At 40.6% G+C, this 124335-nt stretch overlaps 7 protein-coding genes and 1 long non-coding RNA gene across 10 annotated transcripts; 2 read left to right on the top strand and 6 right to left on the bottom strand.

The window, feature by feature from the left end:
- Positions 1-7719: 7719 nt before the first annotated feature.
- On the bottom strand, positions 7720-9967 carry LOC113168406. Its single transcript, XR_003299405.2, has 2 exons — positions 9872-9967; positions 7720-8096 (listed from the first exon to the last, which is right to left on the bottom strand). It is a non-coding gene; the product is annotated as an uncharacterized LOC113168406 (long non-coding RNA).
- Positions 9968-23396: 13429 nt separating this feature from the next.
- Positions 23397-26883, top strand: LOC113155738. Its single transcript, XM_026350441.2, has 3 exons — positions 23397-23482; positions 24473-24820; positions 25320-26883. Exons 1-3 carry the CDS (start codon positions 23434-23436, stop codon positions 25574-25576), a joined length of 654 nt encoding a protein of 217 aa, XP_026206226.2. The 5' UTR covers positions 23397-23433; the 3' UTR covers positions 25577-26883.
- A 3902-nt stretch (positions 26884-30785) lies between these two features.
- LOC113168678 lies at positions 30786-33196 on the top strand. The gene is made up of 3 exons (XM_033326698.1): positions 30786-31197; positions 31933-32286; positions 32498-33196. The coding sequence occupies exons 1-3, from the start codon at positions 31044-31046 to the stop codon at positions 32602-32604; spliced, it is 615 nt and encodes a 204-aa protein (XP_033182589.1). The 5' UTR covers positions 30786-31043; the 3' UTR covers positions 32605-33196.
- A 966-nt stretch (positions 33197-34162) lies between these two features.
- LOC113168677 (Fc receptor-like protein 5) lies at positions 34163-35534 on the bottom strand. Its single transcript, XM_026369715.2, has 5 exons — positions 35474-35534; positions 35342-35377; positions 34918-35181; positions 34593-34838; positions 34163-34518 (listed from the first exon to the last, which is right to left on the bottom strand). The coding sequence occupies exons 1-5, from the start codon at positions 35502-35504 to the stop codon at positions 34271-34273; spliced, it is 825 nt and encodes a 274-aa protein (XP_026225500.1). The 5' UTR covers positions 35505-35534; the 3' UTR covers positions 34163-34270.
- Positions 35535-45500: 9966 nt separating this feature from the next.
- On the bottom strand, positions 45501-49339 carry LOC113168379 (butyrophilin-like protein 3). Of its 2 annotated transcripts, none has more exons than XM_033326702.1 (4): positions 49111-49339; positions 47033-47358; positions 46507-46713; positions 45501-45700 (listed from the first exon to the last, which is right to left on the bottom strand). In XM_033326702.1, exons 2-3 carry the CDS (start codon positions 47352-47354, stop codon positions 46511-46513), a joined length of 525 nt encoding a protein of 174 aa, XP_033182593.1. In that variant the 5' UTR covers positions 47355-47358; positions 49111-49339; the 3' UTR covers positions 45501-45700; positions 46507-46510. The 2 variants fall into 2 exon arrangements, with proteins under 2 accessions (XP_033182593.1, XP_026225198.1); XM_026369413.2 differs by having other exon boundaries at positions 45502-45700; positions 47033-47362; positions 49111-49333.
- Positions 49340-55544: 6205 nt separating this feature from the next.
- Positions 55545-66333, bottom strand: LOC117153053 (NLR family CARD domain-containing protein 3-like). Its single transcript, XM_033326645.1, has 7 exons — positions 66081-66333; positions 64135-64390; positions 60140-61937; positions 59692-59865; positions 59264-59437; positions 58591-58637; positions 55545-58431 (listed from the first exon to the last, which is right to left on the bottom strand). The coding sequence occupies exons 2-7, from the start codon at positions 64388-64390 to the stop codon at positions 57905-57907; spliced, it is 2976 nt and encodes a 991-aa protein (XP_033182536.1). The 5' UTR covers positions 66081-66333; the 3' UTR covers positions 55545-57904.
- A 6738-nt stretch (positions 66334-73071) lies between these two features.
- Positions 73072-83843, bottom strand: LOC113168366 (V-set domain-containing T-cell activation inhibitor 1-like). Of its 2 annotated transcripts, none has more exons than XM_033326684.1 (5): positions 83783-83843; positions 83455-83490; positions 82513-82848; positions 82025-82357; positions 73072-73291 (listed from the first exon to the last, which is right to left on the bottom strand). In XM_033326684.1, the coding sequence occupies exons 1-5, from the start codon at positions 83811-83813 to the stop codon at positions 73077-73079; spliced, it is 951 nt and encodes a 316-aa protein (XP_033182575.1). In that variant the 5' UTR covers positions 83814-83843; the 3' UTR covers positions 73072-73076. The 2 variants fall into 2 exon arrangements, with proteins under 2 accessions (XP_033182575.1, XP_026225168.1); XM_026369383.2 differs by lacking the exon at positions 73072-73291 and adding an exon at positions 81111-81785.
- Positions 83844-91826: 7983 nt separating this feature from the next.
- LOC113168676 (protein NLRC3-like) lies at positions 91827-105101 on the bottom strand (the record flags this gene model as incomplete). The annotated part of the gene is made up of 9 exons (XM_026369714.1): positions 91827-92341; positions 92502-92548; positions 93551-93724; positions 94286-94459; positions 94615-96415; positions 96586-96787; positions 99358-99441; positions 104812-104868; positions 105030-105101. Coding segments are annotated over 9 exons (3126 nt in total), but the record flags the coding sequence as incomplete, so codon positions are not given.
- Between the last annotated feature and the right edge of the window lie 19234 nt (positions 105102-124335).

The raw sequence follows: 124335 nt of genomic DNA, 5'->3' as shown, positions 1-124335 counted from the left end.
TCAGAGTTGAAGCTGCTTCCTGGTTGTTGATGTGAGAGTGAAACATCACAGATCAGATGTTGGTGTTGATGAGACTTTGTAGAAAACAGCTGGTATGAGTGATGGGATCAAAGTGCAGTAGATAATGTCTGACAGGAGTTTGAAGAGGAAATGGATTCTGTTGTGTTCTTCACTCATCACCTACCTGACACCTACTGACTCACTGCTGCTTCTCATCTACAGGAAACAACAAGGAGGATGGAGGAGACAAGGATGGAGGAAACAAGGATGGAGGAAACAAGGATGGAGGAGACAAGGATGGAGGAGAGAAGAATGAGCGTCTTGGACTGGTCGCTGTTCTGTCTGTCGTTTTCCTTTCTGGTTCTGTTGCTGCTGTTTTTTTAATCCATAGAAAATGCAAAAGACAGACAGAACATGTTTGATACCAACAACCTGCTGAAACAGCAGATGAACACAATAACTTAAAGACATTAACTGTTATATTGGACTGCTGCCTACACAGCATGTAATCACCCATATGAGGATGGGTTCCCTGTTGAGTCTGGTTCCTCTCAAGGTTTCTTCCTGTTGCCTTCTCAGGGAGTTTTTCTTGCCATCGTCGCCCTCGGCTTGCTCATCAGGGACAATCTGATTATCATGATTGTTCACAGCTGCTTTGTGACAATGTCAATTGTAAAAAGCTCTATACAAATAAAATTGAATTAAATTTAATTGAACAACTGCAGCTGTAGAAAGTCTCCAGTCTTCTGCCTCCTGACTCTGTGAGGGTCCTGCTGCTGTTCCTGGAAACAACCAGACTAGAACCAAAGATCCTCGATGGTACGGTTGTTTAAGGACAAACTGAAAACTACCTAACTAAGTATTTATGATGTATTTCACCTTGTAGTGTGGTGAGTTTAGAGAACAGAGAACATGTAGTAGTTATCATAGTTTTAATGTTTATTTACATTCATGTAAATGTTAAGTTTGACAGTATTCATAAAACAGAACAAAGCTACTGATGGTTTGTTGTTGTTGTTGTTGTTGTTGTTGTTGTTGTTGTTGTTGTTGTTGTTGTTGTTGTTGTTGTTGTTGTTGTTGTTGTTGTTGTTTTACTCAACATGTTTCCTGTTGATCAGGACCTGGACTCACAGCTGGTTTCTTTCTAGAAACTGTTGAATATATTGATCCAGGTCTTCTCTGAACTGAGCTTGAATCTAAACCAACAAACAGCATCTGAAGCATAATATATAAAAATAATAACAGTTCAATGAGGACGTGAAACTGAGGAATGAAGTGAAACAACAATAAGAAACAACACAAAGGTGAAGTTTTCATAACGTAGAGGTTCAAATTTTATTTGTTCTATAATGTTTCAAACTAAATGAGAATGTGTTTACAACAAAACAGATAAATGTCTGTCAAAACGAAAGGTCGAGGGCGGAGGAATAAAACCATCTGTAACTGTTCTGTGAACCATGACTCGTTGTTTAAATATGCAGTAAGATGATTGGTCGATAAACATTCCTCCACTCTGAACAACAGGAAGACACAACCAGAATCAACAGGGGAGAATTCAGCCAGTATGAGTCACAAGCACAGAGACAGTTCAGGAAGAAAGTTTTCCACTGTGCACTTCTCCTTTATACAGTGGCAAGAAAAACTTTGTGAACCTTTTCTGCATTAATTGGTCATAAAATGTGCTCTGATCTTCATCCAACTCACAACAACAGAAAAACACAGTCTGCTGAAAATAATAGTCCACAAACATTATATTTGTTTTCATGTTTTTTTGAACAGAACATGTAAACATTCACAGTGCAGGGTGGAAAAAGGAAAAAAAACCTTTTCCAACTTGATGCAGGTCAACAATTCTTGATTGTAGGTCTTCTGAGAGCTCTTTTGGTTTTGCATGGTTCACATCAGACAGTGCTTCTTGAAACCAGTAAACCCAGAACTGGTGTGTGATTTTAAAGGGCAGGACAAGGTTGGCTCACTCCTGGCTCCAATTATCTCTTGGAGAAGTCATTACGCTAGGGGTTTGCATACTTTTTCCACCCTGCACTGTGAATGTTTACATGTTATGTTCAATAAAAACATGAAAACATATAATGTTTGTGTAGTATTATTTTCAGCAGACAGTGTTTTTGTATTGTTGTGAGTTAGATGAAGATCAGAGCACAATTTATGATAAATTAATGGAGAAAATTCAAAAAGGTTCACAAAGTTTTTCTTGCTGCTCTATGTGGAGCTGTGATATGAAATAAAGTCAGAGAAAAGGAGCAGCTGTCTCCATGTGTTGGTTCAGAGTTCGATAAACGAGTTCCAGACGTGATCAAAGTAAAAGGAGCTGAGTCGACTTCTTCATGTCTCTGTGAGGACGTGCTGCAGCAGCATCAGACTCTGTGCACGTCTCAGTTATTTCACGACACAGTCTCGTGTTCTGTCTTTAAAACCACTTCTGAGTTCATCTCTACCTTCAATAGTCTGTGTCTGTGAGCAGCAGCATCAACTCTGCCTGCTCTCATTACAAACACATGTCAGCAGGCTTTTCTCTTTGTGCTTCACCATTTAGTTTCCACATTTCCTGAGTCGCGTTTGGAAGGGAGAAGACTTAGGAACTGAAGACAGACAGAAGACAGCATCTAAACTGACCTTTCAAATGAACTGTGTATTTTACAAACAGCAGCTAAACTCAAAGATCTAGTGAGAAACAAACTGACTGAGTAGCACACATCTGACCTGCAAACTGTTTATTTCCGTTCTTAGTCAGGAAATAGTAGAAAGTAAAGGAAGAGGTGGAGACACTCAGCAGACTCCGTTTGAGGTGGAGACACTCAGCAGACTCCGTTTGAGGTGGAGACACTCAGCAGACTCAGTTTGAGGTGGAGACACTCAGCAGACTCCGTTTGAGGTGGAGACACTCTGCAGACTCAGTTTGAGGTGGAGACACTCAGCAGACTCAGTTTGAGGTGGAGACACTCTGCAGACTCAGTTTGAGGTGGAGACACTCAGCAGGCTCAGTTTGAGGTGGAGACACTCAGCAGACTCGGTTTGAGGTGGAGACACTCTGCAGACTCCGTTTGAGGTGGAGACACTCAGCAGACTCAGTTTGAGGTGGAGACACTCAGCAGGCTCAGTTTGAGGTGGAGACACTCAGCAGACTCCGTTTGAGGTGGAGACACTCAGCAGGCTCAGTTTGAGGTGGAGACACTCTGCAGACTCAGTTTGAGGTGGAGACACTCAGCAGACTCAGTTTGAGGTGGAGACACTCAGCAGACTCAGTTTGAGGTGGAGACACTCAGCAGACTCCGTTTGAGGTGGAGACACTCTGCAGACTCAGTTTGAGGTGGAGACACTCAGCAGACTCAGTTTGAGGTGGAGACACTCTGCAGACTCAGTTTGAGGTGGAGACACTCAGCAGGCTCAGTTTGAGGTGGAGACACTCAGCAGACTCGGTTTGAGGTGGAGACACTGTGCAGACTCCGTTTGAGGTGGAGACACTCAGCAGACTCAGTTTGAGGTGGAGACACTCAGCAGGCTCAGTTTGAGGTGGAGACACTCAGCAGACTCCGTTTGAGGTGGAGACACTCAGCAGGCTCAGTTTGAGGTGGAGACACTCTGCAGACTCAGTTTGAGGTGGAGACACTCAGCAGACTCAGTTTGAGGTGGAGACACTCTGCAGACTCAGTTTGAGGTGGAGACACTCAGCAGACTCAGTTTGAGGTGGAGACACTCAGCAGGCTCAGTTTGGCCTCATCTTAAAAGGTCACTCCAGTTCAATCACATGTGGATTTCTGTAAACACACAAACTGTATTTGTGTGTTTTGGTGTTTGTCGAATTAAAGAACATCAACTTTAAACTGTAGTGAAAACTCTAATAAAAGTTTTTATTACATGTTCACAGAGATACAAGTGTCCAAGTAGAAAAGTACAGTGTGTGACATCACGGTCTCTAACACAACAAGTGTCAAACTGAGGGAAGTCGCTGATACATATCAGTGGTAGTGAGATGTGGGCTAAAACAAATAAATCATAGTACTGAGGATCTGGTGGCAGCGTGTTGCTGCACTAAAAACGTTAATAGTCATGAGTTGTTACTATAATTTGTTTCCCTTTCTCCTGACTTTATGCTGCTTCCTGTTTGAGTGCGATGGCGAGTTCAGGGGGTGTGTGAAAAAACAGCCACAAGAGCCACATTTCTTCCAGCAGCAGAGAAGGCACAGGCCGATGGCTCATTCAACATCTTTAGTGTTTGTGGCTTTCGTCTCATGTTTTTGGACGTTTGCAGTGTCATCAAAAGGTAAGATCAGTTTGTGTGTGTGTTACTTAAAGATTGACTCATGTTACTGCTTTGTACTCTTTAATGTGAGGCAGCAAACTTCATCTTTACAAACATACACTGTAACTTATCTTAACATATAGTAGAATCATCACTTTCACACAGTTTGAAATTAAATGAATTTAAAAGAGAAAGGAGAAGAAAAGAATTTATAACCTTTTGAAAGTACAGAGCTGCTGCATGTGACTGCATTAGACTGTGCAGATGTAGCTAATAAAGAGACCAGTGAGTGTTTGTGCACAGGTAACAACATTTAGTTAGTGTTAAGTTGGGTTAGAGTTCCTTCAAACCTCAGTTTAAACTAATGTTTTCACACAAACGTACAGATTAATCTAATCTAATCCTGTTCAATATAAGATCTAAAGTCTGATTCTGATATTCATCTCAATCTGACAGCTACAGTTTCTCTCTCTACGTCTGATTCTGTGAAGTAATGTTACTACATAACTTGAAGTGTTATGTAGTGTTAGCTAGTATTCTAGCATGACTTTGCCATTCACGACATCATGACCCAATAGTCCCACACTACTTCAGCCTCCATGTTCAGCTGCTGACTTGTTCTCACGAGTAACTCCTGTCAAGGGCAGAGCGCCTCCTGCTGTATGTGGCTGAAACTTGGCTCACAGCCCTAACTCGTGTCTAAAACCTGCCAACAAAAACCAAAACCTTCACCAAGAACCTGTACCTTATGATGTCAGGACAAAGATCCGTTAATTGGAACAAAAAAAATCTGAACTTTGACTAAAAAAACATCCAGAGAGGAGAAAAGGTGCTGCTGCTGTTTCCGAAGCTGAAAACAGAACTGATCCCTGCACTGCTTTTTATATCGCCCCTCACCCTCCCTCACAGGGTGAGTCGTGAGTAATTACAGCTCTTATTGAATCAGACATTCAGCTGTTGTCTGAGAGCAAAGTTTAACTGAAGAAACCAAAAAGCAGCAGAATCTGATATAAAGAAATAACAGAACAGGTTCGACTACTTTATCAACAAATAGTTATTGACTCTCCAGAAACAGTGTCGGCAGTCAAAGGGTTGACAGCAGAGGACCTGCAGTTACATCAGAGACAGGATGTTAGACTGGATTCTGAACATAACACTTCTCATTTTGTACTTATTTACTACAGAACGCTGATTTTTATAAAATTATGGAACTGAACAATTCCACAATAAATGCTGAGTTTGAATTTTCTTTTGTTTTTGTACAGATCCACAGGAAGTCATGGGAAAACCTGGAGATGTCATGTTTTGTTGTCAGTGGATCAGACCTGACCTGAAGTCGGAGGGTTTCATCTTCTTCTTCAGAGAGGACCGTGTCTATGTTGATGATCAGCATCAATCTAGTTTAACCTTTTCTAGTTTGTTTTGTTTGGCTTCTGTTGTTTTCTGGTGCTTTTTAAGAGCAAAGTGCTCCTTTATTCCTTGTTTTACTAGAACTGAACATGAGTCCTTCTTTCACATTATGTCTTTCGTAAACCTTGATCGTTTCTGATCTGAGCTTTAATCTAAATCACTGAACACTACCTCAAGTGAAGAATCAACAAAATGATGCAGTTTTTATAAAGTAGAGGTTGTTTGGCTTCACGTTCCATGTGGTCTGTGACATTTCATTTTAATGACCAAGAAACAAACTGTGGCTGTTTTTGCTCTGTGATGAATTTCTAGCGGGCAGAGCTTCAGTCTGAACTGGACCAACACTCACTGAATCAATTAAATACATGAATGTTTGTTTTTTCCAGCTGCACTCAAACGCCTCAGTAGCACCTCACTAAAGTTTAATTAAACTCAGTTCAATGTTATGAAGGAGAAGCAGAAGCTGAAACTGTTACATTACAAAAAGCTGCAGGTGGATGAGCTGTGAAATATTTCACTTGTTCAGCAGCTTCAGGCTTCATTTCATTTCTAGGTCACGTCATCATTTCATTTTTGTTGCTGTTGTTTTATTCTGAAGTCTTAACGTTGTTACCTGGTCCTGAGAAAACCAGAATCCAGATGGGGTTTGTTGTGACTCAGGACTTTAGTGTAACATAATTTATTATAATCAATATTAAAGTTAGACCAAAGTGAAGTAAAGTGAAGTGCAGTAAACCAAAGTGTTTTCAAAGTTACACTAAGCAGCTCAGTAAATAAATGATTCAGACTTTTCTTATTTTATTTTAATTTTCTGTTTAATTCCAGTTATTGTTCATGTTCTAACATTAAAGCGTGTGTGTCCTCTTTGTTTCAAATATGCAGCATAAATAAATCTTATGTACCTTTAACTACAGTCTGACTTTGATTATTTATTCTCTAACATGACTGAAATGTCCAATTTACTAATTATGTCAAAATAAAGTAACTGAGATAAGAGTACTGTGTTTAAAAGCAGTGTTCTGAATTTCTACTTCTCTACGTGATTAATTCCTGTGTGTCCAGTAATGTGTGAGGAGAGTTTAGGTCAGAGGGTCAGGAAGAGGTTTGTTTTACACATTTAACCACAGTCAGCATCTTTCCTGGAGTTGTGAATCAGTCAGTGGTGATGTGTAAGTAAAGATGTACAGTTTAGTGTTTGTTAGTTATTTCTTTACCCTCAGTCTCTTTCATGTAAATCACGTGATTTACAGGAACCAGGGGCTAACAGCTGAGTCCTGGTGTGCATGGGTGCCAGATGATGATGTCACTGTACTGAGTATTTAAAATATTTGAGCAGTTTGCTGCTGGATCATATCTCATGTTTATGATGTTACTGTTTTATGTGAATGTCACCTTGCTGTGTATTGTGTATTAACAGTGGCTGTACTGTAGTTTACACCGTCACTCAATCACTTGCTCCAACTGCATAAAGAAGGATATGTTGTGTCTTATTGTGTCTGTGGATACACTTTTGACACTAGTGTGGGTGTAAAGTTCTATTAACAGGGGGACATGTCCTTTAAATGAGCAGAACATCTCCACTAACAGCACAGAGAGCAAGGATCAATGGCTGCATTACCATCTCCGTCCTTTATGACTTTTTCCTTATGTTTATGGATCTTTATGGAGGCATCTAAAGGTAAGATTAATTTGTGTGTATCAAGATAAGACCAGTGATTACAGACTAGATCAAACCAGGTGATGTTAAAGCTTTTAAAATTGTTAATATAAACAAAAAACCTTCTCTCTCCTTAAAACTACAACTTCAAACAGGTTTTGTATTTAATCAGTGTTACAGATAAGAAAAGGTGTGTTCTGCATCTTAAAGAACTTTTTAAAATAAATAGGAAGTGTCTTTTTTATATCAAATGATTTAACTCTGCGTCTTTACTGAGCACTGAAGTCAGCCAGTAGGTGCATTAACAGATAACAGGACAGAGCACTGAGAGGCCTGGATGGTCTCTGCTGGATGTGGTCCACTCCAAAAACTGCTCACAAAGCACCAAACATCTGAGTTCAACACTCCTTTATTACACGTGCACAAGAATCTGTACAGAAACACAAACTTAAAGGCTTGAATGAGTCAACAAGTCGTTACAGATCAGACAGTATTTGATCCTTATGTGACCTCTACCTGCATATTGTCTCCTGAGGGGGGGTCACTGACACACAATCACACCCACATCAAGGTTTCTACTAGTAACTAGATGTTCAGTAAAGGTGCAATAAAACAGCAGCTAATGATCAGCTAAGGACTAATTAATGACTTATCATTATATTTCTACTGTACTGTTAATATTAATCAGCACAAAGTGAGAAGCAAACCACAGCTGAGGGTCGTGATGAGCAGAAAGGCTGAAGAGATGTGCTGGACCTCTGCTGAGACCTGGGAAATAAGAACAACAACATCAGACACTGTAGGAGCAGGAGGCATGAGTCAAGTCAACAGCAGCTCAAAGTCAAAGGTGGAGCCTGAATCAGAGGACTTTTACAAACTGCTTCACAGTGACACCACCTTTAACTGAGATAAGAAGAAGCTCCCAAACATTTAAACAGAATTAAAAGTAAGAAGCAGGTTCTTCAAGTCCTCAAGGGACAACTGGGATCAGCTCCAGCATCCTCCATCCTCAAACAGTTTCTGTAGGAAGACTTCCCAAGTTCTTTAGCTGAATTTCACAAAATTTCAGGATCAAGTAGGAATGAATGATATTAATGTACTGGGTAAAAAAGAAAGTGTAATAGAACTATACGAGAACTCCTTGAGAGGAGGTCTATCCCGGCAGATATCTTCCTAAACCTCTGTATTTTGTGTTAGATTCTTGTTTTGTGTTTAACGTTCAGCAGAACATTTTGAAATACTGCAAAAAAAAAAAAAGAAAAACACTCTATTGTAGCTGACTTGCCTATAAAACCTTACGCTGCTTCCTGTAATCCTACAAGAACCCAGATGAGGAGTGGTGAGACGATGGCGTCTTTTAAAGTTTCATCACTTTTGGCTTTTTCCTCATGTTTATTCATCTTTGTTGTGGGATCTGACGGTAAGACTGATTTGTGTGTGTGGAGATAATTGAGATCGTTTGTTGACAAAACACTCTCACTAATGTTGCTGGTTCGCAATCGTTAGCGTGACACAACAAACTTGATGCTTCTGCTCATACTATAATATCACTGACTAAATGAATCCATGGGCTTTAATCTCTTTAATCTAATGCACTTTACTGATTCGTTCAGTTTTAATATAAGGTTTTTGCTAAACTAGCAGCGTTGGGTTAAGTTGTGTCAGAGAACCTGGAACTTTAAGTTTTGTTCCCTTCAGTCAAACCTATTGTTGGTGTAAATGAACAGAGCGACACAGAAACAGTTTAAACTAATGGTTAAACTCTAGTTGTCATGTAGATAATGGTTTTCTAAAAGCTTCTACAGACAAACGTGGTTCAATCTCCACTCTTCTTTACTTTATGTCTGATGGACTACAGCCGTAGCCGTCGATTGTTCCGTCTCTTTTCCTAAAACATGTCTGATGGTTCCTCTAAGTAACCAGGTCAGTAATACTGGTGTTTGACTCCGTCGGCCAGTCTTCTACATTTAGTAGATGATTTTATCCAAAGCGACTTAGGATAAGTTGGCAGGGTGAGCGTACGGGGGTCATGTCTAACAACCCCACCTGGAGGTGGGTACTGCTCCAACATGGAAGGTGGAGATCTTACCACTACACTAATAAACTGTCATTGTGTAGAATCAGACTAATAAAATCAACCTCTACTGTTCAATAAAAGATATAAAGTCTGATTCTGATATTCACCTCTATCTGACAGCTACAGTATCTCAATATAGGTGTGATTCTGTTAAGTAATGTTACTACGTAACTTGAAGTGTTGGTAAACAAAACATTCATTTATGAAATCCTGACTAAATAGTCCTGCACAAACTCAGCCTCCATCTTCAGCTGAGAACAAGTCAGTTCTCGCGAGTTTACTGCTGTCGACGTCAGAGCGCCTGTTGGACAAGAAGGAACGCCTCCTGCTGTGTGGCTGTAACTTACATTCTGACTCACAACCCTGGCTCATGTCCAAAACCTACCAACAAAAGCCAAAACCTTCACCACCTAAAAGAAACACACACACACACACACACACACACACACACACACATAATTTGTACCTTACGATGTCAGGACAAAGATCAGTTGATGAACAAAAAAAAAATCAGATCTCTGACTTTAAAACATCCAGAGAGGAGAAAAACTGCTGCTGTTGTTTCCGGAGCTGAAAGCTGATCTGATCCCTGCACTGCTTTTTATATCCACCCTCCACAACAGGGTGGAGTCATATGAGTAATTACAGTTGTTGTTGCATCAAACATTCAACTGTTGTCTGAGAGCAAAGTTTAACAGAAGAAACCAAAAAGAAGCAGCAGCAGAATCTGATATAAAGGTCACAGGTCACAGGTCACGACAAGTGGCACAGAGGAGATTTTGGTAAAGTCCAGGTTGTAGAATGATTAAAATTCAAACCAAGTTTCTTTAGAGTCCCAGTTTCTGGATTCTGATCAGCAGCTTTTTCTATGTTGGGATCACTTGAAGCACTTTGTTTTTTTTTTACAGTACATCTGAGAATTACACACATTCACATGAATGTATTTATTTTATATAAACGTAACTTATAGGAATAATCTTTGCTGTTATATCAGGTCATGATGATCTCCAGTAAACTGAGTTTCATGTGTACAAACATTAAGTTTTAATATATTTCAGTGTTTAGTCTGTGGAGCTGTTTGAATATTAGATACTTAAAATATAAATGTCCTAAACATCATTATTGATGAGATATTGAGGTTCTCGCTTTTCTCCTCAGGTGTAAAAGAGATAAGAGCAAAACCTGGAAGTAATGTCGTCCTTCAGTGTCAGAGTCTCACAGTTGCTGATATCACAGTGTTGACGTGGAACAGAGAGGAGCTGAAGTCCGACAGCTTTGTCTTCTTCTTCAGAGGGAAACGGGTTTATGAAAACTACCAACATGAATCTTATCAAGGTCGAGTGGAGCTGAAAGATCCAGAGATGAAGGACGGAGACGTGTCTGTGATTCTGAAGAACGTCAACATGAATGATGCTGGAACATATGAGTGTTATGTTAAATACAGAACAGGCTCTGAGTTCAACAACACCATCAACCTGACAGTTGAACCAGGTGAGTGTGTTTCAGATGTTAAGATGTTTCAGTTTATCTAAACTGAAACATCTTAACTTGGCTGTGTCATCACCTACCTGACACCTGCTGACTCACTGCTGACTCTCATCTACAGGTACCAACAAGGAGGATGGAGGAGACGAGGATGGAGGAGACAAGGAAAAATACGGAGGAAACACCACAGTAATTAGTGTAGTGATACCTGTTGTACTTGTTTTGTTGCTTGTTGTTGGTATTGTTGGATTTTGGTTCTATAAAAAACAAAGAGGATCCACAGACCAGTCTTCATACCAACAACCTCCTGAACAAAGAACTGAACTTCAAACAGTCCAAACTGACTCTGCTGCTGAATCTTCTTCTCCTGATTGAAGAAAACAGCAATGTTGGTCTGTTACTTTTTGTTGTTATTGTTGTTGTTGGAGTGATCTATAGAAAATGTTGATCTGTTTAAAATTACTAACGACCTCCTGCAAACTGAACGTCACCAACTCTGAAGTGACTGAACTGCTAAAGAGGAAATGGATTCTGTTGTGTTCTTCACTCATCACCTACCTGACACCTGCTGATTCTCATCTGCAGGAAACAACAAGGGTGGAGGAGACAAGGATGGAGGAAAGAAGGCAGGAGGAGAGAAGAATGAGCGTCTTGGACTGGTCGCTGTTCTGTCTGTCGTTTTCTTTTCTGTTTTTTTTACTGCTGTTTTTTTAATCCATAGAAAACGTAAAAGACAGACAGAACACGTTTGATACCAACAACCTGCTAAAACGACCTAACTACATGTTTATGATGTATTTCACCTTGTAGTGTGGTGAGTTTAGAGAACAGAGAACATGTAGTAGTTATCATAGTTTTAATGATTATTCACATTCATGTAAATGTTAAGTTTGACAGTATTCATAAAATAGAACAAAGCTACTGATGGTTTGTTGTTGTTGTTGTTGTTGTTGTTGTTGTTGTTGTTGTTGTTGTTGTTGTTGTTGTTGTTGTTGTTGTACTCAACATGTTTCATGTTGAATCTAAACCAACAAACAGCATCTGAAGCATAATATATAAAAATAATAACAATTCAATGAGGACGTGAAACTGAGGAATGAAGTGAAACAACAATAAGAAACAACTCAAAGGTGAAGTTTTCATAACGTAGAGGTTCAAATTTGATTTGTTCCATAATGTTTCAAACTAAATGAGAATGTGTTTACAACAAAACAGCAAAAGGTCGAGGGTCGAGGAATAAAACCATCTGTAACTGTTCTGTGAACCATGACTCGTTGTTTAAATATGCAGTAAGATGATTGGTCGATTAACATTCCTCCGCTCTGAACAACAGGAAGACACAACCAGAATCAACAGGGGAATTCAACCAGTCCCAAACACAGAGACAGTTCAGGAGGAAAGTTTTCACCGTTGGTTAGTGATATGTGATTAATGCTGAACACAGAACAAAGTCTGTCCTCATTAAAAACTCTGAATAATGATTTCAGAGCTGATCAGCTGATAGACTTTCAGTGGTTGGAGTCTCTGTTACTCAACTCGACTTTGAACACGTGAAATATGATCCACATCTGCTTTTCACCCAGTCAGCGGTTCAATTCCTTTTTCCATCTGCGTTGTGACACTTTGGAAGAAGCTTTTATCTTCGTCTGTCTGCATCTTATTTTACATTAGTTGGATTTTCACATTCTATCTAATGAACTTCATTCTTGTTTTTATTTCCTGTTATTTGTAATATGTACTTTTTAAATACGTTTGAAATCACACTTGCCCTGCAGATTATTAAGATCAGAACAAACAGTGAGTCATGTAAACTGGGAACTGTGTACTTCTCCTTTATATGTGGAGCCATGATATGAAATAAAGTCAGAGAAAAGGAGCAGCTGTCTCCATGTGTTGGTTCAGAGTTCGATAAACGAGTTCCAGACGTGATCAAAGTAAAAGGAGCTGAGTCGACTTCTTCATGTCTCTGTGAGGACATGCTGCAGCAGCATCAGACTCTGTGCACGTCTCAGTTATTTCACGACACAGTCTCGTGTTCTGTCTTTAAAACCACTTCTGAGTTCATCTCTACCTTCAATAGTCTGTGTCTGTGAGCAGCAGCATCTTTCATTACAAACACATGTCAGCAGGCTTTTCTCTTTGTGCTTCACCATTTAGTTTCCACATTTCCTCAGTCGTGTTTAGAAGGGAGAAGACTTAGGAACTGAAGACAGACAGAAGACAGCATCTAAACTGTGTATTTTACAAACAGCAGCTAAACTCAAAGATCTAGAAAGTAAAGGAAGAGGTGGAGACACTCAGCAGACTCAGTTTGAGGTGGAGACACTCTGCAGACTCAGTTTGAGGTGGAGACACTCGGCAGACTCCGTTTGAGGTGGAGACACTCTGCAGACTCAGTTTGAGGTGGAGACACTCTGCAGACTCAGTTTGAGGTGGAGACACTCTGCAGACTCAGTTTGAGGTGGAGACATTCTGCAGACTCAGTTTGAGGTGGAGACACTCAGCAGGCTCGGTTTGAGGTGGAGACACTCTGCAGACTCAGTTTGAGGTGGAGACACTCAGCAGGCTCGGTTTGAAGTGGAGACACTCTGCAGACTCAGTTTGAGGTGGAGACACTCGGCAGACTCAGTTTGAGGTGGAGACACTCAGCAGACTCAGTTTGAGGTGGAGACACTCAGCAGACTCAGTTTGAGGTGGAGACACTGAACAGCAGCAGGTGGGAAACGTCTCTGATGTGTTTCCTAACATATCGTCTCAGGTCTGACTGTTCAGTCTGTCAATGGGGGCTCAAAGAAGACACAGTGTCCCTGTTCCTCTGAGTGGTTACAGCTCTGCTCTGTAGCCACTGGTTTGAGACTCTCTCTCTCTAAACCTTCAGCTTCACCTGTTTCAGAGACGGTGTATTTAAAAACTATGTTTGCAAAAAGCTCCTCTGAAATAATCCACTGACTCTGTGAGTTTACAAAGATGAGAAACCTTTATTGATATGATTCAAACATGCAGCTACTGTCACATTACAACAGCACGACCTCGTTTAGTTTCTATTCTTTATTTTACACTTGGAGTTTGAGTTGAGGTGGAAACTTCAGCTCCACCTTATCAAACTGTCCTGCTGCCACCTGCTGGTTGTTTCCTGTCTGTTCAGTCAGTTCCTGTCTGAAGCTGAAGGAAAAACATGTGGTGAAGGATCAGAGAAGGAGATTTAGAATATTTATGTTATCTATTGATTGTTTGTGAGGTCAGTGACTGATTCAGAGTGTTACCTGTGGGTCTGTGTCGATATAAAGACACCATGAGGAGAGTGGAGATGAAGTACGGACAGAACACCACCAGGTGGAGGACCAGTCTGAACACAAGCTGGAGGGAGGTGGAGTCAGGTGGCTGGGACGAAGACGTAGGAGTTGCTCGTTGTGTAGAGGTTGAGGCTGCAACGGTTGATGATGGTGTAGTTGTAGTTGTAGTTTTCCCTGTAGAGAGAATCCACCTGTTCAGGTGAATGTGTGGATGAAATAAATGTTGAACTCAGAGTTTTCCTCCTGACCTGTGACGGAGATCCAGCTGGGTGGAGACTCTCCATGACTGCTGATGTGACACTTGTAGAGGCCTTCATCAGACTTGGTAACAGGGTGGATGGTCATGTGACCTGTAGGCTCAGTCCTGATGAGGGAGCCATCTTTATAGAAATCAGCTGGGAGCTTGGAGGGAGGGCTCTTTGTTTGACAGTGCAGAGTGACATCATGTCCCTCCATCACAGGGAGGACAGGACTCTGCAGGATCACTGATTTGACTGAACACAAATAGAGAAATCCGACACTCATTAATATCCTAATATGTTTTTCCATTAACTAACTCTTGTTGTTTCAGACAGTCTGACCTCTGTAAACATAAGAAGCTGGAAGCTCAAGCTGATACAACTCACTAAAACAAGCAGCAAATCTCCAAATGTGTTGAATTACGGGAGGTTTCTATCATTGTGTGAAGGACAGTGGAGTTTAATCAATGAAGGATTTTAATGGTCATCAGTCCAACACTATGACGAGAACTTCGATGATCATGTCCAGAACCTGATACCGACTATTACGCTGTAAAGTAAAGGACTCCTGGGCAAAAGAAGACGTTTCTCTACAGGTTGTCTTCATGTTTGAATGTACAGACGTGATAAACAGACGTCTGCAGACAGTTCTCTCATCTTACCAGAGACAACAGTGATGTTGATGATGCTACTGGTTGATCCCTCTCTGGACTCACACCAGTAAACTCCACTGTCCCACGTCAGTGTCATACTGATGATACAGGAAGGAGCCTTTAGTCTTCCCCAGCCGGCTCCACACTGAGACACTCGTCCTTCAGTTGTGTTTCTCCACACCGTCCATCCAGCAGAGTTGTCGTCCTCAACACACGTCAGACTCACAAACTCTTCACTAAACAGCTGAGAGCTGCTGGGACTCACAGTCAGAGACGCTGGAAGGACAAAACAGCACATTAATGATTCTTTACTTTATCAACTCCACTAAAATGTCCCTGAAGTAGCAGCTCCTGACACTTACTGCTGTGCTCACAGTGTCTCTGTGTGAATGTATGTTATATGGTGGAGGTATGGGTGCATGTACCAGTCACGTCCACACACGTCCCCTTGAAGACATATAACCACTATAACACCATCCTCCACACTAACTCGTCTATCAGGGGGATCAGTGAGTTTCACACTTTGAGAAAAGTCGTTCACCAACCTGGGTTTTTCTTGGTTTGGTTTGTCTGACACCACAGCAGAGAAGTCAGATCTAAATAGAAATGGTCAGTTTGAGTTTGTGGTTCCCCAGGATGTCACAAAAATGAGATCGCGAACAGGAAACAGGAAGGTAGCTTCATAGAAAATGTCATCATTTTTCTTAAAGAAACTGACAATAGTGAGCTTATAAATGAAAACCAGTGCATCAAGAAGCATCTTTCAAAGCATCTTCACAACCTTTTATAGGAAGATTCTCTTAAACGTTCAGTACGTTATCGTCTTGGGACAATATCTGAACCAAACATTGTAGGATCTTCACAAAACCAAAGTATGGATTTTTAGTTTTTCAAGTCATTTTTCAACTGATTTCTGTAAATTAAAATAAAAAAAGACACAGATTCTACTCACAGATCAGCCGCAGTAGAGATGTTTCCTCCATGTTCACACTTGGTGATAATAAACCTATGGTTTACTCAAGACATGGTCACATCAGATCAAACCCTCCCCCTTCCTCTGTGACAGGGGCTGCAGTCCTGTGGTTTCCTCTGCAGAGACGATGATGAGAAATTATAGCACCTCTCATAATGTGACATTAAGAAGCAGGAAGTCAGGATGGACGCCTGATGTCTCATCATGTCTGTCCATCGCAGTTCTTACACACAGTGACGGCCTTTCAGGACTTTAACAAGTGGACGCTACAGATTCAGGATCTGTTTTTACAGCTGCTGGAGACAAAGTGTGTGATTTGATAACAAATAAAAGCTGAATCGAACTGTGCATCAGAGATCTTCTCTCCTCTGCTATAACCACCAATAAAACAGTAAGATGAAAGGTGGCTCTGTACGTCTGGACATGCGTTTTGTGTCACTGTGTTTTTGGTGCAGTTTAGACTTTTTTAGTCATTAATGTGACAGAATTGGCCACGGTGACTTGTTTATTGTACGTTTGTTTTTTCACCCATTTTCTTTCTATACTAGACAGAATATTTGTAGTATGATACAGGCCGTAGACCAAAAAGGAGTCTCTAGTTAAATAGAAACATTTCCTGTTGGTCACTTTGTCATCAACACTATTTGAACGATATCAAATACGACATCAATCTGTTTTTTCTTATATATATTTTTGGGTGAGGGTGACTGGTACCAAAGACAATCAGACCTGTGGCAGTGGTTTGTGATTTTAATGAGGACAGAGCAGAACACTCACAGGAAGAGTTCCTCTTTCAACAGACCTCACAACAACAACAACAACGAAACTACGAACAACGTTTAAGATTTATTTATTGTATTTCCTGGACATGACACGTTAATGTAGTGAACAGCAGACCAACCCTGAGGGAGAAACACTGTCAGTGTTGAACAGAGACATTAGAAGAAGCTGAAGAGCTGTGTTGTAGTCTCTTTGACTCTTTACAGCATTAAAACATTCACTGACCTTGGCTCCTTGTGCAGCCCAGCAGTGAAATAACAACTAAAGACAAATCAGAGTTGAAGGGATAGATTTCTTGTTTTATTTCATCATTAAGTTGTTACCATCGACATCTCTCTGGTTTTACACTTTTTAACAAAAGGTAAAACCCAAAGCTAAAACCAGGATTAGTCATGATAGTGACATACGCACGACTACTATGTAGGACGCTATCTACTAAAACATATTCAATTCAATTCATTTTTATTTGTATAAGGCCAATTCACAACAGAAGTTATCTCAATGCACTTTACAGTGTTTAAGGTTTAAGACCTTACAGAGAATAATTATACAAAAAATGATATAGAAAACCCAACAATCCCATTTGAGCAAGCTTTAGGCAACAGTGGAGAGGAAAAACTCCCTTTAGAGGAAGAAACCTCCAGCAGAACCAGGGTCATAGTGGGCGGCCATCTGCCTCGACCGGTTGGGGTGAGTGGAAAGAGGAGAGAGAAAAGAACAGCAGGCAATAAGACAACAACAAGCATCAAGAACATTGGGCAGATGAACTGGATTCTGGAGATGTACAGCTCCAGGCCGAGGATACCTGCAGAAAAGTACAGAGAGAGGGAGACAGAGAGGAGGAAACACAACTACAGGAGAGAGAAGACACAAAGTTAATGACATGAAATGGTAGAATCTGAATGGATACAGGAGAAAGGAGAGAGGAGAGGAGCTCAGTTTATCACTAGAGGTCCCCCAGCAGAATAACCTATATCAGCATAACTAAGAGATGGTTCAGAGTCACCTGATCCATCTCTAACTATAAGCTTTATAAAAAAGGAAAGTTTAAGTCTAGTCTTAAATGTAGAGAGGGTGTCTGCCTCCAGAACCTGAACTGGGAGCTGGTTCCACAGGAGAGGGGCTTGGTAGCTAAAGGCTCTGCCTCCCATTCTACATTTGGAAACTCTAGGAACCACAAGTAAAGTGGCATATATATATATATATATATATATATATATATATATATATATATATATATATATATATATACATATACACACATATATACATATATATATATATATATATATATATATATATATATGTATGTATGAGGCTGCAGGCAGAAATGCCAGAAATATATATATATATATATATATATATATATATATATATATATATATATATATATATATATATATATATATATATATATGCCGCTTGGTGGTCCATCGTACCACTTGGTGGTACGATATACATAATAATAATAATAATAATAATAATAATAATAACATAATAATAAATTAATATAATTAAATTATATTTATTATAATTAAATTAAATTATATATATATATAATAAATTAATGCTGAATATAAAATATAATTAACAGGATTATTCCAGTGATACACGTTGGACTTACAGAGCAGCAGATGAAGACATGTTCGGTCCATCGTACCACTTGGTGACACGTTCAAAGCAGTTTGACCCACTTCCTTCCTTCTTGAGTGGCAGCATGTTGGTTTGTTGTTTTCACCTGTAGATGGCAGGAAGGAGCTCACTGAGTACACAACATTAAACCATCTGTTAAATTATTTAATTCAGTCAATGATTAAATATGCAGCTTTTAAACAGGAAGACTCGTCTCATGTTCAAAGGAGAAGAAATTGGTCCCTCAGTTCAGTTTGAGCCGTCACAGACGAAACTATGAACAAACTGAATATGAAGTTAGTAGAATAATAATGGACTTGTATTTAAGTAATTATGTCCCTTCAAGTCAATGTGTAAGAATCATGATTAACAAAGCAGCAGGTCACACTGGCTTCACCTCCTCAGGTGAAGCCAGCGTCACACTAACATCTAGTGGTTTTACACAACAACAACAGCCTTCAGCAGAATTCATTAGAAACCTACAAGTCAGTAGTTAAACAGTGTCACAAGTTTTAATGCTCTTCGCTTCAGAACCAAGGTCGGAGCACATGAGTCCAGATTTAGTCTTAAAACAGAACATTTCCAAACAGGAAGACAGATTCTGATTTAAGCAGCACCTGTACTTATTTTTATCTGGTATAACTTAGAGAGGTTTGTTGATTTCTAGATTTGTGAATCTTTGCACTTGGACTGTCTCAGATGATTTTGGAATGGATTATGGACACATTTAGTTTAGTTTTTGTGATTTGGACTCGGACCTGAGTTTAACCAGCATTTATTCCAAAACAAAGAACGGGGCCCAGATGTTGCTTGTAGAAGGTTGTATTGTCTTAAATCATGTGAATATGTGGCACCATCCCTCAGTTTGGGTGTGGTAAAAACAGAAAAGGACAGAAAAACCAAGGAGGACGATGAATCGTTGCCTGTTCTGACTTGATGTTCTTCTTATTCTTCTTCTTCTTGTACAGGTTGTGCAGGTTCTTGCTATGAGCACCTTCAAGTCTCGACTTGTAAAATGTTTTCTAACATTTTCCAGCTCATACTCGTTTTTCTGTTCTCACTAAGAACAAAGTCCGATGGCACTTCCTTGTTTTTGTCAATGTGGCAGCGTAATAGCGCAGTATAGAGCTGAGTTAGTTACCTTCTCTAGAGGACCCAGTTTATTCCAACAACCACTTGTTAGGATAAAAAAAAGGATATGCACAGAGAATCGGCACACACAGACCGTGCTCAAAACCAGCTCTGTGTCCTTATGATACAAATAAAACCAATTAATGAAATAGTAGTGAGTTTTTCTATACTCATGGGTACAACAACAGTGTGTGTGTAATCAGTAAATAAATCAGTGGTTCCATATAGACCTTTACTGTAACACATCAGTAGCTGCAGCAGTAGTTTTACATTTAAGAAACAAATGCATCCATTCTGCCACATTTACAATAATTAAAACAAAAAACAAAACATAAACTGTGTTATTTTCTACTGAAATGTGATATTTTTATCACAGCAGTAAGAACACTTTAGTTTTCTGTCATAACTCTCTGTTGCACCAGATCCAACCTAAATATACAATTTATATGACTGAACAAACTGATTAGGAGGGCTGGCTCTGTTCTGGGGGTGGAGCTGGACCCTCTACATGTTGTGGCTGAAAGGAGGATGCTGTCCAAACTCCTCTCAATCCTGGACAATCCCTCCCACCCACTGCACAGTGTGTTGGCTGGACAGAGGAGCACGTTCAGCCAAAGACTCATTAACATTAAGTCCACAGAGAACCACAGGAGATCCTTTCTACCTGTGTCCATCAATCTGTACAGTCCCCCCCAAGGGGTGGGGGAAGTGATAGTTTGTGTCTTATAATTGCTGTCATTCCACCATGAACTATAAATATTGACCTATTTTCATTCATCTATTTTACATATTCTGTACATATACTGAGTTCTCTATTGATGTTATTGTGTATTTATGTTGGTGTTGGATCTTTCCTGGTTGTGGTTCCCTTTCTTCGTGTCTGTGTTTAAGTCGATTAAACTTGATTTGAGATTAGGTGTAAACTTCTGTGCTGAGTTGTTTCATTCTAACTTTAACATCAGAGAAAGACAATTAAAATGATAATAACCAAATGCAGGTTTGTCAGCTTTGATTTAAAAGAGTAACCAGCAGACATCTGTTTCAGAAGTGATGCTTTATTTTAAAACTACACCTCTGATGGTGTACAACTCTGTACTTTACTGAACCTTCAGCTTCACCTGTTTCTGAGTCTCTGTATTTTATCTTTGCTGGTTTTAAACCATGCAGCTACTGCTAGCTAAACCATGGCTAACAGGGTGTAGCCTGGTGTAACAGGTTTATAAGAAGTGTTGCACTCAAATCCATGTAGGATCACTGGAGGTGGCAGCAGAGCAGCATCAGTGATGACCTATGTAAATGATGATGGAAGACAGTAACAGTACCACAGGTAGAATGACCCCGTACAGGCCAGGAGCTTCATACAGAGTGTAAATAAAAGTACCATTTAATAGTTGGTCAGTTGGATTTTCCTCTTTCTACAGACAAACAAACCATAACAGCTCAAGCTGGAGATACAGCCACGCTGCCATGCCAGGCTTACAGCAGCGTCAACATCACCGTCGTAAAGTGGACAACACCTACACTTGAGGAATCCAGCAAAGAGGAATATGTCTGGCTTCTTAGAGATGGAGACATCCCTGCACAAAACCAGCACCCAGATTTTACTGATCGAGTGGAGGCGGCAGACATTCAGCTGAACAACGGCAACCTCTCAATATCTCTGAAGAATGTGACCATAAAGGACACCGGGACGTTTATATGTGAATATACAGACAGTGACGCAAAAAAAGGAAACTGCACTGTGCTCCTGAACGTTACAGAGTCAGGTGAGAACAGTTTGTCCAGCATCATCATATCATACCATATATTACTATCTTACAGTTAGGGATTATACACATGGCGATGCGAGGGCTGGATCACATTCATGTCAAATAAATCGACCTGGTTCCTTCTTAGGTCACATCACATCCCTCAATTAACTAATCTGAGCTTGAAAAATGTAAAGAAGGAGGGTGTGTTAGTGAGACAGAAAGAGTGAACCAGGGAGAATCTGTATAGTTACATACACACAGCTGGATTCAGCAACACATAAGGTTAAATGTCTGAAGGACAGGATGTGACATGTTCAGTGTCACATCCTGTCCTCCCATAGAGGAACCCATTTTAAACAAACAAAATGTTGGTGAAATCAGCTCCTGAGTTGTCAGCTGTGGGTCCTTCAGCTGTCACCTCTCTGACCTGTCTTCTCTCTGTCCCTCATAGGAGATGTGGAGCAGATTCTCCGTGGTGTTGCTGCTGATGGTGCCATCGGTGCTGTCGGTGTTGTCAGTGTTGTCGTTTGTTGTTTGTTGGTTGCTGTCTCCACGTTTCTTGTGGTCTGGCATTGCAGGAAACGAGGTACAAACTCAAGGCCACCACCAGGTCCTACTTATTGTTGTAGTCTCTGAGCCAGTGAATCAACATGCAGCTGTTTTCTGTCTGAAATATTTGTTTTCTGTTTCTCACAGTAAATTCTGTCCTGGAGAGAGTCAACGCATTGACGACAGCGATTGTAAAATGTGCAAAGCCCGAACCAAGCCCTGCTTCAACCAACTAATTTTATCGATCACAGTCAGATGTAGTTTTAAATGGTAAAGCTTGATTTAAAGCAAATATCAAATTCACTCATTTATTTACTTTATTATTTTCTTCTTCACTGGTTTAACCAGCAAAGATGAACAAAGCACTAAACACCTGCGTAACAAAGAGAGTTTTTAGCTTTTGTTTGTCTACAGCTGATTTCCTGCTACACTGACTTCTTAATGTATCTCGAGTCATTTTAGTTTTGTCTGTTACATACAATGTTTTCTGTATTACAGTGTCTTCTGAAGCGGACTCCTGAAGGATCCACACAGATCCTTTCACCACGAAACCCAACGTCTGCTCTGAAGTAGGGAGGACGTTCGATTCCTGTTCCTCTGTGTGAGCTGTTCATATCCTGCAGGAAAATGAGATTATTGCTTTGTGCAGCACTTATTGTTTGTGGGGCTGGTTTTACCTACTTTATGTACAGTTAATTAATACAGTCCAGTGCGTCCTAACCTAGGGATCAGGGTAGATCTCAAGAGTCATCACATGGGTTATGAGGGAGTTGACAAGAAAACTTTTAAATCTGTTGTAAAATACTATGTAATTTTTATCTTTTATAATATTTAAGATCATATTTTGAGCTGACCGATTGACTGATACATCTATAATCTGATTATTTATGTATCACACTTCACCATGTGAAACAATATTCATTTGTAACATTAAAGATTTTTAAAGAGACACCACCAAAAGGCATGCTCGGTATTTCTGTTGACCTGTCAGTAGGTTTATAAAGTGTAGGTACAAGTCTGTATAAGTACATAAATGAATGTGCAAGTAAAGTCCAGTTTAGACCTTCTTTATACTTGTCAGTACACTTAATGTACTTAAATCCAATGTTATTCAATAAATCTTTAAAGACATTAAAAAGTGAACTGAACGTACTTATTTTTCATTTCTAAGATATCAGGTTATTTTAAATCTGGATAATGAAAAGGAATAATGCTTTTAATGTAAATGTTTTTTTCCTTTAGGCCTACTACTGGCATTTTATCCAATTTCACCTGAATGCATCACGAACCCGACCACGTGATACCGGCAGAAAAATTAAATTAAATTAAATGAATAAACTGTAACTATGAAATAAAAGAATCCTGTTGATAATGGTTTTAGACTTAGAGATCATTTCAAGAGGAGGCAGCAGCTTTTTAACAGACTCCGCTCCAGCAGGTGGCGCCACCGCTTTTGTTCACAGACCCTTCACAGAATCACCTGACCAGGTAAAGAACACGGAAGACACCAAGTTCAAAGTGAATCCCGTCTCTGGCTGCAGGATGTGCGGGATCCTCTTGCTGCTCAACCTGGTGTCCATCTCCACCCACGGTGAGTCGTGTGCGAGGGGCCGCCGCTGTGCGGCAGGTGGTGGGCGCCACCTGGCTCCACCTGGCTCCGCTGCCCGGAGCGGACCACGGCTCGGATCGTCGAGCTGCTCCGTCGGTGTGAGAGGAGGGAGCGGGGCTGAGATTCAGCTGGATCCGTGTCCACAGATCAGTCGAGGGTGGATGTGGTTGATGTAGTAGGAGACGATCAGACATGCGTGTCACCCCAGGTAGTGGAAACCAGTGTCCCCTAGCTGTCAGGGGACATGGAGACCTTAAAGGCACAGGTGTGATGATGCCTTCTAGGTACCAGTGAGGAAAATCAGACATTTGTCATTTAGTGTGAGGAGAGTCTGCAGCTACTGGTGCCGTGAACAGCAGAACATCTGTTTGGTGGATGATTGTTTTTAATGTTTGCAAAGGAGCAAATGTAGTAAACATCTGTTGTTATGCACAAACATGTCAACTCTCAGACTGTGGCTGTGAGGGAGTAGATTTAGTTTTTACTACAATTCCCAATAATAAAACACTGATGAATGTCACAATCAGATCAATCAGATTTAAAAGTCTGGTTTCTATTAGGATTTGCACGGGTGGAGCAGGTGGAGCTGTCAATAACACATCCTGACAACAGAGGAGTAAACAGCTGTAGCTGCAGAGTTGGCAGCAAAGCACGTTGTAGTAATAATTCCTCTTTCCTGCCAGCAGAGGGAGATGCTGACACGTCTCAGTGTGAACCTGTGGGATCAGATCAGATCAGATCAGATACTGATGTCTGAGGAGGGTGCTGGTCTAGCAGAGGTGCTGCCTTCACTGTCAGCAGGAACTTTATATTTCACATATCTGTGATTTCAGGCAGCGTCCTGGACAGACTGGGTATAGTTCAATCCCTCTAATAACTAACTGTCCTGTTTGACTGCTGTGGAGGTCCTAAAGAGACTTCAGGGTGTTTTAATCATTTGAACTTTTCTACTTTCTTGTTTTCCCCTCTCAGGCCATCACCAGATCACAGCTCACATCATGGACAACGTCACCCTGTTGTTCCAGTCTTCAGGCGTCCCCGTGTACGGTGTGTTTCTGAAAATACTTGGCCACGATAAATACATCTACTCTTGCAGAGATGGGCGCCACGTTGATGCAAACCAGCAGGAGCCACGTCCCGGGGGGTGGGTGGTGCAAGAGGAGAAGTATATCTGTGGTAACAGGTCCATAGAAGAAGTGTCTGTAGGTCTGCCGAACGTGACTATATACGACACCAACACGTACGAGTGGTGGGTTCAAGAAGGGAAGGAAGAAGCCTTCAAGAAGTTCTTCACTGTGTCCATGATCATCAAAAGTAGAGGTGAGACAACGTGTGGTCTGACCCGTGTAAAGTAGATACTGTGTAACGTAGTCGTAGTAGTAGTAGTGGTAAAACTTGTTTAAAATCAGACTTAGCATGGAAACACAAACTCAAATCTTAGTTTCCCTTATTTTTTATTTTTTATTATGTGAGAAAGTTAGGAAGGAGGTGTTATTACTTTGATCTGTACTTTTTACTACCACAAGATGTTTAGAAAGCTCCTTGTATCTTTAAGCCACTCCGTCTGCGGGTTGATTAAATGTGAAACAGCCTGATGTTGAGACGTTGCTTATTGAATCGTGTTGCATGTGTATTAGCATTTTCTCCTCCCTGTGTTTTGCACAGTCTGTGACCTCAAAACACCGTAGATCAGCAGATGATGTGTTTGTGCAGATGTTAACAAGTCTTCACATTATATCAGGCCTTAAATGTTTCTCTAGTTCTTCTCCAGGATCTTCGTTCTTTCTGCTGCTCATTGATCTAACTTTCTGCTCTATAGACGTCACAACTATCCACCCCAGAGCTGGACTTTCCACAGCTGAACGTACCACTGCTGAAGAGACCACAGCTGAAAACGCCACAACAGGATACGCCACGGCTGAAAATGTCACGGCTGGAAACGCTACTAATGTGGTTTTGATCATGTTGGCTGTTGTCGTCGTCGTTGTTGTCATTTTGCTCAAACTCTGCGGCAAATTTAACCCCAAGTCTGATTTGTCTGTTACTTATACAGAATGTGTCCAAGAGCAGATCTGACGCGTCAGATCCTCTCTCGGACCGGGAACTATCACCACGGCTTTCATGACAAACGGGTCCCAGTGGATGAGCCACATGTAGGAGAGCTCATCGCACAATGAGATCAGTTTGTTTAAACACATCATCAGTTCCATAAATGAAGGGAAGACGACGAAGATGACGACGTGAAGAGTTTTATGAATTCATGCTGAATTCAAAATAGTTTTATTTCATATTTATTTATTTATTTTTTATGTAACATTAATGAAGAATTATTCCTAATGACACATTAATGTAAAGTAACTGAAGCTTGTGAGGGTGCTCGTGCCAAAACAGTCAATAAGCTGAAGTTTGTTCTGATCTGGTTCTGAGAAACCAGAAGCAGCAAAACTGTTAAATGAAGTATCTGCTGTTCATTATCATCTAACTGAAACTGTTCTGTCCACATCAGGATCCTGCGATGCCGCGGTTTTTTAAAGTGCTGTGGTCGGTCGGTGTTTGATCAGATTCTATGAATTTAAATCACTAATGTTTTACACATTTCCTACATGAAGACAAATGTTTTCTGTTTCTTGGCTACATGCAGACCCGTTGAGGCTGCGCTGTTATTGTTGCTGCTGATAAAATGGATCTGTAGAACAGGGTCAGACGTGAGTTCTCATTTCTAACTGATGTCAGAGGAATCGAGATACATGTGGACATAAAACCAAAGAGGCAGCGTAGATTGCACAGACAGAGCTCACCGCTAACGGTGGCTTTGCCAAGGAGACTGGCTATGCTGAGTAATGTGTGCATGCAGAACAGGACACGAGAGGCAACGGGCTGAAGTTTGGTTCTGGTTCCGGTTCTCTGCAGCACGTGGTGCCAGAAGCTGTCTGGATAAACCACTAATCTGGCCTCATGCTTCAGACGCACCTGTAGGTGTAGTTTCCCTCTTTCCCTCCTGCTAATGAGCTCTGTTTGTGGACTTTGTGTACAGTATCATGTATTGGAGACGTCCTCTGTGACTAACTCTCCTCGCTGAGCGAAGTCTTCTGCTTCTTTATCTTGGCGTCACTTTGTTTCGCACACGTGGCTTGTGTCAGTTCACAGCTCTGAGATCAGTGGTAGTAAAAATTAAACCGTCCAGTCTTTTAGTGGTGTTACCTGTCGTTACCTGGATGCACAGATATTTGTGTGTGTACTGATTATTGAATGTAAGCTGCGGTGTAACTCTAACCTCATCCAGCCACTGAGCCGCACGGCGTCACTCTCACTTTCTATTTGTTACTACAGCTGATGAACTGAACCTGTGTTAAAGAATAAATATGTTTGGATTTTAACTTACATCTGATGCTGTTTTGTCGTACTGTTTTTGTAGTTGACATTAATTTATAGTTTGTGTTTGTGTGAAGAAAACTTGAGCTACAATAAAGTTTCCAGCTTCACACATTCTGTAAAGTGGGTCTAGGATATTTGTTTGTGAGAACCTGTTTCTTCCTGGCCGATTCTACCATCTACACACTCTTCCAGTAGTGTCTCTGTGGTCTTTGGAAATTTAGGATAATAATTAATGTCCTCATTACACTGATTGAACTCTGGGTTTGCTCACTTCTGACCCCAGCGGACGTTTGGTGACATCAGAAGCCCTGTGTTTCATTTACTTTGTCACCATCAACTTGTACATTTAATCAGTTTAATTAGAAATATTTATTATTTATTAACATTTCCACATACAAACACATTGCAAATAGTAAACACATTTGTTTTTCTTGTCATTGCACCATCACTGAGTTAAAGTCAAAGAGAGGGAAAAATCTCCGTCTCTGGTTTTAAGGAACATGAATATTTTCTGTTATTGCAGAAAGACAAACATCTGCTGGATACAGAGCTCCCACTTGGCTCAATTTACACTGATGTTAGTTATAATCTATATAATTATAAAATATAGACCACTGAGCCGAACAAGAGTAGTGAAAGTATGTATTGGTTTAGTTAAATCCTGGTTCCTCATGTGAAGTAATGTGTAACGGTTTCTGGAAAAGACACCATCACAATCTCCAACTTACTTCCATCCAATAAAAACCAGCTTGGGAGTGTCTGCACGCATCAGTTTACCATCGGGTAGAACAGGAAGAGCTGCTCTGCTCTCATGGCTTCATCCACATCTGGGACCTTCATCTTTTCTGACATCTGAAGGTAAGAATTGTTGTTTTACAGAGATTAGTGACTTATAGTGGTTGGAATCTAATTGTATCTGTTCACAGTAGTAGAAACAATTACAGCTGAAATTATATAAATAAACTGAATATATTGAATTTTAATGTAAAAACAAATATTTTTTGACATTGGTTAGAAACACACATTTAACTCTAATGTTAATTTACTTGCAGTAAGGTTTGTAGGATGAGTCCAGCTGCAGTTATATTGGACAGTTTGAGCTTTTACACTCTCACTGGACTGAGGACCAGAGCTATTTCCCTTCATTATACACTCTACATTTAAGGTTCAACTTTTGCTGACATCATGAACATCGATCCACAGAAGAAACAGGAGTCTCTTTAATAATTTATCTGTAGTAATAGTAGTGTTTTAATCATTTCATCTTCATTTCTGAGAAACAATAAATCAGAACACCAGCATCAGACTCCTCCTCTGTCCAGTAGGAATGTCAAAGCTCTGAGCATCTCGTCTCCCTGCAGCCTGACTCAGCCCAACCAACGACGCTGGAGATTGATTCTGATGTCTCTGCTGCTGCCAGTAGATTAACACTGGAGTTAATGGGGCACTCATATCGATATCATCCGTCAGAGTGAATCAGGGTATGATGCCGGTCAGATGAGAGTGGGTCACTCTGCTTCAGTGCAGATAAACATCACAGCTGTAGAGCGGAAACGTGTCCGTCATCAATCACCCTGACAGAGGACGACTCAGTTAGTTAGATCATGACTGACAGAGGTTTAAGACTCATCACCTACCTGACACCTGCTGACTCACTGCTGCTCTACAGGAACCAACAAGGATGGAGGAAACAAGGATGGAGGAGACAAGGACAGAGACAACAGAGGACACATTGGCCTGGTTGTTGCTCTGTTGTGCTCTCGTGATGATTCATCTATTTTTACTTTCAAACAACTGAACTAACAGTTGTTGATCTTCCTCTGCTTGTTACTGGAGAATAAATGAAGGACGTCAACTTTGAAGGACAAACACACAGAAAACTGATCAGAACTGATGAAAACAATTACAATTACAAAAAAAAGCAGACAAATATCTACAGACACAAGAGACTCAAGGAGCACTGAAACAAAGAATCGTGTCTGTCGGCAATTCAAACGTCAGTGGTTTTATCTTGTGCAAGAAAACAACCAACACTATGTGTTTGAGGCTATTATCTGTTCTAGAGACAGTTTTTAAGTTATTTACTGCTTATGTGTATGTGTGATCTATCAGGCAGATTTAAGGTGTGGCCACAGTTTTTCATCTTTCTTCCTCCTCTTGAAGTTATTAAACACATTTTTCTCTTTATCAGAACTTTGTACTGCTCTTGAATGTTGTATTGTGCGTTCCTCTTGCAGCTTGTCATCGGTAATTAAACTAAATGTGTTTTTTACCTTGTTTAGCTTCTTTTTTTTCTTTCTCCTAATGTTCACATTAAAGTGCATTTCAAAAATCAAAGGTCTGAGCTTCTCTGAGTCAACACAGCTGGAGTTAATATAGAATGTGGAGGACATGAAGAGACTTCGGTTTTTCACCTCCAGCTATTGGCTGAAAGTACTTAAAATCTTGAACAGCTACTGCTTTGATAAAATACACATCTGGTATTGGTTTCTGGGATCAGTGTCAGGTCTAGGATTTATTTGGCACAACCTGAGTCTCTCTGTAAAAAGCAGAAACAACAGGGAGTTTGAGGGTTTAACAGTTGATTCAAATAAATGGCAGCACAAATGTGGCTCTTTAACGTCTACTATCACATTATGAACAGTTTCAGTTTCAGTACCCCCCCCCCCCCCCCCCCCCCCAACTTCAAGGAAAAAGGCTGATGTAAATATGACGCCACATAATGTTGCTTTAGAACATATAAAGGAACAGTGTAAAACTGAAATCTTTATTTTCTATAACTCAGGATTAGGTCATTTATTTATTTATTTTAAGGTGTGGCGAGTGGAAAGTGTTCAGGCAGCCACTTTAAGCCGCACTGGATTCATACAGAAAGCTCAACGCTGCATCGCTGGTCCGGTCCGGCTACTCTGCTCTAATGGCTCACTTACCAGTAGCCTTCTGGACTTTCATACCATTACTTTTGCTCACTGATGCTACTGAAGGTAAGATGTGTGTGTCCATTTGATTTTAATATGTCGTATGAGGATGATGGTTTCTGAGATCCAGTGTTTCAGTCATGGCGCAGTCTGTAGTCTATGGATGCAGGTTTTCCTTGGACATTATGGAGTCATTTCAGAAGGTGAACATCTTTGATCAGCAGCATTACTGTTCAATTGTTTGCTTTTTGATAACTATGGAAAATGCTTTAAGATGCAGTGGGAGCCACTCGTACGCTATGCATCATCCTGGTTGTTGTGTTATGCAAGTAGCCGCAGCCGATTCAGACATGTTATTTCTATGTGAAACAAGAGATTGTCCTCTTACATAATACAAATACATAGTTCATTTGTTACAACAGCAAAATAAAGATAAAGAGAAGATAAACAACGAGATTAAGGATACGACCAATATGTATATTTAACGATGTCTTAGAGACTGCAGCGACGTTAACCTTGACCGAGGATTTGGAGGACTTGCTAAACAGGCCGGAACCACACCCTAAACGTCAACTCGCTCAAGGCTCCTTTTTATCCATAAATCACAGTTAAAATAGATATTAGGGAAATTTAACGATGGACTCGAGCTGTACCAAAAGAAGATTTCCCAAATCTGATCAGGATCAGGGGAAAAACAACTTGGCTGAGGATGTTAAGAAAGATCAATAATGTTTAATGTTAATAGAGTAGAACAGAGGCATAATGCAGGTTATGTAGCTGTTGTTGGTTGTTAAACTGTGAATCAGTGCAGGTCCAAACAGTGACACTGGATCACAGATTAAAGAATTTACTCATCAGTGCAGGGACCACTCTGATCTTTGCCTCGTTTATACTGATTAATGTGTGTTAATTATGAATTATTTTAGTTTTATGATTGACAACCAGTTTTATTTATTCTTCAAGGATCAAGTATGAGTAATAAAACAGGAAGGAAGTTAAAAAATAATAATTTTTTGCTTTTACCTGGATTTTGTTGTGTTTGTTTAGATCCTCAGGAAGTCGAGGTGAGACCTGGAGACGACGTCACTCTGGAGTGTCAGGGTCCTACTCATGCTCCTATAGAAGCACTGAAGTGGACCAAACCCAACCTGAACTCACTATATTATGTTTTATTCTATCGAGATGACGAGTTTCACGAATCTTACCAACATGAATCCTACCATGACCGAGTAGAGCTGAGAGATCCGGACATGAAGGACGGAGACATTTCTCTGATTCTGAAGAACGTCAACACCAAAGATGCTGGAACGTATGAAGGTCATGCATCAGTGAAGAGCACGCCCCGCAGGAAAAGAGCTCAGTCTGAACTCAGATGCATCATCAACCTGAAGGTTGTAGACTTGGGTGAGTTTTAATGAAAGTATTAGGAGTCATTCGTCTGAACATCGATACAGATCCCAGACATGTGAACTGTTGTAAAGGTCTTACTGTGTGATCAGAAGGAGGAACCCCCACAGGGACTTCCCATAATCACACATATCAGTTTTATCACTTTACAGTATTTGTGTGTTTTAGTCTGGTAGTTCACCTGTATAGGAAGTATTTGCCCAGGGGAGTCTCTCCTAGTGCTCATGAGATTGTGGCTATTTGATGCAAATCAATGAGCAGCTGGAATGAAATTATCTCCTGTTTGAAATATTTCACATCACAGACATGATAAGTTCATTTACTGCTTCTTTTCTGGCTCATCCAACGGTCAGAGCATCACAACCTCATCCAAGCTTGTGAGGAGTCTCAGAGAGCCCCAGTGTTAATAAGCTTTGAGTCCATTATCGCCATCGACTCGTGTTACTGAGAATGTGAAGCTCAAATAAAAGGGGGTTTAAAGTAGTTAAAGTAGCCATTAGCAGCCACTTAAGCTGCCCTGAGGGAAATAAAACTCCCCTGGCATCTAAGTTCAGAAATACTTAAATATTTAACAGTTTTGTGCCTTATTTAATTTTTTTAATACTTTCACTCTTTTGATGTGTCCTGGTTTAAATAGAGTGCAAGGTGGGATCTTCCTACGAGTCCAGAAACTGTAAAGTGGCTAAAGTGACATTGGGAAGTGAAAAGTTGACTGTTTTTATTGTTCATCAGTTCCAGAAGAGATGACAGCACCTCCAGGAGTTGCTGTCACTCTACCATGTCGAGCCCCCAAACACATCATCCCAGCTGCCGTAGGGTGGAGGAGACGTGACCTTCAGAAATACATCTACTTTCAAAAAACTGAGCGCGCCATTGAGCCACGAGAGCAGGAACCAGCGTTTCTGAAGCGGGTGAAGCTGAAGGACACTGAGATGAAGGATGGTGACCTGTCTTTGATTCTGATGAACGTGAGCGTCAGCGACGCTGGAACATATGAATGTTACTGTAAGCACAGTGTAATGGCACAGGGGAAAAGGACTGCAATCAAGAACGAGCTCATCAGCATAATCAGCCTGAAGGTCAAAGGTGAGTGGGAAGTGAAGCTGCTTCCTGGTTGTTGATGTGAGAGTGAAACATCACAGATCAGATGTTGGTGTTGATGAGACTTTGTAGAAAACAGCTGGTATGAGTGATGGGATCAAAGTGCAGTAGATAATGTCTGACAGGAGTTTGAAGAGGAAATGGATTCTGTTGTGTTCTTCATGCTAACGCACATCTGCTCTTTGTTCCTCTACAGGTAACAACCAGAGATACCTGTATGTTGGAGTGACAGTTGCTGTGCTTGCTATTCTTGCTGGTATTGTGAGTTTTGTGAAATATATAAAATCTGTGTTGCTCAGGTAGATGCCTGAATTGAACCCACACTTTAAAACAAAAAATAAGCTACACGTACAAGAGGCAAGGGAACAACTAGAGAGAAAAGCGAGATGTATACACTCACTGGCCACTTTATTAGGTACACCTGTGCAATCTAACTCACTTCAGCAGCTCTGCCATCAATTCTACTTTTACAAAGTTATTAAGTTGATAATTCTACTATATGTTTCTTAGCGAGGTCACAGTGATGGATACGTTCTGCAGTGTGTGGTTCTAATGTTCTGGCTTGCTTATTAATGTAGGGGTGTATTTCTTAGGGGTCTCTTTTCTTTATTGATATGTGGTGTTTCAGAGAGGGTTGTAACAACTGAAACTCACAATTATTGCAATTACTGTAGGAGTCCTGCATGGTACCGACCCTGTTAGAGATCTACTGCAGGTCTCTAACGTTCTCTGATCAGGGTTTGTTCGTTGTTCCACTCACTGAAAAAGGAGCTCATAACCCTGGTTAAACCAGCCACTGAGTAGCATTTTAGTGCAATTTCTGTGTTGTCTGAATTTGTATTTGAAGTAATTTCTGTCATATAATCATCTATTCTCATTCATCTCACATATTCTGAATATATACTGAGTTCTCTGTATTAATGTTATTGTGTATTTATGTTGCTGTGGATCTTTCCTTGTTGTGGTTCCTTTTCTTTCTGTCTGTGTTGAGAACAACTGAAACGACACAAAACTATTTTCCTCTGTAGTTAATAAAGTTTTTTGAATCTTATTTCTCAGTGATTCTATATCAAGCAGTAAAATCACAACTTCATCACAAGTGTGGACAGTTTTATAAAAAGAAAATTCTCATTGACAGTTTGTTTTTTTTCTTTTTTCGTTCACAAATCTTTATTCAATTTTAAAACAGAAAGAGCACTGTCAGTGCAAAATGAACCACTTCTGTGAATGTCAAACAGTCAGAAAGACAAGTCCAATGTCCTCTATTGGGCCCTGGGCTCACTGTCCCAGCGCAAAAGGCATTTCCTACAGAAAACCAGAATTGTCAGGTGAGACCAGGTTCAACCCTGAGCAGATGTGAAAGAGTCTGGAGAAGCTGTGGGGGACGTTGTGCTGTTTGTAACATCGATCAGTATGATCAGTTTGGTGGTCGGTCAGTGATGGTGTGGGGAGGCATATCCATGGAGGACGCACAGACCTCCTCAGGCTAGACAGTGGTCCTGTGTTCCTCCTGGTGCCTCCTGTAGTGAGAACATGCATTCAGTTCCTGGAGGATGAACGACTTGATGCAATTGACCTCCGCCCACGCTCACCTGACCTAAATCCAACAGAACATTATGATTTGATCTATCCAGGAGCTCAGTGACGCTCTGGTCCAGATGTGAGAGAAGATACCCCAGGACACGATCTGTGGTCTTTATCAGGAGCACGTCCTGACATTGTTAGGTTGGTTTATACAGCCATGCACAGACCACATAAACTACCAAGTACCAGTTTGAGTTGCTGGAATGACATTTCAGTAAAATGGACTAAACTGCTGCATTATGTGACTTTCAGTCTGTGTAGGTTTTTCTTCAAGTGCTGTTACCCAGTCCATAACAAATCCATGTCATATTAAATATCCAGCATGTTCCACTCAGCATTCCTCTCAGTAAAGCTGGATGTGTCAACATCAGTGATTTCATTCTAGTCATTGTCCAGTCTTTGCTCTGTCAGGGTGGGCGAGGTCATGACTGTGGAGAGAGGCAGGTGATGTCAGAGTGTTACCTGTGGGTCTGTTTCGACACAAAGACACCATGAGAAGTGTGGAGGTGAAGAACGGACAAAACACCAGCAGGTAGTAGATCAGTCTGAACACAAGCTGGAGGGAGGTGGCGTCAGGAGGTGGTGCCGTAAAGTCAGTGGTGGGTGGATGTGTGGTTGTTGTTGTGGGCTTTTCTGTAAAGAGAATTCACATGTTCAGGTGAATGTGTGGATGAAATAAATGTTGAACTCAGAGTTTTCCTCCTGACCTGTGACGGAGATCCAGCTGGGTGGAGACTCTCCATGACTGCTGATGTGACACTTGTAGAGGCCTTCATCAGACTTGGTAACATGGTGGATGGTCATGTGACCTGTAGGCTCAGTCCTGATGAGGGAGCCATCTTTATAGAAATCAGCTGGGAGCTTGGAGGGAGGGCTCTTTGTTTGACAGTGCAGAGTGACATCATGTCCCTCCATCACAGGGAGGACAGGACTCTGCAGGATCACTGATCCACCTCAACACAGAGACAAACTACAGCATTTCATCCATTTCCACACAGACTCATCAACACTAACTCCACAGTCTGATCTTACCAGAGACAGTGATGTTGATGATGCTACTGGTTGATCCCTCTCTGGACTCACACCAGTAAACTCCACTGTCCAGTGGGAGGATGTATTTGATGTTACAGGAAGAACCAGCTGATTTTCCCCAACCGTCTCCACACTGAGTCCTGGTGTCTATCTTTGTGTTCCTCTTTACCGTCCATCCAGCAGAGCTGTCGTCCTCCTCACAGCTCAGAGACACAGACTCATCTTCAAACAGCTGAGAGCTGCTGGGACTCACTCTGAGATGAACTGTGGGATTTTATTGTAGAAAATAAACAACTAAATAAGCTGTTAATTGTCATGAATGAAAACTCCCTTTGACAGAGTCCACTTTCTAGCTCAGTCTGACTGTCTCAGTGCTTCTCAAGCCCAATCAGTGAGTTTCAGATTATGATAGAAGTTTACCCACCTTGGTTTGTTGTGCAGCTCAGCAGTGACGTAACAACTAAAGAGAAATGATAAGTTACAGTAAGATTTAATTACCAGTCTCTTATAGAAAGTAGCGTTCATGTATCCTCGTGCATACAGACGTTAAACTCACCCAGCAGCATCTGTACTGACGTTTCCTTCATTCTGCAGCGGGTGGGAGTCTTGCTGTCAAAACTTATTTGACAGCAAAAGCGTTCAATTTTCTGTTTGCAACACCTTAATGTGTGAAATGGCAGCAGTTCAGAGAAACACTGCAGGGAGGGACCCAGTGATAAAAGTACAGTTCACATATCGTCATACTTTAAAAATGAAAGGATCCTCTTCTTTTTATTTGATTGTGTCAGATCCTCCTAAAATAATCAGATATTTAAACAACTATTACTAATTTAATGATATTTTAACTGATATTTCATTAATTCCCCTCTTGTGATTCATAGATGACTTCACACCTCAAAGTAATTCAGTACTTCCTAACCACTTTGGTGACCCACAACCAAACCCCAAGTCAACTTAAATATTTATTACAGTAGTGTTGTTTTTAGTCATTGTATTACAGACGTAGTTGGCACAGTGGTGCAGGAAGGACCTGGATTTGATTCCATGGGTCTGTTGGGTGTGTGGAGTTGGGTTCTTGGGTTCTTTCCATGCACTCTGGCTTCCTCCCCTCATCCAAAGACATTTTAGCTTAATTGGTCACTAAAAGTTGCTCATAGGTGTGACTATGAATGGTTTTCTGTCTCTGTATGTTGGTCCTGTGATAGACTGTGCAGGGAGTACCCTTCTCGACCCAGTGACAGCTGGGAGAGGTTCCCACTGTCCTGCAGCCTTTAAGAGCACATGCAGTTGGTATGATGAATGACAGACATACACTAACCCATAGACTTATCAAAATATAAAACAAATAAATAATATAATTCTTAAAGTATAAAATTGAATGATTAGTTGCATCATTCAAGTCAAGACCGATTTATTTACAACACTTCTCAGACATCAGGGGCTTTAAATATGTCAGTAGAATTTTTTTTTTTTTTTTAATCAACCATTCTGGTGGGAACGATAAACAACTGCAGTGCATTTACTGAGCCAGAGGAACGGACGAGAATTTAAGGCAGGTTGACACATTTCAGCTCAAAGTGTGAAACATACAAACATTTTCACACATCAACACTAAATGCAGAACACGCCATCGTGAGAAACTGCATCGGCTACAGAAAGTTGTTTATGTGGTTTTATGGTAAGTGTTAGAATAATAAACTTTTCTTTTTACAGTCTGCAGACTAGAATCAAAATCAACACTTTGTATCTAACATGTGCTGTGTGTAAAAAAGCCTTATTCAAGTTTGGTATAATAAAATAAATATAGTATATATACAGTATATTTATGTGGTGTTAAGACAACACCCTGCTGTGTGTCCAGTATTGTTCACTTGTTGTTTCTTAATGTTGAATTAGTCTCTGAAGAAGCAGCAGCAGGACTCTCACTGATTCAGGAGGAAACATCTGAAACTTTTTACACCCCAGACATCTGTGTTTCACCTGTTTGTTCACCAGCAGGTGGGTTTGAATTCTGTTTTTTGACTTTAAATTTTCTATAGATCATAAATCCGCCAACAGCAACGAGATGCAGGACAACTAGCAGACCGACTATCAGTCCACCATGTCCATCCTTGTCTCCTCCTTCCTTGTCTCCTCCATCCTTGTCTCCTGCAGATGAGAAGCAGCAGTGAGTCAGCAGGTGTCAGGTAGGTGATGAGTGAAGAACACAACAGAATCCATTTCCTCTTCAAACTCCTGTCAGACATTATCTACTGCACTTTGATCCCATCACTCATACCAGCTGTTTTCTACAAAGTCTCATCAACACCAACATCTGATCTGTGATGTTTCACTCTCACATCAACAACCAGGAAGCAGCTTCAACTCTGATCCACACACACACACACACACACACACACACACACACACACACACACTAACTCACCTGGTTCAACTATCAGGTTGATGATGCTGATTAGCTGAACATCTTGTTCATATCCAACACGACACTCATATGTTCCAGTATCATTGATGGTGACGTTCTTCAGAATCACAGACACGTCTCCGTCCTTCATCTCTGGATCTTTCAGCTCCACTCGATCACGATAAGATTCAAGCTGGTATTGGATGCACATGCTGCCGTCTCTGAAGTAGTAAACGTACTTCTCTGACTTCAGGTCAGGTTTACTCCACCTTATAGTTTCAATGGAAACTTTTCTGGGATCCTGACACTGAAGAGTGACGTCTTCTCCAGATTTTACTTTAATCTCATATTGTTCTGAAGAAAAAAATGGAAAAACATCAGAAACAAAAGTCAGTGATAAAGTTCTTTATGAAATATTTTCATATTCATCTCTTCTCTAAACATTTCTACAGTCTAATCACTTCACTACTACAGTAGCTAAACACTGAATTCACCACAGAACAGGATCTGAAATAAAAGCAGAGATAATGTTTAAATGTGAATTTAATTAATGACATAAATCAATCTTTGAGGATTCTCATCATCCAGGTTGTGTTTGTCAAAGCTGCTGTTCAGTGGTAAGTGGACTTGATTGAAGTTCTTAAGACATATCACTTCTTCTGATGTTGTTAGAACTGCTTCTCATGAACTAGATCTGATATCACACACATTAAAGGGTGGGTCCTAGAACTGTGAAGAGTCTCTGTGACATCCAGCAGCACCACCACCATCTAGTGACCTGTTTTAGTATTACTCTGACAGAACTGATGAAGCCTTCATGGGACAACAATGACTGAGAATCTTCACAGACTTATATTAGACCAGATTTGTGAGACTTTGTGACTCTGACTTTGTGACTTCGCCTAAACTCAGTCTGACAATAGGTACGTCACATATTAGAGTAATATTTAGGCTGTGACATGTTTTCAACAGACTCAGTGGTGGTAAGAGACACAGCAATACATCAAAAATGTGATGACGCAACATAAACTCAGAGGCTATTGTCAATGACTACAAGGCTCTAAACATCACCACCCCTCCACCATGTCATGTGTTGATTCAAGAAGAGGTTGGGTATATTATAGAATGATACTATATGAAATAACAATATAGTTTGTATTGCTGGATCGTTTTATGCAAATTAGTTGGAATCAATTCAAATGGATTGAATTCACATTAAATGTGTCATGACTAAGATTGAAGGAAGCAGCGTCATGAATGAGAGTCATTCACGTTTAAATCTCTTTATGAAAGTGAAAACCTGCAGACTACTGATCATAGTGTGTCAGCATTTGAAGAAGTTTACTAACCTTGGGATGTGATGCAGCACATCAGTGAGACCACAACTACAAAGAAATGACACTGAGGTTAGCTTCAGCTGTAACAACAGGTCTGCTGTGGGAAGCAGCAGTGATCATCTCAGCATTCTCACATCAACACTCATCCAGCAGACTCAACTCACCCAGCAGCCTGTATACAGATGTTCTTTGCATGCTGCAGCTAGCTGAAATTAGAGCAGGTTGAAAACCAGTTAAAACCTCATCCTTCCTCTTCCTAAACCACTAGATGTCTGTGTGTCTGGGTGCATTTCTCTACAGCGTCCAGCACAGACAAGAGACGATGAACCCACAGACAGAAGAAATAAAGAAATTCAGTAGACGCTAACAAAACATTGACAGAACGTTATTGTAGAAAACACAAGTACATTTTCTGAGCATCTATATTTCAAATTTCCAGCCTCTATTGTGATTGTATCTGATCTTAACTGCAGAACATTTGCTAAACCTGCATCATTATAACACTGTACTCACAGATCAGCCACTGAACAGATGTGTGCCCCTTTGTGTGTCTTGGTCCTGTGAAACTGGCAAACTCAACCACCCCATAATATATGATGTGGTACAGCAGCTCTGTGATGTCACTTTCCTGCAGTTGACAAAGACACGTCACTTTTTTTTTTTTTCTCATTGTGAAAAAGAGGAGTGCTTCTAAAAATCACTGAATTGTGATAATTTAATGTATTTTTTGGGGAATAAAAAGATATTATCATATGTCAAAGTGAACACAGCTTCCTATAAGATGTAAAAATAATAATTATTTGTATAAATATTCACCCCCTTTATAATGACTTATGTGAATAATCAAAACAGACTAGTTCAGTTAGACATGGCTGTAGCATTACATCCTAAACTCCAGCTTCTCCATCAGTGGCTTTCAGACCTGAATATAAGAGACTGTGACTTTGACACTATGCGAGACAACATGGACATCAACCACCTTCCTGACCCCCAGCTTTTCCCATAACTGACTCACCTATGTGAATTAGAAAGAGTAGAAAGAGAGAAGTTTTGCTGGGATGACTCAACTTCTGCAGTAGAGGCAGATTAAAGGAACTGAGACAGGAAGTTTTTTAAGTGCATGACAAGTACATTCACATATATGATTCAGACCAGATAAAATACTTTGCACGCTATCGGCACGATAATGTCTGACAGCTGTCAGTGTTTTAACCGCTGAGATGAGGATGTGAAATACAGAGCATGATTCATACTGTGTATCTGACAACAGCTGCATGAGGCTAATTCACTCAATGGATGTCCCTCAAAGGGGGGTCTTATGTTACATGTCTACAGTACTTGAAGTACTGTGAAGCTGGGTGTCCAGGTTCCACATAGTCTGAGGCCTAAGCTTGAAGGTAAACGTGTGCTGCGTGCTGGCTGATAGTCAGACTCCCAGGGTTTAATAATAATAATAATAGCAATACATTTTATTGAAAGCGCCTTTCAAAACACTCAAGGACACTGAACAATCAATATCATAGGTAGAACGACTGAAAGCTCTGCTCCCCATGGTGCTAAGACGGTGGAGGTGGCAATGTGGAGGTGATTGGACAGATATGGGGGGATGAGGTTGTGAATAGCCTTGAAGGCATACAGAAGGATTTTAAAGTCAATTCTGTATTTGACTGGAAGCCAGTGAAGTTGTTGTAGAACAGGGGTGATGTATTCTGATGTGGAGGTTTTAGTGGTGAGTCGAGCAGCTGAGTTCTGGACCAGTTGGAGCTTATGAAGTGATTTTTTTTGGGAAGACCGAAGAGAAGAGAGTTGCAGTAGTCAATACGAGAGGTGACAAGGCTATGAACAAGGATGGAAGTCGTATGGGAGGTGAGGGAGGGACGGAGACGATTAATGTTCAGCAAAAGTAAGCAGACCTGGTGATGTTGTTGATTTGGGATTAGAATGATAATGAGCTATCGAGGATGACACCAAGACTCTTAACCTGGGGGGTGGGGGAAACAGGAAAACTGTCAATACACAGGGAAAAACTGTCAACTTTGGTAAGTGTGGATTTTGTGCCAACAAGGAGGAGGTCCGTTTTAGGTGAACTAGAGTTTAGTTTCAGCTAAGCTGTCGATAAAGAGGATGGGAGGGAGTGTTGAATTTGGTTTTCTGGAGAGGTAGAGTTGGGTTTCTTCAGCGTAGCAATGGAAGTGTATATTGCATTTGTGAAAGATGGTGGCTAGGGGGAGAAGGTGATGAAGAGCATAGACCCCAGGAAGGAGCCCTGGGGCCCACCGTTAGCAACAGGGGTTGGCTGGGAGGTAAAGGATTTAAGGTGACCAAACTGAGTGCGGCCTGAGGGATAAGAATGAAACCAGTCGAGGGGGGTGGAAGTGATGCCAGTGGAGGCTAATTGATTGAGGAGAATATTTTGGGAGATAGTGTTGAAGGCCACACTCAGATCAACAAGGATGAGGATTGAAAGTAGACCAGAGTCAGCTGCAATAAGTAGATCAATAGTGATTTTTATGAGTGTAGTTTCTTTACTGTGGCACGGAAGAAAAATGGACTGGATAGGGTCACGGGAGAAAAACTGGTTAGGTGAAACTGAAGTTGAAAAGCAACAATCCTTTCTAGAATTTTGGCAAGAAATGGTAAGTTAGAGATAGGGTGGAGGTTATTGTAGTTTTTGGGATCAAGGTCAGGTTTTTTCTATAGTGGTGTAACAGCCACAGAATGATACCAGTGGTGAGGGAGGAGTGTATGATAGCAGATATATGGGGAAGCAAAGAGTAGTGGCAGGATTTGACCAGAGTTGTGGGTAAGGGATCTAACTGACAAATACTGGGCTTGGATTTACAGATGAGGTCGGAGATTTCTGAAGCATCAGGGAGCCGGAAGCTTGAGAGTGGCTGGCAATGTGGAAAGAGATCAGATGAGGGGAGAGATGTAGCATTTGAAGATAAGTACTGGTGGATTTTGTTGATTTTGTCATTGAAAAACATCGTGCTGGTGTCAGTAGAATACAAATGAGAGGGTAGGGACTGGAGGCTGAAGACATTTGTTTAACAGGGAGAACAGTGTCTTTGGATTACCTTCATTGGAACAGAATATAGTGGAATAATAGTTAGTTTTGGTTTTGGCAATCAAGTCCTTGTAATGTAAAATATGGGTTTTGTACGTTTCTTTGTGAATGGTAAGACGAGATTTCTTATATAGTTGCTCGAGTTGTCGACCTTTGGCTTTCATTGACTGGAGTTCAGGGGTGAACCAGAGGGTGGAATGAGAAAAGGAAACAAACCATGTTTTCACTGGGGCAAAAGAGTGAAGGATGTCGTTCAGACAATTGTTGTACTGAGAAACCAGAAAATAAATCTGGAATAGGAATATTGTCAATGCAGGAACACAGAGTATTGACATTAATATCCTTGATATTGCGGAAGACCAGAACAGCAGATTAAGTCCAGGATGTGTCCTTTTGTGTGAGTGGAGAAGTCAATGTACTGCTGGAATCCAATTTAGTCTGGTCAATACTGTTAATTTGTGTGTTTTGTTTTTTCCTCAACATGCTGTACACCTTGATGTAAAGCGGTTATAAAGCACATTACTGACTTCCCATTTTGGGCTCTTACACCTACAGCGTCCCATCCCCATTAGCTGTGGTAGCTAACAAGAGAGGATTTTTTCAAGGCATATCAAGCCATGACTGGAGTGTCAGATATGTTTTTTTATTTTTTCAGCTGTGAAGGAAAATTTACTTTTCCCAAATATTAAGCTACTGAAACAGGAAAAGATACAATTACAGGCAGGAACCTGACCTTGGGCACTTCAGAAAACAATGGGGGCAGCTCCAGAGGAGTTGTTGCATGAGATAACATGTATTTGCATGTTTTTGAAATGAAAATTATATCAACTTGTTTCAGTGAAGCCCCAGAATAAAATATAAGCTCTAAATTAGGCCTATTTTGGCAAATATTCAAGATCAAATTAATAAACTCAGGTTGAAGACAACTTGGATGGGTAGTGATTCGTCCAGTTGCCATGACTTAACTTGTGTAGTTTACAATGTTTACAGTGATGGATGCGTCCGACAAGCTACTTGGAAGAGAAGTGAAACTAACCTACCTACTTCAGCAGCTTCCTGCGGTTCCAACCACTGAAATGTGATCAGCTCCTGTCTGTAGCGAATCCGTGACTGTTTTTTTGTTGTTGTTTATTTAATATGTACATTTTGAAATGAGATGTTAGAGATTGTCAGATCAGTCAGAGACTTTTCAGTAACGAGCCACAGTGTGACCAACAAAACCTGAGACACAGCAAACATTATACAAATACAGCATGGAAGACCATGCACACAGGAAAGAGGAACTGTTTGCACGAGACCCGTGTTGTGTTGTTTTGGATGCATATTGTGCAGAGTCTGAACATGTTGTAACATAATGAAGACCAGAATAACCGTGATGGTAATATGACAAAATTTGAATAGCATACACACAAAAAATCACAATGTATGAGAAGAAAAATCTAAGATACTAGAACACACAGTAAGCAACACAAAAAAACCAGTTCTGTTTGTTATTGTGTACCGTCCTCCTGTCCCTTACTCTGAGTATTTAACTGAATTCTCAGAGTTTCTATCTGATTTAGTTCTTAGTGCAGATAAAGTCATTATAGTGGGTGACTTTAATATCCATGTAGATGTTGATGATAACTGCCTCAACACTGCATTTAATTCACTATTAGACTCTAAATGTAAATAAATCCACTCACTGTTTTAACCACACCCTTGATCTTATTCTGAAATATATTGATCAGTTAATAGTTTTTCCCCAAAACCCTCTTTTATCTGACCATTTCTTAATTACATTTGAATTTACAGTACCAGACTTTACTAAACCTACAGATAAGATTCTCTACAGTAGATGTTTATGTGAAAATGCTGTTGACAAATTTAAGGAACTGATTCCATCTTTTATTTCAGAGCCATGTACCAACACAGAGGAGGAAATCATCAATTTCTTTATAAAGTCATAACTATTAGAAATCTAATTGATCAGATCCTCCCTGCATATAGCATGGATTGTACAACAACTCTAGATCCACGCTCGTACTTAGACTGCTTCCTCCCCGTAGATCATTCTGAATTCATTTCAGTAATTAATTCCTCTAAACCATCAACATGTCTCTTAGACCCCATCCCGACTAGACTCCTCAAGGATGTCTTACCTTTGATCAGCACGTCCATATTAGATCAGATCAATCTATCTTTACAAATAGGCTACGTACCACAGGCTTTTAAGGTTGCTGTAGTCAAGCCCCTACTCAAAAAGCCTACTCTGGACTCAGGGGTCTTAGTGAATTATAGACCAATATCCAATCTGCCCTTTATGTGAGGTGAATAAAAGTGTCTGTTGTTTCTGCATTGTTCTTGACCAAACCTACACGTGAAGCATATCTTGATCATTTCATTTTAAGGTTTTTGTGCTGTAACACAGATCTGTATGTTTTTCTGTGTGTATGTGTGCAGACCTGATAACTGTATGTTCCTCTTCTTGCTATAGAACCCTGTTCTAGTGTTGGTGACCTTACCCACTACATTTTCCATCCGCTGTATATAAACTGATATCAGTTCTGTTAGTACTGAAGTGTATGATAATGCAAGTATTATTCCAATAATGTTTAGATGCATACCCCCCATATTATAGATTTTCTTACACACACTTAAAATAGATAATATGATCTGTCTGTTCACAAAACATGTTGAAATAGACATGAAGAGAACATCTTTATTTAGAATTGTTGTGGTAACACATCTGGAACAACTGTTCTTATTAGCATGATAAGGTCATGGTGTAGAAAGCATCGTATAAACACCATCTATAGAGAGAGACGTCCAGCAGGAGGCAGCAGATATTAAAACACACTCAGTGATTCAAAAAGAGCCCAGAGGAGTGAAAACTAATGTATATTTAAAAAAAAACATTTAAAAAATGCTGAACATGCACAGAAAAATACATCTGCAACATAAACACAATCGCATTAATTAATAAGCTTTTTTTTAAGACATTCAATTTAATGTTTATTAAAACAGCACCAACTTATAACATAAACATCTCAAGGCACTTCAGAACATTGACTGTATAAACTCAGAGAGAACCCAATAACCCTCCATCAATCCCCATCTCCTCCATCCTCCTTTTGACTCAGACCACCAGTCCAACATGTCAACCCGTGTTTCCTGTATCCTTCTTATCACCTACAGATCAGAACCAGGTGTGAGTTACCAAGTTTCAGGTAGGTTTGTTATTTCCAAAATCAGAAAGCAACAACAACGACAACAACAGCTGACAGTTCTCAACATGTCCAATCCGTTCTCATCCATCCTTGACGTTTTTTCCAGTCATGTTTATGATTTCCAGCAGCTGTAAATGATACAGTTAAACAATTGTTATGTATTCACTTGTCAGTAAATGAGCTGGTGAAAAGCAGCAATTTAGAAATGTTCGTTTATTTAATAATTTTTTTTCTTTACTGTTTAACAGAAGTAAATTAAAAAAGGTTCAGGATTGTAATGTTTAAATTTCAATTCAATTCAGTTTTATTTGTAGAGTTCTTTTTACAATTGACATTGTCACAAAGCAGCTTTACACAAACAAAGAACAGTACATGAACAGTGAATGTGTATGAATCATAATAATCAGATTGTCCCTGATGAGCAAGCCGAGGGCGACGGTGGCAAGAAAAACTCCCTGAGAAGGCAACAGGAAGAAACCTTGAGAGGAACCAGACTCAACAGGGAACCCATCCTGATATGGGTGATTACATGCTGTGTAGGCAGCAGTCCAGTATAACAGTTAATGTCTTTAAGTTAATGTGGAGTCCAGTTAGTTAATTGCAGGCAGAATTGTTCCATTCCTGGACTATCGAGCGTTGAGTCAAGACCTCCAAGAAACAGCTGCTGACGTCCACCAAGGCCAAGATCGACTTCATAGTAGTTTGTGACAAACTCCAGTCTCCAAACGCATCCCAAAGGGCAAACGGTGGATCCAGATGACGAGATCTCCAGCCAGAAGTTGGGCATCAGGACGAGTCAGACAGGTCCAGAGGGCAAAGGGTGGAATGACGTGTAATTCGACAGAGAGACAGGAAGATAGAGAGGTAGAGAAAGAGAGAGAAGAGGAGAGATGGCAGTTAGTTGTATTCACAGTCGGATAAAGTTTGAGGTGAATGTATATTTAGTGTAGTGCAGCAGGGACTCCGGCAGGACTAATTATGACAGCCTAACTAAAAGGGTGGGCCAGAAGGAAACACAGACATGAGGGCTCACTGGGATGTAGAGCAACCAAACACTTCACCATCAACAAACCTGAGTGATCAGTGAGAGTTGGGAAGACAGCATCTAAACATACCAGTTCACCATAATGCTCTACGTCCATGAGTCCTTCCCTAAGGTAAATCCAGGTGATGAGTGAAGAACACAACAGAACAGAATCTGCACTTCACTTATAAAAATATTTTCTATAAGAATTTTTGATTGAATGTGATGCTTTATACCAACAGGAAGTCAAAGTGTTTAACTAAAGCTGGTGTTTATTTGAGTCAATGCAGCCTCCATTTTGTGAATGTGTCTCCATTTTCTTTTCTCTTTTGACAGAAACACATCCGACAGATTTTATTTTCATTGACATCATAATAAAAATTAAAGGTCAATGACCAGGTTTTCTGTAATGTTATATTTACACCATGTGTAGAAGAAGACAGTGAAAACCAAATCCAGCAGTCAACAGCTGTATGACTGTTGTTTACTGTCTGGTTATTTCTACATGTTGAAAAGATCTTTAAAGAAAAAAGATGCAGGACACTCACTGATTCAGGAGCCATCAGATGAATCAGCAGGAGCTGGGTTTGGACTCTGTCGTGTTCTCTTCAGTTTTATAAAGAACATAAAACCAAGAACAAGAACAAGAACAGTAACTGAGAGACCGACAGCCAGTCCAATGTGTCCTCTGCTGTTTCTGTCCTTGTGTCCTCCACTCTTTCCTCCATTCTTGTCTCCTCCATCCTTGTTGGTACCTGCAGATGAGAGTCAGCAGTGAGTCAGCAGGTGTCAGGTAGGTGATGAGTGAAGAACACAACAGAATCCATTTCCTCTTCAAACTCCTGTCAGACATTATCTACTGCACTTTGATCCCATCACTCATACCAGCTGTTTTCTACAAAGTCTCATCAACACCAACATCTGATCTGTGATGTTTCACTCTCACATCAACAACCAGGAAGCAGCTTCAACTCTGATCCACACACACACACACACACACACACACACACACACACACACACACACACACACACACACACACACACACACACACACACACACACACTAACTCACCTGGTTCAACTGTCAGGTTGATGGTGTTGTTGAACTCAGAGCCTGTTCTGTATCCAACATAACACTCATAAGTTCCAGTATCATTGACGGTGACGTTCTTCAGAATCACAGAAACGTCTCCGTCCTTCATCTCTGGATCTTTCAGCTCCACTCGACCTCGATAAGATGGATGTTGGTAGTTTTCATAAACACGGTTCTCTCTGAAGAAGAAGATATAACCCTCTGAATTCAGGTCCATTCTGATCCACTTTAACACTGTGAAGGCAGAAACTCTGAGGCTGCGACACTGAAGGACGACGTCATCTCCAGGTTTTGCTTTCATCTCTCTATCTAGAGAAAAAATGAAAAGGCAAAAGTCAATAATATGACCTTTTTCTGACAAACGTTGTGTCCCAAACATGAACAAGTGACTGACTGGAACATATCAGACATTTAAGATCATTTGGTCAAAGTTCACACTGAGCTGCTGTAAAAGTCTCTGATTTAAAACTGCAGTGACACATAAAGCCTGACACAGCAAAACCATTTCACTGATTCATTTATCTTTATTATTTAGCACATTATTAAATCTCCCATGCATACATCACATTCTGGAGAACACATACTGCCTCAGTACATAAGCTTAATATAGGATCAACCTGCAGAGGCCAGAGGTCATGACCCTCAACATCCCAAATCCATCACCAGAGCAGGTGAATGGAGAAAATCTTCCAATGACCAAGCAGTTCACATTTAGGCAGTAATGTCAGTGTGAGTGATCAGTGATATAAAGAGTCGTCTTTACAAGAACATGAATGTATTCAGAATGTTGAATAGTGTTTGGAGGTCCCAGCAGAACATCACAAAGACCACTGGGTTATTATTAATGGAGGTAACTGACTGTGGTCCACACTCTGACAGTACTGCAGCTTAACTCTGAACATTAGAGTTCAGGGAACAACTGAACATCTACTAACAGTTCTGATCTCCCTCTTCAACATATACTTTATACTTTATACTGTAAAAATGTGTTTTATTTGTATTTTAACATCAACTGTAGTAATGAGGAAGTTAAGCTGCAGCGAACAGAGACAGGGTGTGGTCAGTTCAGTTATTGAGCAGGTTTGTTGGATACAGTTAGTTTTCATCACAGTGTCGTCACACCCACATCTTATTGAATCCATAAATTGAAACCTGTGGTTTCTGTTTGTTTACCTCAGCTTTTATTGAACCTTAAACCCGACTTCCTCTCACACAACCTACCTTCAGCAGCAGCGTGGTGAAGCAAACATGTGATCAGAAAAAAGAATAAAATCCACTGTGAAGACGTCATCTTTACCTTTTCTGATACTGTTACTGTTAATTTTACTGATATTATTTTGAATAAATTTCTTGCCTCATATAAATCTAAAAGTTTTCCTGCTTAAGATTCTTCTTCCGTGTTAAACGTCTCCACATGTGCACTAGTATTTCTGCGCACTAGTATTTCTGCGCACTAGTATTTCTGCGCACTAGTGTTTCTGCACAGGTCCTCGTTTACTCACTCTTCTTGCTCCATAAACTACGATGATACAAATATAAATGTTTGTTGTATCCTTATTAACAGATATTTAAGTATTTATTTCGTCCGTTTTTTTGTGGTGTATTTCAATCTTTTTTTCTTTTTTGTTGTATTTGAAGAAAGATCAGCTGTAATAAGTCGGCCTGTTGGGCTTAAAAGGTCTGTGTGGATATGAAATTTTAAAAACTATCTTGGAGCACACAGGTGATTTAACTATCAAGCTCCTCTCCTGTGAACCAGCTCCCAGTTCAGGTTCTGGAGGCAGACACCCTCTCTACATTTAAGACTAGACTTTAAACTTTCCTTTTTTATAAATCTTATAGTTAGAGATGGATCAGTGACTCCAGACAGGTCTGCTTCAGGCCTGGCTGGAACTTTTCCACCACCTTCACCATTAAAGTGAATTAACTTTGATGTGGAAATTGGAAACACTGTTTTAACTTCACCTACAAACTCTTAAACTCTCTACTAACAGAAACATACAGCTCCCACTTTAATGGAACATCTAAAGAGCATCAGTAAGAACATTAATTCTTACCTTAGACTTCATGATGAGGAGGATGGTTCCTTTAGCAAAGGAAAAAACAAAAGACTCATAATCTCCATGTTTCTAATGTAGGATATACAGACAGAAGAACATCTGTCACTGCTGCTGAAACATTTAACAGTGTCAGTAACAAGGAAGAACATGCAGAACCACATTCAGATTTCATGAGAAACAGGAAACATCATGACCACAGAGCTCTTCATGCTTCACTGGTGTTCACCACAGAACAAAACAGTCCACATAACACGACACTTCATGTTCAAGATGTCTCAAGGTCTGTCTCACAGTCTGAATCCATCAACATGTAACATCAGAATGTATGAAATGTGAATTTTAATGCAGTTCAGTGTAAAATCACAGGATAACATTTGTACTTCACAGTAAACAGCATCAAATCTTCATCTTTGCTGTTAAACAACAACTTTTCTAATCCTCATTATTATTATCCATCACTTCTGTAATGTCCTTATCTACAAAGATGTTCTCTCTTCTCAGTTTGAGGATCTTAAATCTAAAGACTGTGAATTACCAAAGTGACTTCAAAGAACTAGAGACGAATGAGAAACTGCTGAATCACCTCAGTCTGAACAGAAACAAGGAAATAACTGTCTTTACCAGCAGGTGGCAGCAGTTTGTGTTCATCAGCTAAAAGAAAGAGCAGATAACAGATCACAGAGATTAAATAATTTATTCAATCAATTCCAGACTGAGCCTCAGAGCTCCCTGCAGTTCACTACCAACTACAACCACATTCAATCTCAGCCTGCACCTGGAGAGAGTTCCTCTTGGATGGAAAAAGTCGTGCCTGGTTCCTGTGAATAAGACGCCACGTCCCAGAGTCCTCAAAGACTTCAGACCAGTGGCTCTGACATCACACATCCTGAAGGCTTTGGAGAGACTGATCCTGGAGTCCCTCCGACCTCTGGTCAATCCCTCACTTGACCCCCTCCAGTTTTCCTCTCAACCCCAACTTAGAGTTAGAGAACTGCTGTTCTTTTCTCTCTCCTCTTTCCACTCACCCCAACCGGTCGAGGCAGATGGCCGCCCACTATGAGTCTGGTTCTGCTGGAGGTTTCTTCCTCTAAAGGGAGTTTTTCCTCTCCACTGTTGCCTAAAGCTTGCTCAAATAGGATTGTTGGGTTTTCTTTATCATTTTTTTGTATAATTATTCTCTGTAAGGTCTTAAACCTTGAACACTGTAAAGTGCCTTGAGATAACTTCTGTTGTAAATTGACGCTATACAAATAAAACTGAAATAAATTGAAAAACTGAATGCATTGTGTTTGCAGAGGGGTTGGGGGTTCATTTATGGGAGTCCTGAAAAGAAACACACATGGAAATATCATTTGGGAAACCACAACAGCAACAGTTCCAGCGCAGCAGCACAAATTATTTTCCTTGTGCAAACCTGGAACTCAGGCCCTTAGTTCAGAAACAACACGAAATCCTTCATTCAAGTTACCACATGTGTGAAACGCAGCATGACGACATTCAGTCTCCACAACTTACCATCAACACAGCATATAGCACAAAGAAGTAAAAGTACTTCACAGATCCGAGTGATTTTAATGTGTATTGCTGTGTAAACATCACTAATGTTGCAGCAGATAAAGGTGAAGTTCACTTCATGTACTGACAGGTGGTGAATTTTTACTAATACATCACAGATCAACTGATCAGAGTTTCTATTAACAATCTGCGAAATTGTGAAATAAATGGAGTCAATTAAATAGGACAATATTTCTAATGTGAACAGCATCAGAAAGAGGAAAACACAGACTAATGTTCATTAAAGATGTTTGAAATGGCCAAATTCTACTGCTTCACAACAACAACAGAAGGCATTATTTCAATGAACGGAACCAAAGAGAAAGAATCAAACAAAGCAAACTTACAGGAGATTCAGACAAAGTGGAGAAGAAGACGACTCTCCGAGAAAAGACTCTGACACAGGTGAGCTGTTACCTGGAATGAGTCTGGACATGTAGGAAGGAGGAAACAGGAGAAGATTTTTACAAGACAGGCTGCTGGAGCAGGATGTAAATTGTTAAAGCAGTAAGGTTTTCACTACTCATTCAAGTAGCTTGTTCAAACTGAAGATACTAGTTTGATGAGTCATCACAGAAAGTCTCAGTCTCACCTCAACTAAAAGCAGCGTTTAGTTATTTTTCAGGTTTTGTGAATGAAGTCTGGTCTTTTTCCAGCTGGTCAGAAAACCTCATGTGTCTTTCTTTTTTATTTCCAGTTCAAAACTCCATTTAAGAAAATCTTAAAATTAGAAGAGCATGTTTACAGCAGAACATTTTCCTCTTCCCTGACTTTAAACTCTTCATTTCAAAGAGACTCTGAACCACCACAGAAAGGCATCTGAAGGCTGGTTTTGGTGTCACATTCTTAGTTTTGCTCTTGTTCAGTGATGTTTTCCTACGGCCAATCTCTTGATTTATAGATTTGAGTGTTTGGGCTCCTGTTTATATCCTTTAACATGCTGAGGTGAACATAGCATCAGATGAAAACTGAAATTGTTTATCTCATATCCATCATTTAATGTCAAACCCAAATGGCTTCACTGTGCAGAAAAAAGTAACCTAATAAATTGCAACTCTACATTGCTAAATAATTTAATAATAGAATTAGTGTAAAACTAGTTTGATCTTTAAATATCATTATCAGATCATTTTCACAAAATGTAAGTTAAATTACAAACATTAGATCTCAAAAAAGTTAAACAATCTTTAAAGTAATTAGCTGGAACTTTTATGTAAATGTCTATGAGTATCTAAAACTGGTCTGCTGTGTTGTTGTGCATGTTTATTGTTTGTATTGATTTGAATTGTTGTCTTTCCTGTTTACATCATGAGCACAATAAGTCTTCAGAGGGAATAAATAAATTGGACCTTATTAGGATGAACAATCAATATTTCATTCATGAATTCATCACTGTGGTGCCTCCCTGCTTTATCCAGTATCTGACCTGAAGGATGTGAAGTATCAGACTCAGAGTAGAAGTACTGTATTGAAGTGTAATCAGGAACATGGAGCTACTAATCAAAGTAAAAGTACACAATGGATTTAAATGGGACTAGAGGAACAGCTCAACTGTCCATTTGCAGCTCATGTTGTAGTCAGAGAGGGTTTGACATCAGTCGATATAAGAAGCAGAACAACCAATGAATGAGAAACGTTTTTTTTTTTATTTCTTTCTCCAGATTCAGATGATCCACAGTGATTAGATGAACTTACTAAACTGTCGGCTCATCAATCATCATCGTTTGACATATTCTTTAGTCTGTGAAGAAAATGCACATTTGTAATATTTCAACACCAAGAAATATTTGTATCAACAATAACAAGGATCAACTGGAAAGATTTGCAGCAGATTGTTCAATTCAATGAGTTGATTTATCATGAAAGCTCTTTACTCTACTGTGATTTACTCTGGACTGTGAAAGGCGTGCAGCATCTTGGTGCACAGTTGGTTATTAAATGTTCCTAAACCTGACATCTCATGTGGATTCTGTAGTGTTTGTCACATTAAATGTAATAGGAAAACAGGTCAGAGTAATTGTCCACAAACCACAGTGTCTCTGTCAAACTTAAAGACCTGCATTAATGTCTTTTCTGATCACCTGTCCATTTTATTTGATGCTGACTTTTCCTGTGCAGCAGTTAAATCGCCTGCTCCTACACGCCTGTGCCGGATTTTTAATTCTTCTACTGCTGGTCAGTTCTCTGCTGCCTTTAACCAGCTATGTCCTCCCTCCCTTACAACAGAGGAACTCAGCTCCTGGTTTCACTCCTCCTGTTGTGCCCTACTGGACACTGTGGCCCCACTAAAAACTGTGTTGCCTAAATATAAATCTGAGCCTTGGCTCAGCAGCAGGACTCGTGAGGCTCGGCAAAAGTGTCGACAAGCTGAGCGCAGGTGGAAGAAGGATGGTCTGCAGGTCTCTTTTCAAATTCTAAAGGGTTGTTGGCGTCAGTATCAAAATACTGTTAAAGATGCTAAAAAAGAATACCTTTCAAACATTATTGCATCAAATAGCCAAAATCCACGTGTGTTATTTAAAACAATTGACTTTGTCTTAAACCCGACAACAACAGTGTGCTGTCTGGAATCCTCTGCTGAAATGTGCAATAATTTCCTGCACTTTTTCACTGAGAAGGTTGTGGCCACAGGGGCCTCCATTTCAGCTCCTGCTGTTGATCCATCTGATTGTGCTCCTTGTTTGGCTGTGTTCGATACGCTTGAGCCGGTAACACTCTCGCTTTTGGAGGAAGTGATGAGCCACATCAAACCATCGGGCTCCCCTCGAGATGCTCTTCCTCCTCATTTTCTTAAAGAAGTTTTCCCCAGTATAGGGCAGTTGGTTTTGTCCATTATAAATGGCAGCCTGATTTCAGGTGTTGTCCCGGCAAATTTCAAACATGCAGTGATACAACCCCTGCTTAAGAAACCAGGTCTGGACCACACTGAGTTGGCAAATTTTAGGCCCGTCTCCAAGCTGCCTTTTATCTCTAAAATCCTAGAGAAAATTGTTTTAGTTGAAATCTTTTTTACTTGAGCAAAATCTTTTGGAGGTTTTTCAATCTGGTTTTAAAACCTTGCATAGCACAGAGTCAGCATTGCTAAGGGTTTTTAATGACATTCTCCTGGCAACTGATGCTGGTGATTTTGTGATCCTTGTTTTGCTGGATCTCACTGCTGCTCTTGATACTGTGGACCATAACATTTTATTATCTCGGCTGCAGCATCTGGTGGGCATTCATGGTACCGCTTTAGAATGGTTTAGGTCCTATTTGGCAGACAGAACCATAAGTGTGAACCTTGCTGGTTCTGAATCATCTTCAGCTCCCCTGTTATATGGAGTTCCTCAAGGGTCAATTTTAGGGCCTCTCCTTTTTTCCCTTTACCTACTTCCTCTGGGTTCCATCCTAAGGAAGCATGGTATTTCTTTTCATTGTTATGCTGATGACAGTCAAATCTACATGCACCTGAAGAAAAGTGATGACTTCTGCATAAAATCACTTCTGTCTTGCATTGATGACATTAAGGAGTGGATGGCCCTAAGTTTTTTAAAGTTCAACAATACAAAAACTGAGGTGATGTTGATCGGTCCAAATGGCCTCGGTAAACCCTCCTTGGTTGACCTTGGCCCTTTGGCACAGTTTGAGACGCAGACTGTGTCAAACTTAGGTTTTAAGATGGACTGTGATTTTACATTGGATCGTCAAATTAGTGCAGTCATAAGGTCTGGTATTTTCCACCTTGGAAGCAGCAGGAAGGCAGCTGGCTAATGTAAAGCCTTTCGTAACACGGCAGCACTTTGAAACAGTAATCCATGCCTTTATTACATCTCGGCTGGATTACTGTAATGCACTGTATTTTGGTGTAAATAAATCCTCCACTGCACGTCTCCAACTGGTCCAAAATGCAGCTGCTCGTCTCATGGTTGGGGCACGAAAAAGGGAGCACATAACTCCCATCCTGGCATCTCTCCACTGGTTGCCTGTGTATTTTAGAGTTCATTTTAAAATGCTTTTATTTGTTTTTAAATCTTTACACGGTTTCGCCCCCACTTATCTAGCTGAGCTACTTATCCCCTATGCTCCTTCCCGGTCTCTCAGGTCAGCTGACCAGCTCCTCCTGACAGTACCGAAGTCAAGGCGGAAGCCTAGAGGGGACAGAGCCTTTGCCGTTGCAGCAATCCCAAATTATGGAATGACCTACCTCTTCACATTACTCAGCCACCTTCATTGTCCATTTTTAAAACTTACTTGAAGACTTATTTTTACTCTCTGGCTTTTAATTCAGCATGAAGACTGTGTTTGTTCCTTTGTTTTATTCTTTTGTTTTTATTGTCATCTTATTTATTATTCATTGTTTCTATTTAATTATTTAATTGTCTTAATTGCTTGTTTTTCTTTTGACTAACTGTGTACAGCACTTTGGTCAGCCAAAGCTGTTTTTAAAGGGCTTTATAAATAAAGTTGAGTTGAGGAGTTTGACTCTTAGCTCCTCCTACATGTCCCACAAGTGTCATTGGGTGAGACACTGAAGCCCAAGTGGCCCTTGATATGTACATGTAAGTGGCTTTGGATAAAAGCATCTGACAAATGATTAAATGTGAATGTCTCATATAGCAGAGAAGGAATAACGTTGTACATGAGGAGAACGGGAGCAATAGTAAGTCTGCTGTTCTGTAAGATACAAAACAATTGTGAGTTGTTCCATAATAAGAAGAAGAAGTTTGAAGTTCAATACACTTTATGGAATCCTTTAAAGACAACTAACACCTCAGTTTTTATGATCTACTATAATGAAATAACTTGTGTTTATAACTGTGTTTTGGTCCCAGAAAAACCAAATCTCCTGAGAACAATGAAGGAGCTGCAGGACAGTAAAAAACAAGACAGTCAAAAGGTGAGATAAGATAAGACGACACTTTATTGATGTACCAAAGGTCACAGAGTCAAACTGACATCAACAGTGAACAACAACAGAACTGATCTAGAATCAAATCTAGTTCAAACAACAACAACATCCAGGGAGGGAGGTGAGGTCATGTTTGATTTGGGGAATAGTAGATTGAACTCAATCATTTTCTCTGAGTAACTTATGATATATCTGAACTGATTGTAGTTTTGATGACAAATCTCTTCCATCATCATCCTCACCAGTTGCTGCTTTTAGCACTTTGAACCTGGTGTTCCTTGAAAGCTGATATTTGTTTCTAGCCTTTTATTCTGTTTGTTGTACTGTTTCACTCCTGTTACTAATGATATTGTCACACTGCACTCCAGTCTTTTTCTCTAATCAGCTTCATTGATGGACTCTGATAACATATTATGTCAAACATGTTGACGTGATGTTGCTGCTAACTTAATACAACCAGGGTCAGTGAAAAACCAGAATGCTACAGAATGACCATAATGAATTGATACAATCATCTATTTTAAATAACATTTTCATGTGACCGTTTTTTTTTTCTACAGAGATCCAAGCAAATAGAAACAGCCACTGTCCACACCATCGAAATCACTGCTGTCCATAAGCAACTGTCCAAAAGATGTAATGACTAAGACCTTCACCAGAGAGAAGAGGGCAGGCCACTTACTCACTGCTTCAAAGTCTAATGCCAGGAATTCCCTGGAACCTCCGGCCCACAACTAAAACCTGTAAACATGGAGAAACTGTTTGGTAAGTTTTGTTCCTTTGTTCTACAATGTTCCTGTTTTTCTGCTCAGGAAATAAGATATCAGTGCATCTTCAGAGTAATCTGAAGCAGGGTAGGTTTGACGACTACACTTAGCATTAGCTCTGTTCTACACACTATTTCTGTCTGATCTGAGCTTCTTGATGTTTGTGACACTATATGCCTGATTTGTTTGATTTGCTCCATCACATTAACTTCATGTAACGTTGAGCTGCTGTAACTGACTGTTAAACTGACTCAGTCGGGACAAATTCACTTGTCCTATTTTATGTTCTTAAAGTTCTAAACACACTTTTCCATTATCTTATTATTCCACATGACCTCACAGCACCATGGACATCAAATTAAGTAATTTCTTTCTTTGTCTTTGGCACAAAGTCAGGTTCAACACGAACCAGTTCGTAGCAGCACATTAGTTTGATCCTTATGGTTCAAAACTGCAAAAGCACTAATGCTTAACCCACTGTCTGATGGAGGTTGTTGTTAATAGTTGTAAACATTTGATGTTTTTTTGATTTATGAAAACAAATTGAAAACTTTTTGCTCAAAGGTCATAAATGAAATACTGTAAGTTTATATATTAATAAATATAATGGATTAGTTTTAGCTGTGACTCATCAGCTCTCTTGTTTCTCCAGCTGTGACAGTTTGTCATTCTGTTCATTACAATGTAAAACGGAATAAACATTTGTTACAACAGGAGATGTGGATTTACACAATGAAACACAGAAAACTGTTAATGAGACAAAATAACTCAATGTTTTTGGATCCGACTACAGAGACTATAGCTGGATATTACACCAGCTTGTTCCAGCTAGTCTTCGTCTGTTGGCCAGTTAACTAAGCTAAGATGAGCAGGCACATTGATCAATACATGACCAAAGCACCAGCTACTGGTAGACAAAGCAGTCACCAGAGACTGTAAGACCAGACATACCAACCTGTGCACTGCCTGGATTGACTACAAGAAAGCCCATGACTCAATGCCTCACACTGACCATGGAATGCTTGGAACTGTACAAGATCAACAGGACTCTAAGAACCTTCATCCAGAACTTAATGGGAAAGTGGAAAACAACTCTGGAGGCCAAATTCAAGCCAACTGCCCAAATCAGCACATACCAAGGAGATGCTCTGGCCCTCACTGCTGTTCTGCATAGACCTGAACCCCCTCAGCCAGGTCATTACCAACACTGGATACGGATACCGACTACAAAATGCCACAACCATCAGCCACCTCCTCTACATGGATGACATCAAGCTGTATGCCAAGAGCGAACGAGACATTGACTCGAAGATACATCCCACCAGAATATACAGCCAAGACATCGGAATGACATTCGGTCTGGACAAGTGGAAAGGTAGTCAGAACTGAGGGGATAGAACTAATAGAAAGCAAGAAAGAAGATGTTGAGGATAACTACAAATACCTTGCAATCCCACAGGCAAATGAGGATAAAAGAAAGTGAAGGAATCCATGGAAAACGTGTGTGTGAGACAGACATGTAGAGACTGAACTATCAGTTCAACAGACATGACGTTTCTCTGACAGGACGACACTCTCAGTACTACAGTGAACACAGACACACTGAGGAACCAGATGTCCAGAGTGTAAACCCAGGATAAAGAGGTTCAGTGAATGTGGTGTTGAAGGTGTGGAGGTGGATCAGTTTGTCAGAGGAGACTCTGTAGAAGGACAGAGTCCCAGCAGGACAGTCCACATACACTGATACTCTGTTAGAGACAGAGGAGGAGATGGATGTTTTTATGTTATTGTGAAGAGCAGAGTAACCACGATCAGAGCAGTTGAGACTCCAGGACTGATCGTTCCATCCAAACACACAGTCTTTACTGTATCCTCTCCTTCTGATTCCTCTGTAACTCACTGATATATAAACCACTCCGCTCCACTCGACCTGCCAGTAACAGCGACCAGTCAGACCATTACTACACAGCAGCTGAAGACACTGGTCAAATCTGTCTGGATGATCAGGATATGACTGATTCTCGTTCACACGTGTCACCTTCCTGTTGTTGTCAGACGGTCGTAGTTTTCTGTTCACTGTGTTTGTGTCGATGGTGAGTTGACAGAAATCTGATGAGAGAACAAGACACAATCCAGCTGCAGTTATTAATCTATCATCAGTTTGATGAGGACTCATGACATCAGGGATTTGAAGGAGTGATGTGACAGTTTGAAGATGGTTGAATGTTGCTGCTTTGTTTTCATCAGTCTCATTAAAAACACACTTACACTTCCTCAGACCTGGTCTCAACCATCGGACTCCACCAGGCTCCACCCTGAAAGGAGGAGGGGGGTCAGAGCAGCACATTCTCTTTCAGCATGGACACATGGACATTACATGGCTCTCATATACACAGTGTGTTCTGGTTCTGTTCTAATGGAGGCTTGTATGTAGGGATGGACATTCAGCAAACAACTAAGGAATTGGAGTCGTTATATCATCTTCAATTATCTAACGTTTGATCACAAACTAATTCTTCAACTGGGAACAACAAGAAGTTTTTCCTCTTTGACAGACTGTAATGATGAAATGAACATGTTCTAGTTCTGATTTACTGTCTCCTTCATATGACACAAGATCTCATCATGACAAGATCAGGATCTCAGGAAGGTGAAGATGCTTCAATCATCACTATTTGAGGAGACAGAGACATGATGCTGTGACCTGATTCAATCCTCTGATATTTATTCACTGTCATTCTGTGAATAAAAACTCTACTTATAAGTTGGATAAGACTGACTGTGTTGGGCCTTATCTCTTGGCTTTTGGAGCCCAGTCGCAACTCTGGTAAAATATATTTTCATTGATTCAATTATTAACATTGATTATTGATTGATCATTAACATCCCTACTTCCTCCTCCATCAGACATTGTCTGTGGCTGCAGCAGGCCTCTCGTTACCTGAGAGTGTCCAGTCCCCAGTGTGGATCATCCAGTCCAGCAGACAGCAGCTTCACTCCTGAGTCTCCTGGATGATTGTAGCTCAGGTCCAGCTCTCTCAGATGGGAGGGGTTAGAGCTCAGAGCTGAGGCCAGAGAAGCACAGCCTTTCTCTGTGATCAGACAGCCTGACAGTCTGCAGACAAACAAAATAACAGAAAAACACTTATATCCATTCGTTGTTGGTTTATTTACATGTTTTTCATTCAGGTCCCGGTACCCAATATTAGAGGTAAATTTAGGAAAATACTTTGGATGCCACAAGTAAAAAAACAAAATCTATATCTATGTCTATGAAAACTATTTCAACAAAATAAATAAAAATTTGTATGTAGATATATTACAAACAATGTCTGGAATCATTTCAGATGAGCTGCAACTTGACCTGACCTGAGAGTTTCCAGTTTACAGTGTGGATTCTCCAGTCCAGCAGACAGAAGCTTCACTCCTGAATCCTGCAGGTTGTTGTTACTCAGGTCCAGTTCTCTCAGACTAGAGGACTGGGAGCTGAGAACTGAGGACAGAGCTTCACAGCTTCTCTCTGAGAGGTTACAGCCACTCAGTCTGAAAAACAGTGATGTAAACATTTGTCTTATATTGTTTTTAATGTCATCTTCCTTAATGTTGACTGTAAAACAAATAAGTACAGTGAAAAATAATCACACTAGAAAATTAAAAAAAATTGATTATAAAAATACAATGCTAATGGGAAACTTCTGCAAGTCAAACATCCTGACATTATAAAATTTAAACTGTTTGGGTCCTTCAAAGTTTTCAGTTCATAATGTAGATTCTCTCTTCCAGACTTTAATGAACATTCAACTATCCACATACTTACAAAGCTTTTTTAGCAGCTTTCACCACTGGCAGCAGCCTCAGAAGAACCTCCTCTGAAGAAGAGTATTTCTTCAGGTCAAACACGTCCAGATCTGTTTCTGATGACAAAAGGATGAAGCTCAGAGCTGACCACTGAGCAGGAGAGAGTTTATCTGTGAGACTTCCTGAGTCCAGGTACTGTTGGATCTCCTCCACTAGAGAACGATCATTCAGTTCATTTAGACAGTGGAACAGATTGATGCTTTTCTCTGCTGAGATATTCTTACTGATCTTCTTCTTGATGTACTCAGTTGTTTCCTGATTGATCTTTGAGTTACTTCCTGTCTCTGTCTGCAGACCCCGTAGGAGAGTCTGATTGGTCTCCAGTGAAAGACCAAGGAGAAAGCGGAGAAACAAGTCCAGGTGTCCATTTGGACTCTGTAAAGCCTTGTCCACAGCACTCTGGTGGAGAGGTTTTACTTCAGATCTCAACAGTTTGGACCTCAGAGAAGTTGACTGTTTTTCAGACAGCAGGTTTACTCCAGAGTTGATGAAGGTCAGATGGACATGAAGAGCAGCCAGAAACTCCTGAACACTCAGATGGACGAAGCAGAACACCTTGTTCTGGTAAAGTCCTCTCTCCTCTTTAAAGATCTGTGTGAACACTCCTGAGTACACTGAGGCTGCTCTGATATCGATGCCACACTCTGTCAGGTCGGATTCATAGAAGATCAGGTTTCCTTTCTGCAGCTGCTCAAAAGCCAGTTTTCCCAGAGACTCAATCATCTTCCTGCTCCCCTGACTCCAGTGTGGATCTGTCTCAGCTCCTCCATCATACTTGATGTTCTTCACTCTGGACTGAACCACCAGGAAGTGGATGTACATCTCAGTCAGGGTCTTGGGCAGCTCTCCTCCCTCTCTGGTTTTCAACACATCTTCCAGAACTGTAGCAGTGATCCAGCAGAAGACTGGGATGTGACACATGATGTGGAGGCTTCGTGATATCTGGATGTGGGAGATGATTCTTCTGGCCTGCTCCTCATCTCTGAACCTCTTCCTGAAGTACTCCTCCTTCTGTGGGTCAGTGAACCCTCTGACCTCTGTCACCATGGCAACACACTCAGGAGGGATCTGATTGGCTGCTGCAGGTCGTGTGGTTATCCAGAGGCGAGCAGAGGGAAGCAGGTTCCCCCTGATCAGGTTTGTCAGCAGCACATCCACTGAAGTGGACTCTGTCACATCAGTCAGGATCTGATTGTTGTGGAAGTCCAGAGGAAGTCGAGACTCATCCAGACCGTCCAAGATGAACACAACCTGGAACTCTTCAAACCTGCAGATTCCTGCTTCTTTGGTTTCAGTAAAGAAGTGATGAACAAGTTCCACCAAGCTGAACTTTTTCTCTTTCAGCACATTCAGCTCTCTGAAGGTCAATGGAAATGTGAACTGTATGTCCTGGTTGGCTTTGTCTTCAGCCCAGTCCAGAGTGAACTTCTGTGTTAAGACTGTTTTCCCAATGCCAGCCACTCCCTTTGTCATCACTGTTCTGATTGGTTCCTCTCTTCCAGGTGAACCTTTAAAGATGTCTTCTTGTCTGATGGTTGTTTCTGGTCTGTCTGGTTTCCTGGATGCTGTTTCAATCTGTCTGACCTCATGTTCATCATTGACCTCTCCAGTCCCTCCCTCTGTGATGTAGAGCTCTGTGTAGATCTGGTTCAGAAGGGTTGGGTTTCCTGCTTTAGCGATCCCCTCAAACACACACTGGAACTTCTTCTTCAGATTAGATTTAAGTTTAGACCTGACATCCGTAATATCAACAGTATCTGGATGAAGAACAGATAATAAGATGTAAAATTAGTGACCTGGTCACAACAGACACTGTCACAGTGATTTCTTTTTCCACTTGTAACTTTTTAACTTACCGTACAATCAAAGCTCATTTAAGATGGTTTATCACCAACTTAATTGCTAATTGCTATTAATTAATCATTTGATAAACACTGTCAAACTTAATAATTAATAATGTAATTGAAGTTTCTCATTAATCAGTCAGATATAAATGATCATGTTTCTTACAGAAAAGCAGATTGTTGTCTTCCTACTGTCTAAAAATAACTCGTTATGCTGCTTATGCAAATGTATTTATTCAAAAGGAAAACTGATCATTAGAAAAAGAAGAAATCTGCCAGATTTCCCACTGGAATTAGCAAGAGAGATCATATGTTTACACTGCCGACTCCATGTTAAGTTCAGCATTCTGTCACCTGCAGAAGTTCTCTGACGACCCTGCTATCGTCGGCCGGATCACGGAGGACAATGGCAGAGAATACAGGAAAGTGATCCAGTACTTTGTAGCCTGGTGCCAGTGGCGCTACCTCCAGATCAATGTGGGGAAAACCAAAGAGTTGGTGGTGGTCTTCTGCACGTGCTCACACGTGCAGAAGAGCATCCTGTCCCAAAGTGATGCTGAAAAACTAGTCCATGCATTTGTTACTTCCAGACTGGACTATTGTAATTCATTATTAATAGTTTGTCCCGATAACTCATTAAAAAGCCTCCAGTTAATCCAGAATGCTGCAGCCAGAGTTCTGACTGGAATTAGTAAGAGAGATCATATTTCTCCTACGTTAAATCCAGAATAGAGTTTCATGTTTAATCTGTGTTGTCTGGACTGGAGACTGTGGCAGAGTCAAAAAGACAACAGGCAGAGTTGGACGTGGCTGAGTTGAGTCTATCAGAGGAACAGCTCATGTAGGACGGTTCACAGACAAAGTGAGAGATGGTTCATGTTCAGAGGAGGGAGGGGGAGGAGATCAGGAGAAGAAAGCTGAGGATGGAGCTGCCAGACAGGAGGAGGAGAGGAAGGTCAAAGAGGAGGTTCATGATCATCGTGAAGGAGACATGAGAGAGGCTGGTGGGTCAGAGGAAGATACAGAGAACAGACCAGGAGACAGACAGTGTCCTAAAGGCAGCAGCTGAAAGAAGAAGAAGACATGGAGACAACTACACTTTGATGTGATGTCTCCCAGTGAGGTAGTACACGTAGTAATATTACTACATGTACAGTACTACAGTGTACTGTTGTTTCACAACCAGGTTTGTCTTAGACTCACAGGCTACATAGGCGGCAGTCTAGGACCTCGTCAGTAGGGGGCCTCAGTTGGACTAATAGATATTTTTTTATTTAATTTTAAAAATGTATATTTCATCTGTATTTATGTTTGCAGTCATCATGTGACTACATTTTTATTGTAACTGTGTTGTATTTTAACCTATATTGTCATGAAGCCAGGACTCAGTTCAAAGGGGCAGCAGTAGTTCAGGTAGTCGTCCACGAACCCCTGGGTGAGTGGTTCGATTCCCGGTTTTCTCCTGGATACGTGCTGAGGTGTCCTTGGACAAGACAATTTTGGAAAATAGGTAACCTTTAATCAACCTTTCATCAATTATTATTCACATTTTACTTGATCAACACTATAAAAAAGATAAAGCTGAGCTAGAAAACCTGATAGCAAACCTGGGCACTGGACTTACAAAGCTAAAACTCTGACGTGGTCTCAGGCTGCCTGTGTCATCAAAGAACCATTTGCTGTACAATGTGGAAGTGCTGTGGTTTGACGCTATTCTATGTAAATTTAAATTCTGTCATGCTACAGGAGATAATTTCAGTTTCAGATGTGGTTTTAACGAAACTCCTTCCTCTAAGTTGGAGACAACAGGAGCTGTGATCGGTCTTTAGCTGGATTTCCTTCTACAAGTTTCTGTCTTATTGACGAGTCAGAACGACTCAACACAGACTGATGGTTCATCTTATTTTGTCTTCTATACACTGTTGGACCTTCTGTTTTCATGGTACCTGCATGTTTTAAACAATAAATAACACAGAATGTCAAAGAAACACATCCAGAAGGTTTATCAAGGTAAAACTGATGGAGCCTGAGAGTTAAATACGGGTTTATGTGTTAAAATCAAACGGAGCCTGTTGTGTCTACATGATGTTCCAGTTGTTTCATATCTTACCTTCCTGTGACTGACCTTTATTACGCTTCATTTTCTGGAAAATCACCTCCTTCACCTCCAGAACTTTACCACTGTACATCTGGAACATCACATTTACTGTGTCTCGTCTGTCTGCTTCCTCCAGTTTGGACTTTTTGATGTTCTGTAAACCATCTGGTAACTTTGCATTCAGCAGATACCACTGGAAATCTTTCAGTTCCTCTTCTCCCAAATCCTCCAACATGTGCAGTAGCTCCTCCTTTACAGACGTCTCCATCTGTGAAACAAACCAGAGGTCACTTTAAAAGAGACAAATAAGGTTCAACATGTCACATCATATAAAATATTTAGTGTTTTTAACAAGTCATTGCAGCTGCTCCAGTGAAGCTGCTCAGTGCCTGACTGGTTGTACTGGGCAGCTCCCAGTATCAACGTGTTAGTGTCAGTGTGAGACAGAGAAGAACAAACACTGATACTCAGTGAACCTGAGTTTAAAAACTACAAATCTGATGCTGTGGAAATAACCTCTGATTTTTGATATGTCCTCAAAAGACGAGACAATGTAAAATAATAAATAAATAATTGAAGTAGTAAGAGAGAGAGAGAGAGAACTGAACTGAACTGAAAACTGAAATCCTCCTGTCCATCACTTCTCCTGGACAAAGATCAGCTGCTCCTCCACTGATTGGCTCTTCTTTCCTCTTTCATATCAGTGTCACTTGAATGCAGTCAGACAGCAGTGGGAGGCAGAGGAAGCTGCCATCAGCTGCTCTACTTCTACTATCAGTCCACTAGATGGAGGCATGAAGCTGCAGCCCAGCACACACAGGATGATGGACCAACATTTACACTCACTCAGTCATTTGGACTGACGCTGATACTTCACTAACTTTTCCACCACTAAACAACATTCAGAGAATAAAATAATATATAAAAACAATCTGATCATCTGTGTTATCTGAGAAAATCCTGGAGCTACTTTAAAAACATCATGTACAGTAAACTTCCTCTGTGCCTCAGTCAAATCAAAGTCTAAATAGAGTTTCTACAAACAGACTTTCTACACTGTAGGTCTGGAAATGACTGAGAATCAGCAGTTTGCTGTACAACAATCTACTCTAATGATTCCTGTACACATGAGCTGTGTTTGCAGAGGGGGGGTGGGGGTTCATTAATGTGAGTCCTGAACAGAAACACACATGAAAATCTCCTTTGGGAAACCACAGCAGCAACAGCTCCAGTGCAGCAGCAGAGATGATTTTCCTTGTGCAAACCTGGAACTCAGGCCCTTAGTTCAGTACCAACATGAAATCCCACATTCAAGTTTGCACATGTGTGAAACGCAGCATGACGACGTTCAGTAAGAGACGTGAGCTCAAAGACGGGTTTCTTCTTTACTGAACACAAACAGTGAAGTGATGTGAAAGAAGAACTTTGAAAGTTACTGCAGCTTTTATTAGATCAAGGGTTAAATAGAAATTTGGTAGGAGACAGATAACAAGCTCTCTTCCTGTTTCCAACAGCTGCTCTAACGAACCACTGCTAAATCTGAACACTGTCCTCTTTGATTTCTTATTAATATTCTATCTGAACATTATTTAACCCCATGAGTCCTGTAGTGAGGATCTACTGACAGAGAAAGTCGGAGCTGTTCTCCAGCGGCTGTCCGGCCGAGCTCAGACCGCATTTAGTGGCTCAGACAGCGGGAGAGCAGCGGCTCATCTCCGCCTCCTCCACAGGCTGATGGAGGCAGGAAAAGCTGCCTTCAGTCCTCAGTAAGTGGAGCTCCACAGGAACAAGGACTCTGTGATCCACTAGAGACCATCCACTAACTCTAGGTCCAGTAAAGACGGTTTGAAACGGACTCGTTGGACTGAAATGTTCCAGGAAGTGAAACTAAAGGTCTGTTGAAAACCAGACGGACACTTTCTAACTTTGCTGTTTGTCTGGAGTTTGTAGATCCTCACCTCTAGTGATGAGCAGAGAAGATCCAGAGTCTCTAGTTGTGTCTTCTAGTCCAGGAAGTGCCTCTGCGTGGTTCAGGAAGTGCTTCGAGTGTTTCCTCGATGTCTCCACACAAACACACAGTTGGTGGTAGAGTTGGAGTTTGGAGAACTGAGCAGTGAGATGTTGGTCGGTTTAACAGTGTTGCTGCTGGTTTAAATGGAGTCAACAAGGAAAAGAAACACTTTGATGTGATGTCTCCCAGTGAGGTAGTACACGTAGTAATATTACTACATGTACAGTACTACAGTGTACTGTTGTTTCACAACCAGGTTTGTCTTAGACTCACAGGCTACATAGGCGGCAGTCTAGGACCTCGTCAGTAGGGGGCCTCAGTTGGACTAATAGATATTTTTTTATTTAATTTTAAAAATGTATATTTCATCTGTATTTATGTTTGCAGTCATCATGTGACTACATTTTTATTGTAACTGTGTTGTATTTTAACCTATATTGTCATGAAGCCAGGACTCAGTTCAAAGGGGCAGCAGTAGTTCAGGTAGTCGTCCACGAACCCCTGGGTGAGTGGTTCGATTCCCGGTTTTCTCCTGGATACGTGCTGAGGTGTCCTTGGACAAGACAATTTTGGAAAATAGGTAACCTTTAATCAACCTTTCATCAATTATTATTCACATTTTACTTGATCAACACTATAAAAAAGATAAAGCTGAGCTAGAAAACCTGATAGCAAACCTGGGCACTGGACTTACAAAGCTAAAACTCTGACGTGGTCTCAGGCTGCCTGTGTCATCAAAGAACCATTTGCTGTACAATGTGGAAGTGCTGTGGTTTGACGCTATTCTATGTAAATTTAAATTCTGTCATGCTACAGGAGATAATTTCAGTTTCAGATGTGGTTTTAACGAAACTCCTTCCTCTAAGTTAAAACCTCTGATCGCAGACAATTCAAATACTTTATGTGTCTGTCTGACATCACTGTGAGTATATTTGTCTCAATGATCTGGAACTTGTCTTATAAAAAGCTAATATTGTAAAACAAATATAAAAACAGCATGTCTGTGACAAATACAGATAAAACAACAGTCAAAAGAGGCCGTGACACAGTTTTCACAGGTTTCTAAATGCATCATTAACATGAGTTGACTGATCAGCTGATAATAATAGTTTCGAACTTTAAATAGATAGATTCATTAAACATTGTTTACAATTTAAAAAATAATAAATTACCCATGGCAGGTTGTAGCTTTGAACAATAACTATGCTAATAACTAAGAAAATGTAATTTATTACCTAAACTCCAGCTTCTCCATCAGTGGCTTTAAGACTTGAATATAAGAGACTGTGACTTTGACACTATGCAAGACAACATGGGCAACATCAACCACCTTCTTGAACCCCAACTTTTCCCATAACTGACTCACCTATTTGAATTAGAAAGAGTAGAAAGAGAGAAGTTTTGCTGGGATGACTCAACTTCTGCAGTAGAGGCAGATTAAAGGAACTGAGACAGGAAGTTTTACAACTGCATGACAAGTACATTCACATATATGATTCAGACCAGATAAAATACTTTGCACGCTATTGGCACGATAATGTCTGACAGCTGTCAGTGTTTTAACCGCTGTGATGAGGATGTGAAATACAGAGCATGATTCATACTATGTATCTGACAACAGCTGCATGAGGCTAATTCACTCAATGGATGTCCCTCAAAGGGGGGTCTTATGTTACATGTATACAGTACTTGAAGTACTGTGAAGCTGGGTGTCCAGGTTCCATATAGTCTGAGGCCTACACTTGAAGGTAAATGTGTGCTGCGTGCTGGCTGATGGTCCGACTCCCAGGGTTTCATAATAAATAAGAATAATACATTTTATTGAAAGCGCCTTTCAAAACACTCAAACAACACTGAATAATCAACATCATACGTAGAACGACTGAAAGCTCTGCTCCCCATGGTGCTAAGACGAGCACGGGGGACATTGAGGTGGATGGCGGAGAAAGATCTGAGTAAACGAGAGGCATACAGAAGGATTTTAAAGTCAATTCTGTATTTGACTGGAAGCCAGTGGAGTTGTTGTAGAACAGGGGTGATGTATTCTGATGTGAAGGTTTTAGTGGTGAGTCGAGCAGCTGAGTTCTGGACCAGTTGGAGCTTATGAAGTGATTTTTTTTGGGAAGACTGAAGAGAAGACAGTAGTCGATAAGAGAGGTGACAAAACTGTCAACTTTGGTAAGTATAGATTTTGTGCCCACAAGGAGGAGTTCCGTCTTATCATTGTTTAAATTCAGGTAGTTTGAGGTTAACCAGAGTTTAGTTTCAGCTAAGCCACCGATAAAGGTGATGGGAGGGAGTGTTGAAGTGGAAGTGTATATTCCATTCAGACAGAGCCCTGGGGCACACTGTTAGCAACAGGGGTTGGCTGGGAATTAAAGAATTTAAAGCAAACAAACAGAGTGCAGCCTGAGAGATAAGAATGAAACCAGTCGAGGGGGGTGGAAGTGATGCCAGTGGAGGCTAATCGATTGAGGAGAATTGTATGGGAGATAGTGTTGAAGGCCACACTCAGATCAACGAGGATGAGGATTGAAAGTAGACCAGAGTCAGCTGCAATAAGTAGATCAATAGTGATTTTTATGAGTGTAGTTTCTTTACTCTGGCACGGAAGAAAACCGGACTGGAAAGGGTCACGGGAGAAAAGCTGGTTAGGTGAAACTGAAGTTGAAAAGCAACAATACTTTCTAGAATTTTGGCAAGAAATGGTAAGTTAGAGATAGGGTGGAGGTTATTGTAGTTTTTGGGATCAAGGTCAGGTTTTTTCTATAGTGGTGTAACAGCCACAGAATGATACCAGTGGTGAGGGAGGAGTGTATGATAGCAGATATATGGGGAAGCAAAGAGTAGTGGCAGGATTTGACCAGAGTTGTGGGAAAGGGATCTAACTGACAAATACTGGGCTTGGATTTACAGATGAGGTCGGAGATTTCTGAAGCATCAGGGAGCCGGAAGCTTGAGAGTGGCTGGCAATGTGGAAAGAGATCAGATGAGGGGAGAGATGTAGCATTTGAAGATAAGTACTGGTGGATTTTGTTGATTTTGTCATTGAAAAACATCGTGCTGGTGTCAGTAGAATACAAATGAGAGGGTAGGGAGTCTAGAGGCTGAAGACATTTGTTTAACAGGGAGAACAGTGTCTTTGGATTACCTTCATTGGAACAGAATATAGTGGAATAATACTTAGTTTTGGTTTTGGCAATCAAGTCCTTGTAATGTAGAATATGGATTTTGTACATTTCTTTGTGAATGGTAAGACGAGATTTCTTATATACCTTGACCTTGGGCACTTCAGAAAACAATGGGGGCAGCTCAAGAGGAGATGCATTAGATAACATGTATTTGCATGTTTTCGAACTGAAAATTATATCAACTTGTTTCAGTGAAGCCCCAGAATAAAATATAAGCACTAAATTAGGAGTATTTTGGCAAATATTCAAGATCAAATTAATAAACTTGGCTTGAAGACAACTTGGATGGGTAGTGATTCGTCCAGTTGGCTTGACTTAACTTGTGTAGTTTACAATGTTTTACTTTGATGGATGTGTTTGTAGCAGCAGGTTGATGTCACTGTTAACCACTTAAATGTTAGAAAAGCAGCTGGTTAGTGTAGTGGTAACATCACCGCTTCCCATGTGGGAGACTGGGGTTAAAAATCCTGACCGTGACCTACCACCAGTGGGGGTCCTGGGGCAAGACCTCCTAACGCTTACCCTGCCTACCTTTGTACCCCACTAATAAGTCACTTTGGATAAAAGCGTCTGCTAAATGACTAAATTTAAATGTTAATGGGATTGAGAACTACATGCACGCTATCTGACACCACTAGTGAGTGCGGTAAGTGATGTGCTTGTTCAGACTGACTTCTGTAAGTGTTGCAATTTCCTGGACTACAAGCTACTTGGATGAGAAGTGAAACTAACCTACCTACTCCAGAAGCTTCCTGCGGTTCCAACCACTGAAATGTGATCAGCTCCTGTCTGTAGCGAATCTGTGACTGTTTTTTTGTTGTTGTTTATTTAATATGTACATTTTGAAATGAGATGTTAGAGATTGTCAGATCAGTCAGAGACTTTTCAGTAACGAGCCACAGTGTGACCAACAAACCCTGAGACACAGCAAACATTATACAAATACAGCATGGAAGACCATGCACACAGGAAAGAGGAACTGTTTGCACAAGACTCGTGTTGTGTTGTTTTGGATGCATATTGTGCAGAGTCTGAACATGTTGTAACATAATGAAGACCAAAATAACTGTGATGGTAATATGATAAAATTTGAATAGCATACACACAAAAAATCACAATGTATGAGAAAAAAAATCTAAGATACTAGAACACACAGTAAGCAACACCAAAAAAAACAGTCCTGTTTGTTATTGTGTACCGTCCTCCTGTCCCTTACTCTGAGTATTTAACTGAATTCTCAGAGTTTCTATCTGATTTAGTTCTTAGTGCAGATAAAGTCATTATAGTGGGTGACTTTAATATCCATGTAGATGTTGATGATAACTGCCTCAACACTGACTTTAATTCACTATTAGACTCTAAATGTAAATAAACCCACTCACTGTTTTAACCACACCCTTGATCTTATTCTGACATATGGTGTGGAAGTTGATCAGTTAATAGTTTTTCCCCAAAACCCTCTTTTATCTGACCATTTCTTAATGACATTTGAATTTACAGTACCAGACTTTACTAAACCTACAGATAAGATTCACTACAGTAGATGTTTATGTGAAAATGCTGTTGACAAATTTAAGGAACTGATTCCATCTTTTATTTCAGAGCCATGTACCAACACAGAGGAGGAAATCATCAATTTCTTTACAAATAAAATCATAACTATTAGAAATCTAATTGATCAGATCCTCCCTGCATATAGCATGGATTGTACAACAACTCTAGATCCACGCTCGTACTTAGACTGCTTCCTCCCTGTAGATCATTCTGAATTAATTTCAGTAATTAATTCCTCTAAACCATCAACATGTCTCTTAGACCCCATCCCGACTAGACTCCTCAAGGATGTCTTACCTTTGATCAGCACGTCCATATTAGATCAGATCAATCTGTCTTTACAAATAGGCTACGTACCACAGGCTTTTAAGGTTGCTGTAGTCAAGCCCCTACTCAAAAAGCCTACTCTGGACTCAGGGGTCTTAGTGAATTATAGACCAATATCCAATCTGCCCTTTATGTGAGGTGAATAAAAGTGTCTGTTGTTTCTGCATTGTTCTTGACCAAACCTACACGTGAAGCATATCTTGATCATTTCATTTTAAGGTTTTTGTGCTGTAACACAGATCTGTATGTTTTTTCTGTGTGTATGTGTGCAGACCTGATAACTGTATGTTCCTCTTCTTGTTATAGAACCCTGTTCTAGTGTTGGTGACCTTACCCACTACACTTTCCACCCGCTGTATATAAACTGATATCAGTTCTGTTAGTACTCAAGTGTATGATAACGCAAGTATGATTCCAATAATGTTTAGATGCATACCCCCCATATTATAGATTTTCTGCACATCCTGCTTAAACTACTGCCATCAAACCCCCTATCGCTGAACAGCTGTTTCTCTGTTGTGTGCATATTTCTACACACACATTCAGGGTTGTGGTGAACTGATCACTGACACACAACAACACTGGTGAATATTCAGTTATTTACTATACATCCAAGTAGCTCAGAAACTTCATGAGACATGTCAAACTTCTCCAAGGTGTAGAATCAGCAGTGTGTGAGTTGCTGTGTTATGACCTCAACAGAGATCCTAATCTAATCCACAGCTACTGTAAACTCATGCTTGAGGTTATTGATGTTAAAGGTGGTTTAACCAGTTGTTCAGAATCTGTGTTCAATAAAGAAATGAGAGATTGAGACTGTTCTGATCAGATCAGATCACACTTCATGACCCATTTATGTAGAAAACTGTAAATAGTTCAGTGTTTTACAATGAACTTAATTTAGTGTCATGTCAAGAAAACTAATTTTAATTGGATAAAGAAATAAATACTAACACTTGCTAAATAAATGAAACAGGTCAAACTATTGGTCAGTCCACAACAATCTTCATTACAGGTCAATCAGACCTGTTTCAGAAACTTTCAAAAAGAGATAATATCTGTTCTTCTTAGCATGAAAAGGTCCTGGTGTAAAAAGCATCATATAAACATCATCTATAGAGAGAGACGTCCAGCAGGAGGCAGCAGATATTAAAACACACTCAGTGATTCAAAAAGAGCCCAGAGGAGTGAGAACTCATATATATTTAAGAAAAACATTTACAAAATGCTGAACATGCACAGAAAAATACATCTGCAACAGAAACACAATCACATTAATTAATAACACAAGTTGTTTGTTGTTCAGTTGGTTCATTAAAATTAAATCATTTTAAAATCTGAAAAAATTGCTCCATCCTTGAACTTTTCAGCAGCTGTAGATGATACAGTTGAACAATTGTTCAATTCACGTGTCAGTAAATCAGCTGGTGAAAAGCAGCAATTTAGAAATGTTCCTTTATTTAATAATTTTATTCTTTACTGTTAAACAGAATCAAATAAGATTCATGAGAAAAGTCATTTTGAACCAGCTGAAGTTGCTGATTTAGGAGTATGATGCTAATTCTGGTTTCTATAGATCACAAAACAGCTACAAAAATAAATACAGTGACTGACAGACCGACTATCAGTCCAACATGTCCATCCTTCTCTCCCTGCCTTGAGATGAGAGTCAGCAGGTGTCAGGTACGTGATGAGTGAAGAATACAACAGAATCCATTTCCTCTTTAGCAGTTCAGTCACTTCAGAGTTGATAATGTTCATTTTGCAGGAGGTCATTTGTAATTCAGTTCAGAGCGACATTTTCTATAGATCACTCCAACAATAACAAAAAGTAACAGATCAACTGTCAAACATTTATTTCACTGTTTTCTTCACCCAGGAGAAGAAGATTCAGCAGCAGAGTCAGTTTGGACTGTTTGAAGTTCAGTTCTTTGTTCAGGAGGTTGTTGGTATGAAGACTGGTCTGTGGATCCTCTTTGTTTTTTATAGAACCAAAATCCAACAATACCAACAACAAGAAACAAAACAAGTACAACTACAACAATTAGTGTGGTGTTTCCTCCACCCTTGTGTCCAGCTGCGTCTCCTGCAGATGAGAGTCAGCAGTGAGTCAGCAGGTGTCAGGTAGGTGATGAGTGAAGAACACAACAGAATCCATTTCCTCTTCAAACTCCTGTCAGACATTATCTACTGCACTTTGATCCCATCACTCATACCAGCTGTTTTCTACAAAGTCTCATCAACACCAACATCTGATCTGTGATGTTTCACTCTCACATCAACAACCAGGAAGCAGCTTCAACTCTGATCCACACACACACACACACACACACACACACACACACACACACACACACACACACACACACACACACACACACACACACACACACACACACACACACACACACACTAACTCACCTGGTTCAACTGTCAGGTTGATGATGCTGATTAGCTGAACATCTTGTCTGTGTCCAACACGACACTCATATGTTCCAGTATCATTGATGGTGACGTTCTTCAGAATCACTGATGCCTCTCCGTTCTTCCTATTTGGATCTTTCAGCTCCACTCGTCCACGATAAAGTAAATGGAGGTTCTTTTCTTCTGTTCTGTTCTCTCTGAATAAGTAAACATACTTCTCTGACTTCAGGTCAGGTTTACTCCACTTTATGAGTTCAATGAAAACTTTTCTGGGATCCTGACACTGTAGAGTGACGTCTTCTCCAGGTTCAGCTTTAATCTCATATTGTTCTGAAGAAAAATATGGAAAAACATGAGAAACAAAAGTCAGTGATAAAGTTCTTTAGGAAATATTTTCATATTCATCACTTCTCTAAACATTTCTACAGTCTAATCACTTCACTACTACAGTAGCTAAACACTGAATTCACCACAGAACATGATCTGTAATAAAGAGAGATGAGGTTTAAGAAGTCTGCTGTGAATTATCATCCAGGTCGTGTTTATCAAAGCTGCTGTTCAGTGGTAACTGACTTCTTTAAGTTCTTAATCAATCAATCTCAATCTTATCAGGTCTTCTGATGTAGTTAGAACTGCTTCTCATGAACCAGATCTGATTTCACACTCATTAAAGGGGTGGATCCTAGAACTGTGGAGAGTCTCTGTAACACCCACCAGCACCACCTCCATCTAGTGACCTGTTTGAGTATTGCACTAACAGAACTGATGAAGCCTTCATGGGACAACAATGACTGAAAATCTTCACTTACTTTTATTTAATTACTCCACCATGAAGCATAAAGCACAATAAAGCTGATTATTTTAGAGGAGATTTGTGAGACTTTGTGAGTTTGACTTTGTAATTTCACCTAAACTCAGTCTGACAATAGGTACTGGTCACATATTAGAGTAACATTTAGGCTGTGACATGTTTACAACAGACTCAGTGGTGGTAAGAGACACAGCAATACATCAAAAATGTCCTGACGCAACATAAACTCAGAGGCTAGTGTCAATGACTACGTGGCTCTAAACATCACCACCCCTCCACCATGTCATGTGTTGATTCAAGAAGAGGTTGGGTATATAATAGAATGATACTATATGAAATAATAATATAGTTTGTATTGCTGGATTATTTTATGCAAATTAGTTGGAGTCAATTCAAATGGATTGAATTCACATTAAATGTGTCATGACCAAGGTTGAAGGAAGCAGTGAAACTTTTAAATCTCTTTATGAAAGTGAAAACCTGCAGACTACTGATCATAGTGTGTCAGCATATGAAGAAGTTCACTAACCTTGGGATGTGATGCAGCACATCAGTGAGACCACAACTACAAAGAAATGACACTGAGGTTAGTTTCAGCTGTAACAACAGGTCTGCTGTGGGAAGCAGCAGAGATCATCTCAGCATTCTCACATCAACACTCATCCAGCAGACTCAACTCACCCAGCAGCCTGTATACAGATGTTCTTTGCATGCTGCAGCTAGCTGAAATTAGAGCAGGTTGAAAACCAGTTAAAACCTCATCCTTCCTCTTCCTAAACCACTAAATGTCTGTGTGTCTGGGTGCATTTCTCTACAGCGTCCAGCACAGATAAGAGACGATGAACCCACAGACAGAAGAAATAAAGAAATTCAGTAGACGCTGACAAAACATTGAAAGAACGTTATTGTAGAAAACACAAATATATTGTTCTCAGCATCTATATTTCAAGTTTCCAGCCTCTATTGTGATTGTATCTGATCTTAACTGCAGAACATTTGCTAAACCTGCATCATTACAACACTGTACTCACAGATCAGCCACTGAACAGATGTGTGCCCCTTTGTGTGTCTTGGTCCTGTGAAACTGGAATACTCAACCACCCCATAATATATGATGTGGTACAGCAGCTCTGTGATGTCACTTTCCTGCAGTTGACAAAGACACGCAACTTAATTTTTTACATGTGAATTTCCCCCCCCCCACACACACACACACACACACACACACACCCCACCCCCACATGACAGTCAGACCACAACTTGTACAGCTGCTATGATGTGAGTCGGGGCAGGTGACCAGGAGCACCACAGAGGACTGTCCTCTGTCCTCTCACCTTTCCTCTTCACCCTGGATCACTGTCTCCAGTTTGGGAGACAGCAGACTGGACATTTAATGCCAGACGTCTTATTGAAGAAACATATCTGACACATCTTCTCCATGACCTGCTGGTCAAACATTAGAGCATCTTGATTGAGCCTGTTCAGACAGAGAAGGAATTATTAGCTTGAAGCATAAAAATGATTTGATCTCAGCAACTTTTTCCACAGTGACTCACATATTTGGATTACAAAGAAGTCTTGCATGACTCAACTCTGTAGGTGATGCATATTAAAGGAACTGAGACAGGAAGTTTTACAACTGCATGACACCCACTTATATGTGGTTCAGACCAGATAAAATACTTTGCACGCTATCTGCATGATAATGTCTGACAGCTTTGTGTATGCGTGACAGCTGTCAGTGTTTTAACCACTGACACGCGACTGTGAAATATGGAGCATGAGTCACACTGTGTATCTGACAACAGCTGAGAGGATTCATTCAAGGTATATCAATCTGCACATCAACACTTTAACCAGCACCAGCAAATCTGCTCATAGCAGCGTTTTCAAAAGCTGCTCAACTGTGAAAGAAACTTTTCCCAAATATTGAACTACTAAAACAAGAAAAGATACAATTACAGGCCCGAACCTGTTGCATGAGATAACATGTATTTGCACTTTTTAAATTATAATTGATTGATTGAAACCTGATCAGTGATAGACCTGTATCAGTGGAGCCCCAGAATAAAATATAAACTAGAATAAATTAGGCCTATTTTGGCAAATATTTAAAATCAGAAGATCAAATGAATAATCTCAAATTGGAAACAACTTGGATGAGTAGTGAAACGTCCAGTTGACTTGAATTAACTTCTGTAGTTTACAATGTTTTACGTTAGTTAAAGTGAAAAAGGATTTGTTTGTAGCAGCATGTTTGACGTCACTGTTAACCACTTGTTTGTAATTGAGATCTACATGCACGCTATCTGACATCACTAGTGAGTGCGGTAAGTGATGTGCTTGTTCAGACTGACTTCTGTAGGTGTTGCAATTTCCTGGACTACAAGCTACTTGGATCAGAAATGAAACTAACCTACCTACTTCAGAAGCTTCCTGCGGTTTCAACCACTGAAATGTGATCAGCTCCTGTCTGTAGCGAATCAGTGACTGTTTTTTGTTGTTGTTTATTTAATATGTACATTTTGAAATAAGATGTTTTCCTCCTTGTTTTGTCAGATCAGTCAGAGACTTTTCAGTAACAAGCCACAGTGTGACCAACAAAACCTGAAACACAGCAAACATTATATAAATACAGCATGGAAGACAATGCACACAGGAAAGAGGAACTGTTTGCACGAGACTCGTGTTGGTTTGGATTCATATTGTGCAGAGTCAGAACATGTTGTAACACAATCAAGACCAAAGTAACAGAGATAGTAAAATGCTGCAGCACATGTGAAATATGATTTGCATATACAATTTTAAAAGGTAGGGTTGGGTACACGTTAGTCCCCAGGAGGAAATCCAGGTTTTACAGCAGCACGAAAAAGAAATCTAAGATACTATAATACACAGTAAGCAACATAGACAACACAGAACAACCTGTGCATAGAGTATGGCTGATTCTACCACAGAGTCATGAAACAGTCTGAGGAAAGTCCTGCTCACTCCAAATAAACTGTGGTCGGTAATGCTCAGTTGATCCTTTAGAATCACCACCAGGATTCTGGCAGACTTAGGGTTTTAAGTGATGTTCCCCAGTGTGTTGATGCTGATGCTGTGTTGTATCGAAGGTCCAACTGGTAAGATGTGAACTTCTGTCTGAAGATGCCTCTCTCATATCCAAGCAGCAATGTCGGCAGAGCATGCAGGGATGAGTAGGTGAACAGTGGAGTTATACAGTGCAAAGGACAGGAAGAGCTGTGTGTCGTCAGCATAGCAATAACAGGAAAATCCATGGGAATGGATGATGGAACCTAGGAGTGTAGTATGGATGGAAAAGAGTGAAGGACAAAGAACTGAGCCCTGCAACATGCCAATGGAGAGACAGTGAGAGTTTGAAACCTGCCACTGAACATCCAGACAAGTAGGACTTTAGCCAGGCCAGAGCCTTACCAGTGATGCCCAAATCAAAAAGTGAGGAAAAGGAACATCTGGTGGTTGACTGTGTTAGCTGCAGATAGATCAAGTTAGATTAAGCTAGAAGACTGAGCTGCAGCTTTTGCAGCGACCACCAGGAGTGCTGTTTCTGTAGAGTGACTACTCTTGAAGCTGGACAGGTTGATATTGAGGAGGTCATTCCTAGTAAGGAATTGTTTTGGTAGTAAGTCGGTGGTATGTCTCTGTTCAAATAAAAGGACTGGGAGCTGATGACTGCCACCTGGAAAGAAAGCTTCCTGGTGACAGTGGTGTTGCTGAGTTGCTCCTGGTATTACTCTGTTTGTTCAGGTGAAACTGGATCATTAGTCAAAGCACTTCAGCAGCCTGAGGTTTGTCCAGGTGGACGTTGAGATCCTCCAAGATGATGAGAGGAGTGGGAGAGCAGCATGTGAAGGTCATCACAGAAGTTTTCCAGCAGGTGGTCGATGGATCACAGTCACATAAACTGTAACTGGTGCAGTAATCCTGACGGTGTTCCAGTGATGAGAGCAGCTGTGGGGTCATTATAATACTTCTTTCAATATGCTGTCCTGTCCCCGCTCACATCACTGTGTCTGCAGTGGGGACAGAGCTCTGTGGTCAACAAGCTGTTTGAAGGTTAAACAAAAAGTGAAAGTGTTGAAATCATCGTTTGTTGTTGGACAAACTGAAACTCCTCTGCTGCCTCCTGCTGGATGTTTCATAGACTGTTTAGATCATGTGTTTAACTACTCACTGTACCCACTATTGAAAAATTGCTTATAATTGTATAATGTTACAATAATTATTCAGTTAAATTAAAGTGTGTACGATTTGATCTCAATTAGAAACAAAGCTGTGATCATTGCACTGAAAACCAGATGGACGTGTCTTTGACTTGTCAAAAGGAAACAAGATGATTCAGACACTGAATGTCTGAGTTTCCTCACATCCACTAAGGAGGTTTATTATTATTATTATTATTATTATTATTATTATTATTATTATTATTATTATTATTATTATTATTATTATTATTATTATTATTATTATTCACATTTTACTTGATCAACACTACAAAAAAGTTGTAACCAAGATAAATCTGAGCTAGAAAACCTGATAACAAACCTGGGCACTGGACTAATCTAAAACTCTGAAGTGGTCTCAGGCTGCCTGTGTCATAGGAGACAAAAAAGAACCATTTGCTGTACAAAGTGCTGTGGTTTGACGCCATTCTATGTAAATTTAAATTCTGTCATGCTACTGGAGATAATTTCAGTTTCAGATGTGGTTTTAATGAAACTCCTTCCTCTAACTAAAAACCTCTGATTGCAGATATTTGAATCCTTTATGTGTCTGTCTGACATCACTGTGAGTGTATTTATCTCAATGATCTGGAACTTGTCTTATAAAAAACTAGTATTGTAAAACAAATATAAAAACAGCATGTCTGTCACAAATACAGATAAAACAAGTGAGTGAAAAGAGGCCGTGACACAGTTCAGGTTTCTAAATGCATCATTAACATGGACTGACTGTATTTTAACTACTGAGTTTACTTTATAGAAGGTCACATGATGTGGTTACCTGTAGGTTTGGAGTTGACATCATTTTGTTTTCCTGAGTCAGGGCTTCACATCGACTGAGAGTCAACTTCCTCTCATCTTCCAGAAATGACTCAGAAAATCCAAATCAAGAAAACTTCAGTTTTCAGATGAGAATGAATCAACTTCATTCATTTTATTTATGTATCACCAAATCATAACAAGAGTCATCTCAAGGCACTTTATATAGTAGGATAAAGACTTTACAGAACAAATCGCTCTTGAGCAGCACCAGGAAATAATGGAGAGAAAGAACCTCCAGCAGAACCAAGCAAGAACCTCAGGACCAGAAATAGCAGAAGAGAACAATGATGTAGACATTTTGAGAGAGGAGTGGGGGGAAAGGGCACTGATGTTAAGATCTGACACTGATGTGCTTTGACCTTGGAATTCATTTAACCTCTTTGGATCATTGCTCTGGAGTTTTTGCAGCAGCACAAACTGAACAGTTCAGCCAAGAACAAAACAACAAACAGACACAGAGCTGTGAAGAAAACCTCCAAAACAAGCACGTGGAAAATATAAAGAAATAAGAAAATGTCATCTATGAGAGTAGATACCAGCAGACGTTCTGTGTTTGGAAAGAGATGATTAACCTCACAGCAACATTCAAACCTCCCTCTATCACCTGTGAGCTGCAGTAAAACACTTGATGCTTTAATCAACAATGTAAAACAGAAAGGTCCAAATCACAATAAACCAGTTCCTTAGTTTGTTTGTCTGTGCAGGATGGTGAGTTAGCAGCACCTCTGCTTCTTCTAGTTTGGTAGGACGGATGTTTCCTTTTCCTCCTCACCACTGCTGAGGCTGTGTTTCAGCTCATGTTTAGCATCTGCTTTCTAATATTCTTCTACTCTCTCCATCTTTATCAAACCTCACAATCTTCCTCATTGAGTGAGTCCATGTTGCTTTAAACACCTTTTTGTTGAGCAGTCAGACGCCCACTGAGTGTGGATAGCAGCTCCCCCTGCAGGTGTCATTGGGGCATTTCTCCTGCTGGTGTTCACATGTTTTTGTTCATTTTATTTAATAATTTATTTTATAACTAAGCGCTGCATTAGATAAAGTGAGTCACAAGTACTTTGACTTGGTTTTATTGTTGCACTGTCACCATTTAATGGAGCTAAAGAGAAAATAACACATATACAGCTGTGAAACAACTGAGCAGCCAAATATTTCAAAGCAAAAACAAATTGAGGATCTGATTAAAAGTCGTTTCTGCATTGTTCTTTACCAAACCTACACTTTATTGTGCTTTAAGACTAAAATGATGAATACTGGGATTTACTCACCACCCACTGTATATAAACTGATGTCAGTACTGTCAGTACTGAAGAGAACATCTTTATTTAGGACTGTGGTGGTAACACATCTGGAACACCTGTTCTTAAAAGGTCCTGGTGTAAAAAGCATCATATAAACATCATCTATAGAGAGAGACGTCCAGCAGGAGGCAGCAGATATTAAAACACACTCAGTGATTCAAAAAGAGCCCAGAGGAGTGAAAACTAATGTATATTAAAAAAAAACATTTAAAAAATGCTGAACATGCACAGAAAAATACATATAACATCAACACAATTACATTAATTAATAACACGAGTTGTTTGTTGTTCAGTTGGTTCATTAAAATTAAATCATGTTTTTAAATTACAAAAAAAGTTTATTAATACAGCACCAACTTATAACATAAACATCTCAAGGCACTTCAGAACATAAACTGTATAAACTCAGAGAGAACCCAATAACCCTCCATCAATCCCCATCTCCTCCATCCTCCTTTTGACTCAGACTACCAGTCCAACATGTCAACCCGTGTTTCCTGTATCCTTCTTATCACCTACAGATCAGAACCAGGTGTGAGTTACCAAGTTTAAGGGAGGTTTGTTATTTCCAAAATCAGAAAGCAACAACAACAACAACAACAACAACAACAACAACAACAGCTGACAGACCAACATGTCCAATCCGTTCTCCTCCATCCTTGAACTTTCCAGCAGCTGTAGATGATACAGTTGAACAATTGTTCAGTTCACTTGTCAGTGAATCAGCTGGTGAAAAGCAGCAGTTTAGAAATGTTCCTTTATTAATTTTATTGTTTATTGTCAAACAGAAGCAAATTAAAAATGTTCAGCAGTAGAGTCATCTTGAAGCAGCTGAAGTTGCTGATTCAGGAGTTTGATGCTAATTCTGGTTTCTGTACATCACAAAACCACCAACAGCAACAAGAAGCAGAGCAACTAGCAGACTGACTATTAGTCCAACACGTCCACGTGGTTCTCCTGCAGCCTTGTTGTTTCCTGCAGATGAGAGTCAGCAGTGAGTCAGCAGGTGTCAGGTAGGTGATGAGTGAAGAACACAACAGAATCCATTTCCTCTTCAAACTCCTGTCAGACATTATCTACTGCACTTTGATCCCATCACTCATACCAGCTGTTTTCTACAAAGTCTCATCAACACCAACATCTGATCTGTGATGTTTCACTCTCACATCAACAACCAGGAAGCAGCTTCAACTCTGATCCACATACTAACTCACCTGAGTCGTCGACCTTCAGGTCGATGATGCTCATCGTGTGGTTTCTTTCACTCTGGTAGACGTGACACTCGTACGTTCCAGTGTCACTAATCATCACGTTCTTCAGAATCAAAGACAGGTCTCCTTCCTCCATGTGTTCGTCCTTCAGCTCCACCCGGTTCCTAAAAGATGGATGCTGGCGTTCTGGATGAGATTGTCCGTTCTTATAGAAAAACACATTTTCTGGCTCCAGGTCAGGTCGGATCCACTCTAAGACTAAGATTTGAGTGTCTCTGGGAACTTGGCAGGGCAAAGTTACAGCGTCTCCAGTTTCAGCTGTGATGTTTTTCTGGTCTGAAGGAGAAAAAACAAAAGAAGTAAAAGTACAACTCCCCACTTCTACAGTATCCAAAGACTGGACGCTGATCTGTGTTTAACTAGGTCGGGGGGGCACATGAGAGTGGTTGACCTGGTTCAACAACCAGGGAACAGCTGCACTTCAAACTCACCTGCTTCAACCTTCAGGTGGATGATGCTGATGGGCTCAGTGGTCCCTGCTGTGCTGTTATTCACAATGAAGCACTTGTACGATCCAGTATCATTCACGCCGACACGCTTCAGAATCACAGAGAAGTCTCCGTCCTTCATCTCTGGATCTCTCAACTCCACCCGACCACGAAACATCGGATGCTGGTACTGTTCATAGGAGTGATCCTCTCTGAAGAAGTAGACGTAACCCTCGGACCTCAGGTCCGGTCTGATCCACTTTAACATTAACTTGGCATTATTTCCACTCCCCTTACACTGTAGAATGACGTTGTCTTCTGGGTTTGCTTTAATGACTTCTGGTTGACACAAAATCAACAAAAACTGCAGTCGATATATATTCATCAATACACGGTTCAATGTGGTTCCGTAGAAACAAAACTCTGAGACCAAACATTGTAATCATGTCTAAAACGCTAACTTACTAATGTCAGAGTTTTCTTTAAAGCTCTGCTCAAGGACTAGTTCAGGGCACTCTGCACGTATGATATGTCTGTACACCACCTCTTATTTTATCTGTGTGTGAGCATCTCCCCCGTCTGCACTGCCAACAGAAGTTTTACTGGAAGTTCTTCACTGTGCACATTGCGTCCGTGCACTGCAACAGTCTCTACAGGTGGTTTTGTGGTGTCTCTTTGCAAATCTCTTCCTTTAAGTTCAGGTTCTTTTTGAAAGTTCAACAAATACAAGAACTCAAATCAACAAGTCAAAGTAACTTGAGAGACTGAGTTACCGACCCATGGACTTGGTGTGTTGATGGGTGTTAACATCAAACCCTGATTGTGATTGTCCGTGTTATATCATGTTTTCCCTTTGTGCTGCTTTCTGCAGACTTTAACACTGTTCTCCACACTAACTGGACTCTCTATCAGACAGTCATTAAAAATAAAAGACAGTTCACTAACCTTGGTTCTTTGAGCATCTCAGCACTGAGGTGAGAACTAGAGAAAAATGACACAGGTTACCATAAAGTTTTCTCACTGCCGTCTTTCATTGATCAAATCAATGGCTTCACTGTTATATATAATAATATGTTATCAACTCACAAACTTCCTGTTTCTTTGTTCAGTTCTACTTCGTCTTATATTATATTATCTCCTTTTTTTCATTTCAAGAGGTTCCAGAAAGTTATAAATACATTATCATTGTCTATTTTACTTTTAAATGACATCAGTATATTAGATCAGGTCACAGTAATTTATCACTGTTCAAATATAAAAACACTGAACTTACAGAGCAGACAGAGCAGAGAAGCTCCCTTCATGTTCACAGTTGGCGTGAGAATAAATCTAAGGTTGAATGCAGAGATACGTAAAGTAAAAACATCCTCCCTTTGATGACATGGTTTCATGGTCGTTGTGGTTTCCTGTTGTTGCTGTTTCTGCAGAAACTTTTCTTTGTTTAAATGCAACAGACTAGATAAATTCTATTTTTTTAAACTGAAAAACACTGAAACATAACCTGAAGTAAAGATCAAGAGAGAAGAAACAGCTGATTATTGTGAAGCCTGGTCAAACTGAACCAACTCATGGAAAGAGCTGTGGCTTTAATGGGTTTTTAATCTAAACAGATAGACTGGGGTTCAGTTTCACATTTTATAAACACTTTCATCATAATGAACCACTGATAATTATCTTAAATCTCTGATTTAAAATGTCGTCTTACATGTTAGTTTGAAAATCAAGCTGCTTCCTGTAAGTGATGATGGTTTACATGACACAAAGTGAGCTGCAGGTGACTTTGCTCTTTTTTTTTAGTTGTGGTGGTGAAGAAGCTGTAAATGCTCAGTTAGCAGCTCAGTGTTCAGTGTGAAACATAAAGCTGATTATCTCGTCTGCTCTGTTCAGTGTTTAAACTGAAAATCTTTGTTAAGAGAACATCAACAATCCTCATCTAGATCAGTGCATCTATAATAGAATTATAATATAATAATTTAAACTAATTACAAGGTGAAGGAGTCAGAACAGCTTGAAACAGAAGAAGAGGAGCATGTGTCAAACGCTGCACGTCACAGTATTTGACTTAAAATCCATATTTTTTATGATGTCTGACAAACATTATTTTAACATTAAGACGTCAAGTGGAAGAAACCGCGTGTTGGTTTATTTTATAATCGTTCACAATGATTGCAGCCACAGTTCTGGATCATGTGAGGCCTTCACTGACCACCGTGTTCTTGTTTCACTGTAGAACAACTGGACGCTACTGCTGTAACAGAATTTAAATTTGGTTGTTATTTTGTTATTTAGTTCGACTTTGACTGTCTGACGTTGTCTGGGTTTGATTTTGTCTCATACTTTAGATCAGGTGGTTTTTTGGATTCGACGGTTTTATCGTGTTTTATCTTTACGTACATGATAAACTTCACTTTGTGCCTGATTCGTGCAGATCTTCCCTCTGCAACGTGATGAAAAATGACCACAGGTAGTTGTATTTTAGTTTTTAGCAACATCTGTGTTTATTACAAACTGTTTGAACACTGTTTGGAATATGTTCCTTCCTCCTTTATAAGTCATAATCATCATGTTCCACTAAAGCTGTTTGTTTTTTCTGGCTGAGAAGTTTGTTCTTCTCTAACAGGATAAAAACTGGAGATTGAACTTTACATGAGGAGGAAAACATGTCTTTCTTCAGTAAAATCAGTAAATATCAGGGTGAACGTTGAGTTCTCTTTTCATTTTACTTTACCAGTCACAGAAGCAGCAGTTTGACCACTTTACATCTCTGGATGGAGTTTGGTGAAAAAGACCAAACTGTCACTTCTGTTCTCCACATTTTAACAGAGTCCCAAATATTTGATAGACTTTATACTTTTAGTTTTCTACAAAGTCTCTGTTTTATCATTGTTGTTTAAAAGGAGCAGGAGAAGAAGATTCAGCAGCAGTTCAGACAGTCTGAAGTTCAGTTCTTTGTTCAGGAGGTTGTTGGTATGAACGCTGTTTTTTATACAAACATAATCCAGCAACAAAACAAGTATCCCTTCAACAATTAGTGCTGCATTTCCTCCATCTTTGTTTTCTTTCTTCACCCCCCATGTGTCCACCTGCGTCTCCTGTAGATGAGAAGCAGCAGTGAGTCAGCAGGTGTCAGGTAGGTGATGAGTGAAGAACACAACAGAATCCATTTCCTCTTCAAACTCCTGTCAGACATTATCTACTGCACTTTGATCCCATCACTCATACCAGCTGTTTTCTACAAAGTCTCATCAACACCAACATCTGATCTGTGATGTTTCACTCTCACATCAACAACCAGGAAGCAGCTTCAACTCTGATCCACACACACACACACACACACACACACACACACACACACACACACACACACATACAAACTCACCTGGTTCAACTGTCTGGTTGATGGTGTTGATGGGGTCACTTTATAAAATGGATCTCTTCCTGTGGTTTGGTTTGTGGACCAATAATGGCTTAATTTAACGAATCCAGAAAAATAATTAACATGCTATTTGTGCCAAAGTAAAGATTTCTTTAAATGGAAATAGTCAATATTCTAGTAAAATCTAAACCATCAACATATCTCTTAGATCCCATCCCGGCTAGATTCCTCAAGGATGTCTTACCTTTGATCAGCACGTCCATATTAGATCAGATCAATCTGTCTTTACAAATAGGCTACGTACCACAGGCTGGTTTAAATCGTATCTATCGGATAGATTTCAGTTTGTACACGTTAATGATGAGTCTTCCATGCAAAGCAAAGTCAGCTATGGAGTTCCACAGGGATCTGTGCTTGGACCGATTCTTTTCACTTTATATATGTCCCCTTTAGGCAATATTATTAGGAAACACTCTATAAATTTCCATTGTTATGCAGATGATACCCAGCTATACTTATCTATGAAACCAGGAGAAACTAATCAATTAGTCAAACTTCAAGAATTCTTAAAAGACATAAAGACTTGGATGACCTCCAATTTCCTTCTCCTAAATCCAGACAAGACAGAGGTTATACTGTTTGGGCCTAAAAATCTCAGAGACACTATGTCTAATCACGTTCTCACCATTGATGACTTAGTATTGGCCTCTAGTAATACTGTAAGAAATTCAATTCAATTTTATTTGTAGAGCGCTTTTTACAATTGACATTGTCACAAAGCAGCTTTACACAACCAAAGAACAGTACATGAACAGTGAATGTGTATGAATCATAATAATGTGATTGTCCCTGATGAGCAAGCCGAGGGCGACAGTGGCAAGGAAAAACTCCCTGAGAAGGCAACAGGAAGAAACCTTGAGAGGAACCAGACTCAACAGGGAACCCATCCTCATATGGGTGATTACATGCTGTGTAGGCAGCAGTCCAGTACAACAGTTAATGTCTTTAAGTTAATGTGGAGTCCAGTTAGTTATTGCAGGCAGACTTGTTCCATTCCTTGACTATCGAGCGTTGAGTCGAGACCTCCAAGAAACAGCTTCCGACGTCCGCCGAGGCCAAGACCGACATCATAGTAGCTTGTGACCAATCCAGTCTCCAAAGAAGACTGAGAAACCTCGGAGTTATCTTTGATCAGGATATCTCCTTCACTTCATACATCAAATAAATCTCTAGAACTGCCTTTTTTACCTAAGAAACATTAAAGTTAAAATTAGGAGCATCCTGTCCCAAAGTGATGCTGAAAAACTAGTCCATGCATTTGTTACTTCCAGACTGGACTATTGTAATTCATTATTAATAGTTTGTCCCAATAACTCATTAAAAAGCCTCCAGTTAATCCAAAATGCTGCAGCCAGAGTTCTGACTGGAATTAGTAAGAGAGATCATATTTCTCCAACGTTAGCTTCTCTCCATTGGCTCCCTGTTAAATCCAGAATTGAATTTAAAATTCTTCTCCTAACTTATAAATCCCTTAATAATCAGGCTCCATCTTATCTTAAAGACCTCATAGTTCCATATCTTCCAAGCAGAACTCTCCGTTCTCAGACTGCAGGTTTACTTGTGGTTCCAAATGTAGAATGGGAGGCAGAGCCTTTAGCTACCAAGCCCCTCTCCTGTGGAACCAGCTCCCAGTTCAGGTTCTGGAGGCAGACACCCTCTCTACATTTAAGACTAGACTTAAAACTTTCCTTTTTTATAAAGCGTATAGTTAGAGATGGATCAGGTGACTCTGAACCATCTCTTAGTTATGCTGATATAGGTTATTCTGCTGGGGGACCTCTACTGATAAACTGAGCTCCTCTCCTCTCTCCTTTCTCCTCTATCCATTCTAATTCTACCATTTCATGTCATTAACTTTGTGTCTTCTCTCTCCTGTAGTTGTGTTTCCTCCTCTCTGTCTCCCTTTCTCTGTACTTTTCTGCAGGTATCCTCAGCCTGGAGCTGTACATCTCCAGAATCCAGTTCATCTGTCCAATGTTCTTGCTGCTTGTTGTTGTCAGAGAAGCTCCCTCCATGTTAACAGTTGGCGAAAGAATAAATCTAAGGTTGAATCCAGATATACCTAAACTAAAACCATCCTTCCTCTGATTATATGACGTGGTTTCCTGTTGTGACTGTTTCTGCAGAAACTTTTCTTTGCTTAAATGCAACAAACTAGATAAACAACAAGAACTTTTGTGAAGCCTGGTGAAACTGAACCAACACAAGGAAAGAGCTGTGGCTTTTATAGGTTTTATATATTATATTTACATTTAGTCATTTATCGGACGCTTTTATCCAAAGAGACTTACAAATGAGGAACAAGGCAAGCAAAGAAAATCTAAGTCAAGGAGAAGTGTTTCTGTTTCAAGAGATGTGAGAGCAAAAGAGCAGTGTCTACTGTGTGGTGCTGGTACCACCAGACGACGTTCCCTGGTTGAGCGCAGTGGACGGGAGGGGATGTAGACCTGAATGATTGAATTGAGATAAGATGGAGCTGTGGAGTTGACCACTCTGTAGGCAAGAGACAGAGCTTTGAACTTAATCCTTGCAGCCACAGGAAGCCAGTGCAAAGATCTGAAGAGCTGTGTGACATGAGACCTTTTGGTTGATGAGGCATGCTGCTGCATTTTGGATCATCTGGAGGGGTTTGGTCGTGGATGCCGGTAAACCCATCAGCAGTGCATTGTAGTAGTCGAGACGAGATAAGATCAACTCCTGTACAATGAGTTGGGTTAATTTTCATTCTAAACTGTTCATTGTTTAAACTGAAAAAAGTCCCGTCCACGTGCTTTTATTTTGTCTTTCGTTTCCCCTCCTGGCCCACACGGCATCTTTTGTTACTTCCCCTTATTTCTACACTAACCAGCCGCTGCTGGTTAGTGTAGTGGTAACATCACCGCCTCCCATGTGGGAGACTGGGGTTCAAATCCCAGCTATGGCTACCTCCAGTAGGGGTCCTTAGGCAAGACCTCCTCACGCTGCCCTGCCTACCATTGTACCTTGTACTGACTTGTAAGTCGCTTTGGATAAAAGCGTCTGCTAAATGACTGTAATGTAATGTAATGTTCTAATCATGAGAAACTGAGACTGTCTGAAGTTCAATTCTTTATTCAGACAGTTGTTGGTATGAACACTGGACTGTGGTTTGTTTTTTAATATAGATATTTTATAGAACAAAAATCCAATAATACTGACAACAAGCAACAAAACAAACACCACTACAACAATTAGTGCAGTGTTTCCTCTGTCACCTCCTCCACCCTTCATCCACCCTTCCTTCCTTCTGTCACAGGTTTTTCAGTTGTTGTTTCCTGCAGATGAGAAGCAGCAGTGAGTTACCAGGTGTCAGGTAGGTGATGAGTGAAGAACACAACAGAATCCATTTCCTCTTCAGCACTTCAGTCACTTCAGAGTTGGTGATGTTCAGTTTGTGCAGGAAGTTGTTGGTAATTTTAATCAGATCGACATTTTCTATAGATCACTCCTTAACAACAAAAACAACAACAGCAAAAAGACAAAAACAAGCAAATCAACTATCAAACATTTCTTTCACTCTTTCTCTTTAGCCTACTTTTCTTCACCGAGGAGAAGAAGATTCAGACTGTTTGAAGTTCAGTTCTTTGTTCAGGAGGTTGTTGGTATGAAGACTGGTCTGTGGATCCTCTTTGTTTTTTACAGAACTAAATTCCAACAATACCAACAACAACAAGAAACAAAACAAGTACAACTACAACAATTACTGTGGTGTTTCCTCCGTCTTCCTCCTTGTCTCCTTCATTTCCAGGTTTTTCAGTTGTGTTTTCTCCAACACCTGTCAGCTTGAGAGTGATGATGGGGTCACTTTCTAAAATGGATCTCTTCCTGTGGTTTGTTCTTCTCTGGACGACACGACACTCATACGTTCCAGTGTCATTGAATGTCACATTCCTCAGAATCAAAGACACGTCTCCATCCTTCTTCTCTCTGTCCTTCAGCTCCACTCGGTTCTTAAATGATTCATGTTGGTTGATTGATTCAGACCTACTGCCCCTCTGTAAATAGACATATTCTGTCTCCAGGTCAGTTCTGCTCCACTCCACAACTATAATACTGATGTTACTGTGAACTCCACATGGCAGAGTGACTGTGTCTCCAGGTTCAGCTTTAATCTCATATTGTTCTGAAGAAAAAACATCAGAAACAAAAGTCAGTGATAAAGTTCTTTAGGAAATATTTTCATATTCATCACTTCTCTAAACATTTCTACAGTCTAATCACTTCACTACTACAGTAGCTAAACACTGAATTTACCACAGAACATGATCTGAAATAAAGAGAGATGAGGTTTAAGAAGTCTGCTGTGAATTATCATCCAGGTCGTGTTTATCAAAGCTGCTGTTCAGTGGTAACTGACTTCTTTAAGTTCATCCAGTCAGGTTAGTGAACTTCAGCTTCATCTCATGCACCAGCTGTAATTTCAATCAGAGAGGTGTCGTACTAGACCTGTCCTACCTAGACCTTGTATAGTGTTACAATTATTATTCATTTAATTTAAAGTGTGTAGGATTTGATCTCAACTAGAAACAAACCTGTGATCATTGCACTTAAAACCAGATGGAAGTGTCTTTGACTTGTCAAAAGGAAACAAGGTGATTCAGACACTGAATGTCTGAGTTTCCTTACATCCACTAGGAAGGTTTATTTCATTTCAGTCATTATTATTCACATTTTACTTGATCGAAAAGACCAATAAATCAGTTTTATATGTGGAGACTTTAATATTGATGTGATAAATCCTAACAAACATAAAATCACTGATGAATTTATTACTACAATATACAGCATGAAAAGAATCACTGACTCAGCAGAATGAGCTCGTATGGTGCCACTTTAATTGATAACATATTTAAAATGATACTGAAAACAACACAGTGAGTGGACTATTAATGAACGACATTAGTGACCATCTGCTAGTTTTTACAGTCTATAATTACAATTACAGGAAAATTAAAGCAGACAACCAAACCGAGTAGAGACGAGTGAGGACAGAGGACATTAACACACCAAAGAATGACCGACTGTTTCAGAGCTGGAACACAGTATATCAAGAAAAAGACATTAACAAGACAGATGAAACATTCTTAAAGATTTTAAATCCTCATATGATAAAAATCTACTGATTTCAATGACACTGATATGACGTTAGTAAAAACGGTCATTGACAGAATTTCAAACCATTAACATACATATGTAACTGATCATTCCAAACAGGTTTATTTCCAAACTAAATGAAAATGACTAAAGTTCTACCTTTGTACAAAACTGGGATCAAACACCACTTCACAAACTACAGACCTGTCTCTTCACTTCCACAATTTCCCAAAATCCTGGAAAACCTTTCAACAATAGATCAGATCCATTCTTAGAAAAGCTCCAGTTACTCACTGACAGTCAATACAATGTGGCGTACCACAGGGGTCAGTTCTGGGCCCCAAACTGTTTATTTTATACATCAATGATATGTGCAAAGTGTCCAGATCGTTAAAGTTGGTATTATTTGCAGATTATGCAAATATTTTCTGTTCTGGTGAAGATTTAACAAAAATTACTGGAAGACATCACAAAGGAAAATAATAAATTTAAAATTTGGTTTTATGGGAATAATCTTTAAACTTGAACAAAACTAAAATCATAAATTTCGGAAAGTAATATAAACTCACAGATGCATAAACAGACATGAAGATGACATTGAAAGGACAATACATTTCTTGGGGTAATCATTGAAGAATCACTTGGAAATCACAAATCAATCAAGTACAAACTGAAGGATGAAGAATCATTTTACTTTAAACAAAGCAAAACATTTTCTGGATCAAAAACCACTTCACGACGTTTCTCTGACAGGACGACACTCTCAGTACTACACTGAACACAGACACACTGAGGAACCAAAAGACAAGAACCCAAACCCAGGATAAAGAGGTTCAGTGAATGTGGTGTTGAAGGTGTGGAGGTGGATCAGTTTGTCAGAGGAGACTCTGTAGAAGGACAGAGTCCCAGCAGGACAGTCCACATACACTGATACTCTGTTAGAGACAGAGGAGGAGATGGATGTTACGCTGTTATTGTGAAGAACAGAGTAACCATCATCAGAGCAGCTCAGACTCCAGGACTGATCATTCCATCCAAAGGCACAGTTTCCTTTACTTAAGATTCCTCTGTAACTCACTGACATATCGACCACTCCGCTCCACTCCACCTCCCAGTAACAGCGACCAGTCAGACCATTACTACACAGCAGCTGACACTGGTCAAATCTGTCTGGATGATCAGGATATGACTGATCCTCCTCCACATGTGTCACCTTCCTGTTGTTGTCAGACAGTCGTAGTTTTCTGTTCACTGTGTTTGTGTCGATGGTGAGTTGACAGAAATCTGATGGAGAGAACAAGACACAATCCAGCTGCAGTTATTAATCTATCATCAGTTTGATGAGGACTCATGACATCAGGGATTTGAAGGAGTGATGTGACAGTTTGAAGATGGTTGAATGTTGCTGCTTTGTTTTCATCAGTCTCATTAAAAACACACTTACACTTCCTCAGACCTGGTCTCAACCATCGGACTCCACCAGGCTCCACCCTGAAAGGAGGAGGGGGGTCAGAGCAGCACATTCTCTTTCAGCATGCACACATGGACATTACATGGCTCTCATACACACAGTGTGTTCTGGTTCTGTTCTAATGGAGGCTTGTATGTAGGGATGGACATTCAGCAAACAACTAAGGAATTGGAGTCCTTATCTTGGAACTCTACGGAGCAGGGAGGTGACATGGAGGAAAGATTTCAATTCTCTAGTTCACAGCAGTTTTGGTGTCACTCTGTCACCAGACAAACTAATGTGACACCACAGGAATCAGGAAACTGGAGAGCAAAGTCCAAGAGGCTCAGCTCCACATACATGGACTCTGTGTGTGTGTTTTCCTCTCTCTAATGTCTGTGGACTGATCTCAGCTGAGCTTCACACGTTGTCCTGTGTTCAGAGGAAGTCTAGTTCACCTCCAGCTACTGGATATTGATCATTACATACAGACTTTGTGGCTTCATCTGATTTGGTGTCAGATTTGTTGGAGCAGCCAGAGACAGAAAGTGAGTTTGATGAGAAAAACATTCAATCACAAACTAATTCTTCAACTGGGAACAACAAGGAGTTTTTCCTCTTTGACATATTGTAATGATGAAATGAACATGTTCTAGTTCTGATTTACTGTCTCCTATATATGACACAAGATCTCATCATGACAAGATCAGGATCTCAGGAAGGTGAAGATGCTTCAATCATCACTATTTGAGGAGACAGACATGATGCTGTGACCTGATTCAATCCTCTGATATTCATTCACTGTCATTCTGTGGATAAAAACTCTACATAGAAGTTGGATAAGGCTGCCTGTGTTGGGCTTTTTCTCTTGGCTTTTTTTAGCTCCAACTGTCAGGTACCACAGAGGAATACACGACATTTTCTGACAGTTAATATAGATTTTAATTTATTCAAATATTAACATTGATTATTGATGGATCATTACCATCCCCACTTCCTCCTCCATCAGACATTGTCTGTGGCTGCAGCAGGCCTCTCCATACCTGAGAGTGTCCAGTCTCCAGTCTGCATCCTCCAGTCCAGTAGACAGCAGCATCACTCCTGCGTCTCCTGGATGATTGTAGCTCAGATCCAGCTCTCTTAGATAGGTGGGGTTGGAGCTCAGAGCTGAGGCCAGAGAAGCACAGCCTTCCTCTGTGATCAGACAGCCTGACAGTCTGCAGACACACAAAACAACACACAGGAGACTTGGTGCTGATGTTTTTAGTACACACCAACATCACATACTTGACTTTTGTAGCAAACAGTGCAGAGAAAAAGTAAGAGAACTTTTTAACTTAGTTAGAAACATTCACATTTTTAACTTAACTTTTATGTTTCTGCATAAATTGTTCATGAAATGTTATCTGCACATTTCTAAGTTGATATTACACCAAGGGTCCTGATCTTTAATGTCTTCACTGAACACAACAAGAATGAATGTGTGGTTTAGAGCTACATATCTGTTCAATAAACATCACAATAAAACATGAAGGATCTTGATTTTATCTTATGAATTTAGACAAATTATAAATAAAACTGCAGTTGTTTATTTTTGTGACTGTGAGGAACATCAGGTCACATATAATAACTAATTTATGCACAAAATCTGAAAACTATGAACAGTGACATTTTATTTTCAGTCTACCTTCAACAACAACATAAGCAAGAAAATGAAAACCCTTAGAGTCTAAAAAAAACTGTTGCAGAAAAATATAGTTAAGTTAATTAACCCAAACCTGAGAGTTTCCAGTTTACAGTGTGGATTCTCCAGTCCAGCAGACAGAAGCTTCACTCCTGAATCCTGCAGGTTGTTGTTACTCAGGTCCAGTTCTCTCAGACTAGAGGAATGGGAGCTGAGAACTGAGGACAGAGCTTCACAGCTTCTCTCTGAGAGGTTACAGCCACTCAGTCTGAAAAACAGTAATGTATAAGATGACAACATTTGTGTTAAGATAAAATTAAATTTGTTGTAACACAAAAACATAAGTAATAAGTTCTGTTTTGTTGTTTAAATACAGTAGTTGTGTATTTATTGATGAATAAATTCCACTATCTTTACACTTACACTACTTTCTTGGAGACTTTGACGACTCCCAGCACAAACTGAAGATCCTCCTCTGAAAAGTTTGAAGAGTATTTAAATGAATCAAACACGCCCAGATCTTTTCCTGATGACACCAACATGAAGAGCAGAGCTGACCACTGAGCAGGAGACAGTTGATCTGTGGAGTGACTTCCTGAGGCCAGGTACTGTTGGATCTCCTCCACTAGAGAACGATCATTCAGTTCATTCAGACAGTGGAACAGGTTGATGCTTTTCTCTGCTGAAGGAGTCTCTCTGATCTTCATCTTGATGTATTTCACTGTTTTTTTAATAGTCTTTGAGTTACTTCCTGTCTGTGTGATCAGACCTTGTAGAAGAGTCTGATTGGTCTCCAGTGAAAGACCAAGGAGAAAGCGGATTAAAAAGTCCAGGTGTCCATTTGGACTCTGTAAAGCCTTGTCCACAGCACTCTGGTGGAGAAGTTTTAGTTCAGGTCTAAACAGTTTGGGCCTCAGAGAAGTTGACAGCCCTTCAGACAGCAGATTGACTCCAGAGTTGATGAAGGTCAGATGGACATGAAGAGCAGCCAGAAACTCCTGAACACTCAGATGGACGAAGCAGAACACCTTGTCCTGGTACAGTCCTCTCTCCTCTTTAAAGATCTGTGTGAACACTCCTGAGTACACTGAGGCTGCTCTGATATCGATGCCACACTCTGTCAGGTCTGATTCATAGAAGATCAGGTTTCCTTTCTGCAGCTGCTCAAAAGCCAGTTTTCCCAGAGACTCAATCATCTTCCTGCTCTCTGGACTCCAGTGTGGATCCGTCTCCGCTCCTCCATCATACTTGGTGTTCTTCAGTTTGGACTGAACCACCAGGAAGTGGATGTACATCTCAGTCAGGGTCTTGGGCAGCTCTCCTCCCTCTCTGGTTTTCAACACATCCTCCAGAACTGTAGCAGTGATCCAGCAGAGGACTGGGATGTGACACATGATGTGGAGGCTTCGTGATGTCTTGATGTGGGAGATTATTCTTCTGGCCTGCTCCTCATCTCTGAACCTCTTCCTGAAGTACTCCTCCTTCTGTGGGTTAGTGAACCCTCTGACCTCTGTCACCATGTCAACACACTCAGGAGGGATCTGATTGGCTGCTGCAGGTCGTGTGGTTATCCAGAGGCGAGCAGAGGGAAGCAGGTTTCCCCTGATCAGGTTTGTCAGCAGCACATCCACTGAGCTGGACTCTGTCACATCAGTCAGGACCTGATTGTTGTGGAAGTCCAGAGGAAGTCGACACTCATCCAGACCGTCCAAGATGAACACAACCTGGAACTCTTCAAACCTGCAGATTCCTGCTTCTTTGGTTTCAGTAAAGAAGTGATGAACAAGTTCCACCAAGCTGAACTTTTTCTCTTTCAGCACATTCAGCTCTCTGAAGGTCAATGGAAATGTGAACTGTATGTCCTGGTTGGCTTTGTCTTCAGCCCAGTCCAGAGTGAACTTCTGTGTTAAGACTGTTTTCCCAATGCCAGCCACTCCCTTTGTCATCACTGTTCTTGGTTCCTCTCTTCCTGGTGAACCTTTAAAGATGTCTTCTTGTCTGATGGTTGTTTCTGGTCTGTCTGGTTTCCTGGATGCTGTTTCAATCTGTCTGACCTCATGTTCATCATTGACCTCTCCAGTCCCTCCCTCTGTGATGTAGAGCTCTGTGTAGATCTGGTTCAGAAGGGTTGGGTTTCCTGCTTTAGCAATCCCCTCAAACACACACTGGAACTTCTTCTTCAGCTTAGATTTAAGTTCACGTTGACAAACTGCAGCTGAAGTTCCTGAACGAAACCACAAAAACATGATCAATATAATTTCTAATGAAAACACAGTTTGACAGTTTCATGACCCTAAATGATTCACATTTTAACATATTAACACTCCACATCTTCAGCTCTCAGTAAATGTCTCATTTGTCCATGATGTTCAATGTTTAGAGAAATCCTCTTACTGCTCTGCAGACAGTCAGCCAGCTCCTCCTGCTTCATTCTCCTCAGGAAGTTCAGTGTGATCTTCACAAATGCCTCTCTGCTGCTCCTCCTCTGCTCTTCATCCTCACTATCCAACACCTCCTCATCCTCCCTCTGACTCAGAACCTTCTGGATCTTCTTCAGCTCGTTCTTCACAAAAGTGACAATGTTCTCCTCTAGGAGCTGGAACAGAATGAGAAGTGAACATTTCATTTGACCTGGTAGAAGACAACATGTGATTCATGTGTCAGTCTGAAGACCTGCTGGTCTGAACAGAGCAGCGTGGACTCTGTTAGGACCTGAATGGTTCTTTAGAGTTCAATCTAGGTTTTATGTAGTTAATAGTCGATGTAGTTCTGTGATGTCAGGTGTTGATATAATCAGGTGTGTCCCCAGATCTGTCTTCTTCATTTCAAGAGGTCATTTGACACCTGTTGATGATCAGGTGATTGACACTTATTGAAACTTCCTTTGTAATTATGTTTGCAAACCTTATTTCTAATTTTATCTGAACTCTGGTCGAACACTGATCTTATTTTCTGTCATTTATAGACTCTGATGTTCTTTATCTGACCATTTCTACACTTTTTATTCATCTTAATCCAAAACACTGGTTACATGTTGATAGATTTGTCAGAAACTTCAAAGATTTGGTTAAAAACTAATTATATCACATGTCAATGAACAAGTTTGTTTTTTATCATTTAACTACTACAGTTCAGGTCCAGGAGGGAGACACTGTCTCTACATTTAAGACCAGACTTCAAACTTTCCTCTGACAGTTTAGTGAGTTCCCAGCTTGATCCCCTTGTTTAATCTTGTTACCATATATCTACAAATATGTTTATGGACCGATTTTTTTAAACCCTGATAATATGTTTAATGTGTTTTACAAGAAACGATCATGTTGGTAATTTTACTTTGAAAATTTAACCTTGAATTTATTATGATACTGATGAAATTAGGATAAGAACTTCAAACAACATAAACTACACTGATGTTTTACCTGCTGATCTTTTTCAAAGTGACTTTACTCCAGTAATGTGAACAAACATGGAAACTTTCTCCACACTCAGTAGGTGACGTCAGACGAGAGTTTGAGTGGAGTGAATCTTAAAAACTCACAATGAGACAGGAAATGATCATATAAACCTAATAAAGAGTCCAGATGACTAGAAAACAGACGCCCATCACTCTCGGAAACTCTGCTTAACTGTATTTTCACCACTCACCTTCAAACAGGGATTTCAAACCTTATCACAGAAACAATCTGGCTTCTTCAAAGAGATCAATGAACAATAATATAACAGATATCACTGAATCTAGAAAGCTCATCTAAGATGATGGTTTTCTTCTGTCTTTAGATCTTTTAGAGTCTTTAAATCTGTGGAACATTATTTTATCCTTTCAACACGTGAACATTTTCATTTCAGAGCTGTTCTCCAGCAGCTGTTCCAGATGAACCAGTGACTACGTGAACTGATGACAGACTTCAGACAGAGCAGTGAGATTCACAGGAAGAGTTCCTCTTTAACAGACCTCACAACAACAACAACAACAACGACAACGACGACAACAACAACAACAACGACAACAACAACAACAACAACAACGACGACGACAACAACAACAACAACAACAACGACGACGACAACGACGACAACAACAACAACAACGACAACAACGACAACAACAACGACGACAACGACAACAACGACGACAACAACAACAACAACAACGACAACAACAACAACAACAACAACGACAACAACAACGACAACAACAACAACAACGACAACAACAACAACAACAACAACAACAACAACAACAACAACGACAACAACAACAACAACAACAACAACGACAACAACAACAACAACAACAACGACAACAACAACAACAACAACAACAACAACAACAACAACAACAACAACGACAACAACGACAACACGTTCATGTAGTGAAACCCAGACCAACACCTGAGGTGTTTACTGAGAAACTCCTGGAACACAGTAAAAACACAGTTAAAATACTCTTTAGCTCCATGTTTGGTTTAATACAATAATAAAAAGCTGTTAAATCAGCTTTAACATGACAGATAACGAGCTCTCTTCCTGTTTCCAACAGCTGCTCTAACGAACCACTGCTAAATCTGAACACTGTCCTCTTTGATTTCTTATTAATATTCTATGTGAACATTATTTAAGCCCATGAGTCCTGTAGTGAGGATCTACTGACAGAGAAAGTCGGAGCTGTTCTCCAGCGGCTGTCCGGCCGAGCTCAGACCGCATTTAGTGGCTCAGACAGCGGGAGAGCAGCGGCTCATCTCCGCCTCCTCCACAGGCTGATGGAGGCAGGAAAAGCTGCCTTCAGTCCTCAGTAAGTGGAGCTCCACAGGAACAACGACTCTGTGTTCAACTAGAGACCATCCACTAACTCTAGGTCCAGTAAAGACTATGATAAATAAAGTGAAGCAGGAAGAGAGACGAGGTGGAACCACGGTCCTGGATCGGTCCCGTAGTGAAACCTCCTATTAGTGAACTTTAGTCTTCATTAGTTCAATAAACGGAACCAAAGAGAAAGAATCAAACAAAGCAAACTTACAGGAGATTCAGACAAAGAGGAGAAGAAGACGACTCTGACACAGGTGAGCTGTTACCTGGAATGACGTAGGACAGGTAGGAAGGAGGAAACAGGAGCAGATTTTCACAATAAGAGACAGACTGCTGACTCAAAGAGTGAAGTGTAAAAACCTGCTGCTGAGTGAGTTCATCATTCATGTGTAACTGGATGTTGAGGAACGTCTTTTCTGCGGGGTTCAGCTGCAGTAAGTCGGTTTAATCCACTTGTGACTCACTGGTTGTTTTTTTATTCTTGTTCCCACTCGGACAGAAAAATAAGGAAAAAGGAAACCGGGGGCGGGACCAGTCCAGGACCTTCACAATAAAAGCCCCAGGAGCATTTATAGTGTACCATCGAAAACCTTGTGCATCTCTGGAAGGATCGTGGTCGTGTCCTGACAAACACTGAGGCAGACACGATGTGATATATTCAGCCAAAGTCCACAGGTCAGTGTGTGAAACTTTCTAATGTGGAGCTGCAGATGAATGTGATGCTCCTGGATTCAGAGAAGTGTCCCCCTTTGTTAGAAAGACCTCCTAGTGAAAAGGACTAGAACCACGGACAGATCAGTATTTGAATAGAATGGTGTAGTTTACAAAGAGTCTGTTTTAGTTGTGTTCAGATCCCTGAGCTGCCACCTACTGGTGGGTGAGTCCAGCTGAACTCTGGTAACTGAGAGGGATCAGGTTCAAACAGGAGTGTGGCTGCATTAGAGAAGGGTCCAGGTGGTGCTTTCTCTGACTAGTTTCTTCTTATTCTGTGTTAGAATATGATGAATGAACCAGGATCGATGAACATTATCTGTTCCAGCCTAATTAGATGTGATGTTATTAGTTAGTTTAGCTCCTTTTGTCATTCTCTCTGTACAAAGACTCACATAGAGACGATGGTCCAGTTCTAACATTGGTTACTGTTCTTCCACTCTGTCTGTGTTTGTCTGTCATGTTTCTCCTTTGATAAAAACAAGTGATAAAATAAAACAAGTGAAGTGGATTTCCATCTTGACTTAAAGCTGAATTTCAGGACTCTTTTACTTTAGTTGTCTAAAGTGTTTGGACGGTGGAGGTTACTCAGGGATCAGCTGGATCTCTGTCGTATCACTGTCCGAGTCCAGCTACCCACTCACGAGCTCGGCTCCTCACTTGGTGACTTAGTTAACTTAGTGGATATGGAGCTGGTTAATCTAACCATTAGCACTCCTTAGCCAACGTGAGCTGTTAGCATAGTTAAGAAGAAACATAAATCAGATCCTAAGTCCTCCAGCCTCCAGCTTAATGATGCTCTGTTCACTGTGTCTAAATCACTGGGACAGTTTGTAACATACCTAAGGTATAAATCAACCCATCAGTCAACACTGTTAAACTAAGCTAGCTGATTAGCTGTGAGTATAGTTATTTATTAGGTATCTGTGCTTATAATAACTGCAAATGAAGTAATAATCCCAGTCTCTGTTATTGTAGTCAGCCCAGTGTTTTTGAGGATTAGTGTCTTTGATATAGGATGAAGGTGTTGATGATGGTGTAGAAACACGAAGTTAGGAATTTTTTAACCACTGTCATTATAAATTTACAGATTTGTTCTAGATTCATTATTCTAATCAATGATGCATCATTAACTAGGTAGACTTAAAATGTCAGTGACTGGCTGTAAATCTAAAATAACATGTTGGTTGGTGGATGAATTCCCGATTCACCCCGATTCCTGGCTCCATGTCGAAGTGTCCCTGGACAAGACGCTGAACCCTGAACCCTCGGTGCCTAAAATACAGCTTCCTGTCCACAATGAATTTCCCCAAGAGGATGAATAAAGAATCAATTATTATTATTATTATTATTGAGTTGAATCGACATAATCCTCATTCCACCTGCTACATAACTTTGAAAAATGGTTTTGTTTACCTCCAGTACTGCAGTAAAAGTATAATACATATCTCTTATACCATTGAAGGAGGAGGAGGAGGAGACATATATGTGGATAAAACTCTGAACTTTAACGTACTGGAAAGTACGACTGCTGTGGTGAATAATTTACTAGAATGTATAACAATAGAAATCAACATGGACACAAAGAAAAACAGAACTGTCAGTTATAGAGCAGCAGGTTCAAAAAGTGAAGGTTTAAGGACTGGATGGAGGGTATGTTTCCAAAAAGACCATAAATCATTTTTATATGTGGAGACTTTAATATTGATGTGATAAATCCTAACAAACATAAAATCACTGATGAATTTATTACTACAATGTACAGCATGAAAAGAATCACCGACTCAGCACTTTAATTGATAACATATTTAAAATGATACTGAAAACAACACAGTGAGTGGACTATTAATGAATGACATTAGTGACCATCTGCCAGTTTTTACAGTCTATAATTACAATTACAGGAAAATTAAAGCAGACAAGCAAACTGAGTAGAGACGAGTGAGTCCTCAACATCTGGATCCTGGAATAATCGGAGCTTCATCTTGAAACGACTGGAAGAGGAACAAGTTTACAAGGAATCATTTAGAACTGGTTCAAGAAGAAACTGATTGAATCCATGAATCTGAAAACGTGTGTGAGTGAAAGAGACAGACATGTAGAGACTGAACTATTTGTTCAACAGAGACAACGTTTCTCTGACAGGACGACACTCTCTGTACTACACTGAACACAGAGACACTGAGGAACCTGGAGTCAAGAACCCAAACCCAGGATAAAGAGGTTCAGTGAATGTGGTGTTGAAGGTGTGGAGGTGGATCAGTTTGTCAGAGGAGACTCTGTAGAAGGACAGAGTCCCGGCAGGACAGTCCACATACACTGATACTCTGTGAGAGACAGAAGAGGAGATGGATGTAAATCTGTTATTGTGAAGAACAGAGTAACCATCATCAGAGCAGCTCAGACTCCAGGACTGATCGTTCCAACCAAACACACAGTCTTCACTGTCTCCTCTTCTTCTGATTCCTCTGTAACTCACTGATATATCAACCCCTCCGCTCCATTCGACCTCCCAGTAACAGTGACCAGTCAGACCATTACTACACAGCAGCTGAAGACACTGGTCAAATCTGTCTGGATGATCAGGATATGACTGATCCTCCTCCACATATGTCACCTTCCTGTTGTTGTCAGACAGTCGTAGTTTTCTGTTCACTGTGTTTGTGTCGATGGTGAGTTGACAGAAATCTGATGAGAGAACAAGACACAATCCAGCTGCAGTTATTAATCTATCATCAGTTTGATGAGGACTCATGACATCAGGGATTTGAAGGAGTGATGTGACAGTTTGAAGATGGTTGAATGTTGCTGCTTTGTTTTCATCAGTCTCATTAAAAACACACTTACACTTCCTCAGACCTGGTCTCAACCATCGGACTCCACCAGGCTCCACCCTGAAAGGAGGAGGGGGGTCAGAGCAGCACATTCTCTTTCAGCATGCACACATGGACATTACATGGCTCTCATACACACAGTGTGTTCTGGTTCTGTTCTAATGGAGGCTTGTATGTAGGGATGGACATTCAGCAAACAACTAAGGAATTGGAGTCCTTATATCATCTTCAATTATCTAACGTTTGATCACAAACTAATTCTTCAACTGAGAACAACAGACAGTTTTTCCTCTAACAGACTGTAATGATGAAATGAATGATGTTCTACTTCTGATTTACTGTCTCCTTCATATGACACAAGATCTCATCATGACAAGATCAGGATCTCAGGAAGGTGAAGATGCTTCAATCATATTTGAGGAGACAGAGACATGATTCAATCCTCTGATATTCATTCACTGTCATTCTGTGAATAAAAACTCTACCTGTAAGGTGGATAAGACTGACTGTGTTGGGCCTTATCTCTTGGCTTTTGGAGCCCTGTCGCAACACTGGTAAAATATATTTTCATTGATTAATTTACTGACATTGATTATTGATTGATCATTAACATCCCTACTTCCTCCTCCATCAGACATTGTCTGTGGCTGCAGCAGGCCTCTCCATACCTGAGAGTGTCCAGTCTCCAGTGTGGATCCTCCAGTCCAGCAGACAGCAGCTTCACTCCTGAGTCTCCTGGATGATTGTAGCTCAAGTCCAGTTCTCTCAGATGGGAGGGGTTGGAGGTCAGAGCTGAGGCCAGAGAAGCACAGCCTTTCAGACTTGGTGTTTTTTTTTTTTTTTTTTACATACCAACATCATATACTCCTATTTGTATTTTAAGCAAATTTAGTCACACACAATGTAAAGAAAAAGTAAGTAATATGTTTTGAATTTGCTGTTTTTGCATCAGTTGTTCTTGAAATGTGATCTGATCTTCACCAAACTCACAAAAACAATATTTCTAAGTTGATAAAAGTAAAAAAAAAACAATATCACACAAAGTCAACTAGAGTAAGGTTTTATCAACTCTGGAGTCCAATTAATGAAATTAAAAAGGTCTTCATTAAAGACATGAAAAGTCATGAATGTTTTATTTCATATAATTAGAAATATTATAAATAAAAAATGTTTCAGTTTATTGTTGTTACTTTGAGGAAGATCAGATCACAGATAATGAATAATGTATGCACAAAATTAAATTTATCAATGTAAAATATAAACAGTGACATACGTTTTTTATGTCACCCTACCTTAAAAACTGAATTTAAAAGAAAAGGAAAAATCCTCATTGAAACAAAGTATCTGGGTCTAGAAAAAACTGCTGCATTTAAATTTACTTAAGTTAATGAATCCTAACCTGAGAGTTTCCAGTTTACAGTGTGGATTCTCCAGTCCAGCAGACAGAAGCTTCACTCCTGAATCCTGCAGGTTGTTGTTACTCAGGTCAAGTTCTCTCAGACTAGAGGACTGGGAGCTGAGGACAGAGCTTCACAGCTTCTCTCTGAGAGGTTACAGCCACTCAGTCTGAAAAACAGTGATGTAAACATTTGTCTTATATTGTTTTTAATGTCATCTTCTTTAATGTTGACTGTAAAACAAATAAGTACAATGAGATATAATCACACTAGAAAATAAAAAGGTTGATTATAAAAATACAACGCTAATGGGAAACTTCTGCAAGTCAAACATCCTGACATTATAAAGTTTGAACTGTTTGGGTCCTTCAAAGTTTTCAGTTCATAATGTGGATTCTCTGTTCCAGAACTGAATGAACATTTAACTATCCGCATACTTACAAAGCTTTTTTAACAGCTTTCACCACTGGCAGCAGCCTCAGAAGAACCTCCTCTGAAGAAGAGTATTTCTTCAGGTCAAACACGTCCAGATCTGTTTCTGATGACAAAAGGAGCTGACCACTGAGCAGGAGACAGTTTACATGTGGAGAGACTTCCTGAGTCCAGGTACTGTTGGATCTCCTCCACTAGAGAACGATCATTCAGTTCATTCAGACAGTGGAACAAGTTGATGCTTTTCTCTGCTGAGGGAGTCTCTCTGATCTTCTTCTTTATGTACTCAGTTGTTTCCTTATTGATCTTTGAGTTGTTTCCTGTCTTTGTCTGCAGACCTCGTAGAAGAGTCTGATTGGTCTCCAGTGAAAGACCAAGGAGAAAGCGGAGAAACAAGTCCAGGTGTCCATTTGGACTCTGTACGTCCTTGGACTCAGAACCTTCTGGATCTTCTTCAGCTCGTTCTTCACAAAAGTGACAATGTTCTCCTCCAGCAGCTGGAACAGAAACTATATGAATGACACAATCCAACTCAAATCATGGAGCCAAACATCAGATCCATGTTGGACAGACTGACAATCCACTGGTCTAAAAAGTGCAGCATGGAGATTATTGGGAACACAACAGATGGAAAAGTAGTAGTTGGACATGTACAGACCAAAATTATGGAGTCCAGCTGTGTTGGATGCTGCTGAGCAGACTGACCACTGGGAACCTCTGAGCTCTCCTGGTCCACTCTGTGGAGGAATCATCAAGAATGAGCTCACAGTATTTCTGTCCACACAGAGACACACACAAGGTAAAGGTCCATGAAGACAGATTTGATGTGAACAGTGAATCAGAGACTCCCTGTAGTGGTGAAGCTTTACTGTCACCAGTCACTTTGGTTTAGTCTCAGCAGCTCTGAACAACAAATATCTCTGCCTCCCTCACTGAACAATGCTCAAGTGTTGGAACAAGGCATAGACACATTCACTTACTCTGTGTCAGGTTCATGTTTAAAAAGAATAGGATGTTCCTTTGACTCGTCGCTCTTTAAGGACACGCAGCTGGGTTCAGGTTCTGGTTCAGGAGATTCTGGTCTTTGATGGGACCTGATAGAAAAACACCTTTCACATATTCAGTCAACGTTTCCTTCATAAATGACAAATAGAATCAGAAGAACAGTAAAAATGTCCTGATGAAATATTCAATTCTAGATGAGACTTGGAGACAGAATCAGTCCGATGGTCTCAGTCATCTCACCTCTGACCTTTGGTCTGGCTCTCATGGTCCCCACACAGAGTGGTTTTAGAGGGAGGGACTCCCTCCTCTCTGTCCTCACACTGATCCATGCTGCTGAATCCACATCCACATCAGCTCACACACACTTTCTACCTTCATGTGGAGAGGAAACACAAATCATTGATGTGCAGTGAAAACTGAAATCCTCCTTTCCATCATTTCTCCTGGACAAAGATCAGCTGCTCCTCCACTGATTGGCTCTTCTTTCCTCTTTCATATCAGTGTCACTTGAATGCAGTCAGACAGCAGTGGGAGGCAGAGGAAGCTGCCATCAGCTGCTCTACTTCTACTATCAGTCCACTAGATGGAGGCATGAAGCTGCAGCCCAGCACACACAGGATGATGGACCAACATTTACACTCACTGACACACAGAAGGACTGAGATTCACTGATTTGATCAGACACAATCTCTCTGTCTACAGAAAATGACTTGATCCAACAAACTACATCTGATTATTTCACAACAACTGGACTGAAGTTAGTTCAGTTTAAAGTGAACTACATGACAACAGTCAATCATCTCACTGACGTCAGAGTTTCTAACAACAGTTGCTCAACTGAATGAAAACTATTGATGTCTCACTGTGGAAATACTCACTACTGTTCAAAGTACAAGTACTGCACTCTAAGTTAGACTGAACTTAGTTCACCTTCAACTCTACTTCTACTTGATTCTATTGCTTCAAACAGTGAGAGAAGTTACAGACGTTATTTCTGTGTAGACATTAGTTCAGAATTAGATCAGACTTACCAGTGTGTTCAGACCCAATATGAAGAATTCAGAAAAATGAAAGAAATGATTGATTTGGTAAATTCTCTCACACTGTTCTGCTTCGTCCTCCTCAGATATTGTTCACTGTTGATACGATTATAGTCCAGAAGTGATCAGTTTTCTTTTCCCATGTTGATTTTGAGAAGTTTCAGCTTCCAGTCACGTGATTGGTTAAGTCTTCACTGGTTGGTCACATGACCTGAACGTCCTACTGCTGAGAGTAATGTTAGTTTGTGGATTTACTTTAACAAGCAGCAGCAGATTTCAGCTGTTTCTAGTGGAACAAACTAACAAAACACAACAAACACAACACAAATAAAATGAATCAAACTTGTTGAGTGTGTGACGCCTCTGTCTAGAGGGTAGGAGCTCAACATACAAGGGAAGAAAAGATGTTTCCTCGCTGGTCCCCAAACCAAAGTCTTACCACCAAGTCTGGAACCAAGACATCAATTTGGATAGATACTAGAAGTACCGCAGGTTACTGAGAAATGACCTTATAATGGTGTTTTCATGTGTTTGGGGCTGCTGTAAAGCCCAAACCATTAAATAATTGACAGAAAATTCTAATTTTTTGAAACTGGAGCCTTTATTGGTCATTTTGAACAGCTGCAAAAAAAAATTTTCAAATATCAATTTTTATATATGAGTTTCAATTTGTATCATATGTGATACATCGGGTCGCAATGCTAAAAATGTTCTTGAACAAACCAAAAACCAACCCCAACAGAATTGGCCATTTGGAACAGTAACATTTCTGTTATTATGTTTTCTACTAATTTTGTGCTTCACAGTATTTTATTTTGCATGGTGGTAGGCCAGAAAACAGTTTCTGTCCTTGTTCAGGCAAAGATGCACGCTGCATTTCACACAGTAGACATGGGAAAAGTGGCCTGTACAGTGTTTGCATCTCTGTCTGGTTTCCCATGTCGGGAAGTGATCGATGCCATCCCTTATCACATCAGGGGGCACCACAGTGGATTTCCTCTTGCGTGGGGGAGTTGGTGTTGCTTCTGGAGAGGACAGTGGTCTGCCACACTTCTTGCCCTTTCCTGCGCTTGTGAGAGAGGTGGCAACAGAAGCCTGAACCCTTCTCAGGGGCAGGGTTTCTGGCTGGGTTTTACTTCTTCCAGGTCTCTTTTGTAGCGGATCCATGCATTTATTAATGCCACTGTAACCGTGTGCCACCAGATGTACAAGTACCATCTTCGGGATCTGAAGTTGTACTTGTAAAGTGCAGTCAACATGTCAAGAAGATCCACTCCTCCCATGAACCTGTTATATGTGTCAACGATGGCTGGTCTGGACACCATTATGTGGCTTTTAGCCTTCCGATCCCAACGCTTCACATTGCCAAGTGGTTCTATGCCAACAAAGGAAGAGATCAGGTTCACAGCTTTGTTGTCAAACCATTTTACGATGATGAGGTCTTCCTGATTTACTCTGAAATCCAGAGACCCTCTACCCTTTTTCTTCAAGTCTTTCTCATCCATCAGTTGGCAGTTCTTCACCCTGTTCATTCGGACTGTGCCTATGTAGTAGATTCCTCTTTGTTTCAAGTGCTCCACCAATGGAACTGATGTAAAGTAGTTGTCTGCAAAAACTTTGTGATTTTTTCCTGCTGGAAGAGTTGAGGTCATTTTCAGGACAACATCTCCACTAGCACCAACATCAGACTTCTCTTTGTCAGGATGCTCTGCCCCTTGGCAAACATCAAAGTCATAAAGATAGCCACTTTGTCCGGCACGTCCCCACATCTTGAACCCCCATCGGTGAGGTTTTCCTGGCATGTAGCACCGTAGTTGTGATTTTCCTTTGAAAGGCACCATGATTTCATCAACAGCATGACATTCTTCAGGGGGTATGCTAAGAAAGCGTTGACGTAGTTGCTCCAACCATGACCTCAGTTTCCACAACTTATCTTTCTTTGCATCTTCAGATACATTGAGGTTGTCCTGAAAGTGGAGGAGCGTCAGCAACTTCAGGAATCGACCCCGAGACATCACATCACAAACAGCAGGGCACCTTGTCTCCATTTCCCAATAAGCTCGTACATTGGGCATCTGATTTAACCCCATGTGCATGTACATCCCCAGAATTTGCTCAATTTCTTTGGCATTAGTGTTCACTGATTTTCCATCTTTCTGCACACTGTACAAGTTTGTTTCTTCTGCAATTTCTTGTAGCATTTCCTCTGTCACAAAATCTTTAAAATACATATATGGTGTCCAGGTTAGCCTGTCTCCAGAGTTTTCATCAACACATTCCTCAAACTCAACAGCTGGAGCTTCAAACTTTTTTTTTTTCCACTGATACTCCTTCCTTTTCACTTTGCTGCTAGTTGACTGTTTTGTTTTTGTTTCATTTGGATTTGGTGTGTCCTCTTCTGAAGCTTCTAGATCTTCCTCATCATCACTACTATCTGATTTTTCATCAATCCTTGCAGGAGGAGTCCATTCCTCCTCCACCTCCTCCTCATCATCATCATCTTCTGCTAGCTGCTCCATGTCACTAGCATTACCATCCAGAATCATGTTCAGAACCTCTGTGACACTGTAATATCTTGCCATCTAAAAATACACACACAGTACCACACAAAAAAGAATAAGAAAAGAAAAAGTAATTTTTATGTTATTTATTACTTGAACAGATTATTCAGATTCATTAATCAGTAAGTAAAAAGTTACTAGCAAAAGTGCTATAGCAATCATGGCATCATCCTCATCATACAAGTTGTATGTGCTAAACTTTTGCTCCAAACATCCCAATTTAGCTATTTTTAATTGGTAATTAGCTAACTGTAAAAATAAAATGACTACATGTTGCTTGATTTTACGTATAATGCATGAAATGCAATAAAATGATAATGACTGATTTAGAGTTTTATGACCTAATATATCCGCAGTATCAAATTTGATTCGCACACTTTTAACACGGTTTTAATAAAACATAAATTATAAAATATTAAATTATTTCACATTACATTAATCAAGTAACTGTTCCTATTAATGTTTCAGTAACAATTTGAAAGTTTTTCTTACCTTAACCTTTTCAAAATTGGCAAAGTTCTTCATTAGAAATCACCTGATTCCCTTTCCTCAAATCTCTCAGTCTGGCGGGTTCACTGGGAACGCACTTGGTGAATTAATTACTGCCCCCTGGTGTAAAATGTATGCATTGCAAGTATCTGATTGCATACATTGGGTTTTTCAGTAAAAAAAAAATCACACTGATGATGTAGAGGGCTCAAAAACTCATGTATCATACTTGATACGTTTGGCGTCACAGGGTTAAGAAGGAGATTTCTTTGATATATGAAATGAAAGAGATATCCTGGTTAAATATTACTCAGAGGTTTCTTACAGTATTACTTAAGCCCAATACTACGTCATCTCAGTAGATACATATACATTTACATATTTATTTTTAAAATAAGAGAAGACTTTATTGATTCCTGAAGGGGAACTTTACATCACAGCAGCAGAGTCAAACTGACAAAGAAAAACAATAGAACGAATGTTTGATGTTGTTCAGTCAGATTCAGGAGTCTGCTGCTGGTTTCTGTGGGTTTGTCAGTGTCTCTGTTCTGTGTCGCACTGATGTGGACTGGACCACAGATTTCCTATTGGGAAGGAGTGTTGGAGTGTTGTAGATGTTGGAGTGGAGGTGGGGGGAGAATGAACTACGACTGAGGAACGAGCTGATTCTTCTGGTTCTGCAGAGACGACAAAGGGGGGCAGTCCAAGACCTGAACCGCTACTGAAACTCAGTCAGACAGAACATCAGCTACAATCGGACAATAATCCTATTTTCATCAACACACACTGAGACAGGTTTGATCAGATTATCATCATCATCATCATGTTGTGTTGCTGAATCACAGAATAAGCGATCTGAACATGTGAGAACACGTCTGACTGACAGCTTTGTCTTTACTGATCCTCTGACGAGTCTGGACCTGATCCTGAAGTCATCAGGGATCTGATTCGGACATGAAGCCAACGTGAGTCTTTTCCTGGACTCAACAAGCTTCTTTGAGTCAAATTCAAATCAACTTCTGATGGACGTTAAAGTACCAGGACGTTCGTCTGCTGGCTCCGTGGTCCCTTCTCCACAGATCTACATCTACTGTAGTCAGACTGAAGCGTACATTTAACTTTCTGTTAATAAAAGCTATTTCATCCCAGACGAAGGACGAACATGTTGATCATCACATCAGATCACACAAAGTCAGCGTGTTCAGTTTAGTTTGTTCCTCAGAGATTATCATTATATAATATAGTATAATGTAAAATAAAAAAAATCCTCTGTACTTATTCTGCTTGTGATGTTTTGTCTCTGCTCACATGTAAAATGCAAAATAACAGCTAGTTTAAGTGATTTCTGCTTTAAGCTACGGATTTGTGAATTGTACCATGGAGCTAACTTCCTCTGACTCACTAGTTTCTTTTTCAGAGGAGCAACAGTATCAAGTATTGTTCCAAGTGAAGCACCAGTACTATTAACAAGATAGTCCACTTGTGCTGGAGTAACATTGAAATAACTGCCTTCCTCTGTGTTGATACATGGCTCTGAAATAAAAGATGGAATCAGTTCCTTAAATTTGTCAACAGCATTTTCACATAAACATCTACTGTAGTGAATCTTATCTGTAGGTTTAGTAAAGTCTGGTACTGTAAATTCAAATGTAATTAACAAATGGTCAGATAAAAGAGGGTTTTGGGGAAAAACTATTAACTGATCAACTTCAACACCGTATGTCAGAATAAGATCAAGGGTGTGATTAAAACAGTGAGTGGGTTTATTTACATTTAGAGTCTAATAGTGAATTAAAGTCAGTGTTGAGGTCGTTCTCATCAACATCTACATCGATGGACAATCTGCTGGTTCTTTAACTAGAAGAGGAATCAGCAGAAATCCATTTAGTTTTTTCTGTGTTTTACTACTGTGATACTTCAGCAGACAGACGTCTGCTTGTCCACATGAACCAGGTTTGGTTCCAGTTCAGCACGGTCTCAGCTCTCTGTGGTCCAGGTCTGATGGTGTTCGGCTCCGGTCTCCACAGACGATCCAGATCAGTGTGAGTCGGTTTAAATTGTTGTTGAGTTGCTGCTGTGAGTTGAACAAACCTCCAGATGGCGCTGTGTTTCCTGTTTCCATCTTCTCTGCAGTTCATCACACACTTTTCTTTCTGTACTTTCCAGTGAACTGATGGTTTATGAAGAAGCAGCAAACAAAGGTGGAGCTCAGAGTCTGACTTCAATGTGGAACTTGGGCTCTAATGTCTGGAACCGTGCAGAGACCTGAGCTGCTTCTGTTCCACTGGGACTGTGATGCAGCTCTAAATGTTGGATTTCATGGGAACACGTTCTCCTAGAGTCTTTTCTTTCTTCTTATTATTTCAGTGTTGACTGATGAAATTAGGAGAATAATTAATGATTAATAATTAATAATAATTTTATATTTATTCATTTATTTACCAGCAGATCAGCTGCTTTAATGTTCACTTTCACTTTTCCAGCTTCAGGTTTAGTTTGTGACTAAAATAAAAGAAGTAGAAGAAGAATGACGTTAAACATCGGACGACAAGTTTCAGTCAAACTGTTTCTGAGCAAACCCTTCGTTACCACAGCAACGGCCTGGGGCCTGACCGTTGTACCGTTGTTGTTGGTGCCTGTGTGTTGTCGTGGTAACACAAGATAAGGTGAGTGTGGCCCCGCCCCCTCCACCTGCAGGTTTTTACCTGTTGTTCTCGTCCTGACTTCACTTCCGTGAGTACTGCACAAACACTACACAGTACTACCTCTGCACGCTCAGCCACCTCACTTGCAACCTTTAAAAAACTGCTGAAAACAGAACTCTTCCACATCTTCCTTTGACCTTAAACACTTTTTTTCAGCACTTTGCTTTGATGTTGTTTCTTCTTGACTTTGATTTCGTTTGCTTGCCTTGTTCCTCACTTGTAAGTCGCTTTGGATAAAAGCGTTGTAAATGTAAATGTACTACACAAACACTACAGAGTACTACACAAATACTACAGAGGACTAAACATACGCTACAGAATACTACACAAACACTACAGAGTACTACACTAATATTACAGAGGACTACATATACGGTACAGAGTACTACACAAACACCATTATGTGGACTGGTTAACGTGGTCTTTAGTCTGGTTCCGTCACTGAGTTTTTACTAATGACTGGAACCATGAAGCAGGTTCTCTTGACCCTGGGTTCTGGTTATGGTCCCTGCTTGGTCTGAACTGTGGATGATGACCTGATGGTTCCTGTGTGATGTGGTGCTGCTGGGCAAACTCGGAGACTTTTAAACTACAAACTGATGATCAGGAACAAATGTCAGGTCGGACACAGGAAGTCCTATTTCTGACTCAGCTCAGACTGGACCTGAGGGTCCACCTGAACAGTTGTTCTGTGGTCTTTGGTGGATCTGGTTGAGCTGGATCTGAACACTTTTCACACAGGAAACGCATTTTCTACAAAACAAGACTTTTATTTTGTAGCAGCTGTTTAGTTGAGCTGCATTTGTGTCACATTGAAGGAAAATAAAACCAACAAGACTTAAAGTGTCAAAGCAAAGTCAAACAGAGAAATAGAAACTCTCAATAAAAAATAGAAAATAAAAGTCCACACATGCAAAAAGCTGCTGCAGGATCAGGTCTCTCTGCTGGTCAGAACTCACAGGTTCTGGATCAAAGGACTACTCGGCTCTAGACCCTAGAATCTGGTCTGACAACAAGCAGTGCATCCAGCACCACTGCCGGTATAAACCAGTCTCTTGGTCTCTCTGTGCCCCCTTTAGACTGCAGCTGGTTTGAATTAACTGGTTTGTAGAACTAGAATCCATCATCAGAGTGAGACCTCCTGTCAGCACGTTCACTCTTTTCTACATTTACATATCTATCAATCTACAGGAAGTGATGTCACAGCCTGTTGTTATCCACGTGAGGAGCTTTTCTCGAATCTGATTGGCTAATTTGGGGGAAATGTTTGTATATCCTGGCCTAACTCTGAACTACTGCAGCTAACCTAGACCTACCTGACTTAGACCTGGACTGGACCTGACTTACACCTGAGCTACACCTGGACTGGACCTGACTTACACCTGAGCTACACCTGGACTGGACCTGACTTACACCTGAGCTACACCTGGACTGGACCTGACTTACACCTGAGCTACACCTGGACTGGACCTGACTTACACCTGAGTTACACCTGGACTGAAACTGACTTACACCTGAGTTACACCTGGACTGGACCTGACTTACACCTGAGCTACACCTGGACTGGACCTGACTTACACCTGAGCTACACCTGGACTGGACCTGACTTACACCTGAGCTACACCTGGACTGGACCTGACTTACACCTGAGCTACACCTGGACTGAAACTGACTTACACCTGAGTTACACATGGACTGGACCTGACATGCACTAGGTGAACCTAGCTTTCCCCAGGACTAGACCTACACTACACCTGGACTTAACCTTAGCTGAACATGGACTACACCTACGCTACACATGGTTTGCATGCAGTCTTTACCTAGACTACACCTGGACTGTACCAGGGCTGAACCTTGACTTAACCTGAACTGAACCTGGCCTACAGCTTAACCTAGATCATGGCTAATCTCTGTCTAAACAGCTCTGGGCTGACCCAGTACTACACCTAGCCTATCATTGGACTGATACTGGATTAGATGTGGACTGAAACTGGCCTGCACCAGGACTAACCTGGACTGCAGTCCAGCTGCCACACTGTGTGGTTGTCTCAAGGGACCGATCAGGTCTGATGCCGCACTGAGCAGCAGTTTGTGTTCAGTGCCATCAACACTGAGAGAAGCTCTTTCAGTGACAGATCCACTTCGTTCAGAGCAGATCCAGACCTGCAAAGGACACAACAAGGTGAGTCAGTGAGTGGGAGGAGTCTGTGGTGTGGTGGGAGGGGTTTGTTAGGAAGGAGGAGCCTGTTACCTTGGTGTTTGTTCCACTTCTTGTACTGGCAGGACAGCAGGGCGAGAAACAAACTGAGGACGATCAGAACCACAGAAACGATTCTGCAGAGACAGAACGGACATGATCAGCTTGATAGACCTGGATGTTCTAACTGGACCTGGTTAACTTATCTGGACCTGGTTGATCTAACTGCACCTGTTTGGTCTAACTGGACCTGGTTGATCTAACTGGACCTGGTTAACTTATCTGGACCTGGTTGTTCTAACTGGACCTGGTTAACTTATCTGGACCTGGTTGTTCTAACTGGACCTGGTTAACTTATCTGGACCTGGTTGCTCTAACTGGACCTGGTTAACTTATCTGGACCTGGTTGTTCTAACTGGACCTGTTTAACTTATCTGGACCTGGTTGTTCTAACTGGACCTGGTTGTTCTGACTGGACCTGGTTGGTCTAACTGGACCTGGTTAACTTATCTGGACCTGGTTGTTCTAACTGGACCTGGTTAACTTATCTGGACCTGGTTGCTCTAACTGGACCTGGTTAACTTATCTGGACCTGGTTGTTCTAACTGGACCTGTTTAACTTATCTGGACCTGGTTGTTCTAACTGGACCTGGTTGTTCTGACTGGACCTGGTTGGTCTAACTGGACCTGGTTAACTTATCTGGACCTGGTTGTTCTAACTGGACCTGGTTAACTTATCTGGACCTGGTTGCTCTAACTGGACCTGGTTGTTCTGACTGGACCTGGTTGGTCTAGTAGAACCATGCTTTGTGGTTCATGTTTTGCTGGAGCAGCAACCTGAAACCTGATACCCTAACCTGAGACGTCAGTCATGACGAGCTGGGACCAGTTCTTCAGAGGATTTTCTAGACTTCCTTTACTCTTTGTGTTCTGACTGGATTTCAGCTGTTTGTAATGTAGAACCTGATTCTTCCCCCGTGACAGAACTAGAACCAAACCACTCTAAGGTTCTGTCATTAGATTTTGTAAATCATCATCCACGGATCGTCACATGGGATTATTAAAAGGGATCGGTTCTTACATCACAGGTAGGACGATCCACATGTCAGGACCAAGGTCTGTGGAAAGGAAAGACAAGAAGAAGACAAGTGATCAGACAGAAGGGCAGATCCAGAAGCTCAGACTTAAACCAGGTCTGTGAGATCACAGAGGAAATGGTGACGAGCTGCAGTCAGGTGAGTTTACCTGGTGCTTCAGTCGGTGTCGGAACTGGGGGGACGGTTGTTGTGGTTTTCTGTCCACATACAGAGTCTGCAGTCCTGGAACAGCTGACCAGAGTTTCCTGGTCAGTCTCTGGAGGACAGACGAAGACCAAACGTCAGTTCATCAAACGGTTTTTAAACATAGATTTCCAGATGTGATCAGTCCATCAGCTGCTGGACTTAATCTGTGTCCTGTAACAACCTGAGACTCAGGACCCAGCTTCACGTGTCTCTGACTGACTAAGAGTCCAGCACATCCTCTGGTAATGAGTTCACTGACCCACACTAGGACAGTTCTGCATGACGGTTGTTTACTGATGTGAATCAGAAACAGCTGTTTGTAGAAACCATCTTATAAACACTGGATGATTCACAGCAGGTCTCAGACCGGTTTCTGAGGGTCTGGACTCCACAGAGGAATTTACACATCGACAGAAATGCAGGACTAAGAGCTCAGATCATGATCACTGCAGGACTCTGTGACTCAGATGAACTCGACTCACACAGTGACAAACTTCAGTGAGGGTTTGATTCTGGTCCTCATAGTTCTTTTAAAAACTGAAGGGGTCGGGACTGAACCAGAGAAATGAGAGCCGAAAGCAGCTGAGACCAGCTGAGACCTTTATTTTACTAATGTCTTCAGCATGTTTGTGTCTGTGGGTCTGTGGTTCAGGATCAGCAGTTTTCAGTAAACTATCACCTGGATCAGGTCTGGACTCACTGGTTTCTGGTTGTGCAGCTGTTGGTGGAGTATTTACCTGAACAGACTGTGCACTTGACACACTGGATTCCCACCTGGTTCCCACGGGTTATGGTGCAGTTGGTCTTTAAAAAGTAACCTGTGAAGCACAAAGACCAGACCAGGATCACTAAACTGTTTCTGGACCTGGACCTGACTCAGACTGTTTACGTTTAGAGAAGCTGTTACCTTCCATACACGTGGGACATCCAGACGGGTTTGACAGAGTTCTTGCACTGCAGGGTTCAAAGGTCATCTTCAGCAGCAGACAGGTAATGATCACCTGGAATCAGACACACTCAGTCAGTTAAAGGGGACTCTGGTTCAGACTGGACTTCAAACGGTTCAGCAGCTGGTAAAACTAGGTCAACATCAATAAACAGTCAGGACTAAAGGACAAGACAGGAAGAAAACTCTATGGAAGAAAACTACCAGAGACAAAACCACCACAGAGACACAACTGGTGGACTGGATCCTGTTCTGGTTCTGATGGGGATCAGGTCTCTGCTGGTCTCAGTTTGACCTGCAGCTTGAAACCTAGACATAAACTCTCTTGTGTCGTCAATACTCTCTCTGTCTCTTAGCAACAAAGCCTGCCGTCACCTGTCACCTGCATACCTGAGGAAGCTCCGCCCCCTCCACACCTACCTGTGTGCAGCCAGAGACAGCAGCAAACATGCTGCCGTCAGGCGTCTTCCCCCACTCATAAACCCATAAACTCAATCCACATGCAGGTTCATGGACAGTTTACAGAATCCATCAGACCAGGTCTACGACAGAAACCACTGAAACCTGAAAGAACTCATCAGTTTTTTAAAACCTTTTCCAGGTTCACAAAAGCTTTAGTGCTGCTACAATGAGGAGGAAGGAGACAAAACCAGCACAGAAAACCACCACAAGAGACCAAAACCACCACAAGAGACTAAAACCACCACAAGAGACCAAAACCACCACAAGAGACCAAAACCACCACAAGAGACCAAAACCACCACAAGAGACCAAAACCAATAAATGATGAGGTTAATTTTGTGATTCAGAGTCAGAACCTCCAGTCTGAGTTAAACCAGGTTTGTTTTGAGCCCCTCTCCTTTAAACCTGGACCCAGACAGACTTCAGTGCAGTAGAAACCCAGTAGAGTAACAGAGGAGACTCTGCTACAGAGCAGCAGCAGCAGAAGCAGAGTAACAGAGCTGTAGTCTGTTACCTGTCTGACTCACCTGTATTCCGTCCATCGTGTCCTCGCGGTCTCACACTGCCTGAGCTCAGACGAGGAACCGTGGACACTCTTATGAACAGGAGCCTCCTCTACACAGGAGGAGGAGTTAGACCCTCCCCCAGACCAGCCCCTCTGCTGCTGACACAGGTCCAGCTGACGTCAGAGACTCTGCACACAGAACTGAAACTGAGGGGATCCGAGAGGCGGGGAGGTGGCTGCAGTCAGGCTCTGTACACAGGTGTATCCCAGGTGTGGCCTCTTCTACATCACCTGTCCACACCTGTCCCCACCCCCCGGACACTTTGATCTGCTCAGAGCTGATGCAACATAAAACTGTCACTCCTCGTCCTGGTTTCGTCAGTCCTCGGGCTCACACATCTGAGACTAGTCAGCAGTGACCAGTCCAAGACCTGTGTCCATGGCAACGACCAGCAACACCTGCTGACAAAGACCAGGAAAACCAGGACGCGTATCTGAGAGGTTCTGGTTCCTGGTCTTGATCAGTCTGAGAAAAGTTTAGATTCAACAGTCGACGCAGTAAAAACATCAACGTGAATAAAGTGAAATAAAGAAATAAAGTTTTGTTGAGACTTAACTCCTGTTGACTCCTTATTGATTATTACTGTGTCCTGACTCACATTTCTGCTTCTGTGTTCACGTTTTAATCTGAGAACAGTAAATTGCGTCGTTATTAATTCATCCCAGAACCTTTTGGACCAAGTGAAGTCCAGTGAAGCGAAGTCCTGTTTGATCCTAGCTGATGTTTGGACTTTTTAACTTTTCCTTACTGAACCGTCAGCGTTCTGTATCTAAACCTCACGGACTCTTTTTGTCTCGTGTGATTGTTGTCGTCCACCCAGATGGAGACGGAGGAGCAGACCGAGCTGATACTGGTTCTGTGAGACTAAGATCCAGTCATTTCAGCTCCACCTCCACTGACCGCTGCGTTGGAGAAGAACCAAACTGTGTGAAGCTTCCTACAGTTTCCAAACTGGAAAAACGTATTAAAACGTATGCATCAGGAAAACCTGAGCTTTCTGCAGGTGGGCTGAGGTGGGTCCAGCAGGGACTGACCTCAGACTGAGGACAGCACTTCACAGCAGCAGGTCTGGACACTCAGTCACTCTGAGACCAGGAGGTTTAGGGATGGTTCTGAGGGTCCACATCAGTCATGTTCCAGTTTCTTTCCGTCCATTGTCAAAGGTTTGGATTGTGTTTCTGTGACGGTGCTGACAGGTGGAGAAAGCTTAAAGTGTCTGGAGTGGAGCTCCTTCCCCGCATTATCTGTGTAGGTGTTACCTGTGACAGGTGATGGTTCCTAACCTGTGTGTGTCTCACTGGTAGTTTCTCTGTGAGTCAGATGTTCACAGGCTCAGACCAGTTTGTCTTCATCTGAAAATAACTCACAGCAGCAGCAGGTACGAGTCCCGACAGGTGAGACGGAGCTGATTCACCTCAACCTGACGTTGAAGTTACCACAGTAATAACCTTTAGTTAAACCAGCAAGATAAGAGTGTTACAAATACTGTATCAGTGTACAAATATCCTGTTACAGTGTACAAATACTGTATCAGTGTACAAATACCCTGTTACAGTGTACAAATACTGTATCAGTGTACAAATATCCTGTTACAGTGTACAAATACTGTATCAGTGTACAAATACCCTGTTACAGTGTACAAATACTGTATCAGTGTACAAATACTGTATCAGTGTACAAATATCCTAATACAGTGTACAAATATCCTAATACAGTGTACAAATACAGTATCTGTTTGCAAATGTCCTAATACAATGTACAAATATCCTAATACAGTGTACAAATACTGTATCAGTGTACAAATATCCTAATACAGTGTACAAATACTATATCTGTGTACAAATATCTTAATACAGTGTACAAATACTATATCTGTGTACAAATATCTTAATACAGTGTACAAATACTGTATCAGTGTACAAATACCCTGTTACAGTGTACAAATACTGTATCAGTGTACAAATATCTTAATAGAGTGTACAAATATCCTAATACAGTGTACAAATACTGTATCTGTTTGCAAATATCCTAATACAATGTACAAATATCCTAATACAGTGTACAAATACTGTATCAGTGTACAAATATCCTAATACAGTGTACAAATACTATATCTGTGTACAAATATCTTAATACAGTGTACAAATACTATATCAGTGTACAAATATCCTAATACAGTGTAGAAATACTATATCTGTGTGCAAATACCCTAATACAGTGTACAAATACTGTATCTGTGTGCAAACACCCTGTTACAGTTTTACAAATATTGTATTTGTGTACAAACACCCTGTTACAGTTTTACAAATACTTTATCTGTGTACAAATACCCTGTTACAGTGTTACAAATACTGTATCTGTGAAGAAATACCCTGTTACAATGTACAAATATCCTGTTACAGTATTACAAATACTTTATCTGTGTACAAACACCCTGTTAGAGTGTTACAAATACTGTATCTGTGTACAAATATCCTGTTACAGTGTGCAAATATGCTTTTGAAGTGTTACAAATACTTTATCTGTGTACAAACACCCTCTTACAGTGTTACAAATACCCTGTTACAGTGTTACAAATACTTTGTGTACAAATACCCTGTTACAGTATTACAAATACCCTGTGACAGTGTTACAAATACTTTATCTGAGTACAAATACCCTGTTACAGTGTTACAAATACTGTCTTTGTGTATAAATACTCAGTTTCAGTGCAGCTGTCATGATAAAAGCAGTACCTGTGAGTAAATCAGTGAGTCTGTTTTCACAGTAACAGACCAACTGCAGTAATAAAGGCCACAAGTTTAAAGTAGAAATACTGCAAAATAATACTAAGTACACTAAACAAAAATTACTGCAGTAGTTTACATGTCGTAGTACTGCAGACTGCAATACCTTCATTAAATATTAAAAGTAGCTGTTAGTTTGTGTCTGACTCGATGCTACACTTCCTCCCTTTGTTTGTTGTTTTGTTGCCTACTCTCCTGCTACACCCACAAATGGACTCTTCCTCTTTCTCCACTCTCTGGACTCTTTACTGACCGATGTGACGTTCATGCAGCGTTTTGAGTTGATACTTTGGACTGTTGGTCCGTCTGTTCTTTAACCTTTGTTACTTTGTATTTTCTATTTTTAGTGAGTTGTAGTTTGTATTTTTGTTTATTGCTTTATTAGTTGGTACTTTGAATGTTTTTGTTGGTTTATTAGTTTGTCTGTTGCCTGCGTCACTGCAGCGCTTTTGTTTGTCACTTTATAGTTTATGTCTATTTATGTTGTTAAGGGAGACGTCTACTGGTCTGGACCCTGTACTACATCCTATGGGTATTTGTACCACAGTAGTACTTCCTGAATCTCTGCTGCCACCGTGTGGCCATAGTTGAAAACTGCAGATTATCAACATTAACAACAGGTCATCCACTGATCCAGCTCAGACTGACGAGGACAGACTGAGACAGTGGGACGTGAATAATGTTCATTAAAGAGACAGTAAGGAGGTGGTTTTACTGAGACCTGGTCCTTTACTGACTGACGAGGACAGACTGAGACAGTGGGACGTGAATAATGTTCATTAAAGAGACAGTAAGGAGGTGGTTTTACTGAGACCTGGTCCTTTACTGACTGACGAGGACAGACTGAGACAGTGGGACGTGAATAATGTTCATTAAAGAGACAGTAAGGAGGTGGTTTTACTGAGACCTGGTCCTTTACTGACTGACGAGGACAGACTGAGACAGTGGGATGTGAATAATGTTCATTAAAGAGACAGTAAGGAGGTGGTTTTACTGAGACCTGGTCCTTTACTCTCAGACTGACGAGGACAGACTGAGACAGTGGGACGTGAATAATGTTTATTAAAGAGACAGTAAGGAGGTGGTTTTACTGAGACCTGGTCCTTTACTGACTGACGAGGACAGACTGAGACAGTGGGACGTGAATAATGTTCATTAAAGAGACAGTAAGGAGGTGGTTTTACTGAGACCTGGTCCTTTACTCTCAGACTGACGAGGACAGACTGAGACAGTGGGACGTGAATAATGTTTATTAAAGAGACAGTAAGGAGGTGGTTTTACTGAGACCTGGTCCTTTACTGTCAGACTGACGAGGACAGACTGAGACAGTGGGACGTGAATAATGTTCATTAAAGAGACAGTAAGGAGGTGGTTTTACTGAGACCTGGTCCTTTACTGTCAGACTGACGAGGACAGACTGAGACAGTGGGACGTGAATAATGTTCATTAAAGAGACAGTAAGGAGGTGGTTTTACTGAGACCTGGTCCTTTACTGACTGACGAGGACAGACTGAGACAGTGGGACGTGAATAATGTTCATTAAAGAGACAGTAAGGAGGTGGTTTTACTGAGACCTGGTCCTTTACTCTCAGACTGGCTTACGAGGACAGACTGAGACAGTGGGACGTGAATAATGTTCATTAAAGAGACAGTAAGGACGTGGTTTTACTGAGACCTGGTCCTTTACGGACTGACGAAGACAGACTGAGACAGTGGGACGTGAATAATGTTCATTAAAGGGACAGTAAGGAGGTGGTTTTACTGAGACCTGGTCCTGAACGCTCCATCTTTCTCTCACATACTTCCTGTGTGAACTATGTGGAACCTGTACCTGGATACTGTGAGTACTGCAGTACTCCTACTGCAGTATCAGAGTACTACAGTAGTTGTTACCACTTTGACTCAGGGAGGATGTGGCGAATGTTTCTCTAACTTCCTGTTTGAAGCTGCAGAGTGGACGAAGAACCAGGAAGAAGGACGAAGACACCAGTTGTTAGTGACATGGAGTCTCTGCTGCTCGGTGAGTCCAACACCTTCATCCAAACGTTGGTTTGTTCCTGACCTTCAGTGACCTTCAGTGACCTTCAGTGACCTCTGTCCTCCTGTTCCAGGTGTGTCTGTGCTGCTGCTGTCTGGACTGACTGTTTCTGCAGGTGAGCTGATGGAGGAGAAGACAATCACTGACACTGACAGTAATACACAGACATTTACTCTGTCTGTCTGTCTAACCTGGACCTGGTTCTGGGTCTGTTCTTGTCTCTACAGATCCTCTGTCCCCTCAGACTGTCTCTGTGGCTGTGGTCCAACTCTACTTCCTCCTCGTCATCGTCTGTCTCTTCTCTTTCTCCACCGTCCTGCTCGTCTTAAACTGTCGCAGCAGGAAGTCAGGTACTTCTACTGTCTCTAGCAGTATTTGTACACAGACTGTGTAGTACAGTACTTCAGTACTACTGTGTATCTAATAATAATCCTGTCTCCATGGAAACAGCCCAGTGTGCCGGAGAAGGTCAGGGATTGGATGAAGAAACGATGATGTCGTTGCTGATGTCATCACCGAGCATGAGCAGTGAGACTGTGTAGAGGAGTCACCGTGGAGACCGGAGAGAGGATCTGTGATGACATCATGTGTTACCATGTCCAACAGAGACAGGAACCCAGTGTTTCCACGGTTACGAGCTCAGTTCTATCAGAGTTCTGATGCTGGTTTGGACTCAGATGTTCCTTCAGGTTCCCTGGAAATGTTCCTTTGATCCAGTTCAGGTTTCACTGATCACAACAACTCTGTCGCCTCTGCTGTGGTTTTATTCTGCTCCGGGCTTTTATTTTGGTAGGCAGCTTGCTGTTGATCTTTACTCGCTGCTGTTTGTCCAGTGTGAACTCTGATGGTTCAGTGTGTGGACGTATCATCAGAGGAGCTTTAGTCCTCAGCAGGAACTCTGTTCTTAACATTTAACCACTGTTAAAGCTCCATTTAAAAATAAAGTTGTTTAAAATTCAAAGAGAAGGTGATGATTTCCAAATGTCCTCCACTCATCTTTAATTCACAGTAGATACTTCATTTTCAAAGTATTTTAATCACATTGAGCAACTGTGGGTTGAGGTTTTCAACGGGAAGTGGCTTAATTCTGTAGTTCAGACACAGAGTCGTCAGTTACATTTAGTCATTTAGTCATTTATCAGACACTTTTATCCAAAGAGACTTACAAGTGAGGAACAAGGCAAAAAATCAGTCAAGGAGAGAAACATCAAAGCAAAGTGCTGTTAAAGAAGAGTTTCTGTGTCAAGAGATTTATTTTAGTACAAATGAAGATGATGAAGAGTCCTGTTTTCATCAGTTTTTTAAATATTAAAATGAATAAATAAAATAATAAAACTTCACGATCAAACTAAGCAAACATTAAAAGTTACAATTGATTCAGTAAAATAAATGTCTTTTATCTCTTTACAGTTTCCACAGAAATCTGGTTTCAGTGATTTGATCTTTCTCTGCAGCAGATTTACAGTCGATTATGGGTCCAACGTGTTTCAAAGGTCAAAATGTAATCAGGTCTGTTTAGCTGTGGATTCACCTCCTTTAGCAGCTTCATCACCCGAAAGAACAAATCAAAGACGTTCTAACACAAAACAGACATGTTCAATAATGTGGAGGATTATAGAACAGTACAAAAGTATTAGCTCAGGATTACTTGAAGTACTAAAAGTAAACGTACTCTTTAGGCTCATGTTACTGGACGATAATTAGTGAAAGATTAATGTGTTCATCTCCCTGTTTAATGATCAGATGTTTGAATCTAATGATTAGATATTGAACAACTTGTTGCTCGCTGCTTCGTGTTAATAAAGTTTTATGATTACACTCGTTTGTTTTATTTATATGATTCTGAATCATTAGCAGTAATTAAAGAACTGTAGTAAAAGTACAAT

Source organism: Anabas testudineus, chromosome 18 (assembly GCF_900324465.2).
Source record: "Anabas testudineus chromosome 18, fAnaTes1.2, whole genome shotgun sequence".
Lineage (NCBI taxonomy): Eukaryota > Metazoa > Chordata > Actinopteri > Anabantiformes > Anabantidae > Anabas > Anabas testudineus.
Note: the sequence above shows the minus strand (reverse complement) of the source record. Positions and strands in the feature narration are given on the sequence as shown.

Bases quoted from the DNA above. Each gene is read 5' to 3' on its own strand.
- LOC113168677 (XM_026369715.2), bottom strand. From the start codon at position 35,504: ATGAAGGAAACGTCAGTACAGATGCTGCTGG. The intron at 34,839-34,917 runs GTAAGATCAGAC...CTCTGTGTTGAG, and splicing joins CATCAACATCACTGTCTCTG to GTGGATCAGTGATCCTGCAG. The intron at 34,519-34,592 runs GTCAGGAGGAAA...TTCTCTTTACAG, and splicing joins CAGCTGGATCTCCGTCACAG to AAAAGCCCACAACAACAACC.
- LOC117153053 (XM_033326645.1), bottom strand. From the start codon at position 64,390: ATGGAGACGTCTGTAAAGGAGGAGCTACTGCACATGTTGGAGGATTTG. The intron at 59,866-60,139 runs GTAAGTATGTGG...ACTGTTTTTCAG, and splicing joins AAAGCTGCTAAAAAAGCTTT to ACTGAGTGGCTGTAACCTCT. The intron at 58,432-58,590 runs GTAAGTGTGTTT...TTCTCTCATCAG, and splicing joins GAGACCAGGTCTGAGGAAGT to ATTTCTGTCAACTCACCATC.
- LOC113168366 (XM_033326684.1), bottom strand. From the start codon at position 83,813: ATGAAGGGAGCTTCTCTGCTCTGTCTGCTCT. The intron at 82,849-83,454 runs GTTAGTGAACTG...TGTGTCAACCAG, and splicing joins GAGATGCTCAAAGAACCAAG to AAGTCATTAAAGCAAACCCA. The intron at 73,292-82,024 runs GTGAGTTAGTAT...TCTCATCTGCAG, and splicing joins CCTGAAGGTCGACGACTCAG to GAGACGCAGCTGGACACAAG.
- LOC113155738 (XM_026350441.2), top strand. From the start codon at position 23,434: ATGTGCGGGATCCTCTTGCTGCTCAACCTGGTGTCCATCTCCACCCAC. The intron at 23,483-24,472 runs GTGAGTCGTGTG...TTCCCCTCTCAG, and splicing joins GGTGTCCATCTCCACCCACG to GCCATCACCAGATCACAGCT. The intron at 24,821-25,319 runs GTGAGACAACGT...TCTGCTCTATAG, and splicing joins CATGATCATCAAAAGTAGAG to ACGTCACAACTATCCACCCC.
- LOC113168678 (XM_033326698.1), top strand. From the start codon at position 31,044: ATGAAGGACGGAGACATTTCTCTGATTCTGAAGAACGTCAACACCAAA. The intron at 31,198-31,932 runs GTGAGTTTTAAT...ATTGTTCATCAG, and splicing joins CCTGAAGGTTGTAGACTTGG to TTCCAGAAGAGATGACAGCA. The intron at 32,287-32,497 runs GTGAGTGGGAAG...GTTCCTCTACAG, and splicing joins AATCAGCCTGAAGGTCAAAG to GTAACAACCAGAGATACCTG.
- LOC113168379 (XM_033326702.1), bottom strand. From the start codon at position 47,354: ATGAAAGCAAAACCTGGAGATGACGTCGTCCTTCAGTGTCGCAGCCTC. The intron at 46,714-47,032 runs GTGAGTTAGTGT...TCTCATCTGCAG, and splicing joins CAACCTGACAGTTGAACCAG to GTACCAACAAGGATGGAGGA.